Source organism: Rattus norvegicus, chromosome 5 (assembly GCF_021556685.1).
Source record: "Rattus norvegicus strain SHRSP/BbbUtx chromosome 5, alternate assembly SHRSP_T2T, whole genome shotgun sequence".
NCBI lineage: Eukaryota > Metazoa > Chordata > Mammalia > Rodentia > Muridae > Rattus > Rattus norvegicus.
In genome coordinates, this window is record NC_141538.1 from 140,733,441 (window position 1) to 140,877,619 (window position 144,179).

At 41.8% G+C, this 144,179-nt stretch overlaps 1 protein-coding gene and 1 pseudogene across 1 annotated transcript; one reads left to right on the forward strand and one right to left on the reverse strand.

The window, feature by feature from the left end:
• Positions 1-4,696: 4,696 nt before the first annotated feature.
• Rlf (RLF zinc finger) lies at positions 4,697-60,421 on the reverse strand. Its single transcript, NM_001427447.1, is given in 8 exon segments — positions 4,697-9,826; positions 13,711-13,852; positions 17,682-17,818; positions 26,427-26,629; positions 33,277-33,409; positions 38,155-38,236; positions 40,031-40,185; positions 60,172-60,421. Coding segments are annotated over 8 exon segments (5,766 nt in total). The 5' UTR covers positions 60,409-60,421; the 3' UTR covers positions 4,697-5,149.
• Positions 60,422-80,044: 19,623 nt separating this feature from the next.
• On the forward strand, positions 80,045-80,549 carry LOC120102971 (prothymosin alpha-like; annotated as a pseudogene).
• Positions 80,550-144,179: the final 63,630 nt, after the last annotated feature.

The following is a 144,179-nucleotide window of genomic DNA, read 5'->3' on the forward strand; positions in this document are numbered from 1 at the left end:
TAGGAAGTCAACATATGTAATTGTATCAAGTTAAATTGTTTTTTATCAAAGTGAAGCAATAACTTATGGAACTGGGGCAGGGCCTATGAGCTTCATCCAACGAGGAGATTAATAACCAGCATATGTAAAGAACTCAAAAAACTAAACACCAAAAGGTAATCCAACCAATAAAATGGCAGTTGAATGTAACAGTTCTCCAAAGTACAAAAGAACAATAATTACATGAAAAAAAGTTCAACATTTTTAGTCACTTGCAAAATGCAAATCTACATGGAGATTCCACCCCATCTCAGTTAGAAAGGCTATTATCAATAATAATAATAATAATAATAATAATAATAATAATAATAATAAAACAAAACAACAACAAATGCTGAAGAGGCTGGGTAAGAGGAACCCTTATACACTGCTGGTGGGAATCTAAGTTAGCTCAGCCACTATGGAAACCAATGTTCTGATGTTTCAAAATCAAACCAAACTAATAAGAGAAGCTGCAGTGACATACTTTTGTGATAGCATTCACTTTTAATCCCAGCAAGCAAGAGGCAGAGGCATGGGATCTCTCCGATTTCCAGGACAGCCTGGTTTAGGAGTTTCAGACCAGCTAAAGCTACATAGTCTCAAACAAAAGAAACAAATAGCCAGGCATGGCAGTACAGTATGTAATCCCAGCACTTGGTGTTTCCAGTTTTGAGGACAGCTTGGGCTACATAAGTAGACTCCTTTTCAAAACCCTAAAACCACAAAGAGTGAGGTGCTACTGACAGTTGATACCTACAAGGGAAAAGAGGAATATTAGAGAAGGGATGGCTATAAGGGGGGGCAGGGAGGGCTACAAGAGGAAGAAGGATCGTTTTTCTTTAGGGATGTGGTTACTAGTAGGGTGCCTATGTTCTACTGAATGACCCCATACCCATCTGCATAAGGTTAGTACTAATTGGAGGGGAAAAAAAAAAAAAAGAGGACATGAAAACAGGAAGAGGATGCGTAGGGGAATTTGGGGGAAGTTATAGAAGGGAATAGAGGGCGGCTATGATCAAAGTATACTATATTACATTCTCAAAGAATTAAAAATATCATATACATGAACAAGCAGAAAGCATATCCAATGTGTGAATGTGTGTATGTGTGTTCATCCACGGACTCTCTCTCTCTCTCTCTCTCTCTCTCTCTCTCTCTCTCTCTCTCTCTCTCTCTCTGTGTGTGTGTGTGTGTGTGTGTGTGTGTGTGTGTGTGTGTGTGATTCTTTACCCCCCCCCCTTTTCTTTTTTCCCTCTCCCTGGCCTCCAAAAAGTTCAGAGTTCAAATAGTGCCTCTTCCTGGTCACAGGGACTACTGGCTCCAGTGAATCTAGGGTTAGTCTTACAGAAAAAACTCGAGTGATCAGTCACTGGTTCTAAGGCCCCCAAGAAAGGGAGCACCTTGATGGCCCCAATCAATTGTCAATTGTCTCAGTTTACCCTGAATGTCAAAGCTGGACTTTGATATTAAACTATGGAATCAAGCTAAAGATCCACCGATGGATGAATGGATAAAAAAATATGTGGCATAGATACAAAATGGTATATAGTTTGAAAACATCCATTTGTAGCAAGGTGGACTGAATTGGAGATTATTAAGTGAAATATGCCAGATTCAAATTAATAAAACACATTTTCCCTCATATGTAGAATCTGAATTTTAAAGGGCATTAGCTTGGCTAAGGGTGGTAGCACATGCCATTAATCTTAGCACTTGAGAAGCAGAGGCCAGCTTGGTCTACACAGCAAGTTCTAGGCCAGCCAAGGTTCCTCAGTGAAACCTTGTCAAAAGGAGAAAGGAAAAAAGGGACAAAACCAAAAACCAGCTGTAAACTAGGCGTGTGCAATCCTAGTACATTTAGGATGTGGAAGAATATTAGGAGTTCAAAGTCATTCTCAACTACTTAAGGATTTAGGGACTTTAGAGGCCAGTCTGGGACACATGAAACCACTCTCCTGATCTTTTCCCCAAAACAGAAAGTCATGATGGCATATGACTGTAATCCTTGCAGTTGGGAGGCTAAGGATGGAAGATGTCAAACGCCAACCTAGGCTTCACTCTGAGGTCTTGTTTTAAAACAAAACAAATATAGGTTCATTATTTTGTGAATATACATATGCTATCCAAAAAGATGAGCTGAAGCGAACTCTGACACCTGCAACCTGTGATCTTAGCTGGACCAAGCGCTTGGGTTTGTACTTGAGCTGTCAAATAGGCTCTGAAACAGTTTGATTCTACTTTTTTGAGGTATCTGTAATAGAAATATTTTTAAGCAAAATAGCAACTTTCTCTCCTAGACTAAACACCCTTAATATGAAGATTTTTTTTTTTTCATTTTATGAGGCAGAGTCATGTCACAAAGCCCTGGAGTTTTTAAATGACGCATTCATCTTTACTTTACGTGCATTTGTTTTGCCTGCATGTGTATTTGTGTGAAGGTGTCAGATCCTCTAAGACTGACACTTATAGACAAGTGTAAGCTGTCACGTGGGTACTGCAAATTGAACCCAGGTCTTTTGGGAGAGCAGCCAGTGCTCTTAACTGTTGAACCACCTCTCCAGTCATGAACCCTGATATTTTCAAAACACACACACACACACACACACACACACACACACACACACACACACACACCCCAAGATGGCCTCAAATTTGTGGCAGTTTTCTAAGTGCTGGAATTATAGGTGTGACAGGGTTGAGAACATCAATTCTTCCACTCAGATCATAGGCCTCCCAAGATGATCACTCATGCTTCCTTACTGAGGAAGCTGAAGGCTACAGCTGGACTCCCAAGGTAGCAGTAGGGGTATCAGTCTAATTCTTCTTTCAGCCTAAGCTTCAGAGTGACAGTACTGTACTTGTAAAGAACTTAGTTCAAAGCTGGGCATAATGTATACCTATAACTACAGCTTTAGGAAGACTGAGGTAGGATTTAAGTTTGAGGAATCCTAGGCTACCCAGTGTGTGCCTTAAAACTAAAAGCCCTCATCAACAGCCTTGAGAATTTGTTATCTATTGGAACCTGTACCAAGAAAGGACCTGAGCTTGTGGAGAGTGCTTTAGACTATCAGGCTGAGATGTTGCAGAAAGATATCCAAAAACAGTTGACTTCATAATGGGGGGGGGGGGTGAGAAATAAGCCTAGGAAAGAAAAGGGGATATAGGTATTATTTCATTACTAGATAAAGTGGCTGGAAATGTCCCAAGGACAGTGACACTAGTGTATTTTAAGAACATAATACTGATCTTGGCATAATGGGATGTACCTGTAATCAGTTTTAAGAAGGCTGAGGCATGAACACTTGTTTGAAGATAGCTTGGGTTACACAGTGCTTGTCTCAAAACTAAAATCCCAAATGGCTGGGAATGTGGCTTAGATGGTATAGCACTTGCCAAGCATGCAGGAAGCAGCGCTGCATAAACTGGGTGAGGGATAACTCTCTATCAGCATTCAGCAGGGGTCAGTTCCAGGCTCATCAACTTAGTGAGCTGACCTGAAGATGGTGTGGTATGTTATCCTAGCATTCAGGAGCACAGGGCAGAGAGAGTTTGAACCTGCAGAATAGAGACTAAAGCAAGAGTCCCCACAAACAAAACCCCATGCTGCCTTGCCAGATGTCCCTCACTCAACACAAACCCAGACTCACCATAAAACGGTCTTCTCCCCAAACACCTATTCCTTTTGTATTTCAACCTTAGTTGGCTACGTTTTTCTTTTCTTCTTTTCTTTTTTTTTAAGAGCCTGGGGGAAGATTTCACCCAGGTTTTTTTTTTTTCCCCTTCCGGAGCTGGGGATCGAACCCAGGGCCTTGCGCCTGCTAGGCAAACACTCTACCGCTGAGCTAAATCCCCAACCCCGCTACGTTTTTCTTGAATGCTTTTCTTGCTCTGAGTTACAACAGTTCTGTCTCCTTTCCTACCTTCACAAGGACTAAAAAATATGTTTATATAGCATGAGAAATGTTACAGTCAGTTTGTCTGGTCTGGCAAGCCCCTTTACCCACTGACCATCTCAGTCCCTCCATGTATCTTGGCTTCATCTATCCTGTGCAACTGCCAGCACAGACCATTGCCAAGTTTGCCTCAACTATTTAAACTTATTTTTGTTTTGCCAGCACACATGTACGGGCGCCATGTGTCTGTCTGGTGACAGCAGAAGCCAGAAAAGGCTGTCAGAGCCCAGGACATTACCAACAGTTATCAATAGCCTGTTGGATGCTTACAGGCCCTCTGTAAGATCAACAAGAGCTTTAACTGCCGAGCTCCCGATTACCTGTCTCCTAGCCACTCAGATACTCAGGTCCTTCAGAGGCTCTCAGCTATGTATCAAGTGCAAACTCCACCTCTGCAGAAACTGCCAGCACATCACATGTAACTCCCTGGGAACCTCCTTCTGAATCCGCTATTGTCCTTTATGTTCAGCCTGGAACACCCTCTCCTGTCTTCACGGTCAACTCCTGGAACCTATCCTGAATCTTAAGGCAAGTAACTCAAATCTCAGGATTTTCTAACCACAAAAAATTGTAAGACAGGGTCATCAAAAAAAAAAAAAAATCATATGAATGGTTCAGTTAGCAGAAAATCACTGGAGTAAAATATGAGACACACTCCAGAAAATACGAGTGTAGCTGCAGTGTGCACATGGCACGAAAACTCATTATGAGTAAACAAGAACTGGGTGAAAAATTGTAATTTATTGAAACTCAACTCAAAAAATATAAGATGCTGTAGTGTACAATATATTACACAAAGCACCCTTGGGTGCACATTCAAGTCAAGTAAGAACTTCCTACCCTTTCCCTAGCCCTCCCACCCTGGGACTTTAATATATGTTCCATATACAATCATGCACACTTAATTGGAAAAGGAAGCCCCAGTATATTTTGATGTATTAATTAGCACCAAACAAGAGTACAGTTCCATTTTTTAATAAACAAACAAACAAACAAACAAAAAAAAATCCCAACCAATAAACCAACTGGAGAGCTACTGGACGCCGCCAATACTGCTGACACAGATACTGTACATTCATGTAAATACACAGCCTATTCTACCCTAAGCAAGTGTGGCTGCTTCCCAGCCTTTGTTCACGTTAGCAAGTGTCCCCATACTGCAGTGCTGGAGCGATTCAGGAACTTCCAACACAAAGCTCATCTGTCTTCTTAGTTGGAAACAAGTCTAAAATGGGTGTAGAGAACTTAGATCTTTCAAGGACAACCACGGGCCGAAGATAATGAAGCTGTTTTAAGGCAAGCTCCCCACAGTCTGTTAATGCTTTGTCCAGCACAACCCTCAGATTCTCCAAGGAAGGAACTGCTGTTGCTTCAGCTACTACTAATGGTGGGATTGCAGTCAGGTTCTCAGGAACTGCAGGGTCACTGGAGGAATGAGGTATGTCAACTTGAGGGTCGCTGTCATTCACTATGGTATCTGCCACAACATTCCCTGTCAAGTCATTACCGGGCTGAGAAGAGTTATTCAATGTTAAATGCTCTGAAGGCTCCCAGTCATCAAAATCATCATCCTTCTCCTCACTTTCCTGAATAAATTTCAGAAAGGAAGACTCAAATCCCATAGGCTTGTAAGTCTTCAGATCAAATGATCTGGGCTGAGAATGCTTTCTAATGTTCTCTTTTGGGACCTGGGTTGCATTCTTTACAGTGTTTTCTTGCCCTGAACTATGCTGCCCAGGTTCTTCTTTGATCCTTGGTAATGGCAGCTGGAAGTCTGTGAAATAAGTTCCACTTTCTGTCCCACTGGGATTAGCTACGGGGCTTTCTATTTTACAGGGAGGCGACTGAACTATATTACACTGTTCCAAAGAAGTGGTTTCTGAAGAATGGTTGCATTTCAGAGTTCCCCTGTAGAGCAGACTGTGTGTGTCAAAAACTGGGTTTCTTTCTGAACACCCTTTCTGACCACCATCTTGTTCAGCTGGGCAAGTGGAATCAGTGTTTGGGAGGGGCACACTACTGTCTCCTGGGGATTGGCTCTCTGTGCGCACTGACTCACAGCTAGCATTTTCCTCTTTCTTTACACAGGGCTCTACTTCTGAAGGGGGCTCGTCTTTAATTTTGGTACCATACTTAACACAAACCACAAGGTTCTCCAACTGCTGCTCTAAATAGGCACTATTCATCTGATGGGTACGTTTGTAATGCCTCACAATGCTGCTTTCCAGCTTCACCACAGACAAGCACCCCTGAACCATGCATGGGTACTGCGTGTGCTCAGAATGTTCAACGCACATATGGATAGCTTCTGCTCTTGTTTTAAAGCTAATTGGAGCTTTTTTATCTTTGAGTAAGCCACACTTTTTAGCTTTAGTGTTAAATGGCCTTTTGGCAGCCTGCTGTTCCTGCCCCTGTGTCTGTGTCTGCCCCTGCCCCTGCCCCTGCGTCAGTCCCTGCGCCTGAGTTGTCTGACACACTTTTTCACTCCTTAGAAGCCGCTCATTTGCTACTTTCTGGCTGCTGAACAGGTTGTCATAATAGTCCTTATGTCGGTAGTAGACATGCTGGAAGTAATTACTTCGATGGCTGAAAATCTGGCCACAGCCATTAAGAGTACAATGGATTTCATAATCCGAATGGATTTCTCCTTCAATATTATGCTGTTCCAACAGGTGGTGTTTCAACTTACTGAATGAATAAAAAACAGCAGGGCACTGTGGTTGGTTACAAGAGAACCTTGCTGCAGACTCTGTCTCAGAAAGCACTTTAGACTCTTCAATGTGGTCTAGGTTATGAGAGTCACTGCAGTGCTTAGCCAAGGCCTTGGAGCACAGGAAGCGCTTGTTACAGTCCTTATACTTGCAAGCAAATAGCTTTTTACATTTTACAAGTTCCCTTTTGGTTCTTGCTTTGTCCTTCTCTAAGCATAACTGCTCTTTGTTGTACTGATGCACAGTTCTGTAATGGCGAATCAGGCCTTTTAGATTGGTAAATGAAGAGTTGCAAGTTTTGTGGATACAATGGAATGGTTTGTGGTACTTATTCAAAATGTAGCACAGATTTCCTTTAGCAACAGTCCGCCTGCTTCCTCTCCCCTCTTTCCCTTCCCCCTCTTCTCTATGGCTACCTGTTGGTGATGAGATCCCACACATCTTACTTTCTGTCTCCTCACAAGAGGACTCCAGGTCTGTTTCCGAGCTGCACTCATCTTTTTTAGAGTGACACTGAGTGGTCTCTGAACTGCTGTTGGGACCAAGTTCTGCAGAGCAGTCACCTGTCAGCCTGTCTACTGAACACGGCCCTTCATGGTCACATTTTTCACTGTCTAACAGTCTGTGAGTTGCCCTGTCACTGCCAATTTGATGTTTGTTTTTATAATGAATCCTAAGGTGTGTTTTTCTTGTAAATGACCTTTGGCAGATGTGACACCGGAATGGGGAATACCGGTGCTGAAACATGGTTAACTGAAGGACCTTCTCTTTTGAATAGTTATGCTTTTTAAGATAATGCATCAGCAAAGCCTCTCTGGTCACAAATTCATATTTGCATCCTTGAAGCTCACAGAAGAAAGGCTTTGCTGCCAATTGTGCAAGGTACTGACTTGGCATATTTTCATCCTGATTCTGAAGATTAAGGTCTGAAATGGAAGATGGGACTGACTGAAGAGACTTAGCACCACTAGATGGGCACCCCTGCAATGACCCTGAGAAAGAGCCATGTGCTATTGAGTTCTTCAAGCTTAAATGTTTCAAACGTAACAGAAGTTCCAACATTGTATCCTCTGTACATGGCCTTTTAGAAGCACAAATGGAAGGTTCTGGGGAATAGCCTTGATGTTCTCGTTTGCATTTAGCGTGGATACTGTGATCTGGACCTTCATCCAGGGAGTCACTGTTTGTATCAGAGCTGGGTTTGGGTTCTGCATCAAACTTGTCAGCTTCATTATGTTTGTCATCCAAGCAGGTAAAGAGGTCTTTTGTCTTTATCTTTCTGGGCTTGCAGTGGTACGGATGCACCTTCCGCAGATGTTTCTGCATCCCTCTTGCATTTTTGTAGGTGGAGCCACAGCCGTCAAAACCACATGTGAATTTAGTCCCATCAAAACAAACAGCCACATTGGAGCACTTCTCTTTTAAACTGGAGGGAACAAAGACTTTCTCATCAGACAGTAATAGGTCCTGCATGGTTTCAGAGTGGTCTAGTGAGTCAATTAACTCCTCAGTTATTGAAGTGGAAGAGCTGGGACTTAACTGATCACTAGAATTGCTGTCACTGTTGTCCTTCAGAGTTTCTGTGGTGTCTATGTGAGCACTAGCTGACCCTGGACAGAAAAGAAGATCTTCAGGAGAATGGGACTTATCAGTTTGCTCAAGTAGATGGGACTGGTCCACACAATCTTGCTTCTCACCTGCTACAGGTTCCTCAAGTTTCACTGATTTCTTTAATTCTCCATCTGGATTTTCAACATTATGCATGGAAAGGTGATTCTGGTATTCAATTTTAGAATAATAGAACTTTTTACAGCCAAGGACATTGCATGTGTACGACGCATCCCTGAAGTGTTGTGCTTCATGGTGGTAAAGCTGACCCAAGTCACTGAACACAATATTGCAGCCATTCAACTCACATTTGTAACGGAGGTCATCATGCTTCTGCTTGTGGTTAAGCAGTTCATTCACTGACCCAAACCTTGCATAGCAATCTATAGAGACACACATATAAGGTTGAGGACCACAATGTACCTGCTCATGCTCTCGCAGGTGAAAAGCTGACATGAAATGCCTTCGGCAATAAGTACACTTCTCTCTTCTATTTTTCATATCCAAGTAGTGCTTGGCATTTTCATCATTATTTTGGTGCTCAGCTTTAAGATGTACGCTTAAGTATTTAAACTGTTTGAACACACGGGAACAGTCTGTACCGGGACACGGGTACAGGTCTCTGTCTTGCAGGCGGCGGTCTTCTAACTTGCTAAATGTGACATATTCATGAGACTCTCCTCTGGCTTGTTCACTCAATGATGGATTTTGTTCCAGACTTCCAGTAGGACTCTTGGGATAAATACCACTTTGAGAGCTTTTCAACAGTAATTTCTTTCTAGAACGGTGACTTCTGCTTGGTGGCATTTTAACATGTTCCATTACGTGAGGAACAAATAGCTCTTTTCTCTTGAATTTTTTAATACAAACTGGACAGGTATAGACTCCATCTTCCATGTGCATCTTGGAATGATGCAGAATCCTGGCCTCTATGCATTCCCGCTTACACAGCAAACAGAAAAACTTATACTGAAGCCACCTCTGGTATCTTTCAGAGGAACCAATGGGCTTTTTGTCTCTTTTCTCCTTATTCTGATCTGCTAGACTTCTTCTATATTGTTTATCTTCTTTACCTTCGTCATAGTCACTGAGAAATGACTCTAAGACATCTGTATCATTAATAGACATTTCGTAGCCACTTAGGTCATCATCAGAATCTGAGGCTTCTTGTCCCAGTAGTTGGTGGCAGTGTCGCTTCAAAGTTTTCCAGTCCCAAAATTCAGGATCAAATGGCCAGTGGGCCTTTAAAGCCAGTAAGAGCTCACATCGCAGGGAATTTGGAACTGGTGCATTTTCTTCATCGAATTTTTGATCTGGCTGCAAATACAGTTCTTCCAGCATATTGAACCCATCCAAACTGGGTTCAATTAAGAATTCTGTAAGCTGACAGGCTCGTCTGACTTCCAAATCTTCTGGTAAAAGACAGGAAATTGTTTTACAAACTGAAGCTTTCATTTCCTCATCTTCACTTGATCTGAGTTGAAGAGCTCTGACACATAATAAAATTGACACCCCAATGCCAGCATCTTGTGCCTGTAAGCAGAGGAAGGAAAAGTCAGTCTTCCTACACATAAGGCAGAGAGAGGTTGTATGATCTCTGAGTCTGAGGTCAGCCTGGTCTCTAGATCAAGTTCTAGGACAGCCAGGGCTGCACAGAGAAACCCCGACTCTACTAGCACTGCCCCCTAACTTATCAAACTTTCAGAGTTCTTAGCACATGTGTATAATTCTAGCAGTTGGGAAGTCGAGACAAGAGGATTACTAGTGACCAGTCAGGGCTAGAGAGAGTTGGGGGCTAGCCTGAACTATATTAGTAAAACCATGTTTCCAAAAAAAACAAAAAACCAGGGCCAGTGAGATAGCTCAGTAGATAAAGGCTATTTATTATAGATAAAGGCTAATTATGTTACATTTTTGTAACTGTAATATTCTCCAGTATGCTTTTCTGTTTATTGTGTAAGCAGGAATACACAGAGGCCTAGATTCTTCACCAAAGATGCACAAGAAAGATGAAATACATACCTGTCCAGTTTGCACCGATAAATTCAAGGAAACAGAACTATCTGTTCCACGAGTAATGGCGCACGTTAAAATGCCACCAAGCAGAAGAGTTAACTCTCAAACAACTTTTAATAACTTAACAAACAAAATACCACCAAATAAATAATCCTTTGGGTTCTTTAAATGTCATCTTAAATCATTTTTTCCTCTTCAGGCAAACGGATATAGACCTTGAACAAAGCCCCCGCCCCCAAATACTGGGCTCACAGGCATGTATCACCACATTCAGCATCACATTTAGATCCTTCTTGTCTCAACATGCAAAGGGCTGAATTAGACTGTAATTAGGAACAACAACTATATTTACAGTTTCTACAATTACACAGCACTATATATTGTTCTAGTTGTTTTGGGACAGGGTCTTGGTATGTGGTGTGCCACTAGGCACTGTTGATGGTATTATATACTGAAGTAGTTCTTACCCTTCAATGAAATAACCCATAAGCCAAATGTAATATAGAAACATAAATAAATGCACATGAATCTAAAGGATTATGGGACAAGAACTCAAATCATTAAAAGATGAGAATGGTGTTATGCTGGGTAAAATAGATAAGAGTTTAAACTCAGGTATTAAGAGACACCTGTAGGGCTGGAGAGATGACTCCGTGGTTAGGAGCACTGACTGCTCTTCCAGAGGTCCTGAGTTCAAATCCCAGAAACCACATGGCGGCTCACAACCATCTGTAATGAAATCTGATGCCCTCTTCTGGTGCGTCTGAAGACAGCTACAGTGTACTTATAATAAACAAACAAACAAATCTTAAAAGAAAGAAATATTTGTGACCCCAGCACTGAAAGGCCCAGGCAGGAAGATCTAAGCAATCACACCAAGCAAGCAGAGAAAGACGCAACACAGTACAGAAGTGCTCTACAAGTGGATTTAAGAAACTCCTTGTATAAAAAGCATCTGGTTTTCAAAGTCTCAATACTAGTAACTGACTCTTCTCCAATTTCTCCTGAAATAACTGTTTTGTACATTAGTCAAAGGTGTGAGATAAACTCTCTAAAATAATTTCCTGGAAAGTAGTTAAAACTCACAAAAAGGTATAATCACAAAACCCAAAGATTATACATGTCTTTTATGGAGAGGCTGCAGTGAGATGCGACTTTAATACAAGTTCTCAACCCCTCCAGGCCTCATAGTCTTTCCTTCTTTCTAGTTTTTCTTTTCTTCTCTCTCTCTCTCTCTTTCTCTCTCTCTCTCTCTTTCTCTCTCTCTCTTCCTTCCTTCCTTCCTTCCTTCCTTCCTTTTTTTGATACAAGATTTCTTTGTACCATTGGCTGTCCTGGTAATGTAGATCAGGCTGGCCTCAAACTCATAGAGATCTGCCTGCCTCCTGAGTGATAGAATTTAAGGCTTCGCTGTTGTTTGGGGCTGGGGAATGAACATGCTTGCCATGATTACTATTCATGCAGGACTCAGGTGACAGACAGCCTTGGGCCATATGGAAGCACAAGCATCCTGATCCTTGTAAGCCCTGGCCCAGCTCACTGTAACCCCGCCCTTGGCTAGTTGAGCACAATGTGCTATAGCAACTAACTTTGGACTTGAAATTTTTGATTCCTGCATTTGCCTCACAAGTGCTGGAGTTATAGACAGGCATGTGTTGTTAATTTTTAAATAGTTATAAAGCTATCCATAACAATGAGACATATCCTAGCCTCTCTTGCAGCTGATGACCCACAAGATGTGCTAATACCTAGATTAGGAAAGTGTACCACGGTGTAGTCTATCCTACCTCTTCTTTCCTGCTCTTGAAGCTACGTGTGCTTTCTACATGTGGATTCTAATCAACCTGGTATGTGTCCATCTTAATTTATACTACATTTCTATATGGAATAAAAAAAGAAAAAGAAATTTCTGTGTACACCTCCATGGATCCAAGGTAAGAAATTGCAATGTGAACGAAAATGTACACCTTCCTAACACTTGACTTTTCTTCTGTCCTTCAGGTGGACATCATGTGAGGACTAGGCAAGGATATTCTCCATACCCACATCTGAGAAAGTTCTGGTGGTGTTGAATTCCTCAGCCTGTCCAAAAACAACTCCACCCTCACCAACATCCACCAGAAAAACAAACCAACCAAACCAAACCAAACCAACAACCCCCTACCCCCCTTCTGTAATATCCAGCAGCTTTCCCATTATTCTGTGTTCTTAAAAATCTGTAGAATTCTAAAATAACCCCGAGTATATAGATATCACTGGTGGCTCGTGTATATAATTTCTGTTTTAGGAAAACCAAACAGCAAAATTGCTTTAAGTTTAAAGTACTATGGACTACATAGCAAGATCTTGTCTTAAAACAAAATAAAACAAAACCAAAACAAACACAAAAAGCCAAAGCCAATCACACCCACCTAAACAGGGATGAAGAGATGGCAATGGTTAAGAGCACTGGCTGCTCTTTGAGGACTCGCTTTGATTCCCAGCATCCACATGGTGGCTCAGAACCACTTGAACATGCCAGTTCCAGGGGATCTAACACCCAGTTCTGGCATTTGTGGGCACAAGGTATGCACATGATGCAAATATGGTATAAAACACCTATAATCATAAACTAGTAATATTTTTCTAAACCCTGTTTTAAAAAAAAAAAAGAGACCTCTTCTTGATTGGCATTCAGCTTTACAGAATTTCTTCCCCTCAAGTGTAGACTGAGTGAATAATTATGTTAGTATGCATGTGATATCAAAAGGGACTTTGCAAATGAAGATCTCCAATCAGTTGACCCCACACTAACTATACTACCCAGATTGGCTCTTTAAACCTAGGTCTAGGTAGGACTAGTAAGACAGCTCAGTAGGTAAGAATACACGCTGTCACGACTGACCACCTAAGGTGATTCTAATCTCTACATAAGATGTGGTGTGTACTCACACAGACAGACAAGGAAATGGTTTTTTTTTAAGAGACATGAATCTAGCTTTAGAAGTCTAGGTCTGAAGCAGGAGAGATGGGTGACTCAGTGGTTAAGAGTATACACTGCTCAGTTTTTCAGAGGACATGGCAAGTCCCATGATCCCCATTTTTCATCCCAGAATGACAGTGAGAGACGGGGAGAGGAAGTCAGCTCAAAGTTAGTTTCAACCCAAGAAGCGAGGCATGGTAGTAGACACATGGAAACCAGCACTGAGGCAGGCAGGAGGACCTGGCATCTGACTGCATCCTGGACCACGTAAGACAGTATCTCCAAGCAAAACAAAACAAAAGCAATCAATCAGGCCACCCGAGCCTGTGGCCCTGAGAGGTCGGTGTGCACATCAGTGAGGCAGGCCTACTCCACAGTTTTGGATCCAGCAAGCATTCGCTGGAAAGTTGACATAATATGGAAAGCATAAAGTACTCACTTCAGTCTGTATGACTCTAATCAGGCAGAATAGATGCTGCTGTGTTTTAGCTATGACACCAAACTGCCGACAGCGCTCCAAAAATGTCTCCAAAGATGGGTCGGTTCTTCTTTGCAGTTTACTCCAAAAGAGAGTCAGCTCCCTGTGAGACACAATGGTTGTATTAAATCTTACCTGTGTTTGCTGTCCCATTGACCACTCTCTTTTTCGAGTCAATGAAAGTAAGCTGACAATACATACATACAACACAAACCAGATGAAAAGCTGCCTATGTCCTCCACTGCCTCCCCTAAACAGGCAACACCAGCAAGATCCATCCGGAAAGTTCTCATTTCCCTCCTTCTCTGTGTAAAGCTAAAAGCCAACTACTTCCTTCCTGATGACACTGAACTTGAGCTACAGGTCTCTCTATCTTAAACACACAAAAGTACCCAGCATAACAAACTAATCTTACTTGTACTTTGATTAAGCCTTTCTTAAATTTATTGTTACGTGTGATGATTATTTCTTTTTTTTTTTTTTTTTTTTTTTGGTTCTTTTTTTCGGAGCTGGGGACCGAACCCAGGGCCTTGCGCTTCCTAGGTAAGCGCTCTACCACTGAGCTAAATCCCCAGCCCCTGATGATTATTTCTGATTCCAATATTTAGACCCACCTGACAAAAAGGAGGAAAGAGTTTTTGTTGGTCTCTTTTTAAAATTAGATTCTATTTCACTTTGAAAGAAGCTTTTTAACAAAGTGTTAAGTGACTAAGATTTTTCTTTCTTTGATTTTTGCAAGGGTAAAATAGAAATCCCAATTAATCCCTTCCTTTTCCAGGACACAGCATTGAACCTAGAGACAGCTACAGGTTCCTGTGACTAGTGGCTGAGTGAAAAGGGGGAGAAAAGACCACTGTAAAAGAAAAGTTGTGTCAGGAACACTAAAGAATTGTGGGAGGAGGCTGGGGAGATGGTTTACTGTGTAGAATGCCGCTGTTCAAGAATGAGGATGTGGACTTTGATCCCCAGCACACATGGAAAAGGCTGGTTACGGCGGACACTGGAATCCCACCCAGTCCTGGGATGCTTGAAACAGGAGGATCCCTGATGCTTGTTGGCCAGCCCAGCCAGCCTAATTGGAAAGTTCTGGGTTTACTGAGAGGAAGCAAGGGAAAAAGGTGGAAGACAACTGTTCTCTGCCCTCCAAACACATGTATTCATGAACACACACGAATGGGAAAAGGTCTGAAGCTAGGTGTGAGTATGGCGCCTCATATCTGTACTTGGAAGGCAGAGGGAAGAGAAGTGCCTTACACTTGGGACCAGCTTGGGCTACAGAATACGATCCTATCCCAAATAACCAATGGGAGAAACAAACAGGAAATAAAGTACAATAAACATGTGGGTGTGGTTTTGAAAATACTTAGAATCTTGGGTCATGAGGACCTGACTTGATTTCCCTGAACTCCTGTGAAGACAGATAGAGAAGTATGAGTCTGTAGTCCTGGTGCTTCTGTTCCAAGATGCCAAGAGACAGAATTTCTAGAGTTCCCAGGCCAGCTAGTCTGGCATATGTAATAGCAAAAAACAAGGAGACCCTGTCTTGATTGAGTGGAAGATGAGAACCCGTGCCCAAGACTGCCCTTTAATCTCTGCAGATCTGACACAGCCAGTACTGTGTCTGCAGAAGCATCCCCCCCATCTCTTCCCACAGAATCTATATTGTTCCACACGGTTTCACTAACTTTTGGAGTGAAAGTTTACCCAGGCATAATGGTGAGCAACAGAGGCAGCAGGATCTCTGTGAATTTGAGGCCAGTCTGGACTACCTGATGAGTTGGAAAATAGCCAGGGCTATGTTGAGAGATTCTGTCTCCATTTAAAAACAAACAAACAAACAAACAAAAAACCCAAAAAAACCAAAAACAAAAAACAAAACAAACAAACAAACAAAACCCCAAAGCCCAAAGTCTAGGTACAACTAGCAGATGTTTTAGTTCCTGAAAACAAAATACATTTAACCAAGAAAAACTTAGGTTTGTTCTTTATCTACTTGCTGAACTTAGAACTTCTAATCTCCAGATTCCTGGGGTGGTGGTGGGGTTGATTTACTTGATTTAATAATAAAACATTTGGGCGGGGGTAGAAAAAAAACAAAACAACAAAAAAATCTCACTGCTATTAACAATTTGTTATATTCATATTATCTCACTCTGGCAAATGTCTACAATGATTAAGACCTGGGGCCCGTATTCCACCGTCTCCTAGCTCAGAGGACACACACGTGTGCTGTTATGGACTCAGCGACAGATTACACCTGCTTCTTAGTCTGTGTTACATGGCTGTGGCCCACAGCAACTTTTCTTCCATGTGTGAAGCCCTAGGCTCAAAGTTTGGGAGTAGAACCAGGAGAACCGAGTGTTGAACGTCAGCTTGGGCTGTGGGAGACCCTGACTTAAAACGAAAAACTTGGGGGTTGGGGATTTGGCTCAGTGGTAGAGCGCTTGCCTAGCAAGCACAAGGCCCTGGGTTCGGTCCCCAGCTCCGAAAAAAAGAAAAGGGAAAAAAAAAAAAAAAAAAAACAAAACAAACCCCAACAACAAAAAAACAAAAACGAAAAACTTGTTTGTTTTCTGGAGGAAAAGCACTCAAGTTAAGAAGCAAAGCTTTGGGGGATGGGGATTTAGCTCAGTGGTAGAGCGCTTGCCTAGGAAGCGCAAGGCCCTGGGTTCGGTCCCCAGCTCCGAAAAAAAGAACAAAAAAAAAAAAAAAAAAAAAAAAAAAAAAAAAAAAAGAAGCAAAGCTTTGGGGGGCTGGAGAAATGGCTCAGAGGTTAAGAGCACTGACTGCTCTTCCAGAGGTCCTGAGTTCAATTCCCAGCAACCACATGGTGGCTCACAGCCATCTGTAATGGGCCCCTCTTCTGGTGTGTCAAACACACTAGCTACAGTGTATTCATCTAAATAAAAACATCTTTAAAAAAAAAAAGAAGCAAAACTTTGGGCTTGTGCTTTATAACTTCAACTTGAGACAAACGTTTCTCAATCACTGATTATTCTACTGCTTCATATTGTAATGAATGACAGGGTGAGGAAATTTACAGCATACAAACACTTCTATATAAATGGTAGACAAAAAGGTGGAAAGTGACCACCTGTACTCAGGACTGTCTTCTAATCTCCACAAGTACGACATGGCTATGCCTCTGCACCCATGAGTCACACTATATAGTCAAACGATTCAAACAGATAAAGCAGGCCAGAGGGAGACCACTCAAGGCCCAAGTACATGAAAGGCTTTTACTAAATTTTCTAGAAAAACAAAAACAAAAACAACTAAGCAATCCTCAAGGCTGGCACCTCTCTCAGCTGCTCCAATGCAGTGTTTTCATCACTAATGATATGTTCACTGACGAGTGTTTCCTGCCTATCAAGTTAATCTAATAGATCCAATACATTTACAATTAAGAGTCATTGGATATATTTGTTTCTATTTTTTAGTAACTAAGCATTCTACAGGCATACACAAACAAAATTAAATAAAAAAAATAACACAATGTCTTTTACATGGTACCAAAGTTGCAAATCAAATAGGCACTCAAAGGATTTCCTTTTGCAATGCAAATTTTAGCTGGACTCCTAGGTAATCTGATTTTTTTTCATTAATGGGTTCCTAAATAAGAGCAAGTTACTGCCATAAGATATTAATAAATGTTCAGGGGAAATAATCTTCCTATTTGTTCCATACTGACATAATGCTAATGCTGCCTCAAGGAAGAAGACATCCTGGGAGTCATGAGATAACCACCTACAGGCCAAGCAAGAGAAACATCTTACCTTTCTTTTTTTACATTATACCAATGGCATTTTTATTTAAATGACTTTATTAGTAATCAAGATTTTATTTATATGTTAAGACTTACATCTGATACAGACCCTAAGTCCCATGCTATATACCGACAAACGAAGTATATACAAAGTAAGTGTACTTACCAAGAACAATACACACTGGCCGTCTGCAGCTGCTGGGTAAGGTAAGTCGTGCAAAGAACAAACGCCGTGTTGTCCTGACCCTCAGACTCCAGATTACATATGATGTCTAGTACTTCCTTGCAGTCCACCTTTGCAATCTGTCAAAAAACGAGATAACTAAGGTAAAAATTTAACATTTTCTGTAAAGCCTATTATGTAAAAGGGAAACTTCTGGAATACCTTCTATCTTTTGTAATTTCTTTGACAAGAATTAGAGGGATGGTGACTACTTCACTGACTAATGTCTGAGTGTACAGCATGAAGGCTTCATTTAGCAAACTATTAAGATGAGAAAGGTATGGGCATTTTGTAAAGAAGCTCCATTTTGTTCTTTATTACAGTATTCACAAACACTACTACCATGAGCTCAATATTTCCATCACTGGTTATTTCCATCAAAAATTATATCCCTTTTTTCTCTTCCTTAAACTCCTCAGTGCTTAAGTAGTGAACACAGAGGCTTAATATGTTCATCCACCACTCTACAACTGAGCTTCATCCACCCATCCCTCATTCTTCTTTTTTTTTTTTTTTTTTTTTTCGGAGCTGGGGATCGAACCCAGGGCCTTGCGCTTCCTAGGCAAGCGCTTTACCACTGAGCTAAATCCCCAACCCCCATCCCTCATTCTTAAGTAGAAATAAAAATGTTTACTAAGCGCACTGAAAAGGGAAGAAGAATGGACAGTAACAGTACCGCCTACCACCTGAGGAATGCCCTACCACATCCTGTCTCCTCTCCTCCTCTTATGAAACTGCTTACCCTAACTTTAAAGACACTCAAGGGGTGACCTACTCATTTCCTTCCTTCTTCCTGTATCTGAATGAGTCCCCTCAAACATTGCAAACTTTTATTTCCTAGGATTCTGAAACTAGCTAATCTCCCCCTCTCCTGCTGTAAAACGTGCGTGTCATCACTCAAGTGAAAGTTACGGGACAATTCCTGAGATCCCTCCTGCCACCGTGTTGGATCCAGGATCAGAATCAGAATCAGATTGTTATGTGCGTCTCTACCTGCTGAGCCATCTTGCTGGTCCTCTGAAAAAGCTAGTCGTTTTCATTCCTGGCTTCAATTTTTCTCTTTCTTTCAGGTTTCTTTTTTTTTTTTTTTAGATCAGGTTTCACTATGTGTAGCTTTGACTGTCTTGGAACTCATTTTGTAGATCAGGCTGGTCATGAATTTACAGAGAACCACTGCTTCTATATCCAGCTTGGCTCCAAGAACTCTTCCAGCTCAGACTTTGTCCTAAATCTCACATGGCCAACAAGCCTCTCTTCCTTTTCAAGGCTGGGATTATAGGAGTGTGCCACTATTTTTGTGATGGTGGCTTATTTTATTTTTAAATGTTTTCTGGGTATTGAACTCTGGTTTTCACTCTTGTATAGCAAGCACTTTATTGACTCAGTTATATTACAATGCTCTTTTTAAATATTTATTTATTTATCTCTGATACAGGGTCTACTGTGTGGTGCAGGCTGTCCTGGGATTCACTATATACTCAGGCTAACTTGAACTCACAGCAATTCTAACCCTCAGTTCCCCAATGCTGGGATTAAACATGGGCCACCTGCTGGATTCTTGAAAATTATGTTTGACTCTGCAGTGACCCCTCCAGCCCAATGAGATAGCAACCAAAGTATCAACACTAATCCATGAAAGTAAGACTAGAAGTAAAGTCCAAGCCTGGAGGTGGTGGGGAGTGGAGCTGGGATGGCAGAGGCAGGTGGATCTCTGTGAGTTCAAGACCAGCCTGGGCTACACAGAGAAACCTTGTTTCAAAAAGACCAACCCAAAAAACAAAACAAAAGGCCCAAACTCATTTCAAAGCCTAGGAAATGCCTCTTCACAACTGTTTAGGGCTGTAGTTACAACCCTGTGGTAGTGTGATCCTTTAGCAGACATGAAGCCCTGGGTTAAAAACTGTTTTAGAAGAATTCTACTTTAGGAGTAAAATACTTAAATATTTAAGTCAAATTCTTCACAACTTTCCTACCTTAGTGGAAAAAAATACAAGTATTAAGATGATAATTTTAGAGCCAGGAGTGGTGGCTCATGCCTTTAAGCTGATCAGGTGGCTCTCTATTGTTTAACAAAATCTCAATCTAAAGATACACCCTAGAATTTCTATGCTCCTGTTTACTCTTCTACTTCCAAACTGAATCCCCACTGGGTCCTGTTTAAATGCATTTGCTCTGTTTATCATTTATACTTAGTGCTGCCTCAATTCCCAGCAGAGTTAGACTGGTGAGTAAATTAGATCCTGTTTATATTTTCTTGTCTCTATCTAGAGAAGAAATAAGTATTTGCTATTGTGCTTACCAACTACAAGAGTCAGGAAATATGTAGTTCATTCACATTCAGACCAAACAGTTCCTGCTCTTAAGTACCCCACTACTGTAGCACAAAAGCAGCCAGAGACAGGAAAGAGCCAAGAATGATTGCGTACCCAAAGACTCAAAAACCTATTCATATACAAAAAGTGGAATGAGACAGTGGACTTCTACACACATTGTCCTCCTCACATTTATGTACCATGCAACAACATGCTTGGGTACATGTGTGCAAGTGCATGTACACACTCATAAATAAATAAATGTAATCTAGTAAATCTTAGTTAGGGACCAGAAAGATAGCTCAGTGGTTAAGAGCACTAGCTGCTCTTCCAGAAGACCCAAGTTAGATTCCCAGAGCCCAGATGGTGGCTCACAAGCATCAGGAACTTACACTCTCATCTGACCTCCACAGGAATTGGCATGCATGTGGGGCACATACATGCAGTTAGACACAGCTCTCATACACATTTTAAAAAACTCAACCCCCAAGTCTAAAACACATTTTAATTAGTTCCAATGACTTATCATTCAATTCTATACAAACTGTTCCAACACAGAACGCCAAATTCCAAGGTATTCTGTTTTTTAGATTCCCCAGTTCCTAATTTGTCTAACTATGCACTGGCAATGAATTCTGGCTTTCACATGACCCAGTCAATTAATCTTAATTGTATGTGTTTGGCAAAATGGTCCCCAGCAGAGGTTTCCCATGACATGCACCCATTACTAGGACACCCACAGGTGCTGACACAAAGAACTCTTATTCCCAGCTGTCCCTCAGGTTAATTCAACTCTTCTCCTAAAAGCTGAAATAGAGTGAAAACTGTGCTATGTTAAAATACACGCCGAATAAAAACACCAATTAATGAACATGTAGCAAGCCACCAGTAGTCTTCCAAAATAAGAGTTCTTTATAATTCTATTGCTGACTAGATGAAACCAGTGCTTCTTTTAACATAATTCTGTGTGCTAAATGTTTTTGTCCTGATAAATCTAACAAATTAATTCAAATTAAAAGAAATATTTAAAATTACACTAACATTTATGAAGTTCAATTCTCAACACTGAAGAGGGGAAGTGATGAGACACTGCTCATCACTTTCTACCCAATGGAAATCAATGGCACAGAGGAAAGACAGCCAAGGAGCCAGCTGAACTGCCTTTAGCCTGACTTCAGACTATCATTAGCATGAAGGCTTTGGGAACATTTCCATGTTGGCATCACTGGTAGAGTATAGAAGGCTGTTTTCATGAAGACTGCAATTTAGTGGTGGTAACACTGATAATTTTTAGTATCATAAGAGTTGGTAAACTTCTGGCAAAGGGGACAGAAGAAAATACTCTCAGCCTTTACCAAAGAGTTCTGCTTTCTTAAGTACCCCACTACTGTAGCACAAAAGTAGCCAGAGACAGTTACGAGCCAAGAGTGGTAGAAACAGGCACAGGTGGGCATGCTGGCGTATGCTTATAGAAGCCTCACTACTTGGGAGGCTGAGGAGTGAACCAAGAGTTTGAGGCTAATCTAGACTGTATGAATGTTCACTATTACCTGAGATAAACCAACAGAAAACAGGTACAGCCGCATGTCATAGAGGGTAGTAAGTTAATGTTATCCAGATTATGTAACTGGATACATTACAGTGCTGGCCCAAAGATGAGACTGACAATGCAGACAGGTTGTAGAGCGGCAGCGGACTCATTTCCCATAGTGGTTCCCTGCAAACTCAGCAACCTCCTCACAAATGAAGCAAGTAAGAAACTTAATGAGCAACTCTGTTTACTTACTTAGTTGTTTGACTGACTTAGCATAGCAGCACAAGGCAAGTACTATTATCAGAGTTATAACTTAACCCCTTAATTTGTTATTAATAAACCAAGAAAGATCATGACTAAAACAAAGCTGACTGCTACATGTATCATCTTGAACACATGTACAGTCCAAGGTTCAACTGCAGCACCATTAGACAACAAGCACCCATAAGCTGACTTGTCTCCTCATGATTCCTGGCTCCTCCACTCACTCCTCTGGGGGTTTCTCTATGAAGGCTACATTATAGGCGTGCACTACCATGTATTATTATCCTAAGTATCTGAAGTCATATACTATTCTTATTGTCCCTATTTCTGCCCTGTCAGTGAAGGCTGTTGTTTCTCACAATCTCTTGCCCTAAACCTAATACACTACTTTTTTTAAAAAATTTATTTTTATTGGATATTGTATGTATTTACATTTCAAATGTTATCCCCTTTCTCCCTTCTTCCATTCCCCTTGCTTCTATGAGGATGCTCCCACTCCCACCTTAACACCCTTGCATTCCCGTACATTGGGGAAATGAGCCTTCATAGGACCAAGGGCTTCTCCTCGCATTGATGCTGGACAAGGCCATCCTCTGCTACATATGTGGTTGTTGCCATGGGTCCCTTGGTTAGTGGTTTAGTCCCTGGGAGCTCTGAGGGTCTGGTTGGTTGATACTGTTGTTCTTTCTATGGGGTTACACTATTCTTTAAATCAGATTTAATTCAGATTTCTAATGGAATGCAGAAGGACTCTCAGTTATCCTCTAGGACAGCAGAGTGAAAAAGACAGATCTGTTACACAAGTGAAGAGGAGGAACTAATTTTCTGCCTCCAACAGCAGAAGAGACGTACATACACAGAGTCAAAGAGGTAAGCAGACATTCAGGAACTAAAAGAACATCTGTTCCAAGTACCTCAGTCTCTGCAGAATGACAAGGAGAAGTCATCAACAACAGGTTTCAGAGAGAGAGAGATTTCCTACGGTGGTGGGTGGTAAGTGGGCTAAAGAAATGCATATATACATCTGATTTAAAGATGAATTAGTTGGTAAGCTTTTCTCAACCTGTCAGCCCAGTGGATGCAAGTAAATACCACAGAGTAGATAAAGAGTTGAGGCAGTCAGTAAGAGATTCAATTAAGGACAAGAATAACAGAGGACCTGAGGAGAATATGCCTTACAATGGTAACTGAGTAGAGAGAGTTGTGAGATTGTGGTGAGGATGAGGCAGGGTGGTAAAGGCACAGGAACAATGGATCCTTACTGGTGCTAGTAAAGTCCATACAGTAAAGAGAAAGAAACAAAAACAGAGCAGGATACAGGGGAAAATTTCAACTTAGAAACTACTATGTAGTAGAGATCTTAGAGGTGCCTACATTTAGTTATAAATTTCAGCTGGCAGTGGGCTCGCAGAGAAGACACCTGCAAACAATCCTAGTGACCAGAGCTTCCCAGAAACCAGGTAAAAGAGAATTAACATCAAAACTTATCCTCTGGCATCTACGTGAATGTCATGACATGCATGCTTACAAAAACACATCACACACGTATACACCTGTGTGCACACACGCACAATTATAAAAAGATGCTTCAGTGTAGAAGTAAGGATTCATGGTTGGTTGAATGTGGAATGGCAGCTGAGATGAGAAGTAACTAACGGAGTGAAGCCTGAGCGTTCCTGGTCTTCTGTGTGATTTATTACACATCTGGGGAGAATTAACTCCATCCACACTTTCTAAGGACAATGAGACAATTGATAAAACAGATTTTAAAGACTCAATCATTTTATTAACATTATATGCACTCCTTGACCACAAGGTGGGAGAGAGGAAGGGACAGGAGAGGGAAAGAGGATGGGGGTGGGGGAGAGGGGAATGTGATCTGGTATTGGGTGGGGGGAAAAGGACTGAAGCCCTGAGGGCCAGCAGAAAGAATGGAAATAGTGGGCCTCAGGCGGTAGGAAGTTGGGAGGACCCTCCAGATTGTACCAGAGACCTGGGAAGTGAGAGACTCTCAGACTCAAAGGGGGGAGGGAGGGAGGCTAAATGGAAAGCCTAAGAGTGGGGAGAGGGAACTTATTGAACCCACTTCCAGCAGAAAGACAGGGCATCAAATGAGGGATGGGGTTGCTATCCCACAGCCAAAGCTCTGTCCTACAATTCTTCCTGTCTGAAATGCAGGGATGGAAATGGAGAAGAGCCTGAGGAAGATGGTCCAGCAACAGGCCCAAAGTGGGATCCAGCTCAAGTGGAGGCCCCAAAAACTGACACCATTACTGAGGCTATGGGGTGTTCACTAAAAGGGCCCTACCAAAAGACCCAACAAGCAGCTAATGCAAATATGTGCACCCAACCAATGAACAGAAGCTGCTGACCCCTCTGGTTGAATTAGGGAAAAAAGCTAGAGGAAGCTAAGCAGGAGGGCAACCCAGTAGGAGGACCAGCTGTCTCAATAAATCTGGACTCCTGAGATCTCTCAGACACTGGATCCAGGCAGCATACACCAGCTGAGATGAGGCCTCCAACACACATACAGCAGAGGACTCCCAGGTCTGGGTTCAGTCAGAGAAGATGCACCCAACTCTCAAGAGACTAGAGGGCCCAGGAAGTTTAGAGGTCTGGTGGGGTGGGTGGGGACATCCTTGTGGAGACTGGGATGGGGAGTGGGGTGGGAGGAAGAGTGCAGGGAGGAGGTACGGGATGTGGAACTCTCAGGGGGTAGACTGGGAGGGGAATAAAGTCTGGAGTGTAAAAATAAATAAATAAAAAGTTAAAAAAAAAATACCCCCCAGTTTTCCAAAAGATCAAGTGAAGTAACATTATTCTGCATTACTCTTCATAAAATTTTAATCCTCTAAAATAAAATGACCAGACATATATGATGTTAATTTATCACTTAAATATAGATAATATTCACTTTTGTGTTAACTATAGATATCTATATAATATATAATGTACAATAATGACTGATATATGAGGTACTGCATGTAATGTGTAAAATATATGTGGTATATGGTAAGTGGGTGTGATATATGATATATAATGTATAATACACACACATATATATTCTTATATATGATTGTGTTATGCCATATGTGGTACGTGGTTTGTGATATGTAGTATATTATTAGCAGATAGAATACAGAATTTAGTGTTCAGTGGATAGTATACAGTATTTAGCAGATAGTAGACGATATGACATGTTATTTGTGATATGTGACATAATAACTACATTGTAGGATGATGTCGTCATACAGGTGAGGCAGGTACAGGATAGAACAAGGCCTGTCATTGAACAAGGAAGGAAGGATGGGCGGGAGAAAAGCTTGAAGGAAGAGGAGGAGACTGGAACGGAAGAGAGGAGGAGAGGAGGAGAGGAGGAGAGGAGGAGAGGAGGAGAGGAGAGGAGGAAACTGCAGAGAAGCTGTGGAGACAACATGGACGCTGAGGTTAAGGTTCCACGCTGTACCTTTACAGGTTGTTATGAACGTTCTAAGGGATGGATGTGTACTGGGCTTTGTATATTTAAGTGGGCAATTATATCTTATCAATTGGATCCAAGGTTATTGTGTTGTGTGTTCTTTCATGTGCAGATTTAAATGTAAGAGTGTGTTTCTGGTATGGAAACCTGCCTGGGGAACTGGATGGGTAGAGATTATTGCCAGGCTCAGAGAGAGGTCTTTGGCAGTGTGCTATGGGATGGAGCAGAGCAGGTGAGACGCTTTGCTGACTGAGATGAAGATGTCTACCAGCTATCTTGGGGCACTTCGGTGCCGGACCAAGGGGGGGGGGGTAAGAAGAAAACAACCTTATTATAATTTTACAACACTACACAATTGTAGATATCAATTAACTACATATAAATATTACTTTTCTATTGGGTTAATGCCCTATTTCAGGACTTTAAGAACAAATATAAAATAACTTGAGGGTAGAAAATGTTAGGTAGTTTTTTTTCTAGCCACATTCTATGCATGCATGCATGTATATTTTTAAAATCTATGTTACAAAACATTCTGAAGTAATAAATTTGTCTACTTTGAAAAATGTACTCCATGGTGTCCAGTTTAACCAGTTAATTTTTAGTAAAGTATATTCATGGATCTTAGAGTCCTGCACTTCTGTGTTGCAGAAGGCCAAACCACAAAGTGTTAACTAAGTTAAAAATCAAGTCCCACATTCCTTGTATTATTCCTTAACCTAATAATTTCCTAAATCCAATAAAGTTCGAACTGTAAGAAGAAAAGCTACTTTCCTATCAGACGATTACACGGTAGAGCAGTACTTGTAAACACTTATAAACTTCACTTGAACATTCTTAATTACCCACTAGAAACCCAACTATACCAATCCCAACTGCATGAGCTGAAGGTAGACAAGATGGCTAAAGCACTGGTTTTTGTGGCATAAAAGATGAACTGTTGGGTTTGGTCCCCAGCTCCGAAAAAAAGAACCAAAAAAAAAAAAAAAAAGATGAACTGTGGCTTTCACTCTGGATGAAGGGAAATAAACAATGCCATGCCTGTGCTGACACATCGTAGTTACAACCAGACTGAACAGTTACCTAAGGCACTCACTCACCTCCTGAATAGCCTCTTCGCTGGGAAGCATGGAGCACAAGCACGTGACATAGGCTTGCTGAAAACATGATACCTGCGCAAGTTCTTTAGACTCTGCGCACAGTTTTGATAGAGCAGTGGCTTGGGGGATGCAGTTAGACTTCAACAAATGTTTGATTCTCATTTGTAGAAAGGAAGGTCCTTCTTGTGCAATCAATTTGTTAACTACAAAAAAGGAAAAAAAATGCAATAGTATGACAATATACCACATGGCAGAGTAGTGATGACACTTTCATCTTTCTGCTTTTGCCTTTTTTCCTTCTGAGACTGGTGAATTTCAGGCTGCCGCAAGGTCACCACTATACAGCTGAGGATGACCTTTAGTTGATGATTCTCCTGCCTCTAATTGTTGTTACTGAATCCTGAGTTGCTATAAATGTGTGTTTATTCTAGTCTCAAGACTCCTCTAACAAAGGCAAGAGGAAAATAGAGCTAAAAAATTTCATGTTAGTTTTATTATAAACACCAAACGTTTTACTGAAACTGTCAATATTTCAGAATTATTCAATCATCTCCCCTCTCACTTTCTGCAAAGTCCAGTAAAGAACAGTTAAGAATAGTGAAATCAACTATAAGTGCAAATAAATTCAAGAAAATGAAACAAGTGGCCTACACAATATTAACTACTACCAAGTAGATGCATATGAGGCACCAACTTTTATGCTAAATGTTCTTATATCTCATTTATTCTTCACACCACCACCAAGGCAAGTAATAACCGCAGATTAAAGTTAGAAAAATTAACATTCAGAGAAGTTAGGTCACTTGCCAAGGATTCCAAAGCCAGTGGTGCTGTTTCCTCTAAACCAGGCATTTCTCAAAGTGTGTTCCAGCGACCAAAAGACCTGAGAGATAGTCCTAGAAAAAAAAAGGATTCCTTGGTCAAATCTCTGAACAGTCCTGCAATGAATAAAACTGTTCATGTATATTTAGCCCAGTGTTTCCCAAGCTGATTTGACCAGAGAACCCTTTTATGAATAATTAGTCCCTTATAAAATATATACGCCTGGTTTAGTACACACTTTGGAAAGCCACTCAGCAATCTGTGACATTATACAGCCTTCCCTACTAATGTTGCATTCAAGCAAGTTAAGCCGAAACCGCTTTAGGTGGCTAGTCTAAGGCACTGCTTCTCAGACTTGAAAATGGCCCCTAAGAACACAGGAGACTTACTTAAATGCAGATTCGGACTCTAGGTCTAAAGATGGAGCTTTAATTTTTTTTTTTTTTGATACAGGGCCTTCCTGTATCTATCTCTGGATAGCCTGGAATGCTCTATATAGACCAATCTTGGCCTTGAACTTGCCTTTGTTGAGATTAAATAAAGTGAGTGCCACAATTTCCTAGAACTTTAAGCTAAAAGTACGGCCTAAGCCTGGCATGATGGTATATGCTTGTAATCCTAGCATGAGAGACCAAAAAAGATTCTTTTATGTGTGTATGTAAGTATGTATGTATGTATGTATGTATTCATATTCAGGTTTGTGTGCTTAAATGTGTACCATATCCGTAGCTCTAAGTTACAGAGTAGTGCCACCACATGTGTGCTGGGAATCAAACCTAGGACCTCTTGAAAGCAACCACAGATCCATCTCTCCAGACTGCAAGATTCATTTAAAAGAGAAAGAAAGAAAGATCAAAAGCAAGAAAACTCCCTTTTATTTTTACATCAGTACTTTAGTTTCCCTCCTAGAGAAACAATTCTTTTCATTTTTTTCTGTACCCCTCCATAAACAGTCCCTTTCTTGACCAACCAAGTAAATGACATAGTAGTTCATTCTACCACCAATCTCTTAGAGTTGCTGTCAACCAACCTCGCTGTTTGGATGTACTATAATTCATCTCAATGATTCCCTACTGACCCATTTCCAAGCTGTTTTCAATCTTAGCAGTTATCAATAATGATGTGATTCACGAGAGCATATACCAAACAGAACAAACAAAGCCCAAGAAGTAGGACTACTAGGTTAAAGGCTTTGTTCAATAATTCTGGCCTAAAGTGCCAAACTTCTCCAGAAGTTGTGCCTACTTTTTAACTACTTCTGCGTTCCAACTCTGAAGACTCAGATTTAGCAGGCAGAGCGTGAGTCTCAGTATCATATGCTTTTGGTTTTAAATTGTATAAAATGGAGCCAAAGTCAAAAGTCATGTAGGGAAAATGTCACATTTACCTTAGCCTTTCCATTTTAGACTAATAATCATTTAAATTCACAAAATAATACAGCTCCCCCATCAATAGTTCTTTATTCTTTTGTCAGTAATGTTTTGTCAAGTATTCAAACAAAACACAACAAAACAAAAAACAAAACTTCATACGTAGCATTCTTCTATGCTACTCCAGTTACTTGCCCCTGGCCATGCAGCTCTTTAAACCTCTTCTCCTCATTGCCTAGACTCCCTCTCACTGTGTTCTGCCCCTTATCAGACCCTGCTCTATCTGTGTTATAAGGCTATGAGTAGCTTAGGAATCTCATAGGAGACAACAGACTCGAAAACAGGAATGTTACCATTAAGCCCCCAGTCCTGCTAAATTTGCACAATACTCTTCATCTCTTGCCACACTAAGATTTCTCTGTACGTGCAGAACAATGGGTGAGAAGACTGCCATCTGAGGATTCAGCTTTGCTCTGATACAAATTCATTGACCACTCTGGAGTTGAAAGTTTTCATCTATAAAATCTTAGTAAAACTCATTTACCTTAAGGAGAAATCACAGAATCATACAGGAAATGGGAGTGATATAAATAAGAGAACAAAAGCCAGCATGTAACAAGTGTTCACTATTACTGACCATTATTTATCTCTGATATCTTCTCTGCTCTTCTGCTACTAATTTGTGATCAACTACAATGTTTGGATTTCTGTATTCTCTACGGAACCATGGACTTAGTGATGTAAGGATTATTAACTTTCAGTCAAATACTTCTAAAGTCATGTTTGTTTGAACACAATTCTACAATTTCAACTACATGGTCTCTGGGCATGTGTGATCTCTCATCTGCTTGTAGATGTGCTGAGCTGTGAATACACTAATACAATACTCAACACAGAACAGTGACTCTAAGTATCACTGCTGTTGTTTTTAGGAGAAAAAAACCCATTCCACTCAATATGTTACAATGGTTAAACAATTTCTACACGTTTTAAATGTGAGGATGGTAGAGGCTGGGCACACGACCACAGCACATGGACAAGGACTAAACCCAGAGCTTCAAGTTTGCTGGTCGAGAAGTTCTGTCACTGCTATTCCAGCAGTCCTTGTTCTTACTACTTTCAACACAGCTCAGTCTTGCATTAAAAAAAGTCAGTTCAGGGATGGAGAGATGGCTGTTCAGTTAAGAACAGTTCATGGTTTTGTAGAGGACCCAGGTTCAATTCCTAGCAACCATGTGGCAGCTCACAATGTATCCCCATTTCTAGGGAGATACTCACATTCAGGCAAAATACCAATGAACAGGAAAAAATTCAATAAAAACAAACAAACCATTAAATAATAATGTTTTAGCTTATTTTATTTTATTAAATAATAATAAAAAAGGTCATTTCAAGAGCTGGGAGATGCTCACTAGATAAAAAGCATTTGCTTTGCAGAACTGCGTTTAATACCAGGATTCACACAAAAGGAGGTAGTAACGCCACTACTGAAGCTTAGAGTCCGGCAGCTCTCTAGAGTTCTGCTGGCCAGCCAGCACTGATGAACTTCAAGCTCAAATAGGGCAGTAAGGTCAATCCACCTGCCTCTGCCTTTGAGACCTGAGACTAAAGTGTGTACCATCATTCCTGGCTTCTTTCCCTTTCTTAAGAAGTATCTATATTTCGGGGCTGGGGATTTAGCTCAGTGGTAGAGCGCTTACCTAGGAAGCGCAAGGCCCTGGGTTCGGTCCCCAGCTCCGAAAAAAAGAACCAAAAAAAAAAAAAAAAAAAGTATCTATATTTCTTAGATACTTATTTCTTAGTTACTTATCAATACATTTATCTGTTGAAAGGAATCTAGGGGCTGGGAAGGCAGCTCAACAAGCATTTATCCTGCATGTCTAGGGTACTGGTTCATGCCTAGTGTTGCAAAGTAAAATGACTGTGAATCCCTGTGTTGCTGTGGTGTACATCTAGACAAAGAGCAAGGCTCTGGTTTAATCCCCAGCCACAGATGCTGGGAAGAAAACAGTTACTGACAGTAAGACACTCTATCTTATCTGTACCTTAACATCTGAAAACAATCACATTTAAGGTTTAGTTTAAAAGGAGTTCTTAGGGATGGAGATGACTCAGAAGTTAAGAGCACGTATTGCTCTTTCAGAGGACCAAAGTCTAATTCCCAGAACTCGCAACAGTTCACAGATGTAACTCTAGCTCCAGATGAGCTCCAGTCTCTAACCCACACAGACACAGACACAGACACAGACACACACACACACACAATTTAAAAAATTAATTAAATCTTTAAAAAACAAAATAAAAGGAGCTCTTAGCTAGGCAATGTGCTCCACCACTGTTGTATTTTCAACATTTGAGAGGCTGATTTTAAGAAACAAACAAAAAAAAAAACCCCAACAAACAAACAGCAAAAACAAAGTCTCAAGTCGTTGTGCTGGAGAGATGACTCAATGGCTAAGAACACTGACTGCTCTTGCACTGCTTCCAGCACCTACGTGGCAGCACTGCAGTTCCCAGCCATCTTTAACTCTCCAGTTCAAGGGATCTGATCCTCTCTTCTGGCCTCAGCAGGCACCAGGCACACATGTGAAACACACACACACACACACACACACACTCTCTGCATGCTCTGACTATAGAGAGTTCAAGGCCAAAGTGAACCACAAATGGCCTCCACACCTATGACCTTTTGCATGTTTTTAGCCATCAGCTCAGAGTCAACTGGCACTTATCACAGGGTGCAGTTTTAAACAATTTGTATGCATACTTTCCAAATTTACTAGTATTTGTGTGCTGTGCATAAAATCTATGTGGAAGTCAGAGAACTTAGTTTCCTCCTTCTACTTTTACATGGGTTCCAGGATTTGAAATATGGTCATTAGGCTTTGGGTCATAGGTCATTGGGTGGCAAGCAAAAATGTTTAAATGTCTTTTGAATTCAAAACAATGCTTAATTGCAGAGACAAGTGGATCTCTGTGAATTCAAGTCCAAGATAGTTTATACTGGAAGTTCTATGCAGCCAGGACTACATAGTGAGAGACCCTGTAAATTCTGTAAGATTATAATGAAAGGGGCTGAAGAGATAGATAGCTTAGCATTTTAAAGCACTAGTTGCTCTTGCAGAGAACCTGGGTTAGATTGATTCCTAGCACCTACATGGTGGTTCACAATCTTTTAGAAGTCTAGCTCCCGGGGATCCAAAATCTTCTCTCACTTTTGCAGACACACACACACACACACACACACACACACACACACACACACACACACACACACACACACACAACTCGCGCACACAGGGAAAACATTCATACACATGAAAAAAATCCAAGAGAGACTATAGCAGAGAATTTCTACTGCTAGGCTGAAGAAATGGCTTAGTTAAGAACATAGCTGCTCTTCCAGATGACCCAGGTTCAATCCCAGCACCCACCATGGTGGATCACAACTATCAGTAACTCAGTTCCAGGGAATTCCCAATACCCTCCTCTCTTTAAGCCTCTGTGTGCACCAGGCATGGATCGGGGGTACATACATATATATATGCAGGCAAAATGTTCATACATAAAACAAGACAACTTAAAAGGCAATTTCTTGCTACTCAGTAGCCATAGGAACACTATGATACATCACAGACCTTCCACATCAACAGAAGTACACTAGTCAATTAGGACGTCCATGGTAAACATACCATAAGCTGGCTGGTGGTGGCTAATGCCTTTAATCCCAGCACTCAGAGGCAGAGGCAGAAAGATCTCTGTGAGTTCGAGGCCAGCCTGGCCTATAGAGTGAGCTCCAGAACAGCCAAGGCTACACAGAGAAACAAAACAAAACCAAAGCATACCCTACCATTAAGCTCTTTTGATAACAAACATGATTTGTTAGTCTCCACTTGCCTACATGTAAAAAGGAAAATTATCTTTTCCAAACAAATCATCAACGGTCACAACTAATAGCAAATCTAAACATCTTAGTGCGGCAAACAAGAGCACCTAGCAACTTGCGGTACGATTCTCCACATGAAAAAGTGGAAAGACCCTAGCCCATAAAACTGTCCTCTGAATGAACACACAACAGGTTATGGCATGTGAACCCACCAAAAATCAATTTAAAAATTATTTGAGAAACAAAAAACCCAAAACCCTTATGCTAAACTTTTTACTATACAAAAAAGGCCTGAATGCAATAGTCACATTTAATAAAATGTTAGCTAACTGGGATATTGTTCTGAAATCTGTTGTTTATCCTAGAACTATAACAATTTAATCTTCATTTCAGGAACTCCATATGAGTATCATTATTCAATGTGACAACTTAAAAAAAGAAACAAATACAACAAGACATACAACACTAAAAGTGTAACAATTCTTACAGAAAAAAGTAAAATATCAAACAAATTTGTTTGAAGCAGGTTTTCACTGTAACAAGTGCTAGTAGTCTCCATTATGTTAACAGGCTGACCTGAAACCAATCCTCTGTCTCCAGCTCCTGCTTGCTTGCTGGGATTCTAGTGTGCTACGCACACACAGACACACACACAGACACAACTATTTTCTACTACTCAGAAAAACAAAACAAAAAACTCAGAAAATTTTAATCAATAACCAATTCCAAATCTCTTAGAACTCAATATGGTCAATGATGTGTTAAGACTTACCTTCCTCTGTCTCTACTGGCTGTTGTGACAGAATTTTAAGAAGAACAGGATTTTTCCATACTCCTTCTTTTGTAACATGAACCAGTATTTGTAAATTATTATTTCCAAACTCCAACAATGCATCATGGGACTCCTAAAACGAAAGTAGCACATTTAGAAGAGAAGCTAATTAACAAAGCTTTGCCTTCTCAACTTAAATACCAATAAATTGAAAAGGACTTGTTCCTAGATGGAATGTTATGGCCTAGGTTAAATCTAAAAGCTTAGTTAACTGTTAGCCTGCCATTTTGTACTGTAACTCATATTATAAGGAAACTTTCTCACGTCCAGGTTGATTACATATTCTGTTGTCTTCTGTGCCCTTGATAAAAGTCAGTAGTTACACACAATGAGCTTGGACCTGAACCAACCACCCAGCAACACTTCCTGCACTTGTGTATAAGCTTTTATGGTATTTGCTTTTATAAGTTGCCCCTGAGATGGACCCCAACATAAGAGAGACATCTGTACCAATATCAGAAACTATCTGGAATAAGACTTCCATTTTGGGTAGGGGTTGAGTAAAGTTTAAGTTCCTGAGACCTCCCTGAGAACTGCAATGCTACCTGGCATAAAGAGACATGTACATGGGTAACTGACATCCTGGTTGACAAAATGTTAGACAAGTCCCATCCTGACTGACAAGTTAAGACAATAAGGTTAGGGGGTTGGGGATTTAGCTCAGTGGTAGAGCGCTTGCCTAGCAAGCCCAAGGCCCTGGGTTCGGTCCCCAGCTCCAAAAAAAAAAAAGGGAAAAAAAAAGACAATAAGGTTAGGCATGGCAAATCCCCTGCCAGTTGAATACCACAACTAATGGGGACAGCAGAAGTGTACAACAAAGACATGAGCCTAGCAAAGCCCCGTCTCTAAATCCTGATTGGTGGAATAACTTGACACAAATGTTTGTGGATTTTAGGCTTAAAAACCCTATATAACCTTATTGTGTGAATCTGTGACCCTGATCGATCAGTCCTGGGGCATATACAGCTCAATACGCTATCCGTGTCTGAGTGAGGTCAGTGTTCAACGCTTACAATGAGAGGGAGAGAAAGTAATGTTTGTGCTTTGCTATTGGGATATTCCCAACCAAGTTTAAAAAATGTATTTAAAATGTTTTCATGAATTTCCTTCATGTAAAATTATTATCACAATCAATTTATACCTGAGTTGAATATCTGAAATATCCCAATAACTATGATGGCTGGACCTAATAACCTTGGCAGTAGCTGACTTCATTTAAAGGCCTGTAGAGTATTCAGGCAGCACAGTAAAATAATTACCATATGGGAATAATTGATGTATGACACTGAGGTGAGGGGCAGTGCTGAGCTTCAGCTCCAGCTCTGATTTCCAACTACTTAAATCCTTGTTAATCTATTGTTTAAATAAGAGGTGGCTTTATACTAGATGTTTTAAGGTCTCGGTTATTCGCAGTTTTTAAAAATGTAATTGCTACTAGGTATGACAGCGCAAACCTTTAATCTCAGCATTTGAGAGGCAGAGGCAGGCACATCTGGAGTTCTAAGCTAGCCAGGCCTACACAGTGAGACAGAGTGGCACGTACCCAGCAATTAGTAAGTAGAAGTGAAGAAGCAGAAAGATCAAGAGCTCAAGGCCAGCCTGGGCTACATAAAACCTAATGAGAGAAAAAAGGGGAAGACTTCCAGTAATAGTTTATCAATATTTAATTTATAATTATTTGATATCATTTTAGATTGTTAACACAGCAATTTTCCTTTTAAAGACTGACTAGTCTTTAGACTTCTTTACCCTGAACACAGTGAAAACGAGAAGTCTACATGAAACTCTAGGATTTACTATCAGGTCACTGCTCACAGAGCCTGCCAGAAGAGTGATGGCACAAGTCTTTAGTCCCAGCACTTGAGGCAGAAGCAGGTTGAGCTCTGAGTTCAAGGTCAGTCTGGCCTACAGGGTAAGTTCCAGGACAGTCAGGGTTATTCAGAAAAACGTTTGCCTTGAAAAACAAAACAGGATGAAGAAAATATCATCACTCTGTGATAAACAGCAACTGACATGTAAATGGTTGTTCTCCTCCCATCCATCTCTCTAAATCTGGTGTTATTGGCACTCCCCAGGACTAAGGTGAAATAAGGTCAGGGGTACCACACCACATATTTTACTTTTTCATTGTTAAACTCAGAATGTATTTCATTTAGAGCAACTTTTGTTGCAAGTATTGACTGATTAATTAGTTAAATCATTATAATAAAGATACTTAAAAAACTTTGTATTTAAAAGGTTTTACTTATTGGGGGGATGTGTGTGCAAAACAGTACTTGTGAAGATCAGCAGAGGACACGTGGCAGTTTAAGTCTCTCCTTCTAACAAGTGTGTTCTGAAGCTTAAGCTCATGCTCTCAGGCCTAGCAGGAAAAGAGCAGCCTCGCCCACTGAGCCATCCTGCCAGCACAGGTTCTTTAAAGTACAACTGTTATACCCTGAGATGTGGAACACTGAGACGGCAGCAAGTCCTTCAGTTTCATACCATTAAAACCAACAGGAGATATTTAGTTAAATAATTCATGGTCACATGCAGAAAAGAGTATCATGTGTTGTCAAGGAGCAAAGTCATTGTCATGTAGAATAAGCTGCATGTTCATAATAAAAACTAAAGAACAAGCTGTATGGCCACCATAGGAGTACTGTGTCCAAGGCCAGCCTGGGCTACAAAGTGAATTCTAATTCAGCCTAGGTGGCATATACAGATGTTAATCTCAACAAACAAATGAACACACAACCCTCCCCCCCCAAACAACAATACCATGAACAATAACAAAAGTCCTGACCAGGCTGGAAATGTAGCTCAGTGTAAGAGTGCTCAGACAGCATGAGCAAGGCCACATAGCTTAATCTCCTGCCCTGGAAACAAGAACTAACTTGCTCAGAATAGGTTTTCTAATACACATGAGGCTGCACATCGGTCAAGGGACTTGGTGCCATCGGAGGCCTTCACTGATATAGATTCATATTCTGGGTGGAGATGGAGCATGAAACAGAATGAAACCCAAAAAGCCAGACATGCTGGCATGCCTATCAATCAGAACACTTAGGAGGTGAGAAAAGAAGATCAAAGGCTGGCCCAGGATACATACATAACAAGTCCCTACCTCCAAAAAAAGGAAAAAGTTTAATTTTGGTTTTTAACAGGGGCCAAGCCTCTTATTTATCTGCAGTGCTATTTTATTAAATTTACTGAAAAGATTCAAAACTATATCCCACAGATTTAACAACTACTAAAAACCTACATTGGGGGACGAAGAGGCACTTATTTTACTCAGGCAAACACTAAGAAAACAAAGAAGCGTAAGAGAGTATTTTGTCTAGGGAGGATATAATAAAATATAATATAATAAATATATAATAAAATATAATAAAATAAAGAGTTAAGTATATGTGCATTCTGGAAGGCCAGAACACAACACGCCTGGAACAAACTAAGGCCTCCAGACAAAAATACTTGTGTTCATCTGGGCATATCTGCAATTCCGGCACTCATGAGGCGAGGACAGGACTGTCACAAGGTTGAGGCCTGTCTGGGCTACAGATTGAGTCAAGGACAGTTTGGATTTCAGCAACCTACTTGTGTGATCAGCTTTAATAAAAAAAACAAAAACAAAAAACAAACAAACAAAAAAAACCACCAAAAAAAAAAAAACCAAAAAACAAAAAACAAACACCAAAAAACCCAAACAAACAAACAAAAAACAAAAACAAAAAAACTAAACCCAAATAAATCCCAAACAAAAGCAGAAATCAGCGTGCCATACACAAAAGATGAATTTAATGGCTGTTTGGATATGTGAGAAATCAGGATTGCATTACATAGTTTCAAATAGGCCAGGAATGACAAAGAATTTTCTTCATTTTTCTCTTCAATCATTCCATTTTGTAGTATGTAGCTCAGAGGAAATAAATCCCTAAAATGTTTTTAACATACCAATCTTTATCTGTGTCCATATGAAAGGAAACCGGTCCAAGTTACTGTGAAATGTGTGTCCTGCATAAAGCCATTAATAAAGGGGTCTGATTCGGAAGGTGGGCGTTACTCTGGGCAAGCTAACTTTCCTCAGTGTGCCTCCTTGTTGTGAATGGAGATTCAAATAATCTCCACAATGTAAGGTTTACTTGATTAAAGAACATATTTAAAATAAAAGTACAGAGCAGTGATCAGTAATTAAATGATTGATATTATTTAATGTATATTTGTGTATGTGTGTATACGTAGGTGTGTGCATATTTAGGTCAACACCTTGGTATTGTTCTCCAGCGTTTTACCAACTTCCTTTGTTCAAGAGGCCTGGAGCTTTGCCACATAGGCTAGGCTAGGTAGACATGAGCTCTAGGGATCCTCTTTTCTGTTTCCCACCTTGCCATCCCTGGGATTATAGACCTATGGTAACACACCTGGCTTTTTATATGGGTTCTGGGGATCCAAACTCAGGTCCTCGTGCTTGCAAGGCAGAGACTTTAATGGTTGAACCATCTCCCTAGTTCTGAAGTGTATTTTTAAAATATCTTTTCAGTTTCTACCTCAACAGATCATTTGACACTTGTTGATGGTCAGGACACTTGCCATTTTCTAGTTTGTTCTACCCACTTAGAAAGGTGAGAGCCCAATGGTCTCCTATGGGTACAACTAGTTTAGTTGATCCAGAGATTTATATCGAGCGACAAGGTGCTATATCATGAATAATCTGGACATTTTAATTTAATCATAAATATACAAATATGTAATTAGCTTGTTTTTGTTCTAAGTTTCAAAGTTTCTTTGCTGAGAATAATTAAATATATTTGGACAACTAAACAGAGAATTTCTTACCTGTAAAGACTGAAGGAATGGTACCCAGACTTCACAGGGCAGTTCACTTTCAGACACTGAAAGCAGTAATTCAAAACAACTCCTACAATACAAATAACTATGTAAGTATGTAATGAGGTTAGAGTAATAATTAAGTACTGCATAAAAAATATGCAAGAATTTTATACTTGTTTTAAGTACTTATACTCTTTAAAATTGTTCTATTAGTTTTTCAAGTATTAAAAAACACAAGAGAAACTATAATGCTTTTGTTTAATTGTTGTTTTAATACATTTTGGAAACATATGAGCCTTCCAAAAAAAACAAAAACAAACAACAACAACAACAACAACAAAACAAAACAAAACGTCATATTCTAAGCAGTGCTCCCTTGTATAGGAAGGCTGCTCGGTACCTACAGACCAAGAGCGAGATCTCAGGACACTGGGGCATTAGTTGACACAGTGACAGAGATGCAGCCTGCCATCCACTTCAGTTCTATCACTTGCAGAGGAAACAGAATGACCAGCAAAGTGATTTCTTCACTTCTAAAACCCAACAAAAATGACTCTTCCTTCTATGATAACTAATAGCCCAGCACAGGGAAGAAGTAACAGAAAAGGATTTTTAGAGGATTCCCAAATATGTCAGTAATGCAAGTGAAAATGTCAACCCTAACAGCTCACCTAAACCTTAGAGCACATTACTTTGCCTGTAGAGACTGATATCATGTGGCAGGAAGTGAGTGGGACTTGTTAGGGAGAACAATGGGATAAATAGGGAATACTAATCTTCCACAAAAATGTCAGATTCAGCTGTGGTGAAGAGAATACAAACAGGTAGGGCTAGACGAAATGAACAGACTGCATTCTAACTAGCATGTATCTTACTCAACAATGCAGGATCTAAATGAGACAGCACCAGTCCACGGCGGAATAGCTGTTGAGATGAATATCAGGCAACCTAATGTTAAACAGCTAAATGACTGTGGACACTTAGGCCGGCTTTACTATACCGATATTTTGTGCTGGTAAAATTATTTTTAGTTCAAAAAATGTAATCAAGTTGCAAAGTTTCACAGTATTTCTCCAAAGAATATGGTATTTCTCAAGCATAACCTGCTTCCAGATCCTGAATCTATGATAATTAATTCTGGTTGCCAACTTGATTAGCCTGAGACCCCTAAGAAGGACATCTAGATGAAAGCATCTTCACCAATGACTGACTACAGGGGAGACTTCAGCTGAGGTAAGCAGTGCCGCCTACAGCCTGAGCTCCAGAAGGATAATAAGGGAGCAGACCCTTCTGGGGCAGGCATCTCCCTCTGCTTCTTGCTTCAGGGTGAAGACTGCTCTACTTGGTCAGGCCTCCTTCTCATGATAGACTAAAACCCCTGAAACTACCAACACAATCCTTTTCTCTTAAGCTGGTTTTCTTTGGCACTTGGTCCCAGTCATAATAGACTGTTTAACACACATTCTTAGGTATATACCTAAGGGAGAGAGAAGGAGAATGGACTGTGTACATAAGTGCAGCCTGAGTGAGAAAAGAGACTTTAGTGTGTAGTGGTGGTGCAGGCTTTAATCCCAGCACTCTGGAGGCAGAGGCAGGGGAACGTCTGAGTTCAAGGCCAGCCTGGTCTATAGCGAGAATTCCAGGACAGCCAGGTCAGTCCCGGGTGCAGGGGTGTAGGGGAAACTGAGACTGACTGAGGCAGCTGCAGATGTTGTTTAGATGGAGCCTCACTTGGACTTTATCTCTTGGGAACTTAGGGGTGAAGGCTCAGAGAAAAGGGAAGGGATGCTGTGCAGAATAAACAGTGCTACCGTAAAGAAATCAGGCAAACATCACAACCAACAGTGCTCAATTCTTAAGTAATTTAAGAGCTTAAACTTACAGGACTAATCTGCCAAGCACTAAGAGGACATCTTCACATTCAGTAGTTAAAAATGGACGTGCGCTGGCAAAGCTCTGGATAGCAAGGCGGTATACCTCCAGAAGATACACAATGTGTTCTGATGCATTCTTGTTGCTTGCATACTGCAATAAGGTCTAAAAAACAAACACATTTCATCATTTTACAAATAACAAGGTTATTCATTCTCAAATGTACTGTTCGCTTCTCTTGTCCTAACACATGTGTACCTGCTGTTTTTTTAGGCCCTGGTTGGTTTAATGGATTCTAGATTCACTGATTTAATGAATCATCCCTTCGAAGCAAGCAGAATGCAGAATTTCTGACAGTGAGAAATCAGAGGAGTAAAGCCACAATATGCTTAAGTAGGGTCTCACTATACATGCAGAATTAAAGTAGCAAGTTTGTAAATACAGCATTAAATTGAAAAAGGAAAAGGAAAGGCAAGGCAGTTGCTGCATGTACACCCTACCACTAACAGAGTAAGTTTCTCCTCCTGTTTTCACTCACATATATTCGTAGATATATACAAGATTGAGAGGCAGGTTAGTTTGGGGTGTATGAACAACCAGGCAAATTGTCATGAGTTGAACTTTTAGAAATAATTTCTTATTTACCATCTTATGCCTATACATAAATAGACTATATAATTAAAATCAGATATATCATCAGAAGGGATAACTCAGGTCTGTCAACTAAAGTAGAGAACCCAAGTTATGACCTCAACAATTAGTCCCTCTTTCCTGTCTTATAAACAAAGCCCCAGGAAGTAACTACTCTCTCTCATGCAGCTACTGTCGCTCTTGAAGACAAGCAAGACGATATACTCTTACAATATACATGAGCCTTTATTTTAATTCCTTGAAAAGACACCAAGATCCTGACGTAAAGCTGCGTATTGTGGTGCACACCTTTACTCTTAGCGTTGGAGGTAGAGAGGCAGAGGCAGGAAGATCTTGCTGAGTTTGAGTAAGTTCTAGGAAAGCCAAGACCACACTAAGAGACCTTGCCTCAAAAACAGAAAAGTAAACAGCAGCAAAACCCTGGTGTAACTGTTGTCTTAGAATTTTCTGTCTAAAGGACTACAAATAGGGCTAGTAACAGTTACTGATACTAATGATACTAGCTACCAAACCACATGACCTGAGACCTACAAGGTGAAGATGTCCTCTATCTCCACATGAGTGTCAGACACACATGTACTCCCCCACTACACACACACACACACACACACACACACACACACACACACACACTAAAAAACTACAAAGAAATATAACGACAGTGAAGCATTCCCAACTTTTTACAGGTTTAGTTTCACTTTAAGGTCCCTTTCTGAGCTGGGTGTGCTGCACACCTGTAATACAGGGGCTCGGAAGTGATCTTTGCACAGTCTGAGGTCAAACCTCAAAACAAAAGAACAATAATGATCTTTATTACTAGGTAAGAAACAAAACAACCCCCCTCCTTTAATGACATGTGATATACCATCATGCTGCATATAGTAAAAATGCTCAACACACTGAATGATGTACACACCTGAATGCTCGACTGAGTGTCCTGTATTCTCAGAAATGCAATATATCATTTAACCAAATCATCCTTCCCTCTGATCCCTAAAGACAGGGTCTCAAATAGCCCAAGATGACCTTGAACTTGAGTGCTGGGATTACATGTGTACCTACCATGCTCAGTTGCTGCTGTGCTGGAGATCAAGTAAGTCAGACAGGCACTCTCCAGGCCACAGTCCACAAGACCTGGGATGTTTGAATTGTCTTGATTTATTTGTTTTAGATGTGGTTTCACTTTACTATTTACTATACCTTTCCATGTTTGGCTGTATTTAGATACACGGATGACTAATGATGTGTTACAAGTTGTGGACATATCTAGTATAGTAACTTGATGTACAAATTCAGAGCCTAGAAGCAATAAGGTAGATGTGACATATTGCTGGGATGTACGGGAGGCTCTCATGGCACCTAAGTTTAAGTATATCCAAGCATGCTAGGCCCTGGTTAGCAGTTGCCTCTCATAGCGAGTGAGTGAGTGAGTGCGTGCGTGCGTGCGTGCGTGGAGCGAGAGGGAGAGGGAGAGGGAGGGAGGTGGTAGAACTGAACCTAGAACTTCAAGCCTGCTAGGTCTTGGCTAGCAGCTGCCTGCTTACAATGAGGAAGTGACTAAGTAAACCACAACTCTTGCACCTTGTGTTGCTTCTTGTACCCAACTCACACTTTCCACATTAGCTATGCAAAAAAAAAAAAAAAAGTGTTTCTAACCAGCTTCAAACTTCTCATTTAGGCAAGGATGACTTTGAATTTCTGGTCCACTTGCTTCCACCTTCTAAAGGCTAGGATTACAGAATGCCTTTATGTGCTACTGGGTAAAGGCCCAAATTCAGTACTTCATATACAGTAGGCAAGCACTTTACAAACTGAGCTACATCCAGAGAGAGAGAGAGAGAGAGAGAGAGACAGAGAGAGACAGAGAGAGAGACAGAGAGACAGAGACTTCCTTGTCATTTCCATCCTCCACTGATCTACAACCCTGACCTTTACAGCAGAAGCTGGGTGTGGTGCTGCACGCCTTTGATCCCAGCACGCAGTAGGCAGAGGCAGGTGGAGCTCTGTGGTTCAAGGCTAGCCTGGTCTACAAAACAAGTCCATCACAGTCATCAATGGTTACACCGAGAGGGAAAAAAAGCAGGTTTTACACTTTCATCTGAACTAGTCATCTGGCTCCAATGCACATGTTTTATGTCTTCTCGGGATATACAACTCTACTACTATTTTAATAAATATGCTTATTTCCAAATTCTGCCTTTTCTTCTGACTCTACTCCCTTTAGTATCTGCACCCATGCAGTGTGGTAGTCATTTGGCCTTCTTCCACCTCCCATTCTAAAGTTACTGCTCCTGGGAAGTTTCCTGGCAATGGTACCAAGTGACATTCACTACTATGCAAGACTGTGGTTATGCTGGGGAAGTGGCTCTGCTTGAGTAGAACATGTGCCTAGACTCTTCTCTCCCACCACTTTCAGGACTTCTTTTCCCATACACCTATCTTCTTGCCTTGTTTAGCGACCACAGGTTTAGTATCCTATCCACTGAAGCTTGGTGGCCCCAGGACTTTCTTAGAATGGACTATAAATAGAATTTCTGGCTCCATAACTTCTAGGGCTTTACATGATGCTGGAGTCTGCTCCAGAAAAAAAAAAAAAATCAATCCCAATTTACATTCCAATTATCAGTATAAGACAGTGACACACTCAAGAGTTATCACACTAGACAGCATATGAAGCTGGGGGAGAGGGGATAGTCAAACTGTGTTAAACATCCTTGTGACTATCAAAGCCTTTAAAATGCATTCTTGGCAAACCACTAGTTTCTACCACAAGAACTAAGCATGTCAAATAGCACAATGCCTGTAACAATCCACCCCCACCTTACTTTACTGGAACTTGTTGGTCCTCAGCAACGAATGTGGCAAATGTCTTTCTTTATTCTGGAATTAATAAAATCTCATGTAACCACATCTACAATGGAACATGTATTGGAGGTAGCCTGAATCCATGTTCCTAAACCACTGTCACTCATATTTGGCTCCTGAACAAATTATCTATTTCCTTTGAGGTAAGAGGTATGGTTTTTGCATGGATAAAGTATCAGCTTAATGGAGAAATCTTGCTCATTCAGTTTACAATCTTTTCATTTTATTTTTGTTATCTTTTTTGAGGCAGGGTGTGATACAGCCTGGGTTGGCCTCGGTTCCTATGTTGTAGAGGCTGACCTTGAACTCCTGATCCTACTACCTCTGCCTCTGAAGTGATGAGATTATAGGCTTGTGCCATCACACCAGCTAACAATCTTTTCACCACCATGTGGCCGAATTGCTTTTAATATAACTTAAATTTTTAAATTGAGAATTATCAGTAAAAGACATAAAATTCTTATATACATGATGTAAGAACAGTAAGAAAAAGACAAATTTTTCATCAACTAATCAAGATATCTACATGCAAAAGGATGAAACTGAGAGCAGCTGAGAATGCTCAGAGGCAACCAGTTGGGTGATAAACCTAGGACACCTGAGTTCGAGCCCGGGGATCCACACGGTAGGAGAGAACAGGCTCCCACAAGTTGTCCTGGCCTTCACATACACATGCAATGCTGTGGCACTCATATACCCATGTACACATACACACTCATACATACATTTAAGACAAATGGGTGAGAAAAAAAAGGGCAAGCTTGATAGCATATGCCTTTAATCCCAGCACTTGATAGCACATGCCTTTAATCCCAGCACTTGATAGCACATGCCTTTAATCCCAGCACTTGGGAGGCAAGAACAGAAGATCTCTGTGATTTCAGGCCAGCCTGGTTCACACAGTGAATTCTAGAATAGGAAAAAAAAAAAACAAACAAACAAAAACCAAAACAAACAAACAAAAAAGGCAAAACAATACATATTTAAGTAGTCAAATTCATAGAAAGAGGAAAGGAAAGAATAAAATATGGACTTGAGTGTTTAATGAGCAGTTTCGTTTACGGACGAATGTACTGTTTTAATTAACTGGATGCAGGTGCGGAGAGGCAACATCTAGAGGAAGTTAAAACAGAAAAATAACTTGAACTCAAGAACTGGAGACCAGGTGTGGCAACACAGCAAGTCCCACCCTAGGTTAAGTAACTTATGTCATATACATTTTACACAATTAACTAAAAGGAGTCAACTGGGGCTGGAAGGCCTAATGAATGGTTAAGGGCATTTGCTATTACTGAGGACTGGATTTGGTTGCCATCACCCACATGATTGAGTCTACTCCAGTTCCAGGGGATCTGACCAACAACAACCTTCAGGGACACCAGACATACATACATGGTGCACATACACACACGCAGGCAAATCTTCATACACATAAAATAAATACATCGTTTTAAAAGTTTAAATAAGGGGCTGGAGATGGATCAGTGGTTAAGAGCACTTGTGGCTCTTGTATAAGACCCGGGTTCAGTGCCCCAAACCACTGGGTTCAGTGGTGGTTCATTAAGTATCTGTAACTCCAGTTCTAATGCTTTTTTCTGACCCCTGCAGCCACCAAGCACACACATGGCACACATACATACATTCAGCACGCAAAACACTCATACACATAAAAACAGTAAAATAAAATAGCCTAAAAGAAAAGGTTGTAAACAGCTGAAAATCAACTATGAGCCTCAAGATTTTAGAGGAACTTGAATGTGCAACTGGAAAGCTCTAGAGAAGGAGACAGATACAAGTAACCGTCCAGTTCTCCGTTAGTGAACTAGTATTACTAAAGATACTCATCTATAATATTTGTTAATTGCTGAAATGAGTTTTTCTTTTTCTCTTCTTTTTTAGACTGGGTCTCTCATATCTCACACTGGCCTTGGCAATGATCTTCCACCTTCCAAGTGTTGGGATTACAGACTCCTGCCACCCAGTCAAGTTAATGGCTTCTGGTAATAGGACCCAAGGTTTCCTGCATGTTCAGCAAGTACTCAACCAATAAAGTTACAACCATAGCACCAAAAGTGGATATTTTTAAACGTGAGATTTACTACATATGATAACAGCATAATAATCCTAATTGTGTAAGAGAGAAAGACATGCTTTTTGGCTGTCTGACCCATCTTAACCACTGAGCCATCTCTCCAGCCCAAGTCCCATCAATTTTAAGCCAACCCCTCTAGGATCCTTTTGGTTTGTCAGCAGTGCTGAGGACTAAACCCTGGGCTCTAACAAGCAATTAAAAGTTGACTCAATACTTATTTCGTACTAGATACGGTACGACCTTTTCAAAAGTGGGAGAAATATGCAGCATCACCATCATCTGCACAAGCTCATGCCTGCAGCTCTATAGTAGTCACTAACACTCAAAGAACTGGGAATACTGAAAATTTATTAAAAACAAACAAACAAAACCCCTCCAGGCTGGGCATAGTGATGCACATCTTTAATCCCATCTCTCAAGAGGCAGAGGTAGGCAAATCTCTGTGCAAGAGGCCAGTCTGGTCTACGCAGAGACCCTGTTTAGAAAACAAAACTGGGGCTTAGTGGTTAAGAGCACTGACTGTTCTTCCAGAGGTCCTGAGTTCAAATCCCAGCAACCACATGGTGGCTCACAACCATCTGTAATGGGATCCGATGCCCTCTTCTGGTGTTGTCTGAAGACAGCTACAGAGATAATAAATAAATCTTTAAAAAAAACAAAACAAACCCCTCCATATTCCTTGGCAAGTGCCAGTCTTCCTGTTTCTATGTGCAGTATCATTTTATAATATATTGTTTGAGAAGAGCAAAATGAAAGTATGTTATTGGCAGCAAAGCAGACAAACAGACGAGAGAGAACTCAAGAAATACAGCCCTATACATATGACTACTGACTCTCACAAAACCAAGTTAATGGAGAAAGGGTAATGTCTCAACAAATAGTGTTTAATCAGAAACTCGATTTTTACAAAAGTAATGTCCACTTATGCCTCACACCAAATATAAAAATTCAAATGGACCATATACCTGAATTTAACTATAAAATCTCTGGAAGGGATCATACAAGGTTATCTTAATGTTCTTAAGGTGAGAGGACTTTTTTAGACAAATGATTAAAAGTGCAACCCAAAGGAAAAGTGGAAAAATTGAATTTAAACAAAATTATGAATTTATGTTCTTTGACTTAACTGTTAAAAAAGCAAAAGGAGAAGAAAATCTTTTAGAGTAGCAATACCTTAAAAAGTAGCCATGCCAGTGTCTGTCAGGAAGCATTGCTGATGGGAGTGTAAAATGATACAACCTGTCAAGGGACCAAGCTATTACATTTTATCCACACACAGAATGTTCACAGCAGCTCAATTAATACATAGTACCCACAAACTAGAAACACCCAAACATTTATCAACAGCTGAATAAATAGAAAAATTATAGTATATCCATACCAAGAAGCCAACTATTTATTTGTATGACACAAATTTCAAAATAATTATGCTGAGTGAAAGAGGTCACACAGATTCATGATTGTGCTTACATGAAATCCTAAAAAATGCAAGCTACGAGCTGGAAAGATGGCTCAGTGGTTAAGAGCACTGGCTGTTCCCCTACATGGTGACTCACAAACTCCAGTTCCAGGGTATCAGCCCTCTTCTGGCCTCTTTGGGCACTACATACACTTGTGAATAAGACACGCAGTCAAAACCTATACACATATAAAATAAATAAAATTTAACTTGGAGAGAGAGAGAGAAATTAGGTAGCCGAGAGTAGTATGCTCTGTAAGGATACTTTGAAGGCACAGGCACTGCAACTTTCTAGCCAGCCTGGTCTACATAACAACCCAGCCAAGAAAGAAGAGCAGCAGTAAAAAAGTCATGGTACAGAGCACAAAACCAGAACGCTTGGTGGTTTGTGACAGAATTCACTAAGTCTAGCATGCTTTGGCAAGTGTTTTATGGCTGAGCTACATTCACAGCCCCAAAGAGAACTACTTTACGGATGCTCTTGCCCCCTAAGGATGAGCTGGCTGGAAACCTATAGTGAATTCAAGGTTAGTCTGAAGCACACGATACCATCCTGGGCTCAAATCAAAATGAAATAAAACAAAGCACGGGTCTTATTGCTAGCAAGATGGCTCAGTGGGTAAAACTGCTTGTCACTAAGTTGGAAAACCTAAGTTTGATCGCTGAGACCTACACTGTACAAGAACACTGACTCATGAAAGTTGTCCTCTGACTTGAGCACGGTGGTGTACTACATATTCAAACACACAACACACACTCTTTTTTTTTTTTTTTTTGGTTCTTTTTTTCGGAGCTGGGGACTGAACCCAGGGCCTTGCGCTTCCAAGGCAAGCGCTCTACCACTGAGCTAAATCCCCAACCACACAACACACACTCTTAATAAAAAGGTAATTAAGGGCTGGAGAGATGGCTCAGAGGTTAAGAGCACTGGCTGTTCTTCCAGAGGTCCTGAGTTCAAATCCCAGCAACCACATGGTGGCTCACAGCCATCTGTAATGAGATCTTCTATCCTGCAGGTGTACATGCAGGCAGGATGATATATATATATTTTAAACCTTTAAAAAAAAGGTAATTAAATTTTTAAAATAAGTTTTAGCAGACAAGTAGATGTGCTAAATGACTTCCAAAATTTCTTTCTTACTTCAAACGCAAACTTCTACAATTATGGAAATACAGCTTTATTTTTCCCAGGAGCATGAATTCAAATAACTTTATATATATATATATATTCAATATAATAAAAACATAGTTGGGCATTGTAATGCATGCCTGTAATTCTAGCACTTGGGAAGGCAGGAGGATCGAGAATCAGCTTGAACTAAGTAAGAATTTGCCTTAAAATAAAAGAGGAAAAATAAACACAATTTAAGTACAAAATAAGCAGATAGTTAAGCTTAAAAAAAACTTTATCTAGACTAATCTATGGGGCTGGTGAGGTGGCTCAGCGGCTAACGTGCGCACTGCTCTTGTAGAGGACCTGAACTACTTTATCCTAACATCCACTCTTCTGGCTCTCGGGAGTATACAAAATAAAACCTGTTTTTGTATTTGTTTGGAGACAGGGTTTCTCTGTGTTTCCCTGGCTGTCCTAGAACTCACAGTGATCCATCTGCCTTGGGGTTCTGATTAAAGGCAGGTACCACCATCACTTGGCCTAAAAGCCTTTTGAAGAGAGAAAGACCAATCTATTGATTGCAAAAGGCAGAATTTATTATATCCACGACAAGCATACACACACATTTATTGGAAGCTAGGGACATACTTCAGTTTGTAGAGTGCTTGCCTAACATCTAAGAAGCCCTAGATTATCCCCAGCTCTGAAAAAAAAGAAAATAAAAAAAAAAATTAAAAAAAAAGAAGCCCTAGATTTGCTCCCCAGTACTCCGTAAACCAGGTATGCTGATACAGTCTCTGTAATCCCAGCAGTGGGAAAATTGGAGAATATTAGGAGTTCAAAGTTTAAGACCAACTTGGGCTACATAAGACACTGCCTCAAAAACAAAACAAAAGGAAACAAAAACCTCTTTTAGCCAGGCATAATGGTATATATGTTTATCATAACCTCAAAATGTAGAGACAGAATGTAGAGTAGCAAGTTCTAGGATAGCCTATGCTACGCAGCAGAATACTGCCTAAAAATCTTTTTTTCTTTAAAAGAAATTTAACATACTGGGTACTTATCTTTTATCCAACACAATGGAATGGGCAACAACACCTGGTCCCAACTGCTCTACCCCACCAACTATACCAGCAGCTATCTCTAGAAAACAATACAGATCTGTAGAATGATTGAAGGTGAACAGGAATTGAAATGGAAGATTTTAGTGCAAACTCCTAATCAGAGGTACAAGTGCATGTTCTCTAGTTCACAATGACTAGGCCTTCCCAAGCATGACATTTTCTCCCCACTGCTAGATGGTTATGAGGAAATGTGCTCTAAATTAACATTTGCATTTGTAAGTCCTTTAATGTAGAAATCAAGATTTCACTACAAAGAAAAGCCAAATTAAAAGAGTAAGCACAACTCACGTAAACAAGCAATCTTAGTTAAATTAGTAGTGAGGCTTCCATTGGGATAGGCATTTACTCTAGAGGGGTAAATGATAACTCACCAGGGGCACAAATACAATATTAACACTTACTGTTAAATAACATCTTAAAAATCTTGGGACTGGGGATTTAGCTCAGTGGTAGAGCGCTTACCTAGGAAGCGCAAGGCCCTGGGTTCGGTCCCCAGCTCCGAAAAAAAAGAACCAAAAAAAAAAAAAAAAAAAAAATCTTATCCCTGAGGGCTGGGGATGCAGGTGAATTGACAGAGAGGATTTGTCAAGCCTGCACAAGGCTCTGGGTTTGATCTCTAGGACCACAAAAACAGGCGTGGTAGCTGACTGCTATAATCCTAGCTATCTAGATTCAAGTGGGAGTCTGAGGCAACCTAGTCTACAAAGTGAGTTCCAGGTTAGCCTGGACCAGAGTGAGAGGAACTCAAAGTGGCTGTGACCTAGATAAGCACAAACCAGACAAAATCCTGGCATGGAGGAGGGAAGTAGGCACCAAGTACTGTCCTTATTTGATGGGCTAGTGGCAACTGAGGGCAATTGGAAGAACCAGTTTTTCGTAAGATTGACCCCTGGAAGTAGGATGTAACCCTTGGTAGACAGATCATGTCCACCCAAGAGTATCTAGGCAGCACAAATTGGACTGTATGGGGGAAAAAAGACACAAAGCTGGGTGGGTGTGAAGGTGGGAGAAGAAATTTGGGAATTTTGGGGTGATGAATGACCAAAATATATTACATGGATAAAATATTTTAAAAGAATATTTTAAATATCTAATTTACATAGAAATACTCAAGTTACTTCAGTGCAAAGTTACAAGATGAGAACATGTTTTTAACATGGAAACTATTAAGTTTAAAAGCACCAAACTGGCAAGGATACATAAGGAATAAGGATTCACAAGCATGACTGGGGGACATAGAGATTCAAGTTATTGGTAGACTAATATCTACCTACATTTAAAAAAGGATTTTTTATTGTTTTATGTATATAGATGTTTTGCCTGCGAATATATCCATGCACTGTGTGCATGTGTGTGTGAGTGTTGAGTGTGTGAGTGTGTGTGCATCCGTGAAGATCAGAAGAGGGCATCAGATCCCTTGAAGCTGCAGATGGTGTGACCTACCATGTGCTGGGAAATGAACTCAGATTCTCTGGAAGAGCAGCAGTCAGGGCTCTTTAATTACTGAGCCATCTCTCCAGCTCCCATTAACATTTTTTTTAATCTAGGAATTCATGTTGCAGATATAAATAACCTTATTTAAAAGGGTTTCTCTGAAATATCTGTAGTAACCACTGAAAAGCAACACAGACTGTTAAATCACGGTGCTGTCTATCACATGTGACAACTCATCCACGCCTGTAAGCCCAGCACACAGGAGGTAGAAACAGGAGGATCATAACTCTAAGGAAGAGCCCCAGGCCAATGTGGCCTACAATGAAACCCTTCTCAAACAAAACAAACAAGATGGTGGCTTGTGAAATGATTCTGTGGGTAGGGACACCTACCGCCGAGTCTGATAATATGAATTCAATTGGACTGACCCAGACAGTATTAGAGAGAGCTACTCCACAAAGTTGTCCCTTGGCCTCCACACGTCCACATTCATTTTATGCACACATATACATAATACCTAAGTAAATCTTTTTTTTTTTAAGATTTTATTTTATTGTATATGAGTACACTGTAGCTGTCCTCAGACACACCAGAAGAGGGCATCAGATCTTATTACAGATGGTTGTAAGCCACCATGTGGTTGCTGGGATTTGAACTTAGGACCTCAGGAAGAGCAGTCGGTGCTCTTAACCACTGAGCCATCTCTCCAGCCCCCTAAGTAAATCTTAAGAAAAAAAATTAAACCAATAATTATTACATTTACTGCATTCCCATAAAATGCTAGGGACTACTCTGAAGTCAACCCCTTCCCGACACTTCCTTTCTAGCTGAGGAGTCAGGTCAGACAGTGACCTGAAAATAACTAGGAAGCACTATTTTAGAGAAGATAGCCAAGGCTGAAGGTATTGGTACTGGCTCAAACCTGAACATCTAGCTACACAGTGAGACCTGCCCCTCAAAACTAAAGATAGTTAACAAAGATCTCTGGAAGAGGTGACAGACGTTTGGTCTGAATGAACAAAGCACCTATGTTTTGGCAGTCTTCAGTCTTACACAGTCTTAGTGGTGCTTCCTATTTGTAATTAAAAATGACCAGACAGTGGGGTGCACAGAACGAAACAGCACCAGCAGTGCTTTCGGAGAACAGAAGAAACAATGGTCCCACAGCAGACATTGCAACCAAAGTTTCCTTTGCTTAAGGGTCACTCCATACAATGTTTGGATTACACAGGCCACACAGCTTGCTTCTGCTTAGAGAACAACTTGACATGTAATTTCTATCAGATATCTCTCAAGAGAAAGCAGCAGCAGAAGAAAAGCTGATGTGTTTGAAATTACTTGTTTGCAGGTCAAGCAGATGCTTCAGTGAGCAAAAGCACCTGCCACACAAGCCTGACAACTTGAGTTCAATTCCCAGAGTTCCTGGTGAGAGGAGAGCAGACTCTGAAAGCTGTCCTGACATCCACACACCAAGGTAATGACATGAGCACACTTATGCTCAGAAATGTACACATCACACAAGATGAAAACTGCACAATAATGAAGTTTTCAAGTATGTCTGTGTGCTGAGGCTAGAACCCAGAACCCTGTGGCACACTACACAAACTTTGTTCTAGTTACCAGCAGCCTGATTTTTTAATTGTTTTAATATACTGAAAACATTAAGCTCAGGGCTGGAGAGATGACTCAATGGTTAAGAGGACTCAGGTTCAATTCCCATCACCCACATGGCAGCTGACTAGTATCTGTAACTCCAGCTGCACGGCATCCAACACACTGACACAGCACACATGAAGATGAGACACTAATACACATAAAATAAAAATAAATCTTAAAAAACGTACAGTAAATCTTTAAAATAGGAAGAAAACATGAATCTCAAGAATCTCCATGGTTACCACACTCTCTCCCATCTCAGCATCACTGCTGTCCTATTCATTTGCTAACTCAACTCTTCTGCTTTTTTTAGTTTTCTATCTTACCAATGAAGACTAGAGAGTCAGATGCTGGAGTGAAAGCCTGCTAGCTCAGAGAGGCACAGAAAGCACCCAGCTGACCTTCCTCTTCAGTCAACATGCCACCTCAATCTGTCTCACAGTGTCAAAAAACCTTCAAACTCATGCCCCTCCCTCCTGCTTCCTGTACGTCTATCTGTCCTCCTGACTCCCTCTAACTGGTTTTTTTCTTAGTAATCCTATGTTTACTTCCTGTCAACTGGTTGCTAGCTCTGCCTCTTGACCTTATCTTCACTTCACTTATTAATACTGTTTACAGAATTCAAGCAAAACCTCTTGGATTAAAGGTGTGTGCTAAGGTCGAGCCACACAACTAAAAGGGTTTTTTCCCCCAGTAAATAACAATCTTGGTGTTTACAATGTGATGGAATATCTGCAACATTCCACAATACTAAAATGCTTCTTTTATTATCTGCCTATCCTTACTAACACCACAATGTGTACAGTGAAATGTGTGCATTATATAAATTCAGGCTAAAACTGATAATGTCCCTCAGAAAGTGGTAAAGGACTTAAGGTTCTTGCCCCTTCCAAATACCACACAGTTCCTACCCTATAGCTCATTCAATACATTACTTGAGATAGGTGGTGGGGTCAGAAGACAGCTCAGCAGTTAAGAGAGCTTGCTGCTTTTTCAAAGTACCAGGACGTAGTCACCTCCAGCCCCAGGACAGGATCTAACACTATCTTCTGGCCTCCTTGAACACTCACATGCATTCGAGAGCATGAGCACGCCCACACACACTAGGACAATTTTTTTTAATATCATTTATATATCAGCACTGCACTGCACAGCACTAAACACAAAGCACAAAAAGAGCCTTGTGCAGTGGCTCACACCAGTAATCCTAAAACACACCCAGAGGCAAAGGTAAGTGTGGCTAGCCTGGCCTACACAGCCAGTGAGGGTGTGGGTGGGGGTGGGGCAGATAACAGAAAAATATGCTCTACAGGTAATTTTTTTTTTTTCGGAGCTGGGGACCGAACCCAGGGCCTTAGCGCTCTACCACTGAGCTAAATCCCCAACCCCTACAGGGAATTTTAAAATCTCAACCATAGATAAAGGCAATCAAAGAGCAAGAAACTTGTGAAAATAAGGCTACAGATAGGAGGAAGCTAACTAAAATATAGACAGCAAGAAAAGTAACAGCTGATACTACATGCAAAGTGTCAAAAAACAAACGGAAGAGGTCAGTGGTAAACACTTGCTAAGCACTGGTTAAGTTAAGTAACTTCCTGCATTAGCCCACACTTGTAATCCTACCATTTGTAAAGTAGGGGCACAAAGATCCTAAGTTAAAGACCAGGCTGGTATACAGAGTCCTACCTGGTGTATACAGGTGTATATAACAGTGACCCTGCCTTTAAAAGCCAGTCCTGCAGGGTCATGTGTGACACATTCCTATAATCCCAATAGTGTTAATATCACTAGATAATGAGTTTAGATGTAAGTTTTGTTGTTTGAGACAGGTTCTCCTGCACCCCAGGCTAGCCTCAAACTGACTTTGTATCTGAGGCTGATCTTGAACTTCTGATCCTGAGTACACCATACCCAGTTTAGTGGATTCTGGGTATTGAACCCAGGGCTTCAGGCATTCTACCAACAGACCACATCCTACCCTCAAACTTAAAGATGTTAGCTTCTGGCCTCCACATTCAGAGTACTAATTAGTACAGGTGGGCATCCCCATACCCAGGGCTTCTTGCACAGCAGGCAAACATTCTACTAACTGAGTTGCACCCCCAGACCCTTTTCAGTTTTGTTTGTTTTTTGAGAGGTCTAATATAGCCCAGGTTGACTCCAAACTCTTGATTCCCCTGCCTCCACCTCCCACGTGCTGGAATTCAAGTGTGAGCCAGCAGAACCAGCATGAGACTCTCAACAGCCCATGTGAGGTAGGCGGTAGTGGCGCTTGCCTTTAATTCCAGCCCTCAGAAAGCAGAGGCAGGTGGATTTCCCAGGGCTACAAACCCTGTCTTGAAAACAAACAAACCCACCCGAATAGTGGGGACTAGGATAATGTGTTTTGCTAGATGAGAGCTAAAACCAAGCTGGAGCTGAGGTTGTAAGCTGTTTCCTTCAAAGCTGAATCTGGACGACTCAGACAATTCAAGTGTTTGTTTTTTAAGACTGTCTTAGTCCTCACAGTGTATTTACTTAGAATATAATAAATACACCAGTACATTCAAATGGCAAATAAGCAAACTGAGTAACAGAAAAAAAAAGGGGGGGGGGTTGGGGATTTAGCTCAGTGGTAGTAGAATGTTTGCCTGCTGTGTAAGAAGCCCTGGGTATGGGGATGCCCACCTGTACTAATTAGTACTCTGAATGTGGAGGCCAGAAGCTAACATCTTTAAGTTTGAGGGTAGGATGTGGTCTAGGCAAGCGCAAGGCCCTGGGTTCAGTCCCCAGCTCCGAAAAAAAAAAAAAAAAAAAAAAGTCCAAGTCCATAGAGCTAATTTAAATGAAGTCAGAAAGGCACCCTTCTCCACTTTTTTGGTTAGTCAAAAATATCAAGGGGAAAAGTCCCCAAATAATACTTTATTACCTTTTAAATGACACACTGATTTAGGTAATGTGATGAAATCTTGGGCTACCCATCTCTGCCCCACTAAGGACATATCCACATAGTTAGGATCTGCTAATGTGTTAGCTATTGAGAGGCCAGCTCAATTATTACAGAGCTTGTGTTCAAATAATCCTTATACAGCAGCTTAAAGCTAGTAAGCAAGCCATAAGAAGCCATCTTTCAGTTTATTTCACCTTAGGCACTTAGTCGTTTCACATCACCACAGGAAGGATACACAGGAAGACATCTTGAGAAAGAAACATTCACACAGCCTCCAGCACCGAATACTGTTGTGACTGTTATTCTGTGATGTCACTGTGATTTCAAAAAATGGCAGCCCATCCATCCATCCATCCATCCATCCATCCATCCATCCATCCATCCATCCGTATTTGTGGGAGCCGAGGTGGGAGGCACATGTGAAGGTAAATTTGCTGGAGGTCAAGGATTGCTTTGGGGAGCTGTTTTCTCTTACTATGTTCTAGGGACCAGCAATTGATTTTCCTCTCTGAGGCATCTTGCCTGCCCCATGGGTAAATGTGGGGATGAGGTGGGAAGTGGAGGACATGGAAAACAGTTTGTAAGGAGATTCATTTTAGACATCTGTCTGGGACAGTCTTGGATACATACCCTGCCCATAGAGAGCTAATTATTATATGGCCTATTTGACTTAGAACCCTTTTACTCAATAATCAATCCAAAAAGATATATACAGTGTTTAGTTTAACTATTAAAAAAATCTAGGGGGGTTGGGGATTTAGCTCAGTGGTAGGGCGCTTGCCTAGGAAGCACAAGGCCATGGGTTCGGTCCCCAGCTCGGGGGGGGGGGGGGGGGACTAAAAAATCTAGGTGGCTGGAGAGATGGCTCAGTGGTTAAGAGCACTGACTGCTCTTCCAGAGGACCTGAGTTCAAATCCCAGCAACCACATGGTGGCTCACAACCATCTGTAATGGGATCTGATGCCCTCTTCTGCTGTGTCTGAAGACAGCAACAGTGTACTTATATATAATAAATAAATCTTAAAAAAAAAAATAAATCTAGGAAGTTGAGCTGGACATGGTGATGCAAGCCTTTTTTTCTAGCACTTGTGAGAGGAGCAGGTATATGAGTTTCAAGATGGCCTGGTCTAGTAGCCAATTTGAGGCCAGCCAAAGCTACACAGCCAGACACTATCTCAAAAACAAAACAAAACAAAAACTATCTGCAACATTACTATAAGTCTAGAATTTAAAAGTGTGTAACATATTTACTCATAAAATTACTTTGTCTGGTAAGTCTTTAATTACCTCCCTACTAATTTCTTATATGGTAAATGAAATTCAATTAAAAAGCCTTCAAAAATAGAGCCACCATTTCTAAGATTTTCAGAATGTCTTAAAAATTCCTTCATTCCTTCATCCATTAAGGGGCATGCAAGAGTGTGCATGTGGAAGTCAGAGGACAGCAGGGGTCAATCTCAGGTCATCAGGCTCAGCAGCAAGCATTTGTATCCACTGAATCACCTTGCCAACACAGTATGAGCATTTTGGTTTCCCTAGATATAGCAAAAAAATTAAGACATCGATTTTTCAACATTAACAAAAAGTATAGCATTAAACTTTTATTTTTAAAAGTTACTTAAAAAAACCATTTATGTGCATATGTGTGGTATCATGGAGGTCAAAGGACAACTTTTAGAAATTGGATCTCTTTCTCCAAATGGAAGGTGGAGGCCAGCATATCTTCCATGTTTGTTCTTCACCTTATACCAAGGCAGGGTCTCTGATGAGCATCCCTGAACCCAGAATTCCTGAGCCAGAAAGGCAGCTCAGCAGTTAAGAGCACTGGCTGCTCTTTCAGAAGACCTGAACTGGGTTCGATTCCCAGCCTGCATGACAGCTAACAAATGTCTATGACTCCAGTTCCATGCATGCAGGAAAAACACCAAAGACACATAAAAATAAATGAATCTTAAACAAAACAAAGAGTTCCTATTTTCTTTTTTTTTAAAGATTTATTTTATTTATATGAATACACTGTAGCTGTCTTCAGACACACCGAAGAGGGATGGTTGTGAGCCACCATGTGGTTGCTGGGACTTGAACTCCGGACCTCTGGAAGAGCAGGTCGGTGCTCTTAACCACTGAGCCATCTCTCCAGCCCAGAGTTCCTATTTTCACATAGTCTAGCCAGCCAGTTTCCTCGGGGGAACTCTTGTCTCTGCTTCCCTGGAGTTGGAATTACAGATGAGACACCACATTCACCAGGCTTTTAAGCCGCTTTAGATAGATGCATTATTTTCTTCCTTTCTCTTTTCCTTCTTTCTTTTTTTAAGAGAGGGTCTGTCTCACTATGTATTTCTAGGTGCCCTGAACTCACACTAGGTAGATGTTCTGGAACTCACAGAGATTTGCCTATCTAACTCCTGGGATTAAAGGCTGGTTTGAGGTAGACATATTTCTTATAAGGTAACAGCATGTTACAATTGTAGGCACAATTTAAGTTTTTAGAACAACATTTCTTCTCTTTTCTTAGAGATGGAGTCTCACTGAATAGACCTAGATGCCTTGGAACTCACCACATAGACCAAGCTGGCCTTAAACTCACAGAGGCCCACTTGCCCCTACTTCTGCCTCAAGAATGCTGGGATTAAAGTATGTACCACCACACCCAGGCTAGGATGACATTTCTAAATAAATACCTGATGAGAACAATCTGTAATAGTAAACACTGCAGGAGCAGTCAGCCCTTTTCTTTGGTGTACTAACCACCAATCTTTATGTAGTATGTGCCCCCAGCTCCTCATCTTCAGCATTCAATCAAACAATAAAGCATGTCTTATTCTGCCTTTCAAATGTGGAACCAACGTCAGGCACTGGTGGCACATGTCTAATCTCAGCTCTCTAGAAGCAGAGGCGGGTGGAGGTTTAAGGTGAGCCTGGTCTATAGAGCTAGTTCCAGGGCAAAGAGCTAGTTCCAGGGCAACCAAGGATAAGCAAAGGGGGAACCAAGAAAACTATTCAACTAACCTAATTAAAGGTCTAATTTTTCCAGAATACATATGTACAGCATATTCTGACAAAATCCAATCTGACTGGCTACATTCACCCTTTAATTTTTGCTGGCAGATAACGTAAGCTTCAAAGCTCTGCTCAAAATCCACAGTTGTTTTCCTACCTCCACCCTCTCTGCAATTACTTCCCTCTTCTCCCACAGCATTCTGTGTTCCTTCTCAGCTCCACCTCTGTCACCCTTGCTCCAGGCCCTCCCAGGATTCACTTATAGCCTGAGGTTCTACTCTATCCAAAGTGGCATCTCCCAGTTCTCAATACCCACTACATTCATTTTTTTTTCTGTCATTCTCACTAGGTTGTCCCATGAAGTCTCCTTACACTCTCTGCATGACATTTTTTTTTCTCATCACTATCAAAATTGCACTAATTGTCATTTCTCTTTTTTTGGGGGGGGGCAGTGTGTGTGTGGTGTGAAATGTCTACTTGAGAAGAATATCACTGTAGCCTAGCCTAAGAGATCATTATAATGTCCAGGATGTCCTTGAACTTCCATAAATCTTTCTGGCACCACTCTAAGGGTTGGCAAAAATTGGTTGAATAAATTCCTGTCCTAAATAAGAATGATGATCATTACTAGTAAAGTAGACAACAATGGGAATGCTGAAGATTGTCCACACAAGAACTGACATGATCTAATGAATGGAAAAGATTAGCAGAGACAAAATTCCAAATAGACAAAGTTCTGGGTCAAAGAGTGGTACACAAACGACTCAAAAGGAATAACTAATTCTGTCCAGGACCAATAAAGTAAATTGTTCAGTACCCCAGCTACCACTTTCTAACTCCACAATTTTTTCAGCACTCAATTGCTCATTAAGAATCCACGTACCAACATACCTCGATTATTTTGTATTCTCTAAGGGGCTCCAAATGAGGAGCAAAGGGATGACAGAAACCTGATAGTGCAAGTACTAGAAGCAGAAACAATAACGGCAAGCATTTACACTTGGAAGACACTTGAAAACATGGAAAAAAAAACAAAACAAAACTGCAGTGTGATCACGGAGACCAAACTTAAAAACACATCTGTCAGCATGTAGCCCCACAGATTGGGACCCGCACCGAAATGATCAATCACCCGACTGCCAAAAGAGGCTATTCTATATGTCTCTCTCCCGACCTCTTCCACTCAAGACTAATCTTCACTAGAGAGCTCACCAGCCCCATTCCTAGTAGTACGATCAGCAAATGAATACAAAACAGATCAAAGAATGGCATAAACATATCTTTCCACACCCGCCCACAGTGGCAAAAACAAAAAAACAACCAGCCAACCAAACGGCTCAGTAATCCCTAATCAGAAAGCTCTAGACGCCATCCAAGACCAACCGTCGTATCTTAGGGAAGCCAAAAGATGTGACTTCAAAGATAAGTCTCTGGCCACAACCCACCTCTGACTATTCAGAAAAACAAGGTTTTTCAGTTTGGAGATCAGCACACCACTCAAAAAAGCATCTCCCTGCAGGAACTGGCAATCGATCCCTCAGGGGGGCAGTGGCGCTCCAACCTCCGGGCCAAGACCCAGGCAAGAGCGACAGGGCACAGCCCTTCCAGGGAGCTCTCTGGGCTCTCAGTACCGCCCAGCGCAATCCGCCCCGGCAGTGACTGAAGTCGGGGTTATGGCAGAGCTGGGCCTGCCCGGCCTGGGGGCGCGGCGAGACACTGGGGTGGCGTTTTCCCCCCGTAGTCCCCGACCGTGGAGGCGGATCCTGGGTCTCTCCTCCAGGCCTCTTCGCCCCTCCACCCTCAGCCAGCTAGTCCACCCCTCACCTGGCAGAAGCTCCGGCAGTAGTTCAAAGATGAGACCTCGGACACCTCCTGCTCCCTCAGCTCGGTCTCCAGCTGCCAGAGACACGGTCGTAGGCCCGGGGCTCCCGACGCCGGAGATGCAGGGCGATGACCCCGAGCCATGGACTCAGTCTCGGTTCCGGCTCCCGCGGCCGCCGCAGCCTCAGCCCCGGCCCCAGCCCCGGCGGCGGCGGTGGCGTCTCCCTTTCCGTCCGCCATCTTCCCACGGCCCAGCAGCGCGTAGGCAACCAAACCACGTGATTCCGCATGGCCCCGCCCCCAATCGCCCGTGTTAGTGACGCACTCCCTGGCGACACTGGCGCCAATTTTATTACGTCACTAGGACGCCGAATGTTGGTCCTCTCAGAAGTCTCCACCGCAACCGCCCTAGCAACAGCTTAGCAACGGCGAGATTCTGGCGGCCCTGGGTTCTACAGGCCCTTCAGAGTCGAGGAGTGCAAAGGACCTGGAGACAATGGAGATAGGAGATTTCAGCCGAGCTGCCAACTGACGAGCAAAGGAAAGATAGCTTAGAAAGAAGCTTGGAGAAAAGCATCCCCGGTTGGAGGAAAATATTGCTAGGCTGAACTGAAAAACAAGCTCAAGGGAACTTGGTTTATAATGGGAATGACATTATTTACTAATCACTGGAAAAAGGATCAACCAAAATATATGACGTTGAGACAATTCTACTAAAAGAGGGGAAGAAAACCTTAAAAAAAGTTTTTGCAAGACAGGGATTCTCTGTGTGGGATCATTGTAGACCAGACTGGCCTTAAACTCAAAGATTCACCTGCGTCTGCCTCTCAAGTGCTAGAACTGGAGGTGTGCAGAGGCAGGCTGGATCTCTCTGAGTTTGAAGCTAGCCTGGTATACAGAACGAGTTCCAGGACAGCCAAGGCAAAGCCACTGTAATCCAGCACTTGAGAGACTGAACCAGGAGGAGATCATGAGTTCCAGGTCTTGGTGGGAGGGGACAAGAAAGAAATGCAAAGAAGAAAAGGGAGAAGGGCAAAGCGGTGTGGCTGGAGCCTAGTGGTGAAAACAGTGATATAGATAGATAGATAGATAGATAGATAGATAGATAGATAGATAGATAGATAGATAGAAATGATACAAGCAAGGAGAATTATAATGCGGAAGGAACTAGGGGACGTACAGGAGAAAAGTCCTTGAGAAGGACAGAGAAGAGAGCATCCAGAACACTGAGGGATACTCTCATTTCAACTGGAGGAAGTTTATAAATGATGGGTCTAGATGAAGATAAATGTATAATTTGATCATGGGAAATTTGAGAGCCATAACCTAAATGTTGCTTTCCACTCCATGAAATGTGAGTCATTATGCTGATTGGTTAGTTGTTTGTGACCTTAAAACAAGAACAGAGTCACCTGGGAGGAGGGAACCTCAATTGAGAAGTGCCTCAGTCACACTGACCCGTGTAGGCATGTCTGTGACATTTTTGTTTGTTGACCGAAGTGGGATGGCCCAGCCCATTGTGGGTGGTATTACCCCTGACCATGCGGCACTGGGATGTATAAGCAACACATAACTGAATATGAGCAATGAAACAAATCAGTGAGAAGCTTTTCTCCACCGTTCCTGCCTCTGCTCCTGCTTGAGTTACTGCCGTGATATCCCTCAATGATCAACTGGGACATGTAAGCCACACAAACCCTTCTCCAAGTTGTTTTGGGGCATTGTGTTGATCACAGTAATTAAAGGACAGTCATCAAGCTTCTGAGGAAAAACCAAACAAACTGTATTCAAGTTGTTTCAGAATGAGAAAGAGAGAGAGTTATATACTAGATAAATACAGGGAGACTCTAGGGTAGTGTTGAATGGCATTCATTTGTTCGACAAATATGCATTGACAATGTAATATGATTCTGGCTCTGCCCTATAAAACTAGTCCTAAATTTTGTATTCTTTTTGTTTCCTTGAAGTTATAATGCAACTAATTCATTTACACCTTTCTTTTGTCATACCCTGCCACATCCTGAGGGGTTTGGATTCTGGAACCCTGGCTAGGGGTGGCCAGGGAATGAACAAAAAGACACACAGACACACAGACACACACAGAGATCAGGTGGAGTTCTCTAGGACTACAGCTTTCACTGCAACCTGCAATCTGAACATGTTTATAAGATACAAGCTCAGAGTGAGAGGTTAGCTAGTCTCTATAGGAGGTGTCTCTATAGGCCAGCAGTCTCAGGCTATAAACATCCGGGAGGAGGAAACTGCAGTTGCTAGTCTTTACATACACTGATCAATTGTTCTTAAACACGTAGACTCCTGATTTCTCTTGAGCTTGGTTCATATGGGTAATAGCTTTGCTAATTTTCCGTAGACCAATTAGTCTTGGAGTCTTTGGCAGGCTTTGCCTATGTCAAAAGATACATCTTCTTGGGACTTCACTCACTTAGAGCATCTACTCCCTACAATAGCATATGGTATAAAAGGCAGTCCAGCTGGGCTGTGGGGGCAACACACCTTTAATCTTAGCACTCAAGAGGCAGAGACAGGCAGCTCTCTGTGAGTTCAAGGTTAACCTGGTCTACAAAGTTGAGTTCCAGGACAGCTAGGGATACATAGAGAAAACCTGTCTCAAAAAGACAAACAAAAACCCAAAAACAATAACAACATCATCAACAACGACAACAACAAAAAGGCAGTCATTTGAGCAAAACAGCCATTGGATAAGCTGTACCTACTTCCAAGAGTCCATCAGAATACAGTTTATGGACTGCTGACACCCACAGAAAAAGAAGGTGGGAGGGATCATTAGACCTACACTTGCGATTCCAGCTGCAATTCTGCCCTAGTTGTACTTGGCCTCCGAGGTGTTAGAGTATATAGGCTGTGGACAGGCTAGTTGAAGATCTATGTAGCTCTGGGGAAACCATCATCTGTGCTGGGTGAAGACTATCCAGTGTGGAAGCTTTGAAGTCACCCACATTCATACAAGTAGCCCCTCATTCATGCTTTGTAAGTGAGCCCCATAAGATCATTAGTTCTCCAGGATAAACTTCGGTGGAGTTGTACTTTAGTTTGTCATTTGGACCTTATAAGGAAGGGTAGATGTTTAATGTCTCCCTAGAGAAGGAACTCTTCCAACATGCTAGTTCTGCTAGAAGAGGTGGCTAGGTAGACATGAGCAGAAGTGGTAAAGGTGTCCACCCTTTTTTCTAGTTCGAGACCAGCTGATTTAGTAGGCAGAGACTTAGACCTACAACCTAGGAATCTACAACTGTATTTTGGTTCTTTTTTTTTTTTTCGGAGCTGGGGACCGAACCCAGGGCCTTGTGCTTCCTAGGCAAGCGCTCTACCACTGAGCTAAATCCCCAACCTACAACTGTATTTTGGTAGCTAGCTGGATCTTCTGTGGGCTGAAGTAACCCTTTGAAGCTTGACATCTCTAAAGCTGCAAAAAGTTCTTCCCCTCATATCAGAATTAAAGGTGCCATGAATACTTTCCTAATGACCATATATGACAACTAAAAGAAAAGTCCTGATAAGGAAAAAATGTAAAAGAAACACAAGGACATCCTGACTTTTGGAGCACACTCAGTAGAGTAGGATGGCATGAAGATGGTCCTTCAAAAGAGGAACTTAATGATATTGTGAGAGGAGGGGACTATAAGAAACTCCCCAAGACAGCCGAGATTACAGGTCTGTGCCACCAGGTCTAGCTTCTTATTTATGTTGACATAGGGGTCTCATATTGCTTGTCTGGCTTCCAGTTTGCTACATAGCTTAGGAATTGCTTTGAACTCCCAATTCTCCTCCTTTTACCTCCTGAGTTATACCCTACTACCTCCTACTATACCCAGTTTATGTGATGTTGGAGATGCACATGAGGGCTTTGTGCATGCTAGGTAAGCACTTTGCCAATTGAGCTACATCCCTGACTGTCTCTGAACATGAAAATGGGGAAAAGTACTATACATGTATGAAAATGTCACAATGAAGCCTATTAAATATGCTAACCATGATAAGCCATAAAAATATGCTAACAAAAATATTAATTTTTTAAAATCTAAAAAGTATGCATTGTGATTCATATCTGTAACCTCATCACTTGGGAAGTTAAAGCAGGAGGACCAGGAAGGAGTTTAAGGCCATTCCTCACCTGTATTAATTCCGGGCTCCCCTTCCTTCCTTCCTCCCTTCCTTCCTTCCTTCCTTCCTTCCTTCCTTCCTTCCTTCCTTCTTTCCTCCCTCACTTTTCTTTTTTTCCGCATGAGTGTGTGCATGTCTATGCGTGCGTGTGGGTACATGGACAGCATACACACCATGGCAGATGTGTGGAGGGTCAGAAGAAATTGGGGGAACTGCTTCTCCCTTTCTGCCACATAGGTTCTGGGAATCTTTGGATCATCAGACTTGGTAGCAAGTTCTTACCAGCTGAGCTATCTCACTGGCTTCTTTTCTATTTTTAATACATGACACTTTCATACCATGGGAGAGAAGGGGTGGGGAGCCCAGTCAGTTTAGGTAGGGTTACTTACAAGAGCATAGGTAAGGGATTGTTCACATGACTATGGGCAGCTTACAAGTCGTTACATTACTGAAAAAATTGTACTTTCCTCCCCCCAGCAACCATTAACTACATATATATTCCCAGAGACCAGTGAGGCCTCATAAGCACCCCTGTGCTCCATGACAGACTACTGATGGGCTCATCTAGTACAGCTCATCACATTTTTTTTTTCAAGACAGGGCTTCTCTATGTAACCCTGACCATTCTGCAACTCACTTTGTACACCTGACTGGCCTTGGACTCAGAGATCCGCCTGCCTCTTTTGCCTCCTAAAAGATTAAAGGTGTGTACCGCCCTCCACACCTGAGTCATAGTTTTTTAATAAAATTTTATTAGATTTATTCACTTTATTTTATGTGTCAGTGTTTCGCCTGCATATAAATGTGCACCCCTTTGTGTTTAGTGCCTGTGGAGGTCAGTGGAAGGCGTCAGACCCCCTGGAACTGGAGTTATGGATGATTGTGAACCACCACCATGTGGATGCTGGGAATGGAAGCCAGGTTCTCTGTAAGAGCAATAAATACTCCTGGCAAGCACAACTCAGTCGTGATATTCAAGTGTTAAATATAAACGAAAATTATAAAACACAAATGTCAGGTAAATCTGCTCTGTGATGATGATAAGAACACTTCATAATCACATACAAAGACAAAACAACAATATGACCTAAAGAGTTGGAGTGGCTCACATAAGTGGACAAGGCAAAAGGGTCACCAAAAGTTCAAGGCCAGCCAGGACTACATAGTGAGTTCCAGGCCAATCTAAGCTGCACAAGATGCTGTCTCAAAAGATAAAATAAAATTAGGCAGTAGAAACATTGTGTGATGAACTTGCTGTCTTGGAATGAGGGTATCTTTTTCCTTGTTGAACTTCAAATCCTAGTGACCTTGACTGTAAGCTGACTCTGGTGATATCCAACAGCAGGGAGGTTTTGTCCTACATTTGATGTGCCCATATCTAAATGAAAACATTAACATTTTGAAATGCAGAAGTGAAAACAAGATACTAGCAGTTACATCAGATTTACCATTTAAAAAGACATCTTTGTACTCCTTTTTCCTTTTTGAGGCAATCTCACCGCGGAGCTCAGACAAACCTTGAGCTGGCCTCGAATGTGAACCTCTTTCTTAGTCACCGTTCTATTGCTGGGAAGAGAAACCATGACCACAGCTCTAATAAAGGGAATCATTTAATTGGGGCTGGCTTACAGTTTCAGGGGCTAAGTTCATTATCATCGTGGTGGGAGCATGGCAGCAGCTATTGCGCACATGGTGCTGGAGGTGCTGGAGAAGGAGTAGAGAGACTATGCCTGGCTTGGGATTTTGAGGTCTCAAAGCCCACCCTCCCAGTGATATACCTCTTTCAACAAGGCCACACAACTCATAACCTTCCCCAACTGATCCATTCCCAGGTGACTATGCATTCAAACACACGTGCCTATAGAGGCTAGTCTTATAAATCCACCCCATTCCACTCCCTGGATCTCACAGGCATGTAGCCATGTCATAGATACATCCGGTTCAACTTCAAAACTCCTCACAGCCTATCACAGTGTCAGTACTACTTAAAAGTGCAAGGTTTAAAGTCGCTTCTGAGACTCAGCAATCTATTAAGTGCAACCCCTGTGAAATCAAAATAAGAGAGCAGATAGATTACTTCCAGGACACATTGCCACTCTAAAAGGGAGGAAACTGAGCAGAGTGAGGAAACACTGTACCAAAGCAAGACTAAAACCAGATGGTCCACCTCCAAGCTTCGCGTCTCCATGTCTGGTTTCAAAAGAGGCAATACATGCTCCTAACCACAGATCTCTGTGGGTTGGAGTCCAGTCTGGTCTACAAAGTGAGTTCCGGGCCCTCAAGGGCTATGTAATAGAACCCGCTCGGCTCCCTGCATCCACATGGTAGCTTGCACCTGTCTGTAACTCCAGTTCCAGGGTTCTGATGCTCTTTTCTGGCATCTGTGGACATGCGTGCAGTGCACATACATACATGCAGGTAAAATACTCATGCACATGAAATAAAAAAATCCCTTTTTTCCTTTTCATTCTTTTTAGATTATTCATTTATTTTACTTTATGTGTGTGAGGATTTTGCTTGCACATGCATGCCCAGTACCCACAGGGGTTAGAAGACGACATTGGATCCCCTTGAAGTAGAGTTATGGTTGGTTATGAACTACCTGTGAGTTCTGAGAACTGAACCCACGTCCTGAGTCCTCTGTAGGAGTGACTAATGCTCCTAACCACAGACGCATTTCTATAGCCCTGTAAAAAATGAAGACAAGGGGTTGGGGATTTAGCTCAGTGGTAGAGCGCTTGCCTAGCAAGCACAAGGCCCTGGGTTCGGTCCCCAGCTCCAAAAAAAAAAAAGAAAAAAAAAAGAAGCTGTTTAAAAAATGAAGACAAAAACAAAAACTTAAAATATGACTTACTTTTATCTTATGTGCATTGGTGTTTTGCTTACATGTATGTCCGTGTGAGGATATCAGAAACCTTGGAACTGGAGTTACAGACAGTTGTGAGCTGCCATGTGGGTGCTGAGAATTGAACCTGGGTCCTCTGGAAGAGAAGCCAGTGCTCTTAACCACTGAGCTATCTCTCCAGTCCCTGTAATTTTTTTTTTTTTTTTGGTTCTTTTTTTCGGAGCTGGGGACCGAACCCAGAGCCTTGCGCTTCCTAGGTAAGCGCTCTACCACTGAGCTAAATCCCTAGCCCCTAATCCCTGTAATTTTTTTTGAAGTTTTGGTCTCTAGGCAGAAAGCCAGGGATGGGGAGAGGAGTGTTGTAGGAGAGTGGGTTGTGAAGAAGAAGAAGAAGAAGAAGAGGAGGAGGAGGAAGAGGAGGAGGAGGAAGAGGAGGAGGAGGAAGAGGAGGAGGAGGAGGAGGAAGAGGAGGAGGAGGAGGAGGTGGAGGAGGAGGTAGAGGAGGAAGAGGAGGAGGTGGAGGAAGAGGAAGAAGAAGAAGAGGAGGAGGAGGAGGTGACTCAGTGGCAGGGGAGAGGCTATGGAGTAGCAAGAGGAATGTGATTGTTAGACGTGTACACAGTTATGAAAGAATGAGTTGGGGCTGGAGAGGTGGCTCAGTGGTTAAGAGCAATGACTGCTCTTCCAGAGGTCCTGAGTTCAAATCCCAGCAACCACATGGTGGCTCGCAACCATTTGCAGCACAATCTGATTCCCTCTCCCGGTGTGTCTGAGGAGAGTGACAGGGTACTCACTTATATAAAATAAATAAAATCTTTAAAAAAAAAGAAAGAATGAGTTGTTCTTTAAAAGTTTCAGGGCTGGGGATTTAGCTCAGTGGTAGAGCGCTTACCTAGGAAGCACAAGGCCCTGGGTTCGGTCCCCAGCTCCGAAAAAAAGAACCAGAAAAAAAAAAAGTTTCAGACCTAGCTGCATGTAGTGACTTGTGCCTACATGCTAGTATTCAGAGTCTGTGGTGGAGAATTGCCAACCTGGACCACATAGTAAGTTCCAGGCCAGCAGCTTTGGTTACAGATGGAGAGTGTATCTCAAAAGGGCCATTGAGATAGCTCACCAGGGAAAAACACTTGCTACGGAAGCCCAGTGACCTGGGTTTGATCCCCAGAACCCACAAGGTGTAAGTATTGTAGGGTATCCACTAGAGAAGATTGCTTGGACATAGGTTTAAGGCAATAGAAAGTCACTTCTATTAGCCAGCAACTACACTGGGTGTCTAGGATCCTAGTATAGCACCAAGCCTTTCACAGAGTGAGCTTTTAAACACACACACACACACACACACACACACACACACACACACACACACACACAAAAACCATGTTCTGTGTTGACACACTTCAGTTAACAAGAACAGTTAGCCAGAAGCAGAACTACAGAAGCTAAATAGGAAAGTTAGTACATTTAGAGATTTTCCTGGAACTATGGGCTTTGATGGATTAGGCCTTTGCTTTCATTTTGGCTGGTGGTGCTATGTGCTGAGTTAAATGGCCTGAATGGTTTGCTCATCATGGAGTCAGTCAGTTGTGTTACAGTCTGGGGATCTGTTATAGAAAGGAGAGATCTAACTTCCAAAAACAGTTCTCTGACTTTCACATGTGCATCATCACAAACAAACAGTAAATAAGTCAAATAAATAATTTTTAAAAGAAGACTTGGAGACCTCCAAGTCTACCTTGGCTATATATCAAGACTCAGTCTTTATGGCAGTGGTGGGAGGGTGAGTGTTTGTTATTGTTTTGTTTTGCTTTGAATTTTGGAAACAGAGTCTCAGGTAACCCAGGCTGCTGTGCAGCTTGCTGTGTAGCCAAGGATGACCTTGAACTTCTGACCCTTCTGTGGCTACTTCCCCAGTGACAGGATAGCCAGTGTGTGCCACGGTAACCAGTTTACTAGGTGCTGGAGACTGAGCTGGGAGCCATGTGCCTGCTAGGCAACAACTGTTCCAACTGATGTTTATCCTCAGACCTGTCTTTTTTTTCCTTTGAGACAAGATCTTGTGTAGACTGGGCTGGCCTCAAACTCACTCACTTTGTAGATAAGGCTATCATTGAACTCCCAATCCTTCTACCTCTAAGTGCCGAGATTACAGACTTCATCTTTTTTTTTAAAGATTTATTTTTTTTACTTTGTGTATTGAATACACTGTAGCTGCCACTCCAGCCCTTACAGACTTGGCCTTAAAAAAGGAAAACAAATAAGCCAGGGTTCACTTTTGTTTGTTTGTTTGTTTGTTAGTTTCTCTGTGTAGCCCTGGCTGTCCTGGAATCAGCTCTGTAGACCAGGCTGGCTTTGAACTTGGAGATCATCCATCTTGAATTAAGCTTCGTTTAAAGGTAGAGATGCACTCTGAGAAAAACACATGTAAGTATTAGTGAGGTACAGTTTTACACAGGCAAAGTGACAGAGGATCATTTCACAGACAGTATACATCTAGTTCACTAGTGATACTGTGTGGAATATGAAAAACATTGCATTAACACCTCTGTCACAGACAGGGTGTGGTTGCACACACCTTTAATCTTAGTCCTCAGGAGACAGAGGCAGGCAAGTCTCTGAATTTGAGGTCAGTCTAGTCTGTATACCAAGTTCTAAGCCGACCAAAGTTACTGGAGAGATGGTTCCGAGGTTAAGAGCACCACTGACTGCTCTTCTAGAGGTTCTGAATTCAATTTCCAGCAACCACATGGTGGCTCACGACCATCTGTAATGAAATCTGGTGCCCTCTTCTGGTGTGTCTGAAGAGAGAGACATACATAAAATAAATAAATAAATCTTAAAAAAACCAAAACAAAAAACCAAAACCTAAAAACTAGAACTAAAAAATCTCTATTAAATGGCTGAGTGTGAACTAGGACACTAGTTTTGTTTGATGCACACGTGTGTGTGTGTGCGCGTGCGCGTGCATGTGTGTGTGTGTGTGTGTGTGTGTGTGTGTGTGTGTATAGGGATGAGTACCCATGGAAGACAGAAAAGGTCGTTAGACACCTTGAAATTGGAGTTACAGGTTATTAGGAGCCCTCTGTCATGGGTGTTGTGGTGGTTTGAATAAAGATGGCTCCCATAAGCCTGTGACATGACACTATTAGGAGGTGCGGCCTTGTTGGAGAAAATGTTTCATGTGGGCTTGGAGGTCTCAGATGCCCAATCTAGAGTCAGTGTTGCATTTTCTTCCTCTTGTGAGATGATGCTGAGATAGAACTCTCAGCTCCTCTCCAGCACCGTATCTGCCTGTACATGGCCGTGCTTCTTGCCATGATGAGAATGAATTAAAAGCTTTCCTTTTTTTTTTATTTCTATATATTTTTTTTATTAACTTGAGTATTTCTTATATACATTTCAAGTGTTAGTCCCTTTCCCGGTATCCGGGCAAACATCCCCCTCCCCACTCCCCTTCCTTATGGGTGTTCCCCTCCCAACCCTCCCCCCATTGCCGCCCTCCCCCCACCAGTCTAGTTCACTGGGGGTTCAGTCTTAGCAGGACCCAGGGCTTCCCCTTCCACTGGTGCTCTTACTAGGATATGCATTGCTACCTATGAGGTCAGAGTCCAGGGTCAGTCCATGTATAGTCTTTGGGTAGGGGCTTAGTCCCTGGAAGCTCTGGTTGCTTGGCATTGTTGTACATATGGAGTCTCGAGCCCCTTCAAGCTCTTCCAGTTCTTTCTCTGATTCCTTCAACGGGGGTCCTATTCTCAGTTCAGTGGTTTGCTGCTGGCATTCGCCTCTGTATTTGCTGTATTCTGGCTGTGTCTCTTAGGAGCGATCTACATCCGGCTCCTGTCGGTCTGCACTTCTTTGCTTCATTCATCTTGTCTAATTGGGTGGCTATATATGTATGGGCCACATGTGGGGCAGACTCTGAATGGGTGTTCCTTCAGTCTCTGTTTTAATCTTTGCCTCTCTCTTCCCTGCCAAGGGTATTCTTGTTCCCCTTTTAAAGAAGGAGTGAACCATTCACATTTTGATCATCCGTCTTGAGTTTCATTTGCTCTAGGCATCTAGGGTAATTCAAGCATTTGGGCTAATAGCCACTTATCAATGAGTGCATACCATGTATGTCTTTCTGTGATTAGGTTAGCTCACTCAGGATGATGTTTTCCAGTTCCAACCATTTGCCTACGAATTTCATAAAGTCGTTGTTTTTGATAGCTGAGTAATATTCCATTGTGTAGATGTACCACATTTTCTGTATCCATTCCTCTGTTGAAGGGCATCTGGGTTCTTTCCAGCTTCTGGCTATTATAAATAAGGCTGCAATGAACATAGTGGAGCACGTGTCTTTTTTATATTTTGGGGCATCTTTTGGGTATATGCCCAAGAGAGGTATAGCTGGATCCTCAGGCAGTTCAATGTCCAATTTTCTGAGGATTCTCCAGACTGATTTCCAGAATGGTTGTACCAGTTTGCAATCCCACCAACAATGGAGGAGTGTTCCTCTTCCTCCACATCCTCGCCAGCATCTGTTGTCCCCTGAGTTTTTGATCTTAGCCATTCTCACTGGTGTGAGGTGAAATCTCAGGGTTGTTTTGATTTGCATTTCCCTTATGACTAAAGATGTTGAACATTTCTTTAGGTGTTTCTCAGCCATTCGGCATTCCTCAGCTGTGAATTCTTTGTTTAGCTCTGAACCCCATTTTTTTTTTTTGGTTCTTTTTTTTGGAGCTGGGGACCGAACCCAGGGCCTTGTGCTTCCTAGGCAAGCGCTCTACCACTGAGCTAAATCCCCAACCCCTGAACCCCATTTTTTAATAGGGTTATTTGTTTCCCTGCGGTCTAACTTCTTGAGTTCTTTGTATATTTTGGATATAAGGCCTCTATCTGTTGTAGGATTGGTAAAGATCTTTTCCCAATCTGTTGGTTGCCGTTTTGTCCTAACCACCGTGTCCTTTGCCTTACAGAAGCTTTGTAGTTTTATGAGATCCCATTTGTCGATTCTTGATCTTAGAGCGTAAGCCATTGGTGTTTTGTTTAGGAAATTTTTTCCAGTGCCCATGTGTTCCAGATGCTTCCCTAGTTTTTCTTCTATTAGTTTGAGTGTGTCTGGTTTGATGTGGAGGTCCTTGATCCACTTGGACTTAAGCTTTGTACAGGGTGATAAGCATGGATCGATCTGCATTCTTCTACATGTTGACCTCCAGTTGAACCAGCACCATTTGCTGAAAATGCTATCTTTTTTCCATTTGATGGTTTTGGCTCCTTTGTCAAAAATCAAGTGACCATAGGCGTGTGGGTTCATTTCTGGGTCTTCAATTCTATTCCATTGGTCTATCTGTCTGTCTCTGTACCAATACCATGCAGTTTTTATCACTATTGCTCTGTAATACTGCTTGAGTTCAGGGATAGTGATTCCCCCTGAAGTCCTTTTATTGTTGAGGATAGCTTTAGCTATCCTGGGTTTTTTGTTATTCCAGATGAATTTGCAAATTGTTCTGTCTAACTCTTTGAAGAATTGGATTGGTATTTTGATGGGGATTGCATTGAATCTGTAGATTGCTTTTGGTAAAATGGCCATTTTTACTATATTAATCCTGCCAATCCATGAGCATGGGAGATCTTTCCATCTTCTGAGGTCTTCTTCAATTTCCTTCTTCAGTGTCTTGAAGTTCTTATTGTACAGATCTTTTACTTGCTTGGTTAAAGTCACACCGAGGTACTTTATATTATTTGGGTCTATTATGAAGGGTGTCGTTTCCCTAATTTCTTTCTCGGCTTGTTTCTCTTTTGTGTAGAGGAAGGCTACTGATTTATTTGAGTTAATTTTATACCCAGCCACTTTGCTGAAGTTGTTTATCAGCTTTAGTAGTTCTCTGGTGGAACTTTTGGGATCACTTAAATATACTATCATATCATCTGCAAACAGTGATATTTTGACTTCTTCTTTTCTGATCTGTATCCCCTTGACCTCCTTTTGTTGTCTGATTGCTCTGGCTAGAACTTCAAGAACTATATTGAATAAGTAGGGAGAGAGTGGGCAGCCTTGTCTAGTCCCTGATTTTAGTGGGATTAAAAGCTTTCCTTTATAAGAGTTGCCTTGGTCACGGTGTCTCTTCACAGCAATGGAAACTGTAATAAGACAGGTGCTTTGAACTGAACCCAGACCTTCTGCAAGAGCAGCCAGCATGCCTAACTGCTGAGCCAGCTCTATAGTTTCTCACTAGTAGATTTTGAAGAAAAGTCTCACAAGTTTAGAGCTGGGTCAGTAGTTCAGTGGAAGAAGACTTCTCTCCACATGGATGAGGCTCTCTGTGAGGTGCACAGTGCTCTCCGGAGGAAGGGGAAGAAGAGGAGGAGGAGAGGGAGGGAGCAAAAGAAAAAGAGGAAAAGAAAGATTGAACAGGAAACTAGACTTGGTGGAGCATGCTTTTAATCGTGGTACTCAGGAGGCAGAGGCAGGTGGATTTCTATGAGTTTGAGGTCAGCCTGATCTATATATGAAGTTCCAGGACAGCCAGGGGCTACAGAGAGACTTTGTCTCAAAATCAAAACAAGCGAACAAAATTGAACGAGTTTGTTGATTGTTGTCATCAAGGTGGACAGTCGAGATGCTTTCATGTAAACTTTTAGATTTACATTAATGCTTTAGCTCCCTGGATTAATATTAAAAAAAAATCACACAATATGAAAATGGAAAAAAGCTGCCAATACCTGATTTGTGTTTTTCTACTCCCAGTTATAAAATTTGGTCCATTAGTCAGGGAGAAACCAACATTCAAAACTACCAATAACAGGAAAAAGAAAAATTTGGGTTTTTTTTTTTGAGAATGAATAAAGGACTCATGTTCTCTATGGTGGTGTGCTATCTGGCTGTCTTTTGGCACAATTGTTACATATTCAGCATGGATTGCACAGACTGGTATCAAAAAAAAAAAAAAAAAAAAAGCCAACCAGATGGGCCTCCCTTGCCTCCAGCAAAGTGCTAACAGCTGCACTCTGGGCGCACAGATCTATTTTGAAGTCCTGAGCAATTTCTCTCACCAGGTGCCAGAAGGGAGTTTGCCAAACACAAGTGACCTGACCGTGTCCAATTTCTGAGTGCCGGGGGGCACCAGGCGTGTAAGAGAAGGTTTCCTTACCCCTCCAGGAGAGGGTGCACTCTTTTTTTCTTTTCTTCCCCCCCCCCCCCCCCCCGGAGCTGGGGACGGAACCCAGGGCCTTGCGCTTCCTAGGCAAGCGCTCTACCACTGAGCTAAATCCCCAACCCGAGGGTGCACTCTTAAGAAGAGCTTTTAGCCGACAACCACTCCCTGGCCCAGATGCTTCCGGTGTGTTTTCAGGCCCCATTCTTTGTTCCAGTCGTGGTATAGTGTTGCAGTCCAAGTACAGAGGTGTCCTCACTGACTCCTCTTTCATCTAGTCGTTGACAAACTAGAAGCAGCCACACAAACAACCTGAAAACATTTTAACCGCTCATTACCCAGCTCATTAAGTACCCTCTCCCCAGCCCTCAAAACACAAAGTAATAAACCTAGTGTTTATCAGATATCTCAAATTCATAGAGTTTTTATACCTGTGTTCCTTTTTTTCTTCCTTCTATCAGGGTCTCACTATATAGTCCAGGCTGGCCCCCCAAATCATCACACCCTGACCCGCCAGCAGGGACCCAGTTATTCAGGGTCCCAAAGAGGCTTTCTACCTGTGGGCCAAATGGGGGTGAAAAGAAGGAGACCAAGCAAGATTCTATTGTCAAGGTCTCGTTTATTGGGATGAACGTTACAGCTTTTATGGCTTTCAGGTAGGGGGAGTGACCTTTGTGAAATATGAAGGAGGAGGAGATGAGGGTATAGGCAGTGATAGCTGGAGGCAAAGAGGTCAGGCGATGAGGTCAGGTGGTGGAGACACCGGGTGTTGACTGAGGCGATAATTGATTTTTGCTTAGGTTGAAGCATCCGGTGAATGTTATCTTCCTGTGCCGTAAATTCATGGGAGTGGGTCTTAGAGGAGTATGTGTGGCCAAGAGTCACGTAGCCACTTTGAGCTACACAGTCACAAAATGGCCAGGCCCAAATCCAATATGGCTCACTACAACACCCTGCCCTCTTGCCAATTTTTTCCTCTTTCCTTTTGGCTGTTCCCCATAAGGGGAAATGGGTTCCTTTCCTTTTTTTCCTTCCTTCCTTCCTTCCTTCCTTCCTTCCTTCCTTCCTTTCTTTCTTTCTTCTCTAAACAGCTTTGCCAATAACTAATTTTTTTAAGACTTATTTTATTCATATACTCATATTTAGCTGTCTTCAGACACACCAGGAGAGGGCATTGGATCCCATTACAGATGGTTGTGAGCCACCATGTGGTTGCTGGGAATTGAACTCAGGACCTCAGGAAGAGCAGTCAGTGCTCCTAACCACTGAGCCATCTCTCCAGCCCAATAACTAATTTTTAAAACATCCAAAGAAACGCTAGACATATAGCTCAATGGGTAAAGGAACATGCTACCAAAAACTAGCAATGTGAGTTCAATCCCAGGATTTACATGGTAGAAAGAGAGAGACAGCTCTGGTGCATGTACACACACACACACACACACACACACACACACACACACACAATAACAATATAAATAAATCTAAAAAATGTTAACAACAATAATAAAAAACATTGGAAGAGAATAGATGTGGCATCCTGTAGTCCCCTAGTAACACTGAAACAAAAAGATTGTCTTGAATCGGTGGCAAATCTAGGTTACATAGGGCCCTCCAGGCTAGCCTGAACCGTGCAGTGGGATTCTGTTTCAAAAAACCCAGACTAAATAAACGCTTTCAGTGGAAAGTGAATTGGTTTAAAGCTCAGCCGTAGAGGGTCTGGCATTTTTGGTCTCCGAGGGAATCACCATCAGTAGAAACAAGACAAACACCCTTACCAAGAAACATGTATATTTCATTTACATAGGTTATAAATTTATAACTTAGAATTACCTCAAATAACTACATACGGTGATAGGACAGTTCTTGTTAATTTCAGCTTTGGGAATTAACTTCTAGACAATGCGCAGAATAGTGGCTATAAATGTTTTCATCTTGATCATGGAAAAAAATATAATGGTTTTGGGGGGAGAGTCAGAAAAAAGCTGGAGGAAAAGGTAAAAGTAAGTGGTGTAAGCTGAGGAACAGGGTTTCTCTATGTGTCCCTGGCTGTCCTTGAACTCTCTCAGAGATTCCCCTGCCTCTCCCTCTACTGCCTCTAGAGTGCTGGGATTAAAGGTGTGGTCGTTTTGTTTGTTTGTTCATTTCTAAATAGTCTTTCCAGCTCTAGCAGGTCTGGAATTTGCAATATAGCTGAGACTGACCTTGAACTCCTGATCCTCCCGGCTTTTTTCTTTCTTTCTAACTGAATGCTAGGATTACAGATTTGCTGAGACTTTGGTCAACTTCCCCCCACCCCACCCCCACCCCCAAGAGATACCAAAGTAACTGATTCCAAAAGAATAGTCTTTTTGAATCTGGAATTACAAGTGTGCCCCATCTGTGATCCCAGCACCCGAAAGGTGGAGGCAGGAAGATTGTAAGTCTGAGGCCAGCTGTGCTTATATCAGACCCTGTCAAAAATAAAACAAAAGAAAGAGAGCACGTGGGGGAGGGAGGGAAGGAGAGGAAGGGGGAAGGAAGGAGGGAGGAAGAGAGGGAGGGAGGGAGGGAGGGGGAGAGAGAGAGAGAGAGACAGAGAGACAGAGAGAGAGAGAGAGAGACAGAGACAGAGAGAGAGACAGAGAGACAGAGAGAGAGAGAGAGAGAGAGAGAGAGAGAGAGAGAGAGAGATTAGACCAGGCACCCAGAATCTGGGGTGGATGGATTCTGAAGAGTCTGTAAACGGTCACAAATTAAATGACACCGACGCTGTCGTCTTCATCTGTTGAAGAGCAGAGTTCTAAAACCTTGTCTGAAAAGCTAAGGAGACACCTTTTGTCCCTGCAGTTGGTGCTTGTGGACTACACAAAATGAAGAACAAGGAAATGCAAAATGTCTGCTCCCTCACCCACGTGCCCTCAGCTCTGTTGTAGGAGCAAAGATACTTAACGTGTAGTTCTACGTGCCAGGGATTCTGGGAGAAACATAAACCTCAGAAGAGATTTTGTTACGTGACATCTCATGTCACAATTACATAATGTCAATAAGTAATATGAGTGGGTTTAGACAACAGGTTTTTTTTTTTTAAATATGGCTTCTCATCAGTTTGATTTGCTTGGCAAACTAGTTATTAGCAACTAGCTCACTAACTAGTTCACTCAGAAGTTAACACAACAGAACTATGGCAGAGATTGTAGGTCCTTGGCTTCTATTTTATTTTATTATTATTGTAAATTAATTAAAGTAATGCATTAACTTATGGTTTTTCAAGACAGGGTCTTTCTGTGTAGTCCTGGTTGTCCTGGAACTTAATGTGTAGCCCAGGCTGGCCTTGAATTCAGAGACCCGCCTGCCTCTGCCTTCTGAGTGCTGGGATTAAATGCATACACAAGCACAACTGGATTTTGGCTTCTTCTTCTTTTCCTCCTCCTCCTCTTCCTCCTCTTCCTCCTCCTCCTCCTCTTCCTCCTCCTCTGCCACCTCCTCCTCCTCTGCCACCTCCTCCTCCTCCTCCTCCTCCTCCTCCTCCTCCTCCTCCTCCTCCTCCTCCTCTCCCTCCTTCTAAAATTTATATAAGTACACTGTAGACACTAAAGACACACCAGAAGAGAGCATTGGATCCTATTATAGATGGTTGTGAGCCACCATGTGGTTGCTGGGGTTTGAACTCAGGACCTCTGGAAAAGCAGTCAATGCTCTTAACCGCTGAGCCATCTCTCCAGCCCATTGGCCTTTTTTAAATTAAAAAAAAAAAATTTTTTTTTTTTTTTTTTAGTTGGGTATAGTGGCACTTGTTTTTAATCCCAGCACCGGGTGAGGAGGGCAGCAGGAAGGATCTCTGTGAGTTTGAGGTATTCTGGTCTACAAAGCAAAACCCCTGTCTAAAACAAACAAAGCTAATTAAAATGATGATGATGATGATGATGATGATGATGATGATGATGATGATTTATGAGATCGTATTGGGGGGGGCAACCTTTGGGAGGCAGCTCTTTCCTTCTACCTTGTTTTTGAGGCAGGGTTTCTCTCGGTTCTGCCAGGGTGCGTATTCGAAGTTAGTTGACCGACACTCCATGGTTTCTCCCCTCTCACCACGGGAATGCTGGAACTATAGATATGTGCTAGTGTGTCAGGCTTTTAGGTGGCTTCCAGGGATCTGGTTAGATTGTTAGGCTTGCCCAATCTTCTTGCCAGCCCTAGGTTCTTATTTTTTGAGGGAATGTATTCAGTTTGGCAGAAATTTACGTAGTAAAGGCACAGAAGCAAAACTGCGCAAAGCTAAGCAAAGTAAGAACTTCAAAGACAGCCTGGAGTGGACTACCTCAAAATGGGGACGCTGTGTTGTGGAGTTTAAGGAAGTCTGAATGAATATTTATGAGGTAAGTGGCATATTCACGAGTAAGGTGACTCCTCTTCTGTCTAAAAATACAGTGGGCCAGATCTTTTCTTCTAGGTACTTCCTCCTATGATCGCCACACAAGATGAGGGGTGTAAATGGTATTACAAGGGAATGAGGTCTTTTGAGGCTGCAGACCCTTTGTTATGACCCTTTGTGTGGGATGCCCTGGTGAGTTCGTTTTTGCTCCGGTGGGAACAGCCTCACTACAGCTTCAAGGACCTTCAACCACAAAAGAACTGTGGCACACACAGCTAACAAGATGCAACGGTGGTTTTCCTTGGTTACCTAACATCTAGTACCTTGCCAGGGTGGGGGCTGGGGACGGTCCACTCCAGGTAGGAGGTGAGGCTGCAGGTGCCAAGACGACTTTGTTTTTTCCTAATCTGTCTTTCCTCTTTCCCTTGGTTCTTTTTTTTTTTTTCCCCCCGGAGCTGGGGACCGAACCCAGGGCCTTGCGCTTCCTAGGTAAGCGCTCTACCACTGAGCTAAATCCCCAGCCCCCTGTCTTTCCTCTTATCTAGTGGGCTTTGCTATCTCGTCATCAGCTACAAGCCCTTTTATTTCTCATCCCCCAGAGTTCCTATCACTGTTTTAAACCCAACATCCATTTTAGCTCGCGTATTTTACTCTATAAAAGCAGAAAAATGTCTCTTGGTAGTTTTAAAATATTCTTTTAAAATTATCTTATTTATTTACATTCCAAATGCTGCCCCCTTCCTTGTACCCCCTCCTCGAGTTCTTCACCCCCTCCCCACTCCCCTTTGCTTTTGAGAGGGGGCTCTCATTCACCTACCTACCCTACCTCACCCCAATAACATCCTCCTTCCCCCTGGGGTATCAAGTTTCTACAGGATTAAGGCATCCTCTCCCACTGAGGCCAGACAAGGCAAAATCCTCCGCTATATTTGTGCCTGGAGCCACGGACCAACCCGTGTATGCTCTTTGGTTGGTGGCTTAGTCTCTGGGAACTCTGAGGGATCCAGGTTCTTCCTATGGGGTTGCCATCCTCTTCAGCTCCTTCAGTCCTTCCCCTAACTCTTCCATAGGGGTCCCCGAACTCAGCCGGATGGATGGTGGGCTGTTAGCATCTGCATCTGTCTCAGCAGCTGGTAGATCCTCTCATTAAAATATTCCGACGGTGAAATCCATTTTAAAGAAGACAGCAGGCCAGTCCTGCAGCGCACCCTGCTGGCTGCAGTTCTTACATGCTTTGGAAGTTCTGCACCCTCTGCTTGCACCATTTATTTAACTATTTTTGTCAGTGGACTGGTTTGAGAGTTTTGGTTTTGAGTGGCTGCTCGGAAAAGCCATCTTTGTATTGTTCCCGGATCGTGCTCCACGCTCACTGCAGCCACCTTCGCCGCCCACCACCTCCTCCAACGCGGACTCTGGCAGCTTTCTCGCCAGAGTCCTCGAAATTCGACTAATTCCTTACTCACAGCATCGGACCACCGGCGTGCTCCACCATGTCAGACGCGGCAGTGGACACCAGCTCGGAGATCACCACCAAGGATTCGAAGGAGAAGAAGGAAGCTGTGGAGGAGGCAGAGAATGGAAGAAATGCACCTGCCAATGGGAACGCTCGAAATGAGGAAAATGGGGAGCAGGAGGCTGACAATGAGGTAGATGAAGAAGAGGAAGAAGGTGGGGAGGAAGAGGAGGAGGAGGAAGGTGATGGTGAGGAAGAGGATGGAGATGAAGATGAGGCTGAAGCTCCTACGGGCAAGCGGGTAACTGATGATGATGATGGTGGTGGTGATGATGATGATGATGACACCAAGAAGCAGAAGACTGATGAGAATGACCAGACAGCAAAAGGAAAGGCTAACCTTACGCACCGTCACCTATTCACCCTCCACTTCCCGTCTCAGAATTTAAACGTTGGTCACCTTCGAGTAGAGAGTAGAGTAGTGCCACCCACAGATGACATGCGCTCTCCACCACACCGCCAGAACCACAACATGAATTGGCAACATGGGAGGAGAAAAGAACCAGAACGTCCTAAGCCCTGCTTTTTTTTTCTTAAAAGTACTTTAAAAGAAAAATTTGTTTGTATTTTGTATTTGCATTTTATGTTTTTGTACATATTATTAGGGGTCAGCCATTTTTCATGATAACGGGTGACCGAACCAGCCTTCAGAGTGTTTTCTGTCCTACTTCAGATTGGACTTGTGGTGTGACCATGCTCATTATAACCTCAAAGGAGGGCTGGAGAGATGGCTCAGCGGTTAAGAGCACTGACTGCTCTTTCAGAGGTCCTGAGTTCAAATCCCAGCAACCACATGGTGGCTCACAACCATCTGTAATGGGATCTGATGCCCTCTTCTGGTGTTGTCTGAAGACAGCTACAGTCTACTTACATATAAGAAATAAATAAATTAAAAAAAAAAGAAAAAAATAACCTCAAAGGAGAAAAAAACCTTGTAAAATAAACAGCAACAACCACCACCTTTTTTTTTTACCCCCGAGCTGGGGACCGAACCCAGGGCCTTGCGCTTCCTAGGCAAGCGCTCTACCACTGAGCTAAATCCCCAACCCGAACAACAACAACAATCTTATTCCGAGCATTTCAGTAACGTTTTTTGTGTATGTACCTAGCTGTACTATAAGTAGTTGGTTTGTATAAGATGGTTGAAAAGGCCAAAGATAAAAAGATTTTTTTCCCTCTTTTTTGTCTATGAAGTTGCTGTTTATTTTATTTATTTATTTATTTATTTATTTATTTATTTATTTATTTATTTATTTATTTATTTTTTTGGCCTGTTTGAGGTGTGTGTGAAACAATGTCCAACAATAAACGGGAATTTTATTTTGCTGAGTTGTTCTAACAACAAAAAAAGAGTTTAGTTTTTAAGATTTATTGGCTATCAAAAAACCTTTTTAAAAAAAATGCATGAAATACGATTAAATTGTAGAGCTCCCCATAACTGAAAATGTGTGTGTGTGTGTGTGTGTGTGTGTGTGTGTGTTTAAACTTGGAAATTTGTTTCAGAACTGCACAGAATTGAGAATCTATTTTAAAATCAAACCAACGACCAGTGAGCTGCTCAAGTAGATAATGGTGCTCGCCACAAACTGATGAGCTGAGGTCCATCCCTGGGATCCCCGTGATGGAAAGAAAGAGTAGAGTCCTACAAATTGTCCTCTGGTTTCCACACTGGTGCTGTGGTACACACATGCACTCACACGCTCACACACACAAGCACATGTGTGGGCACACACACACACACACAAACACGAATGAATGGATAAATATAATTTAAAAAATTTAGGTAAAAATGTAAAACATGAGACTAGGGTCTAGAGAAGATGGCTTGGTGGTTAAGAGCACGTGTATAACCATGAGGACTGGAGTTTGTATCACAGCATCCACACACCAAACCAGACATTCCTTGCATACTTACATTGCAGACCCAATTCTGAAAACTTGGAGATGGGAGAGTTCATGAGACTTGTTGGCTTCCAGCCTAGCCAAAGAAACAAAGCACAGGCTCAGGGAGAGACTCTGCCTTAAAGGGATGGACAGAAAGTAGCACAGGGTTCCTGATGCCCTTCTGAAGCTGGCAGTTGTGAGCCGTCCATCAAGAGTGCTGGGAACTGAACTCTGGTCCTCTGCAAAATCAGCAAGTGCTCTTAACTGCAGAGTCATCTCTTCAGCCCCATGAAAAAAATGTTAAAACGTGGTCGGGACATTTATTTTCTTTGTAAGAATCACACAATTTAAAATATCAAAAATGAAAGTGATTGACCAGGCATAGTGGTGAATGCCTTAAATCCTAGCACCCAGGAGACAGAGGCAGGTAAACTCTGGGAGTTTGAAGGCAGCCTGGTCTATATAGAGAATTTCATGTCAGCCGGGGTTACACAGTGAGACTGTCTCGACAGAACAAAGCAAAGCAAAAACAGAGTATTTTATGATTCGCCGTTTATTTAGTTATTTTGGGGATAGGGTCTTATGTAGCCTAGGCTAGCCTCCAACTGGCTCTATAGATAAGAATGGGCTTGAGCTCTGGGTCCTCCTGTCTTGTCCCCTCTCTCCCAAGTGCTAGGATTACAGGCTTGTGCCACTGTGCCCAGTTCAACTAATTGTTTATGAGCAAGCTCGGTTTATGAGATGCTCTGTACAAACTTTGATGTATGACTTAATAATGCTTCAGTGCTCCGGTAAAGTTCTCTTGTCTAACCTGCACTTACATACCACGATGATTACATGGTACATACATATATTGCTATTAAAATAATAAACAGGCATTTCCCCAGAGGGAGAAGGGTGGCAGCTTCATCCTTGACTCACCAAGAAACTACTAGAGTTCCTATGGGATCAAAGTAGAACTTTATAGGAATATAATAGATAAAGAGGAAAAAAAATACCTATGGTGGCCAAGAGGGCACTGGCACCATACATGTCAAACTAATATCTTCTGGTTGGGTTTGGTGGTACACCCTTTTAATCTCAGCATTATGGGACAGAGATAGATGGATCTCTATGAGTTTCAGGCCAGCCTGATTTACATTGTAAGTTCTGGGATAGACAGGGCTACATAGTGTCAAGTCCAAAGTGGCCCTTCAAAAATGTCAGTGCTGGTGACAATGTCCTAAACAGAAGGATTTAGGCCAGGTAAACAGAAGGATTTTTATTGATTGGTATTATGTAAACAGAGGCCTAAACGCACTTTCTGTTTTCCAGGAACCTCTCTCTTTTTTTTTTAAAGACTTATTCATTTATTATATATAAGTACACTGTAGTTGTCTTCAGATACACCAGAAGAGGGTATGAGATCTCTTTACAGATGGTTGTGAGCCACCATGTGGTTGCTGGGAATTGAACTCATGACCTCTGGAAGAACAGTCAGGTGCTCTTAACCGCTGAGCCATCTCTCCAGCCCTCCAGGAACCTCTCTTAATTCCATCATCTACCTCAGGCTAGGGTTCCAAACAGCCTGTGTCAGCTTGAAGGCCCCTACTCTGTTGACTGACAAAGAAAATCGGTTTGCTTTTCCTGCTTTTCTCCCTACCCCACATAACCTGGGGAGAGAGAGAGAGAGAGAGAGAGAGAGAGAGAGAGAGAGAGAGAGAGAGATTGACAAACAAACAGACCAAACCAAACCAAACCCAAAACCCCATGAATGTCTTTTGAGGGTCCTGAATATAAAAAGAGAATTCATACTAATATTGGGAGCAGTAAAAGCCATACTGAAGGAGCCAGGCCAGTTTGATGAGATTGAAAATAATGAAGTCAGTTTGGGAGAGATCCCTTGGCATGTGATAGAGATTTATTTTTAACCTACAAGGTCCACTACCCGAACAGCTTCACAGACAGACAGTCCCCAAATCGCACAGGCACTGCCGATGGCTGTGAACTTCCTACATCATTAAGTAAAAATAGATGGCAACAAGCTGTTGATTTTCTTTCAGTATTTAACACCAGTAGTTCAGTTAGTCATTTCCTCATACATGTTGTGTTACCTGCATGCAACTTAGCTATAATGTAGCAAACAGCATTACACACACACACACACACACACACACACACACACACACATACACACACACACACACAGACACACACACCCCTTTTCAAGGAAAGGTGTCGGGAGAAACCAAATGTGGCAGTGCACACTTGTATCCCAATGTCCTAGTTAGTGTTTGTGTTGTCAACTTGACACAAGCTAAGTCACCTGGGAAGAAGACCCTCAGTTTCGGAATTGCCACCACCCAACTGACCTATAGGCAGGCATGTGGGATATTTTCTTGATTAGTGATTGATGTCAAAGGACCCAGTGCACTGTGGGTAGTGCCAACCCTACTAGTAATCCTGGATTGTACAAAAAAAAAATCACTGGAATTAATGGTTGTAAGTGGCCATGTGGGTGCTGGGAACTGAAATCAAGTCCTCCGGAAAAGCATAAAGTGTTCTTAACTGCAGAGTCCAGTTAAAATGTTCTTAACTCCAGTCCCTATATTTGTATGTTTTGATAACTGTTCTTTGTAGTGAAATAGTCTTATTGGATCGCTTCCCCTTTCTGCCTCTCTTAATTTCTGGTGATTGTTTATGCAACAGAAAATAATGTGCTCTATCTTCACCTTCTCTTTTCAGATAGTAAGATCCCACTTTCCAACATAAATATCATTTTTAATTATTTAATTTTGGGGAATATTTTATAGAAATATACAATATATCTTGGTCATATCCATCTTCTTCTGTCTCCCCTCCAGCTTTCCTGGCTCCCCAGCATATTTTTAATTTATCACCTAATTTTATGTCTTCATTAGTGTTCTATTGCTGTGAAGAGACACCATGACCAAGGCAACACATGGAAGAAAGCATTTAATTGGGGGCCTGCTTACAGTTTCAGAGGGTTAGTTTGTTATCATCAAGGCAGAGAGCCCAGAGCAGTGAGTGTGGTGATAGCCTTGGTGCTGTGGAAGGAGCTGAGAGCTTTTTATCTTGATCCACAGGCAGTAGACAAAGACTGGGGGAGAGGGAGAGACTAGAATAACGTGGGCTTTTGAAACTTCAAACGCAACCCCTGGTGCTGCACTCTCTCCAACAAGGCCACCCTTTCTAGCCCTTCTCAGTTTTACTAACTGGATGCCAAACATTCAAACACATGATCCTATAGGGGCCATCCTCATTCCAGCCATCATATCATCTTACATGTTTTCTTCCTTCTCTTCCTCAAAATTTGTTGAGCCTCAGGTTGATAAAGGTCCTCACAGTTGCTCATTCTCAGTTGTAAGAACTACTACCCTTTGCAATAAAAAGCTTTCCTGGGCAAGGTTGAGAGCAGCACAGATCTCTGGGTAAAAACACAAGTATTTAGAAGGGAGTATTTGTCTCTTCGTTACCTTTTATTCACAGTCATAAGCTTAACCCTGTAGTGCAGCTAGACTTGGAGAGGAGTAGGAAAATGTGAACTCCAAAGAACTGCAGTCAGAGCTCAGAGATTACGGAATATTTTGAGCAGATAGATAGAAGGTGTGGGGTGAGGCTCCTCTCCTGAGCTGCAGAAACAATGTTCTGATGCTTAAGGTGTACAAGAAGCAGGTAAGTTAGATGTGTCAGGGTTCTACATAGCTAGTGTTGGCGATCTTGCTGTATCAATTCTCTCCTTACCTTTACATGGGTTCTGAGGTTCAAATCCAGGTGGTCAGGCTTGTGTAGCAAGTACTTTTAGGTTCTGAGCCATCTTGCCGGGCCAAATTTTCTGTTTCACTTAGACACAAGAAGTTTTGCTAGCAAGATGTGGTGTGGCACAAGCCTTTAATCCCAGCATTTGGGAAGCACAGGTGGAGGCCAGCCTGGTCTCCATATGGAGTTCTAGGATAGTCAGGGGTCCATGGAGAGACCCTTCCCCCAAACCAACCAACCAACCAACCAACCAACCAACCAACCAACCAACCAATCAACCAATCAACCGTGAATGAATTTGGAGACCAGAGAAATGGCTTAGTGGGTAAAAGGCACTTGTCAAACCAACTGACCTGAGTTTGTGCCCTAGGACCTGCAAGGTGGAAGGAGCCATCTTACTCCCTTAAGATGTCAATTGATGCATGTCATAACATGCAAGCAAACCCCAAGGCATACACAATCAATCAATCAATCAATCAATCAATCAATCAATCACTTTGTTCACTCTAAGTAAATAATGATCTAACTCCAGTTACTGTAGAGGGAAAATTAGTAGAGCCATTGCATCTAGGGTAAACATCAGAACGAAGTAGTTTTTTTCCTAGAAGTACTTAGATCCTGAAGAAATCAGTGTAGAAAACAGTGATTGTTTTCTGTGATTTATAGAGTTGTTTTCCTGGAGGAGCTTTATAGCCTTTGCATGACTTCGGCCATGCAATCCTGGCGCACCTGGACTGTCTTGCATGATTGGGTCTACCAAACAGTGCACACTCAGGGCTGAAGTGGCAGCGGTGGGATGTTTTCCTTCGTGAAGCCGATAGAATAGACCAGGGGCTCTGGTATGAGGAACTTACTTTACACAAAAAACAACTTTTGTATAATGATCAATAAATATGCGTTGGCATGGTAGTTCGAAGTCAGTCCATCAGAGGCAGAACCTCCCTGCTCCCTGCCAGGTCATAGTTCATCCTGGAGTGACCCTCTTTCTTTGATCACTCCGAGTGACTATATTATGAACAACTTACATGGACTTGCTTTACTCTACTAGCTTAGTATTTCTGGTCAAGCTCCATTGTTCTATTGCTTTTCAGGATTACACGGCTAGTACATTTTTACTTTGCTTCTCAGCAGGTAAAGGCATTCTCTTCAATGCCTTCTTCTTTTGTTCTGAATGTTTCCCAAAGTGAGACAGGAAGATTAGATAGAACGGTTTCCAGTTCTTCCTGATACAGTCACAGGAGACGGTTGATAAGAGAGGGAGGGATGCTTGCATATTAGGTACCAGTAGACACAAGAGTAAGCAATAGCATTGCGCTCTCTCTCTCTCTCTCTCTCTCTCTCAAGATTTATTTATTATATATAAGTTCACTGTAGCTGTCTTCAGACACACCAGAAGAGGGCATCAGATCTCATTACAGATGGTTGTGAGCCACCATGTAGTTGCTGGGATTTGAACTCAGGTCCTCTGGAAGAGCAGTCAGCGCTCTTAACCACTGAGCCATCTCTCCAGCCCGTCTCTCTTTTCCTCATTGCTCATCCCATCCCTAATGCAGTTCCTCCTCAGCACAAATGTGAGCAGAAGCTCTGCCCAGGCCTCCTCCTGACCCATAGGACTGATACTGGCATTTTCAGTTGTGTGTTTAGAAAAAAAACAAAAAAACAAAAACAAAAAACCAAGGAGTTACCTATAGTCTCAGGTATTGTCATCAATCTTGGGAGGTTTCCCACCTTTCCCCAGGCAAAAAGACTAACATCTAGACTCCTTTCTTCATCTCTCAGGGGGTGGACACAAATAGAAGAACTTTTAGAAATCCTTTATGAGGATTCATACTCCAAACCTGGTATTTGGTTTTCATAAGGCCACTGTGAGCTTGATGGCCTTTGGGCTCTCTGACAGCTCAGGCAACCTGAATGGCATTCCTTGGGTTATCTATGGCACTTCAAGGGTCATGGCAAGAATTTGCTATATTTTAATGAACATTTTCATCTTTGGCAAAGGTAGTAAGGTTTCTTCCAGTCACCAATGCTTTGTTTTTTGTTTTTTTGTTTTTTTTTTCCCTCCCCTTCCAGGCTGGTCCCAAACTCATTTATTTTGGATGCTTTTGTCTCTGCAGGTGTGTGACGTCATCCTGATTTATGCCTTACACAGCTGAACAGAGAGTTCTCAACTGAGGAATATTGAATGGCCCAGAAGTACCTAAAGAAATGTTCACATCCTTAGTCATCAGGGAAATGCAAATCAAAACAACCCTGAGATTCCACCTCACACCAAGCAGAATGGCTAAGATCAAAAACTCATGTGACTGGAGAGATGGCTCAGCGGTTAGGAGCACTGACTGCTCTTCCAGAGGTCCTGAGTTCAAACCCCAGCAACCACATGGTGGCTCACAACCATCTGTAATGAGATCTGATGCCCTCTTCTGGTGTGGCTGAAGACAGCTGCAGTGCACTCACATAAATAAAAACTCATGTGACAGTAGATGCTGGCAAGGATGTGGAGAAAGAGGAACACTCCTCCATTGTTGGTGGGATTGCAAGTTGGTACAACCACTCTGGAAATCAGTCTGGAGTTTTCTCAGAAAATTAGACATAGTACTACCTGAGAACCCAGCTATACTACTCCTGGGCTTATACCCAAAAGATGCTCCAACATACAACAAAGACACATGCTCCACTCTGTTCATAGCAGCCTTATTTATAATAGTCAGAAGCTGGAAAGAACCTAGATGTCCTTCAACAGAGGAATTGGTACATAAAATGTGGTACAGTTTCACAATAGAGTATTACTCAGCTATTAAAAACAATGATTTCATGAAATTCTTAGGCAAATGGATAGAATTAGAAAATACCATCCTCAGTGAGGTAACCCAGTCACAAAAGAACACACATGTTATGCACTCACTGATAAGTAAATATTAGCCCAAAAGCTCAGAATGCCCAAGATACAATTCACAGACCACACGAAGCTCAAGAAGGAAGACAAAAGTGTGGATTTTCTCAGTCCTTCTTGGAAGGGGAAACAAAATACTTGAGAGGAAATACAGGGATGAAGTGTGGAAAAGAGACTGAAGAAAAGGCCATCCAGAGACTACCTGGGGATCCAGCCCACATACATACAGCCACCAAACCCAGACAATATTGCTGATGCCAAGAAGTGCGTTCTGACAGGAGCCTTATATAGCTGTCTCCTGAGAGGCTCTACCAGAGCCTGACCAAATACAGAGGCAGATGCTCGCAGCCAACCATTGTACTGAGAATGGGGTCCCCAGTGGAAGAGTTAGAGAAAGGACTGAGGTAGCTGAGGGGGTTTGCAACCCCATAGGAAGAACAACAATATCCACCAACCCTCCCCCATCCCCAGAGCTCCCAGGGACTAAATCACCAACCAAAAGGTACACATGGAGGGACCCATGGCTCCAGCTGCATATGTAGCAGAGGATGGCCTTGTTGGACATCAGTGGGAGGAGAGGCCCTTGGTCCTGTGAAGGCTCGATGCCCCAGTGTAGGGGAATGCCAGGGTGGAGAGGCGGGAGTGGGTGGATGGGTGGGGGAGCTCCCTCAAAGAAGCAGGGGGAGGGAGTATGGGATAAGGCATTTCCAGAGGGGAAACGGAAACATTTAAATTGTGAATAAAGAAAATATTCAATTAAAAAAAAGAATTAAACCTAAGGCTTTATGCATGTCTGGCAAGCACTATACTAGTTGGGCTGTACCTGTCTAAGATCCCGAGTTTGTCCTTAGCCTACACTGGAACAGGAGAACTATGCTGAAGGAAGCAGCTTGATTACTGTGAAGGCTCTGAACTAGTGAAGCAAAGGGTGAGACCAGGACACGGAAGACCCCTCTACAGAGTGCACAGTTGGCCTTACTAGGACCGGGTCAACACAGCAACTGAATTAGGCGTTAAGGAATCATTCAACAAGTTTCAACTCTTGCAGTTGAGCAGACAAAGGTTTGAAACAGAAATCAACAGTAGGGCTGGAGAGATGGCTCAGAGGTTAAGACTGCTCTTCCAGAGGTCCTGAGTTCAAATCCCAGCAACCACATGGTGGCTCACAACCATCTGTAATGAAATCAGATGTCCTCTTCTGGTGTGTCAGCGATAGTGTGTTCATATACATAAAATAAATAAATCTTAAAAAAAAAAAAGGAAATCAACAGTAAAGAGTACATGTTCCACTGAACTTCCTTGCTAGTCGTAAGCGGGAAATGCTACAGAAAGCATGTTCGTCAACTGCACAGGTGTATTTACTGTCCATGTTTGCCAGACCTGCCAACCTGTACGATCTATGTGTAACTCTTGAAATTGGTGCAGTATCTGCAGAGTGTATAATTTAAACACAAAGCCTCCAGACTTCATTTCCACCGTTCTGTAGCGGTACTAAGCACTTGAAAGACTTCCTTCTATGCAGTCCTGCCATCTGATTTTTATCAGTTTTATGTGGACTTTGTGTTTTATATTTTAATCTCAAATCTAGAATTGTGAAGTTTGGACAATTTATCCTGAAGCTTTGTATCTGGCTGCACGGGTAAAAGCTGCTACAGATAAAAATAAAGAATACATTACTCGTTGTTGTGGTTTGCCCTGGAGCTATCTGTATTTTGATGCTAATTCCGCTGCCCCAAGGACAGCGGTCTAGTCACTTAGGACTCAGGTGACTTCACCAGAACCTTCTCCCCATTTTAACTTGTAAAATAAAGGTGAGAGCAGGTGATTGGACAGGGGAAGGGAAGGTGGAACAGAAGAGGGAAGAGAGGGGGTTGATGAGAGAGGAGGTGGAAGGAAGATGGAGCTGAAGCACATGGCCCGGAGAAACCACAAGTTACAGGGATCTCATAGGTAGGGGAACAGAGTAATGCAGTGGTAGATCTGCCCAATTTAGGTAGGAGCTGTGTTTTCTTTGCACAGTCTTATTGGGGTTGGAGAGGTTACTGTAACAACCTGTATCGTTAGATGCATGGAAAAATGAGCTTTGCATGCACAATGGGTTTGGGGCTGTGGAAAACAATGGAAATAACTACATTAGCCCTGGGTGTAAAGGGTTTTTTTAATTGGATAATTTATGTATTTACATTTCAAATCTTATCCCCTTTCCCAGTTACTCCCTCTCCCATGGCCCCTCCCCCAGTTTCTATGAGGATGCTCCCCTCCCACCCAACCACTCCCACATCAACACTCTGGCATTCCCTACACTGGGAAAAAGAGCCTTCACAGGGCTAAGGCAGGATATAGTAGCCTGGGCTGGCATTTGTGTTTTCTTAGGGTCTGTATAACATCTGCCCAGCATCTTCTAGCTTTCATAGTCTCTGTTGAAAAGTCAGGTGTAATTCTGATAGGTCTGCCTATGTATGTTACTTGATCTTTTTCCCTTACTGCTTTTTCTTTTTCTTTTCTTTTATTGGATAATTTCCTTATTTACATGAAAAATGTTAGCCCCTTTATGGGTTTCTCCTCCAGAAACTCTCCATTGCATCCCCCACCACCCGCTTCTCTGAGGAAGCTCCCCCACCCATCCACCCACTCCCGCCTCCCCACCCAGGCATTTCTCTACACTGTGGCATCAAGACTTCACAGGACCAAGGGCCTCTCCTCCCATTGATGTCAGACAAGGACCATCCTCTGCTACATATGCAGTTGGAGCCATGGTTCCCTCCCTTTGGTTGATTATTTAATCCCTGGGAGATCTGAGGGATGGAGGGTCTGGTTGGTTGATATTGTTGTTCTTCCCATGTGGTTGCAAACCCCCTCAGCTACCTGAGTCCTTTCTCTAACTCCTCCACTGGGGACCCCATTCTCAGTCCAATGGTTGGTTGCTAGCATCTGTCTCTGTTTTTGTCAGGCTTTGGCAGAGCCTCTCAGGAGATGGTTATATCAGTCTCCTGTCAGCATGGACATCTTGGCATACCCAATAGTGACTGGATTTGGTGACTGCATGTAGGATGGATCCCCATGTGTGGCAGTCTCTGGACGGCCTTTCCTTCAGTCTTTGCTCCACATTTTGTCTCCAAATTTCCTCCCTTGAGTATTTTGTTCCCTTTCTAAGAAGGACTGAAGCATCCACACTTTTGTCTTTCTTCTTTTTGAGCTTCAGGTGGTCTGTGAATTATATTGTGGGTATTCCTAACTTTTGGGCTAATATTCACTTATCAGGGAGTACATATCATGTGTGTTCTTTTGTGATAGGGTTACCTCACTCAGGATGATATTTTCTAGTTCCATCCATTTGCTAAAGAACTTCATGAAGTCATTGTTTTAATAGCTGAGTAGGACTCTATTGTGCAACTATACCACATTTTCTGTATCCATTCTTCTCTTGAGGGACATCTGAGTTGTTTCCAGCTTCTGGCTATTATAAATAAGGCTGCTATGAACATAGCAGAGCATGTGTCCTTGTTATATGTTGAAGCATCTTTTGGGTATATGCCCAGGAGTGGTATAGCTGGGTCCTCAGGTAGTACTACATCCAATTTTCTGAGGAACCACCAGACTAATTTCTAGAGTGGTTGTATGTTGTGGTTTGGCCTGGAGTTATCTGTATTTTGATGCTAATTCCACTGCCCCAAGCACAGCTGCCTAGTCCCGTACTCAGGAATCAGATGACTTCACCAGAGCCTCCCCATTGATTTTGTAAAGTTCAGGTGAAGGGCAGGTACAGGATAGAAGGAGGCCTGTCATTGGAGGAGAAGGAAGGATGGGCAGGAGAGAAGTTTGAAGGAAGAGGAGGAGACGAGAGGAGAAAGGGAGAGAGAGGAGAGAGGAGAGGGTAAGAAGCCATGGCAGGTGATGTTAAGATTCTGCACTGTGTATTTACAGGTTGTTATCAATATTCCTAAGGGATGGATGGTACCGGGCTTTGTATGTTTAAGTGGGCAATTATATCTTACCAATTGGGTCAAGAATTATTGTGTTGTGTGCTCTTTTATGTGAGGGTTTGAGTGTAGGAAAGTGTGTGGCTGGGATGTGTTTCCGCCAAGATATCTAGCAGATATCTTGGGGCACCGCGGTGCAGACCTAGCGGAGTAAAAGACCAACAATATCTTTTTTATTTTTATATTTTTACAACAACAGTTGTACCATCTAGCAATCCTACAAACAATGGAGGAGTGTTCCTCTTTCTCCTCATCCTGGCCAGCATCTATTGTCACCTGAATTTTTTTATCTTAGCCATTCTGAATGGGATGAGGTGGAATCTCAGGGTTGTTTTGATTTGCATTTCCCCGATGACTAAGGATGTTGAACATTTCTTTAGGTACTTCTCAGACATTCTATATTCCTCAGCTGAGAATTTTTCATTTAGCTCTGTACCCCATTTTCAATAGGGTTATTTTATTTTCTGGAGTCTAACTTCTTGAGTTCTTTGTATATATTGGATATTAGCTGTCTATCAGTTGTAGGATTGGTAAAGACCTTTCCTAATCTGTTGGTTGCTGTTTTGTCCTAAGAACAGTGTCCTTTGTCTTACAGAAGCTTTGCAATTTTATGAGGTCCCATATGTCGATTTTTGATCTTAGAGCACAAGTCATAGGTGTTCTGTTCAGGGAAATTTCCCCTGTGCCCATGTGTTCCAGGCTCTTCCCTACTTTCTCTTCTATTAGTTTGAGTGTATCTGGTTTTATGTGGAGGTCCTTGATCCACTTAGACTGGAGCTTTGTACAAGCGATAAGAATGAATCAATTTGCATTCTTCTACATGCTGACCTCCAGTTGAACCAGCACCATTTGTTGAATAATACTGTCCTTTTTCCACTGGATGGTTTTAGCTCCTTTGTACAAGATCAAGAGACCAGAGGTGTGTGGGTTCATTTCTGGGTCTTCAATTCTATTCCATTGATCTACCTGCCTGTCTCTGTACCAATAACACACAGTTTTTTATCAATTTTGTTCTGTAATACAGCTTGAGGTCTGGGGTGGTAATTCCCCCAGAAGTTCTTTTATTGTTGAGAATAGTTTTCGATATTCTGGGTTTTTTGTTATTCCAAATGAATTTGCAAATTGCTCTTTCAAACTCTATGAAGAATTGAGTTGGAATTTTGGTGGGGATTGCATTGAATTTGTAGATTGCTTTTGGCAAGATGGCCATTTTTACTATATTATTCCTGCCAACCCGTGAGCACGGGAGATCTTTCCATCTTCTGAGATCTTCAATTTCTTTCTTCAGAGACTTGACGTTCTTGTTATACAGATCTTTCACTTGCTTGGTTAGAGTCACACCGAGATATTTTATATTATTTGTGACTATTATGAAGGGTGTTTTTTCCCTATTTTTTTTCCCTGCCTGTTTATCTTTTGAGTGGAGGAAAGCTACTGATTTTTTTGAATTAATTTTATATCTGGCCGCTTTGCTAAAGTTGTTTATCATGTTTAGGAGTTCTCTGGTGGAAATTTTGGGGTCACTTAAGTATATGATCATATCATCTGCAAATAGTGATATTTTGACTTCTTCCTTTTTCAATTTGTATCCCTTTGACCTCCTCTGGTGGTCTGATTGCTCTGGCTAGGACTTCAAATACTATATTGAATAAGTAGGGAGAGAGTGGGAAGCCTTGTCTAGTCCCTGATTTTAGTGGGATTGTTTTAAGTTTCTCTCCATTTAGTTTGATGTTAGCTCCTGGTTGCTCTATATGGCTTTTACTATGTTTAGGTATGGTTCTTGACTTCCTGATCTTTCCAATACTTTTATCATGAAGGGGTATTGAATTTTGTCAAATTATTTCTCAGCATCTAATGAAATGATCATATGGTTTTTATCTTTCAGTTTGCTTATATAGTGGATTACGTTGTTGGATTTCCGTATATTAAACCATCCCTGCATACCTGGGATGAAGCCTACTTGATCATGATGGATGATCATTTTGTTGTATTCTTGGATTTGGTTTGCAAGAATTTTACTGAGTATTTTTCGTCAATATTCATAAGGGAAATTGGTCTGAAGTTCTCTTTCTTTGTTGGGTCTTTGTGTGGTTTAGGTATATGAGTAATTGTGGCTTCATAGAAGGAATTTGGTAGCACTCTGTCTATTTCTATCTTGTGGAACAGTTTGGACAGTATTGGTAGGAGGTCTTCTATGAAGGTCTGGTAGAATTCTCCACTAAATCCATCTGGTCCTGGGCTCTTTTTGGTTGGAAGACTTTTAATGACTGCTTCTATTTCTTTAGGAGTTGGTTAGATGGTTTATCTGATCCTGATTTAACTTTGGTACCTGGTATCTGTCTAGAGAATTGTCCATTTCCTCCAGATTTTCAAGTTTTGTTGAATATAGGCTTTTGTAGTAGCATATGATGATTTTTTTAATGTCCTCAGATTTTGTTGTTATGTCTCCCTTTTCATTTATGATTTTGTTAATTTGGATACACTTTCTGTGACCTCTGGTTGGACTGGCTAAGGGTTTAGCTGTCTTGTTGATTTTCTCAAAGAACCAGATTTTGGTTCTGTTGATTCTTTGCATGGTCCTTTTTATTTCTACTCGGTTGATTTCAGCCCTGAGTTTGATTATTTCCTGCCTTCTACTCCTCTTGGGTGTATTTATTTCTTTTTTTCTAGAGCTTTTAGGTGTGCTGTCAAGCTGCTGACATATGCTCTCTCTTTTTGCAGGTACTCAGAGCTATGAGTTTTCCTCTTAGCACTGCTTTCATTGGGTCCCATAAGTTTGGCTTTTTGTGCCTTCATTTTTATTAAATTCTAAAATATCTTTAATTTCTTTCTGTATTCCTTCCTTGACCAAGATATTATTGAGTAGAGTGTTGTTCAGCTTTCATGTATATGTGGGGTTTCTGTGGTTATTGTTGTTATTGAAGACTAGCTTTAGTCCATGGTGATCTGATAGGATGTGTTGGATTATTTCAATCTTCTTGTATCTGTTATGGCCTGTTTTGTGACCAGTTATTAGTTAATTTTGGAGAAGGTATCATGAGGTGCTGAGAAGAAGGTATATTCTTTTGTTTTAGGATGAAATGTTTTATAGATATCTGTTAATTCCATTTAGTTCATACTTTCTGTTAGTTTTACTCTGTCTCTGTTTCATTTCTGTTTCCATGATCTGTCCATTGATGAAAGTGGGGTGTTGAAGTCTCCCCACTTCAGTGCTATGTGTGCTGTGAGCTTTAGTGAAGTTTCTTTTATGAATGTGGTGTCCTTGCATTTGGAGCATAGATGGTCAAAATTGAAAATTCATCAAGGTATATTTTTCCTTTGAGGAATATAGTGTCCTTCATTGTCTTTTTTGATAACTTATGGTTGAAAGTTGATTTTATTCAATACTAGAATGGCTACTCCAGCTTTTTTTTTTTTGTGACCGTTTGCTTGGAAAATATTTTTCAGCCTTTTACTTGGTGATAGTGTCTGTCTTTGTCACTGAGATCTGTTTCCTGTATGCAGCAAAATGCTGGGTCCTCTTTATGTATTCTGTTAGTCTATGTCTTTTTATTGGGGAATTGACGTTAAGAGATATTAAGGAATAGTGACTGTTTTTTCCTGTTATTTTTGTTGTTAGAGGTGGAATTATGTTTGTATGGTTCTCTTCTATTGATTTTGTTGCAAGAAGATTAGTTTCTTGCCTCTTGTAGGGTGTAATTTCCCTCCCTGTGTTGGAGTTTTCAATCTATTATTCTTTGCAGGGCTGGATTTGTGTGAAGATATTGTATAAATTTCGTTTTGTTGTGGAATATCTTGGTTTCTGCATCTATGTTAATTGAGAGTTTTGCTTGGTCTAGTAGCCTCGGCTGGCATTTGTATTCTATTAGGGTTTGTATTCTCTTAGGGTCTGCCCAGGATCTTCAGCTTTCATAGTCTCTGGTGAGAGATCTGGTGTAATTCTGATAGGTCTTCGTTTACATGTTACTTGACCTTTCCCCTTACTGCTTTTAATATTCTTGTTTTTTGCATTTCATGTTTTGGTTTTTATGTGATGGAAGGAGTTTCTTTTCTGGTCCAGTCTATTTGGAGTTCTGTAGGCTTCTTGTCTGTTCATGGACTTGTCTTTGTTTAGGTTAGGCAAGTTTTCTTCTGTAACTTTGTTGAAGATATTTACCGGCCCTTTAAGTTGGGATTCTTCCTCTTAGGTTTGGTCTTCTCATTGTGTCCTGGATTTCTTGGATGTTTTTGGTTAGGAGCTTTTTTAATTTGCATTTTCTTTGACTATTGTGTAAATGTTTTCTATGGTATCTTCTGCCTCTGAGATTCTCTCTTCAATCTCTTGTATTTTGTTGGTGGTGCTTGCATATGACTCCTGATCATTTTCCTATTTTTTTTTTTCTTTTTTTCGGAGCTGGGGACCGAACCCAGGGCCTTGTGCTTGCTAGGCAAGCGCTCTACCACTGAGCTAAATCCCCAGCCCCCTATATATTTTTTAATCTCCAGGGCTGTCTCTCTTTGTGATTTTTTATTGTTTCTATTTCTGCTTTTAGATCCTGGATGGTTTTTTTTTTTTTCAATTCCTTCACTTGTTTGGTTTTGTTTTCCTGTAATTCGTTAAGGAATTTTTGTGTTTCCTCTTTAAGAGCTTCTACCTGTTTACCTGTGTTCTCCTGTATTTCTTTAAGGGAGTTATTTATGTCCTTCTTAAAGTCCTCTATCATCACCTTGAGATGTAATTTTAAATCCAAATCTTGCTTTTCTGATGTGTTGGGTTATTTAGAACTTGCTGTGGTAGGAGAACTTAGTCCTGATGATGCCAATTAGTGTTCGTTTCTGTTGCTTAGGTTCTTTTGCTTGCCTCTTGCCATCTGGTTATCTCTGATGTTAGTTGGTCTTGCTGTCTCTGATTGGAGCTTGTCCCTCCTGTGGGCCTGTGAGCCCGTGATCTTAGAAGGGAGAACACTGCTGGGAGAACAGATCACTCAGCGCAGGCTTGCTTTGCCTATGGATGACTGTGGGACAGCCTTAGCTCTCAGGTTTTTTTTTTTTTCTTTTTTTTTCTTTAACCAACCATTTTGTGAATGTTTTCAGAAACTTCAACCAGAAAAAGCCAATGACCAGATGGATTTAGTGCAGAATTCTATCAGATCTTCATAGAGGACCTAATAATACCAATACTATCCAAACTATTTCCCAAAATAGAAACAGAAGGAATTGTTTCACAGGAGGAAATTCAAAGACAAACTTTAGAGCAGAGACTGAAGGAAAGGGTATCCAGAGACTTCCACACCTGGGGATCCAGCCCTTATACATATAGCCACCAAACCCAGACAATATTGCTGATGCCAAGAAGTGCATGCTGGCAGGAGCCTGATATAGCTGTCTTCTGAGAGGCTGTGCCAGAGCATGACAAATACAGAGGCAAATGCTCACAGCCCACCATTGAACTGAGAATGGGGTCCCCAATGGAGGAGTTAGAGAAAGGATTGAAGGAGCTGAGGGGGTTTGCAGCCTGCTATTAATGACAATGCCAACCAACCAGAGCTCCCAGGGACTAAACCACCATCCAAAGAGTAAACATGGACAAACCCATGGCTCCAGCTGCATATGTAGCAGAGGATTGCCTTGTTGGGCACCAATGGGAGGAGAAGCCCTTGGTCTTGCCAATGCTGGGTGCCTCAGTATAGAGGAATGTCAGGGTGGAGAGGCAGGAAGGGGTGGGTGGATGAGTGGGGAAAACCCTCATAGAAGAAGGGGAAGGGGGATGGGGAGATGGGATGGAGTGCTTATTCACAGAAAACCAGGAAAGGGGAGAACATTTGAAATATAAGTAAAAAAATCTGATAAAAAAAGGAGAAGAAAGAAAGAATTAAAAGCAGTGTTGGGAGCGATGCCCTTGAAGCCCTCCATTATTGATGTTATTATTATGGTTAGCGATAAGTATGACTGGGTTCATGGAAAATCCCCAGCCAGCTGCAGAAGACTAATACAAATGTGGTGGTCAAGTGTCATGCCCACCTAGGCCGGCAAGGAAGACGCAACACGGTTGGATTCTTCTCAACAGCCTTTACTGCAGGACACCTTCATTGTTGATACGGCGGCAGCCAGCCCTAAGTGTTACAGCTCCAAGTGTTACAGCTTCAAATGTTACCGCGCCGAGCGGCAAAGCCGCTCGACTTATATACACAACAGTATGCTAATATTCTTTCAGGGATTGGTGGGGCACGAGTCACCCCACTGTCATCCCAGCTACCTGTCCTCTAGAAATTGGTGCGGCATGAACTTCCATTAGCATAGTACCGCCCCAGCCAGACTGACGTCAGGTGCAAAACCCCACGCATGCGCCGTATTGTTGTTCACCACAGGAGGGCACCAGATTCACCTCATTATCTATCATATAGCTGTCCTGACAGGGGACAAGCCTGCGCATGAGCGGTAAGTTATTCACATTCGGATGGGGCTGGCTGTCGGCGCCATCTTTACTTCACCGCGCCGCTCCCTACAGTCAAGATAAATAATCATATGATAACATCTGACATTAAGATGCCCAATGGATGACCTGTAACCTTTCTGAAAAACAACATCCTGCTGACTAATAGATATGACAAACCTGAGACTTTTCTGACAACCTTTCAACATCAGCCAATTCCCTGACCACACGAATATTGTGTCCTTGTCCTTCGTAAATGTTTCACACTTCCCCCCTCTCTCTGTTACCCCTGTTATGGTATAAATTCAGCCTTGGGAAAAAAATAAAATTGTCGCCTTGATCAGACTCTTGTCTTGGCGTCTTTCTTCGAGTCTCTTGTCCCCCATTCTCTTCCAGGTACACTCTGTACCACGTCGTTGACAAAGCAGGAAAGAGCGAAACCAATCAATCATTCAAGCAAGCCAGAGCTGGTCAGTGGTGGTGGTGCACATTTTAAATCCCAGCATTCTGAAGGCAGAGTTAGGGGGATCTCTGAATTCAAAGTCTTTCACCCTAGTTTACAAAGTGAATTCAAGGACAGCTAGGGCTCTTACACAGAAAAACCCTGTCTTGAAAAACTAAAACAAGCAACCAAACCAAACCAAACCAGTCACTACCACCACCACCAACCAAAACACCCTACCCCCCAAACAAAGTAAAAATTTAAGGATACATTTAAAAATTATTTTTTAGGGTGTGTGTGTGTGTGTCTGTCTGTCTGTCTGTCTGTGTTTATGCCACATGTGTGTAGGTGTGATGGTGTCAGCCCCCCTGGAGCTGAAATTATAGGTAATTGTGAGCTACTTAATTTGAGAACTTGGAAGCAAACTCAGGGTCTAGAAGAGCAGCATGTGCTCTTAAGTTTAAATATATTCAAAGAAGGACCAGTAAGAGATTAGTGGGTTAAGATGTTTGCCACCAAGCTGGGTAATCTGAGTCAATCCCTGTGGTCCACGAGGTAGGAGAGTACTCACTTCTATATGTGGTTCTCTGACCTTGGAGTGTGTAGCACATTTCCATAGCGTATGTGCTACACAATACATTTAAAAAATAGAAACGACATATGTATAAGGCAGAGATGTTAATTAGCCTTCTCCCTTTGTTCCTACATACTAAAGTGAATAATCAAGTGCTTTCAGCAAAAGTTTCTTTCAAGTCCCTAAGAAGTTTCCTAGGCAACCATTATCATCATAATCCACATGATAAAGGCTCTCCCTATCTACATCGCTAACAGGAGAATAACAATGTGTAACCCAGCTGTGTGGCCTCCAAAATTTAAGTTAACCAAGTGTAGGTGGAACCATAGGAATTAGTTTTCCACTTGATAATAATACTGTAAGAAAAAATTATGTTGAAAATAAAAATTTCCATATGGTAAGAGCTCATTGCTAGATTCTATAAGATTTAATAATGTCAGGGCAGTGGTAGCGTATGCCTTTAACCCCAGCACTTGAGAGGCAGAGGTGGAAGGATCTCTGAGTTCAAGACTAGCCTGTCTGCAGAGGGAGTGCCAGGATAGCCAAGGCTACACAGAGAAACACTGTCTCACTGCTTCCCACCCCCACCCCGCCCGCACCAAGAATATAATAATGGTCAGATCTTATTAAAATTTCTTCCCTGGAGGAGACATAAACAATACCTAACTCCTCTTTTTGTAGTCCCAATGACAAACTGAGGTAAATGAACGGAAAAATAAATAAAAAGGAAAGGACAGGAGTGCTCCTAGGTATGGTGGTGGAGAAGCTTTGTTCTGGACAGAAGGGAGAGCATAGTCAGAGTCTGGGACATCTAGGAGAGTCCATAGTGGACTTGACCCTAAGCCACATGAGAAGAGGGGAAAGGAGAGAAGGCAGAGGGGAGAGGGCAAACAGGTGTAACAGCCTGGAGGCCCAAAACACTGAGATAAACAAAATGAATGGATTATTGGGGAAGAGATTCCCAGCCTGCTGGGATGAAGAGTTCAGAAGGGCCCTGAAAGAGGTGTGGACTGAGAGGTGAAGGAAACTGAGGCAGCCAGAGTCTGCTTTTATATGTTTTTTTCCATCTTTATTAAATTGGGTATTTCTTATTTACATTTCAAATGTTATTCTCTTTCCCGGTTTCCAGGCCAACATTCCCCTAACCCCTCCCCCTCCACTTCTATATGGGTGTTCCCCTACCTATCCTCCCCCCATTACCGCCCTCCCCCCAAGAATTTCATTCACTGGGGGTTCAGTCTTGGCAGGACCCAGGGCTTCCCCTTCCACTGGTGCCCCTACTAGGCTATTCATTGCTACCTATGAGGTTGGAGTCCAGGGTCAGTCCATGTATAGTCTTTAGGTAGTGGCTTAGTCCCTGGAAGCTCTGGTTGCTTGGCATTGTTGTTCATATGGGGTCTCGAGCCCCTTCAAGGTCTTCCAGTCCTTTCTCTGATTCCTTCAACGGGGGTCCTGTTCTCAGTTCAGTGGTTTGCTGCTAGCATTCGCCTATGTATTTGCTGTATTCTGGCTGTGTCTCTCAGGAGAGATCTACATCCGGTTCCTGTCGGCCTGCACTTCTTTGCTTCATCCATCTTATCTAGTTTAGTGACTGTATATGTATGGGCCACATGTGGGGCAGGCTCTGAATGGGTGTTCCTTCAGTCTCTGTTCTAAACTTTGCCTCCCTATCCCCTCCTAAGGGTATTCTTGTTCCCCTTTTAAAGAAGGAGTGAAGCTTTCGCATTTTGATCATCTGTCTTGAGTTTCATCTGTTCCGTGCATCTAGGGTAATTCGAGCATTTGGGCTAATATCCACTTATCAATGAGTGCATACCATGTGTGTTTTTCTGAGATTGGGTTACCTCACTCAGGATGAAATTTTCCAGTTCCCTCCATTTGCCTATGAATTTCATAAAGTCATTGTTTTTGATAGTGGAGTAGTATTCCATTGTGTAGATGTACCTCATTTTCTGTATCCATTCCTCTGTTGAAGAGCATCTGGGTTCTTTCCAGCTTCTGGCTATTATAAATAAGGCTGCTATGAACATAGTGGAGCACGTGTCTTTTTTATATGTTGGGGCATCTTTTGGGTATATGCCCAAGAGAGGTATAGCTGGGTCCTCAGGTAGTTCAATGTCCAATTTTGTGAGGAACCTCCAGACTGATTTCCAGAGTGGTTGTACCAGTCTGCAATCGCACCAACAATGGAGGAGTGTTCCTCTTTCTCCACATGCTCACCAACAACTGCTATTGCAGGAGTTTTTTTATCTTAGCCATTCTGACTGGTGTGAGGTGGAATCTCAGGGTTGTTTTGATTTGCATTTCCCTTATGACTAAAGATGTTGAATATTTCTTTAGGTGTTTCTCAGCCATTCTGCATTCCTCAGCTGTGAATTCTTTGTTTAGCTCTGAACTCCATTTTTTAAATAGGGTTATTTGTCTCCTTGCAGTCTAACTCCACGAGTCCTTTGTATATTTTGGATATAAGCCCTCTATCAGTTGTAGGATTGGTAAAGATCTTTTCCCAATCTGTTTGTTGCCGTTTTGTCCTAACAACAGTGTCCTTTGCCTTACAGAAGCTTTGCAGTTTTATGAGATCCCATTTGTCGATTCCTGATCTTAGAGCATAAGCCATTGGTGTTCAGGAAAATTTCTCCAGTGCCCATGTGTTCCAGATGCTTCCCCACTTCTTCTTCTGTTAGTTTGAGTGTATCTGGTTTGATGTGGAGGTCCTTGATCCACTTGGACTTAAGCTTTGTACAGGGTGATAAGCATGGATTGATCTGCATTCTTCTACATGTTGCCCTCCAGTTGAACCAGCACCATTTGCTGAAAATGCTATCTTTTTTCCATTGGATGGTTTTGGCTCCTTTGTCAAAAATCAAGTGACCATAGGTGTGTGGGTTCATTTCTGGGTCTTCAATTCTATTCCATTGGTCTATCTGCCTGTCTCTGTACCAATACCATGCAGTTTTTATCACTATTGCTCTGTAATACTGCTTGAGTTTGGGATAGTGTTTCCCCTGGAAGTCCTTTTATTGTTGAGGATAGTTTTAGCTATCCTGGTTTTATTGTTATTCCAGATGAATTTGCAAATTGTTCTGTCTAACTCTATGAAGAGTTGGATTGGAATTTTGTAGGCTTCTTGTATGTTTATGGGCATCTCTTTCTTTAGGTTAGGGAAGTTTTCTTCTATGATTTTGTTGAAGATAGTTACTGATCTTTTCAGGTGGGAGTCTTCACTCTCTTCTGAACCTATTATCCTTTGGTTTGATCTTCTCATTTTGTCCTGGATTTCTGTATGTTTTGGGCTAGTACCCTTTTCCATTTTCCATTATCTTTGACAGTTGTCTTGATAATTTCTATGGAATCTTCTGCTCCTGAGATTCTCTCTTCTATCTCTTGTATTCTGTTCGTGATGCTCGCATCTGTGATTCCTGATCTCTTCCCTAGGTTTTCTATCTCCAGGGTTGTCTCCCTTCATGCTTTCTTTATTGTTTCTATTTCCATTTTTAACTTCTGGATGGTTTTGTTCAATTCCTTCTCCTGTTTTGTTCTTTTTTCCAGTAGTTCTTTAAGGGGATTTTTGTGTTTCCTCTTTAAGGGATTCTAGTTGTTTCCTTGTGTTTTCCTGTATTTCCTTAAGGGACTTATTTATGACTTTCTTTCTTTTTGTCTTCTTTTTCTTTTTTCTTTTTTTCGGAGCTGGGGACCGAACTCAGGGCCTTGTGCTTGCTAGGCAAGCACTCTACCAGTGAGCTAAATCCCCAACCCCTATTTATGACTTTCTTAAAGTCCTCCATCATCATGATAAAATGTGATTTTTGAATCTAGATCTTGATTTTCTGGTGTGTTTGGATATTCAGTGTTTGCTTTGGTGGGACAATTGGGCTCTGATGATGCCATGTAGTCTTGGTTTCTGTTGCTTGGATTCCTGCGCTTGCCTCTCGCCACCAGTTTGTCTCTGGTGTTACCTTATTTTGCTATTTCTGACAGTGGTTCGACTGTTTTATAGGCCCGTGTGTCAGGAGTGCAGTAGACCTGTTTTCCTGTTTTCTTTCAGCCAGTTATGGGAACAGAGTATTCTGCTCTCAGGAGTGTAGTGGTTCCTGTCCACTGGCTTTAGCTGTCCCTGTGGGCAGGAACCAGAAGGGCCTGCTCCTCCTTTTCCTGGGTCCTGATACACAGGAGCCCCAGCTGGCACTAGGTGTTTTCCTCTAGAGTCAGAAATATGGACACAGATTAGTATCCTATGGTTTCCCAGGCGTGTCTGCCCTTCTGAAGGTCTAGCTCTCCCTCCCACAGGATTTGGGTGCAGGGAGCTGTTTGACTGTACCACAGGGCTCCTGCAGTTTGACTGCTATCTTCCTGTGCCCAGAGGCACCATACAGTTTCCTCTTGGGCTAGGGATGTGGGCAAAGGTGGGCAGAAGTGGCGGTCTCTCCTGCCCTGCAGTCTCAGGATTGCCCACACTTCTGGGTGATCAGCTCTCTCTCCCACGGGATTTGGGAGCAGGGAGATGTGGGCCTGTTTTGATATGTTAAGTAGGTACCTCAGTCATTTGTCAGGGATTTGAAACCTAACTGTAAGCCTCCATCAACCTCCAGCCTGGGGAAACAGTCGGCTTGTTAAAAAGGCGAGTTTATCGAGTCTGGGAGACATTTAAAACAGCTACACTGGAATGCCTGCACTCAGCATGGATGATAACTCTCCCTGGCTGTGTAGCTGGAGGCCCTTCCCCTAGTTCTTCCCTGCCCAAATGCTACAGCCCTTTCCTAATACCCCACGACCACGAGTGCAAATTCAGAATAGCATTCAACTGATTCAACTGATGAGGACGACTGGATACTCACGTGAGGGTTGCGTGACTGACTCTCCACACCCCTTCCTTCTATGAGGAAATGTCAGTTGTCAAGTCCGGCTGTGATCTTTTGAGAGCAGTTCCTCTCTAAGTCCTGAAGATGGCAGCAGTGCACTGAAGTAAAAGACTTAAGCGCTCATTAATCTGATGTATTTGGATTTAATAATTATGCTGTGCCTGCTAGCTAGCCGTAAGTTCAGGCTCTGCATGCCTGGACTCTTCAGAGGGCTATGGGTAGTGACACTTCACCGGAGAAACCACAGACAAATGACTTTAAGAATCAGGCTCCATCTGGACCTTAGGGATGTTCCCTAAAGGAAAGTTTTGATTGTGTTTTTGTATTTGCAAAATGCCAGAAAGCCATTTCTGTGTGGAAACATTCTGGAAGGTAGTGTATAACACGTAGTTGCGTTGCTTACCAGAAGGGAATTTAAAGACTTTCTGTTCCCGAGATGTTTCTTCTGAACGTGGGAATGGACTCCAGGGCTTTGCCTATTTGTTAAGCAAGGACTCTGTCACTTGGGTATACCGATAGCTCCTCCCCCCACTTTAAATTTCAGACAAGGTCTTCATTGTGAAGCCCTGGCTGGCCCCAAACTCACTGTGTTGACCAGGCTGGCTTCAAACTTAGAGATCTATCTTCATCTCCCTTCAAGTGATAGGATTAAAAGCAGGTGTCACCACACCCAGCTTCCTAGCTTCCTTTTTGAATACTTCAAATTTGGGGATAAGATTGAAGTCGCCCAGGCTTGCCTTGAGCTGTGACCCTTCTACTTCAGGGTCCTGAGTAAGGGATTACAGGTGTTTACCACCATGACTTATTGTCAGATTTCTGAAATGTTTTCAAGGAAAGAGGCCTCAAGTCAAGATGGTGGCTTATGTCAGTAAACCCAACATCCAGTGACTGAAGCTGGAAGATTATCATGAGTTCAAGGTCTGCAAGGGCTACATACTAAGATCGTCTTTCAAAAATCAAGTTATAAAAAGAACCTACTGATACTTTTTTTTTTTTTTTTGAGACAGAATTTCTCTATGTAGCCCTGGCTGTCCTGGAACTCACTTTGTAGACTGGGCTTGCCTTGAACTCCTGAAGATTCTCTTGCCTCTGCCTCTGTGCTGGGATTAAAGGCGTGAGCCAACCATCGCCACCACTGGCTAACCTCTTCTTAAAGTCATTAAGATAAAAATGAAAGTCAGTCAGTAGATGGCTTACTACTGGTCTCATCGAACACGCACTTAGGTCTTCCCAATAATTCATCCTTCAGAAAGTCGTTTGGATATTTAATTGTTTTAGATTCTAAGAGCATAGTCCAAAGTAATAAAAATAGGCAAGCACTACTCTACCACTGACGTACACTCCAGTCCCTGTCCATACCATTTTGCAATGATGGAAATGTGTTTTCCTCATTGCTATTTTATTATCATTATTTTCCTTATTTACTTTACATCCCGCTCACTGCCCCCACCCTTTCACCCCTTCCCACATTCTTTTCCCCCATACCCTTTCTCCTTCTGCTCTGAGCAGGTAGGGGACCCTGGGTACTGGGTATCCCTTGATCATGCCACATCAAGTCTCTACGAGGCTAGGCACATCCTCTCCTACTGAGGCTAGACAAGGCAGCTAGAAGAACATATACCACAGACAGACAACAGCTTTTGGGATAGTCCCTCCTGCCAACCCCTCACCACCCCCTCCATGCCTTCCACTTCAGTTGTTCAGGACCCACGTGAAGACCAAGCTGCACATATGTGTGGGGTGGTCTGCGTTCAGCTTGTGTTCTTTGGTTTGTGGTTCAGTCTCTGAGAGCTCCAAGGGTCTAGTTTAGCTGACTCTGTTGGTCTTCCTGTGGAGTTCCTATCCCCTTAGGGGCTGCAATCCTTTCTCCCGTTCTTCTATCAGAGTCCCCAGGTTCCATCCACTGTTTGGCTATGGGTGTGTACATCTGAGCCATGCTGGCTAGACTCCTGTCTGCAAGCATAACAGAGCATCATTAACAGTGTCAGGGATTCGTGTTTGTGCATGGGATGGGTCTGAAGTTGGGCCGGTTATTGGTGAGCCATTCCCTTAGTCGCTGCTTTGTGTCTGCATTTCTTGTAGACAGGATAAATTTTGGATTGAAAATGTTGTGGTTGGGTTGGTGTCCCTATCACTCCATTTGGAATTCTGCCTGGCTACAGGAGGTAGCCTCTTCAGCATCCATATCCCTAATGCTGTGAGTTGCAGCTAAGGACACCTCGATTGATTCTTGGGCACTTCTCTTATCCAAGGTCTCTTTCTGGGGATGCCCCTTACCTCCTCACCCCTGACAGTTGCAGATTTTTATTCATTCTCATCGCCATCTGGCCATCCCTACTGTCCCCCCGAAACCCCTCCCCCATTCCACTCTCCATCTCCTCTCCTGCCCACTTCCCTCTCTCCATCTGCCCCTCATGACTATTTTATGCCCTTACCCCACCTCCAACTCTCCCCTCCCCCAGTCTAAGAGAGATTCAAACATCCTTCCTTGAACCTTCCTTCTTGTTTAGCTTCTTAGGGTCTGTGTAATGTAGTATGGGTATCCTGTATTTTATGGCCAATACCCACTTATAAATAAGTACATGCCATGCATGTCTTTTTGGGGATTAGGTTACTTCACTTAGGATATTCTCAAGATTTGTTGAGTTGCCTGCAAAATTCATAATGTTTTTCTTTCTAATAGCAGAAGAGTTTTCCATTGTATAGATGTGATGTGTCCAGATTGTAAAAACCCCAAAACGACCACCAGAAACCACAACTCCAATGCAACTACGTAAAAGTCCTTTTCAAGCTCAAAAGCTTGGAACACAAAACTACCTTCCTTCAGGATAGGAGAGCCACCCTGAGGTATACAGGATGGGTTTATATTTTTATTTTTTTCCTCCATCTTTATTAACTTGGGTATTTCTTATTTACATTTCGATTGTTATTCTCTTTCCCGGTTTCCGGGCCAACGTCCCCCTAACCCCTCCCCCTCCCCTTCTCTATGGGTGTTCCCCTCCCCATCCTCCCCCTATTACCGCTCTCCCCACAACAATCACGTTCCCTGGGGGTTCAGTCTTGGCAGGACCAAGGACTTCCCCTTCCGCTGGTGCCCCTACTAGGCTATTCATTGCTACCTATGAGGTTGGAGCCCAGGGTCAGTCCATGCATAGCCTTTGGGTAGTGGCTTAGTCCCTGGAAGCTCTGGTTGGTTGGCATTGTTGTTCATATGGGGTCTCAAGGCCCTTCAAGCTCTTCCAGTCCTTTCTCTGATTCTTTCAATGGGAGTCCCGTTCTCAGTTCAGTAGTTTGCTGCTGGCATTCACCTATGTATTTGCCATATTCTGGCTGTGTCTCTCAGGAGAGATCTACATCCGGTTCCTGTCGGCCTGCACTTCTTTGCTTCATCCATCTTGTCTAATTGGGTTGCTGTATATGTATGGGCCACATGTGGGGCAGGCTCTGAATGGGCTTTCCTTCAGTCTTCGTTTTTCTTTTTTTTCGGAGCTGGGGACCGAACCCAGGGGCTTGCGATTGCTAGGCAAGTGCTCTTCCGCTGAGCTAAATCCCCAACCCCCTCTTCAGCCTCTGTTTTAAACTTTGCCACCCTATTCCCTCCTAAGGGTATTCTTGTTCCCCTTTTAAAGGAGTGAAGCATTCATATTTATGTCATCCTTCTTGAGTTTCATGTGTTCTGTGCATCTAGGGTAATTCGAGCATTTGGGCTAATAACCACTTATCAATGAGTGCATACCATGTATGTCTTTCTGTGATTGGGTTAGCTCACTCAGGATGATATTTTCCAGTTCCATACATTTGCCTACGAATTTCATAAAGTCATTGTTTTTGATAGCTGAGTAGTATTCCATTGTGTAGATGTACCACATTTTCTGTATCCATTCCTCTGTTGAAGGGCATCTGGATTCTTTCCAGCTTCTGGCTATTATAAATAAGGCTGCTATGAACATAGTGGAGCACGTGCCTTTGTTATATGTTGGGGCATCTTTCGGGTATATGCCCAGGAGAGGTATAGCTGGGTCCTCAGGTAGTCCAATGTCCAATTTTCTCAGGAACCTCCAGACTGATTTCCAGAATGGTTGTACTAGTCTGCAATCCCACCAACAATGGAGGAGTGTTCCTCTTTCTCCACATCCTCACCAGCATCTGCTGTCACCGGAGTTTTTGATCTTAGCCATTCTGACTGGTGTGAGGTGGAATCTCAGGGTTGTTTTGATTTGCATTTCCCTTATGACTAAAGATGTTGAATATTTCTTCAGGTGTTTCTCAGCCATTTGGCATTCCTCAGCTGTGAATTCCTTGTTTAGCTCTGAACCCCATTTTTTAATAGGGTTATTTGTCTCCTTGAGGTCTAACTTCTTGAGTTCTTTGTATATTTTGGATATAGGCCCTCTATCAGTTGTAGGATTGGTAAAGATCTTTTCCCAATCCGTTGGTTGCCGTTTTGTCCTATCAACAGTGTCCTTTGGCTTACAGAAGCTTTGCAGTTTTATGAGATTCCATTTGTCGATTCTTGATCTTAGAGCATTGGTGTTTTGTTCAGGAAATTTTCTCCAGTGCCCATGTGTTTGAGATTCTTCCCCACTTTTTCTTCTGTTAGTTTGAGTGTATGTGGTTTGATGTGGAGGTCCTTGATCCACTTGGACTTAAGCTTTGTACAGGGTGATAAGCATGGATTGATCTGCATTCTTCTACATGCTGACCTCCAGTTGAACCAGCACCATTTGCTGAAAATTCTTTTTTCCATTGGATGGTTTTGGCTCCTTTGTCAAAATTAAGTGACTATAGGTGTGTGGGTTCATTTCTGGGTCTTCAATTCTATTGCACTGGTCTATCTGTCTGTCTCTGTACCAATACCATGCAGTTTTTATCACTACTGCTCTGTAATACTGCTTGAGTTCAGGGATAGTGATTACCCTGAAAGTCCTTTTACTGTTGAGGATAGTTTCAGCTATCCTGGGTTTTTTGTTATTCCAGATGAATTTGCAAATTGTTCTAACTCTATGAAGAATTGGGTTGCAATTTTGATGGGGATTGCATTGAATCTGTAGATCACTTTCGGTAAAATGGTCATTTTTACTATATTAATCCTACCAATCCATGAACATGGGAGATCTTTCCATCTTCTGAGATCTTCAATTTCTTTCTTCAGAGGCTTGAAGTTCTTATCACACAGATCTTTCACTTGCTTGGTTAAAGTCACACGGATGTATTTTATATCATTTGGGACTATTATGAAGGGTGTCGTTTCCTTAATTTCTTTCTCAGCTTGTTTCTTTTGTGTAGTGGAAAGCTACTGATTTATTTGAGCTAATTTTATACCCACTCACTTTGCTGAAGGTGTTTACCAGGTTTAGTAGTTCTCTGGTGGAACTTTTGGGATCACTTACGTATCATATTATCTGCAAATAGTGATATTTTGATGTCTTCTTTTCCAATCTGTATCCCCTTGATCTCCTTTTGTTATCTGATTGCTCTGGCTAGGACTTCAAGAACTATATTGAATAAGTAGGGAGAGAGTGGGCAGCCTTGTCTAGCCCGTGATTTTAGTGGGATTTCTTCAAGTTTCTCTCATTTACTTTAATATTAGCTACTGGTTTGCTGTATATGGCTTTTACTATGCTTAGCTATAGGCCTTGAATTCCTGTTCTTTCCAGGACTTTTATCATGAAGTGGTGTTGAATTTTGTCAAATGCTTTCTCAGCATCTAATGAAATGATCACGTGGTTTTGTTCTTTCAGTTTGTTGATAATGGATCACGTTGATGGTTTCCCGTATATTAAACCATCCCTGCATGCCTGGGATGAAGCTTACTTGATCATGATGGATGATTGTTTTGATGTGCTTTTGGATTCAGTTTGCCAGCATTTTATTGAGTATTTTTGCGTCGATATTCATAAAGGAAATTGGTCTGAAGTTCTCTTTCTTTGTTGGGTCTTTGTGTGGTTTAGGTATAAGAGTAATTGTGGCTTCATAAAAGGAATTCGGTAGGGCTCCATCTGTTTCAATTTTGTGGAATAGTTTGGACAGTATTGGTATGAAGTCTTCCATGAAGGTCTGTTAGAATTCTGCACTGAACCCATCTGGACCTGGGCTCTTTTTGGTTGGGAGGCCTTTAATGAATGCTTCTATTTCTTTAGGAGTTATGGGGTTCTTTAAATGGTTTATTTGTTCCTGATTTAACTTGGGTACCTGGTATCTGTCTAGGAAATTGTCCATTTCCTCCAGATTTTCAAGTTTTGTTGAATATAGGCTTTTGTAGTAGGATCTGATGATTTTTTGAATTTCCTCTGGCTCTGTTGTTTTGTCTCCCTTTTCATTTCTCATTTTGTTAATATGGACACAGGTTCTGTGTCCTCTGGTTAGTCTGGTTAAGGGTTTATCTACTTTGTTGATTTTCTCAAAGAACCAACTTTTGGTTCTGTTGTTTCTTTGTATGGTCCTTTTTGCTCCTACTTGGTTGATTTCTGCCTTTTACTCCTCCTGGGTGTATTTGCCTCTTTCTGTTCTAGAGCTTTTAGGTATGCTGTCAAGCTGCTGATATATGCTCTCTCTTGTTTCTTTCTGCAGGCACTCAGAGCTATGAGTTTTCCTCTTAGCACAGCTTTCATTGTGTCCCATAAGTATGGGTATGTTGTACCTTCATTTTCATTAAATTCTAAGAAGTTTTTAATTTCTTTTTTTATTTCTTCCTTGACCAGGTTATCATTGAGTAGAGCATTATTCAACTTCCATGTATATGTGGACATTCTTTCCTTATTGTTATTTAAGACCAGCTTTAGCCTGTGGTGTTCTGATAGGACACATGGGATTATTTCTATCTTTGTATATCTATTTAGGTCTGTTTTGTGACCAATTATGTGGTCAATTTTGGAGAAAGTACCATGAGGTGGTGGTGAGAAGAAGGTATATTCTTTTTTTTTTTTCCTTTTCTTTTTTTTGGAGCTGGGGACTGAACCCAGGGCCTCGTGCTTGCTAGGCAAACACTCTACCACTGAGCTAAATCTCCAACCCCAGAAGGTATATTCTTTTGTTTTTGGAAAGAATGTTCTATAAATATCTGTTAAATCCTTTTGGTTCATGACTTCTCTTAGTCCATCTATGTCTCTGTTTAATTTCTGTTTCCATGATCTGTCCATTGATGAGAGTGGGGTGTTGAAACCTCCTACTGTCATTGTGTGAGGTGCAGCGTGTGCTTTGAGCTTTAGTAAGGTTTCTTCTATGTATGTAGGTGCCCTTGTATTTGGAGCATAGATATTTAGGATTGAGAGTTCATCTTGGTGTATTTTTCCTTTGATGAATATGAAGTGTCCTTTGTTATCTTTTTTGATGACTTCTGGTTGAAAATTTATTTTATTCGATATTAGAATGGCTACTCCAGCTTGCTTCTTCCAACCATTTGCTTGGAAAGTTGTTTTCCAGCGTTTTCCTCTGAGTTAGTGTCTGTTTTTGTCTCTGAGGTGTGTTTCCTGTAGGCAGTAGAATGCATGGTCCTCATTGCATATCCAATCCAGTTTGTTAATGTATGTCTTTTTATTGGGGAATTGAGTCCATTGATGTTGAGAAATATTAAGGAGTAGTGATTGTTGCTTCCTGTTATATTCATGTTTGGATGTGAGATTATGTTTGTGCTTGTCTTCTCTTTGTTTTTTTGCAAAACGATTAGTCTTGCTTTTTCTAGGGTGTAGCTTGCCTCCTTGTGTTGGGCTTTACCGTTTATTATCCTTTGTAGGGCTGGATTTGTAGAAAGATATTGTGTAAATTTGGTTTTGTCATGGAATATCTTGGTTTCTCCATCTATGTTAATTGAGAGTTTTGCTGGATACAGTAACCTGGGCTGGCATTTGTGTTCTTTTAGGTTCTTTATGACATCTGTCCAGGATCTTCTGGCTTTCATAGTCTCTGGTGAGAAACCCGATGTGATTCTGATAGTTCTGCCTTTATATGTTACTCGATCTTTTTCCCTTACTGCTTTTAATATTCTTTCTTTGTTTTGTGCATTTGGTGTTTTGACTATTATGTGACGGGAGGAGTTTCTTTTCTGGTTGAATCTATTTGGAGTTCTGATGGCTTCTAGTATGTTTATGGGCATCTCTTCCTTTAGGTTAGGGAAGTTTTCTATGATTTTGTTGAAGATATTTACTGGTCCTTTGAGTTGGGAGTCTTCACTCTTCTATACCTATTATCCTCAGGTTTGATCTTCTCATTGAGTCCTGGATTTCCTGTATGTTTTTGCCTAGTATCTTTTTCCGTTTTACAATATCTTTGACAGTTGTGTCGATGATTCCTATGGAATCTTCTGCTCCTGAGATTCTCTCTTCTATCTCTTGCATTGTGTTGGTGATGGTTGTATTTGCAGCTCCTTTTCTCTTCCTTTGGTTTTCTATATCCACTGTTGTCTCCCTTTGTGCTTTCTTTATTGCTTCTATCTCCATTTTTAATTCCTTCACCTGTTTGATTGTGTTTTCCTGTAATTCTTTCAGGGATTTTTGCATTTCCTCTCTATAGCCTTCTTCTTGTTTATTTGTGTTTTCCTGCATTTCTCTAAGGGAGTTCTTTATGTATTTCTTGAAGTCCTTCATCATCATGATCAAATGTGATTTTAAATCTAGATCTTGCTTTTTTGGTGTGTTTGGATATTCAGTGTTTGCTTTGGTGGAAGAATTCTGCTCTGATGATGCCATTTAGTCTTGGTTTCTGTTGTTTGGGTTTCTGCGCTTGCCTCTTGCCATCAGGTTGTCTCTGGTGTTACCTTGTTCTGCTATTCTGACAGTGATTAGACCGTCCTATAGGCCTGTGTGTCAGGAGTGCTGTAGACCTCAGGTATCGGAACAGAGTGTTCTGCTTTGAGGTGTGTAGTCGTTCCTGTCTACTGTCTACTGGTGTTCCTGTGGGCATGTGTACTGAGTCTACAAGGAAGGTCACTTGGAGCAGAAAAGTTGGTCTTGCCTCTGGTCTCAGGCCTTGAGTCGCTTCTCAGATCTGGGTTTCAGCTCTCCGTGAGGGAGCAACTAGAATGGCCTGCCCTGCCTTTGCTTGGGTCCCTGTGCACAGGGGGCCCAGATGGCGCTAGGCGTTGTCCTCTAGGGTCAGAAATGTGGGCAGAGAGTAGTCTCCTCTCGCTTCCCGGGCGTGTCTGCCTCTCTGAAGGTCTAGCTCTCCCTCCCACAGGATTTGGGTGCAGGGAGCTGTTTGACTGGGTCCCTTCAGATCCGGGCAGTGTCTGGACCACAGTGATGAGTGCCCCTATCTTCCTGTTCCCAGAGGCCCTATAAGGTTTCCTATTGAGCCAGGGATGTGAGCAGGGGTGGGCAGTGCTAGTGGTCTCTCCTGCCCTGTAGTCTCAGGAGTGGCCACCTGTCTGGACTTTAAGCTCTCTCTACCACAGGGTTTGGGAGCAGGGAGCTGTGGGCCAGGATCCGAGAGGTCCAGGCCCCAGTTAGCGCATTCATTTTTTAAATTGGGTATTTTATTTATTTACATTTCAAATGTTATTCCCTTTCCTTGTTTTCCCTCAGGAAACCAATATCCAATCCTTCCTCCCCCTGCTTCTATGAGGGTGCTCCCTCACCAACCCACTCCCTCCTCCCCACATGGCGTTTCCCTACACTGGGGCATCGAGCCTTCCCAGGACCAAGGGCCTCTACTCCCATTGATGCCCAACAATGCCACCCTCTGCTACATATGTGGCTGGAGCTATGGGTACCTCCACGTGTATTCTTTGGTTGGTGGTTTAGTCCTTGGGAGCTCAGGGATGGGGAAGGGTTGGTTGGTTGGTTGATATTGTTGTTCTTCCTAAGGCTTGCAAACCCCTTCAGTTCCTTCAGACCTTTCTGTAATTGTTCCATTGGGGACCCCATTCTCAGTCTAATGGTTGGCTGCAAGCATCCGCCTCTGTACTTGTTGTACTCTGACAAAGCCTCTCAGGAGACAGCTATATCAGGCTCCTGTCAACATGCACTTCTTGGCATCAGCAATATTGTCTGGGTTTGGTGGTTGTATGTATATGGGCTGGATCCCCAAGTGTGGCAGGCTCTGAATGGCCATTCCTTCAGTCTCTGCTCCAAACTTTGTCTCCATATCTCCTCCTAAAAATATTTTTGTTCCCTCTTCTAAGAAGGACTGAAGCATGGGCACTTTGGTCTCCTTCTTCTTGAGCTTCATGTGGTCTGTGGATTGGATCTTGGGTAATCTGAGCCATACATAGGCCTGAAGGAGCCCAGAGTTCCACTGCTTTGCTCTGAGGGCAACTAGCAGAAGACTGACTTCCCGGCAGCTAGGATGAAGGTATTGAAGCCCTGATCCACAGTGACATACCTATTCCAACAAGGCTGTACCTCCTAATAGTGCCACTCCTTGGGTCAATTATATACCAGCTATCACAAGCAGAAAGAAATAGAGTTGGGTATCTCTGTTCTTACTGTCATCCCTTGTTATACTTTGCTAATTTCTACCTGGTAAGATGTCATAGTGGAGTAAAAGTAGTTGCCAGGCGAGCCTAACCAGCTGAATTAGAATGTCAGGACTGTGTTGTAAGGAGAAACCAACTCCAAAAAGTTGTCTCTAACCTCCACACATATGAGCTGGTACCCATGTTCACACTTAACCTTATCCCATCTCTCCCACCTACTCTTTCCAGAATTTGATTGAGAATTATACATATTTGTCATTTAAAGATATACTGTGGCCATAAATACTTCTCAATTAGAGAAAAGAAGAATGATAACTTAGTGTCCAGTAACTGTCTTTAATCCTTTAATCAGGAAATGGAGGTAGTATGATCTGAAGTTCAAATAAACTTTGGCTACAATGGGAATTTGAGGCTAGCTTGGGATACATAAAACAGTGGCTCAAAAAACAAAATAAAGAACCTATCTTTTGTTTAGATGTCTGCTATTACTGGAGACCTTAATGTAAGAGTTCGATCAAAATGGATTCAAAAGTGGCTGGAGGAGCTGGGTGTAGTGGCATCTGCATTTAATCCCAGGATTTGGGAGGTAGACCAGACAGGTCTCTATGTTTGAGAACCGCCCAATCTACAAAATGACATCCAGGATAGCCAAAGACATATGATGAGACCTTGTGTCCCTCACTTCAAGAGAAATCTAAAACAAAAAACAAAACAGTGGGTTATATTGGAGGTCTTGGAGGCAGCGAGATAGAGAGATGGATCAGTGGATAATAGCCCTTAACTGCTCTGGCAAAGACACGAAGTGACTTGCCAAGCTATTGCAGACTCCAGTGAATGGTCCCAAGACAAATCCAGAATAAGTGTAAATATCTCGAACACAGCAGTGCTCTGCACTCATTTTGGACTTTAGAGTCACAACTTAACTGCAAAGGGCCAACATTGCCTTCAACAAACATCTTAGTCTCTGTTGGAAACAAGTAAAAGGAACTTAGTTTAAATAATATCATTTCATTTTCAGATTCCATTTAATCATAGGGAAAAACTAAATTCAAGACCTGAGGCCCTAGGGCATCTAAGGAACTCTCTATAGTTAAACATCTTCTGTTGTGAACAGTTACCTTGAGTCCAGACATCTCAGGGACAACTTGTAAGCTGACAGTTTTCTGAATCCAGTCATCTCAAGGACAACTTCAACAACTTGCTGGCCAGTTCCCAAAAGTTCATGTTCACAGGCCTACCTAGGAATGAACACTTATCCCTCTTTCCAAATGTTCTCTTAATTGTCTGTTAGCCAGAAAGAACATAGAAATTGCTTTTATCTAGACCAGATGCATACATTATAAAAAAATATAACTAATTGCCTGTTATGCCATAATTGACCACATATAACATGCCCACTCTTTTGGATCAGAGTCTAGGAGGAGACATAGTTTTAAAGCCTGAAATAAGGACCTTGAAGACAGGTGCCCTAAATATGTCCCAGTTTCAACATATACGCCCTTGCTTAACTCAAAATGTCAATGCACAATTGATAACACTGCAACTCCCCTCAGCTTCCTCCCAAAACTCTGTGTTCCCATCTTTTAAAAAATGTTGGTCAATCTCCTTTCAGAATGCAGTTCAGATTTTGAAATGGCTGTCTCCATGAGCCCTCAGAAAAATAAAGCTTTCAATTTTAAGTTGTTTCTGAAGTAGGTTTTCTTGGCTTCCACCCTGAATCCATCATTCTCCTGCTTATGTATCTAGACCCTGACTTCCTCTTCCCTCCTTTTAGCTTGATAAATATTCATATTCAGTATGAGAGGCTTGCTTTCCTAGTGTGAGCTCTTCTCAGCTTCTCTGAAATAAACCTGCTTGCATTTTGATTCCAGTCTCCAGCTTCTTTTTTTTAAATCTTTATTAACTTGAGTATTTCTTATTTACATTTCGAATGTTATTCCCTTTCCCGGTTTCCGGGCAAACATCCACCTAAACTCTCCCCCTCCTCTTCTTTATGGGTGTTTCCCTCCCCATCCTCACCCCATTACTGCCCTCCTCCCAAAAATCACGTTCACTGGGGGTTCAGTCTTAGCAGGACCCAGGGCTTCCCCTTCCACTGGTGCCCTTACTAGGCTATTCATTGCTACCTATGAGGTCAGAGTCCAGGGTCAGTCCATGTGTAGTCTTTAGGTAGTGGCTTAGTCCCTGGAAGCTCTGGTTGGTTGGCATTGTTGTTCATATGGGGTCTCAAGTGCCTTCAAGTTCTTTCAGTCCTTTCTAAGATTCATTCAACGGGGGCCCCATTCTCAGTTCAGTGGTTTGATGCTGGCATTCGCCTACGTATTTGCTGTATTCTGGCTGTGTCTCTCAGGAGAGATCTACAACTGGTTCCTGTCAGCCTGCACTTCTTTGCTTCATCCATCTTATGTAGTTTGGTGGCTGTATATGTATGGGCCACATGTGGGGCAGGCTCTGAATGGGCGTTCCTTCTGCCTCTGTTCTAAACTTTGCCTCCCTATTCCCTCCCAAGGGTATTCTTGTTCCCCTTTTAAAGAAGGAGTGAAGCATTCACATTTTGGTCATCCTTCTTGAGTTTCTTGTATTCTGTGCATCTAGGGTAATTCAAGCACTTGGGCTAATATCCACTTATCAATGAGTGCATACCATGTATGTTTTCTTGTGTTTGGGTTACCTCACTCAGGATGATATTTTCCAGTTCCATCCATTTGCCTATGAATTTCATAAAGTCATTGTTTTTGATAGCTGAGTAATATTCCATTGTGTAGATGTACCACATTTTCTGTATCCATTCCTCTGTTGAAGGGCATCTGGATTCTTTCCAGCTTCTGGCTATTATAAATAAGGCTGTTATGAACATAGTGGAGCACGTGTCTTTGTTATATGTTGGGGCATCTTTTGGGTATATGCCCAAGAGAGGTATAGCTGGGTCCTCAGGTAGTGCAATGTCCAATTTTCTGAGGATCCTCCAGACTGATTTCCAGAATGGTTGTACCAGTCTGCAATCCCACCAACAATGGAGGAGTCTTCCTCTTCCTCCACATCCTCACCAGGATCTGCTGTCACCTGAGTTTTTGATCTTAGCCACTCTCACTGGTGTGAGGTGGAATCTCAGGGTTGTCTTCATTTGCATTTTCCTTATGACTAAAGATGTTGAACATTTCTTTAGGTGTTTCTCAGTCATTTGGCATTTCTCAGCTGTGAATTCCTTGTTTAGCTCTGAACCCCATTTTTTTTCTTTATTAACTTGAGTATTTCTTACTTACATTTTGATTGTTATTCCTTTTCCCAGTTTCTGGGCCAACATCCCCCTAACCCCTCCCACTCCTCTTCTTTGTGGGTGTTCCCCTCCCCATCCTCTCCCCATTGCCACCCTCCCCCCAACAATCACGTTCACTGGGGGTTCAGTCTTAGCAGGACCAAGGGCTTCCCTTTCCACTGGTGCTCTTACTAGGCTATTCATTGCTACCTATGAGGTTGGAGCCCAGGGTCAGTCCATGTATAGTCTTTGGGTAGTGGCTTAGTCCCTGGAAGCTCTGGTTGCTTGGCATTGTTGTTCATAAGGGGTCTTGAACCCCTTCAAGCTCTTTCAGTTCTTTCTCTGATTCCTTCAACGGGGATCCTGTTCTCAGTTCAATGGTTTGCTGCTGGCATTCGCCTCTATATTTGCTGTATTCTGGCTGTGTCTCTCAGGAGAGATCTACATCCGGTTCCTGTCGGCCTGCACTTCTTTGCTTCATCCATCTTGTCTAATTCGGTGGCTGTATATGTATGGGCCACATGTGGGGCAGGCTCTGAATGGTGAACCCCATTTTTTAATAGGGTTATTTGTCTTCCTGCAGTCTAACTTCTTGAGTTCTTTGTATATTTTGGATATAGGCCCTCTATAAGTTATAGGATTGGTAAAGATCTTTTCCCAATTTGTTGATTGTTGTTTTGTCCTAACAACAGTGTCCTTTGCCTTACAGAAACTTTGCAGTTTTATGAGATCCCATTTGTCAATTCTTGATCTTAAGAGCATAAGCCATTGGTGTTTTGTTCAGGAAATTTTCTCCAGTGCCCATGTGTTCAAGTTGCTTCCCCAGTTTTTCTTTTATTAGTTTGAGTGTATGTGCTTTGATGTGGAGGTCCTTGATCCACTTGGACTTAAGCTTTGTACAGGGTGATAAGAATGGATTAATCTTCATTCTTCTACATGTTGACCTCCGTTGAACCAGCACCATTTGCTAAAAATGCTATCTTTTTTCCATTGGATGGTTTCGGCTCCTTTGTCAAAAATCAAGTGCCCATATGTGTGTGGGTTAATTTCTGGGTCTTCAATTCTATTGTACTGGTCTATCTTTCTATCTCTGTACCAATACCATACAGTTTTTATCACTATTGCTCTGTAATACTGCTTGAGTTCAGGGATAGTGATTCCCTCGGAAGTTCTTTTATTGTTGAGAACAGTTTTAGCTATCCTGGGTTTTTTCTTATTCCAGATGAATTTGTAAATTGTTTTGTCTAACTTTCTGAAGAATTGGATTGGTATTTTGATGGGGATTGCATTGAATCTGTACATCACTTTTAGTAAAATGGCCATTTTTACTATATTAATCCTGACTATCCATGAGCATGGGAGTTCTTTCCATCTTCTGAGGTCTTCTTCAATTTCTTTCTTCAGAGGCTTGAAGTTCTTATCATACAGATCTTTCACTTGCTTGGTTAAAGTCACACAGAGGTATTTTATATCATTTAGGACTATTATGAAAAGTGTCGTTTCCCTAATTTCTTTCTCGGCTTGTTTCTCTTTTGTGTAGAAGAAGGCTACTGATTTATTTGAGTTAATTTAGACCCAGCCACTTTGCTGAAAGTGTTTATCAGCTTTAGTAGTTCTCTGGTGGAACTTTTGGGATCACTTAAATATACTATCATATCATCTGCAAATACTGATATTTTGACTTCTTCTTTTCCAATCTGAATCCCTTTGATCTCCTTTTGTTGTCTGATTTATCTGGCTAGGACCTTGAGAACTCTATTGATTAAGTAGGGAGAGAGTGGGCAGCCTTGTCCCTGATTTTAGTGGGATTGCTTCAAGTTTCTCTCCATTTAGTTTAATGTTAGCTACTGTTTATTGTATACGGCTTTTTAATATGTTTAGGTATGGGCCTTGAATTCCTGTTTTTTCCAGAACTTTTATCATGAAGCAGTGTTGAATTTTGTCAAATGCTTTCTCAGCATCTAATAAAATGGTCATGTGGTTTTGTTCTTTCAGTTTGTTTATATAATGGATTATGTTGATGGTTTTTCGTATATTAAATCATCCTGTATGCCTGGGATGAAGCCTACTTGATCATAGTTGATGATAGTTTTGATGTGCTCTTGGATTCGGTTTGCCAGCATTTTATTGAGTATTTTTGCGTCGATATTCATAAGGGAAATTGGTCTGAAGTTCTCTTTCTTTGTTGGGTCTTTGTGTGGTTTAGGTATAAGAGTAATTGTGGCTTCATAGAAGGAATTCGGTAGTGATCCATCTGTTTCAATTTTGTGGAATAGTTTGGATAGTATTGGTATGAGGTCTTCTATGAAGGTCTGATAGAATTCTGTACTGAACCCATCTGGACCTGGGCTCTTTTTGGTTGGGAGACCTTTAATGACTGCTTCTATTTCTTTAGGAGTTATGGGGTTGTTTAAATGGTGTATCTGTTCCTGATTTAACTTGGGTACCTGGTATCTGTCTAGGAAATTGTCCATTTCCTGCAGATTTTCAAGTTTTGTTGAACATAGGCTTTTGTAGTAGGATCTGATGATTGTTTGAATTTCCTCTGATTCTGTAGTTATGTCTCCCTTTTCATTTCTGATCTTGTTAATTTGGACACATTCTCTGTGTCCTCTCATTAGTCTGGCTAAGGGTTTATTTATCTTGTTGATTTTCTCAAAGCACCAATTTTTGGTTCCGTTCATTCTTTGTATGGTCCTTTTTGTTTCTGCTTGGTTGATTTCAGCTCTGAGTTTGATTATTTCCTGTCTTCTACTCCTCCTGGGTGTATTTGCTTCTTTTTGTTCTAGAGCTTTTAGGTGTGCTGTCAAACTGCTGACATATGTTCTCTCCTGTTTCTTTCTTGCAGGCACTCCGAGCTATGAGTTTTTCTCTTAGCACGGCTTTCATTTTGTCCCATGAGTTTGGATATGTTTTACCTTCATTTTCATTAAATTCTAAGAAGTCCTTAATATCTTTCTTTATTTTTTCCTTGCCCAGGTTATCACTCAGTAGAGCATTGTTCAACTTCCATGTATATGTGGGCCTTCTCCCCTTATTGTTGTTGAAGATCAGCTTTAGCCCGTGGTGGTCTGATAGGATGCATGGGATTATTTCTATCATTCTGTATCTATTGAGGCCTGTTTTAAGACCTATTATATGGTTAATATTGGAGAAAGTACCATTAGGTGGTGAGAAGAAGGTATATCCTTTTGTTTCAGGATAGAATGTTGTATAAATATCTGTTAAGTCTATTTGGTTCATGACTTCTCTTAGTCTGTCTATGTCTCTGTTTTATTTCTGTTTCCATGATCTGTCCATTGATGAGAGTGGGGTGTTTAAATCTCCTACTATTTTTGTGTGAGGTGCAGCGTGTGCTTTGAGCTTTAGTAAGGTTTCTTCTATGTATGTAGGTGCCCTTGTATTTGGAGCATAGATATTTAGGATTGAGAGTTCATCTTGGTGGATTTTTCCTTCCATGAATATGAAGTGTCCTTCCTCATCTTTTTTGATGACTTTTGGTTGAAAATTGATTCTATTCGATATTACAATGGCTACTCCAGCTTGCTTCTTCAGACGTTTTGCTTGGAAAGTTGTTTTCCAGCCTTTCACTCTGAGGTAGTGTCTGTCTTTGTCTCTGAGGTGTGTTTCCTGCAGGCAGCAGAATGCAGGGTCCTCATTGCATATTCAGTTTGTTAATGTATGTCCTTTTATTTGGGAGTTGAGTCCATTGATTTTGAGAGATATTAAGGAATAGTGATTATTGCTTCCTGTTATACTCATATTTGGATGTGAGATTATGTTTGTGTGCTTTTCTTCTCTTTGTTTTGTTGTCAAGATGATTAGTTTCTTGCTTTTTCTAGGGTGTTGCTTGCCTACTTATGTTGTGTTTTGCCATTTATTATCCTTTGTAGGCCTGGATTTGTAGAAAGATATTGTGTAAATTTGGTTTTGTCGTGGAATATCTTGGTTTCTCCATCTATGTTAATTGAGTTTTGCTGGATACAGTAACCTGGGCTGGCATTTGTGTTCTCTTAGGGTCTGTATGACATCTGTCCAGGATCTTCTGGCTTTCATAGTCTCTGGTGAGAAACCCGATGTGATTCTGATAGGTCTGCCTTTATATGTTACTTTACCTTTTTCCCTTACTGCTTTTTTTTTTTTTTTGGTTCTTTTTTTCGGAGCTGGGGACCGAACCCAGGGCCTTGCGCTTCCTAGGTAAGCGCTCTACCACTGAGCTAAATCCCCAGCCCCTCCCTTACTGCTTTTAATATTCTTTCTTTGTTTTGCGCATTTGGTGTTTTGACTATTATGTGATGGGAGTAGTTTCTTTTCTGATCCAATCTATTTGGAGTTCTTTAGCCTTCTTGTATGTTTTTGGACATCTCTTTCTTTCGGTTAGGGAAGTTTTCTTCTATGATTTTTTTTGAAGATATTTACTCGTCCTTTGGGCTGGGAGTCTTCACTCTCTACTCTACCTATTATCCTTAGGTTTGATCTTCTCATTGAGTCCTGGATTTCCTGTATGTTTTGGACCAGTAGCTTTTTCCATTTTACAACATCTTTGAAAGTTGTGTCGATGATTTCTATGGAATCTTCTGCTCCTGAGATTCTCTCTTCGATGTCTTGTATTCTGTTGTTGATGCTTGTATCTACAGCTCCTTGTCTCTTCCTTTGGTTTTCTATATTCAAGGGCTGTCTCCCTTGGTGCTTTCTTTATTGCTTCTATTTCCATTTTTAATTCCTTCACTTTTTTGATTGTGTTTTATTGCATTTTTTTTCAGGGATTTTTATGAGTCCTCTATATAGGCTTCTACTTGTTTATTTATGTTTTCCTCTGTTTCTCTTAGGGAGTTCTTCATGTCTTTCTTGAAGTCCTCCATCATCATGATGAAATGTGATTTTAAATCTCGATCTTGCTTTTCTGGTGTGTTTGGAGATTCAGTGTTTGCTTTGGTGGGAGAATTGGGCTCTGATGATGCCATGTAGTCTTGTTTTCTGTTGCTTGGGTTCCTTTACTTTCCTCTTGCCATTATGTTGTCTCTGGTGTTACCTTGCTCTGCTATTTCTGACAGTGGCTAGACCGTCCTACAGACCTGTGTGTCAGGAGTCCTGTAGACCTGTTTTCTTTCAGCCAGTCATAGGAACAGAGTGTTCTGCTTTTGGGCATATAGTCTTTCCTGTCTACTGGTCTTCAGCTGTTCCTGTGGGCCTGTGTCCTGAGTCTATCAGGCAGGTCGCTTGGAGCAGAAAAATTGGTCTTACCTGTGGTCCTGCAGCTGCAGTTGCTCGTGGGGTTCTGCTTTTGAGTTCTCTGTGAGGGCAGTAACCAGGAGTGCCTGTGCAGTTTTTTCCTGGGGCCCCCCGTGCTCCAGGGTCCCAGATGGCGTTAAATGTTTTCCTCTGGAGTCAGAAATGTGGGCAGAGTGTAGTGTCTTCTGGCTTCCCAGACATGTCTGCCCCTCTGAAGGTTTAGCTCTCCCTTCCATGGGATTTGGGTACAGGGAGCTTTTGATCCGGTCCCTTCAGATCAGGGTAGTATCTCCAGTTTCCAACTTCTCATTCCACCTTATTTCCTGACGTTGTACTCCTCTGCAGAATTGGCTCTAGGTTCAGGGAACCTTTTGCAATCCAGGGAGCATGTGCAGCAGCAAAGCACCCAGGGCTAAAACTTTGTTTCCTACCCGAGGTAACCTTGAGATAGTTCCACCTGTTTCTGAACCTTCCATACTTATTCCTACTCGGCTGTTCTTGTCATCCTTCTGTATTGAGGATTGCAAATTGCCTGTTCCTCCAGAGTGATGGTTTCTGTCATGGGCAGCTCTCAAAACCTTTATTGGACTTGTTCCTCCAACTGCCCCCTAGTTGATTCACTGGGGTTACCCTTTTCTCTTTTTCACTTCCCCAATTAGATGCTTCCTCTCTCCCACTATCCTTCCATTCTTCTTTCCTTCCTCCCTCCTTCTCTCAATTTCTCCCTGTAGTTGGCCCCAGAAAAAAGGGAAAGGTCATTCTACCTTCCAGTCAGACATCCCAAAGGAGGTCAACTTCTGACCTGTGAGGTGATGAGTGTCTTCTGACTGGAAGATTGCTATTGGTCTCTCTCATCTTTGAGCTCAATTCTTCTTACCAAGTGAGAATGGCCAGTGTTTGTTAAAGGTTAGGAGTTGTGAACAACAGAAGCATTCTAATTTCTCACTCCTTCTGGCTTCGAAAAATTCAGTTCTGGGTTTTGATCTTCAGTCTTGGCAGCAGATGCCTTACCCACTGAGCAATTTTATATCAGTGTGCGCCCACATGAGACATGAGGTAAAGTCCGTAGAGACAACAACCTCATTAGCTCTGTGCTGTACATAGAAGAATAGACACCACCTTTTGTTGGGCCTGGCAAAGGAAGACTTCACTTCCATCCAGGGTTAGTCATGACAGGGTGGTATTTGTTTGGATCAAGATAGATCTTGGAAGATAGCATTCCAATGGGTAGAGATGAAATTAAACAGAAGAAAGCTTTAGCTAGTGAGAAGAAAAGGAAGGTGTCTTATGATAAATCCAGCCAGGAATTACAGACTGTGTCTTAAATTAAATTGATCCATAATTTTCTCAGAAAGCACAATTCTGGCATAGAAAGAAGGTGTGTGATTTTGCATACCCACCAGCAATGGAGGAACATTCCCCTTTCTCCACATCTTTGCCAGCATGAACTGTCATGTGTATTTTTTATCTTAGTCATTCTATCAGGTGGAAGACTGAATATCAAAATAATTTGATATGCATTTCCATCCTGGCTGAGGATGTTGAACATTTTAAAAGTGTTTCTTAACTATTTGAGCTTTATTAAGAATTTTCTGCTTAGATCTGTACTCAAATTTTAATTGATTTTTTTTTTTTTTAGTTTGTTGATGTCTAGCTTCTTGAGTTCTTTATATATTCTGGATATTAGCTGTCTGTCTAATATGGAGTTCATGAAGATTATTACCTGTTCTATAGGCTGCAGTTTTTTCTTTTGACGGCATTTTTGCCTGGCAGAAGCTTCAGTTCATGTTGTCCCAATTTTTAATTGTTGGTCTGAATGCCCATGTTATTGGTGTTCTTTTCAGGAAGTTGTACTCTATGTTAAGCATTCATGATGATTCTCTCCTTTCTCTTCTATCAGATTCAGTATATCAGTTTGAGGTTTTTGATGTACTTAAACTTGAGTTTTGTGCAGGGTGACAGACATAGATCTATTTGCTTTCTTCTACAGAGAGATAGCCAGTTAGAACAACATCATTTGTTGAAGATGCTTCTTTTCCCATTTATATTTCTGTCTTTTTAAAAATCAAACATCAAGTCCTGTAGGTCTGTGGATTTACATGTGAAGCTTTCCTTGGATTCCATTGACATTTTTATACCAATACCATGTGGTATTTATTACTACAATTCTGTAGTACAGTTAGAAATCAGAGATGATAACTCTGGAAGTTCGTTTAGCTATCAGGGTTTTTTTTATTGGATATTTTATATTTGCAATTAAATGTTATACCCTTTCACAGTTTCCTGGCCATAAACGCCCTAACCCATCTCCCTCCCCATTCTTCTATGAGGGTGTTCTCCCCGCCAACCACCCACCCATTCCTGGCTCCCCACCCTGATATTCCCCTACACTGGGGAATCCAGCTTTGGCAGGACAAAGGGCTTCTCCCACTGTCGCCCAACAAGGCCATCCTCAGCTACTACATATGAAGTTGGAGCCATGGGTCTGAGCATGTTTACTCTTTGGGTAGTGGTTTAGTCCCTGGGAGCCTTGATTGGTTGGCATTGTTGTTCTTATGGGGTTGCAAGTCCCTTCAATTTCTTTAACCCTTTCTCTAACTCCTCCAATGGGTACCCTGTTCTCAATTCAATGGTTTGCTGCTAGCATTTGACTTTGTATTTGTGATGCTCTGGCACAGCCTCTCAGGAGACAGCTATATCAGGCCCCTATCAGCATGCACTTCTCAGCATCAGCAATATTGCCTAGATTTGGTGACTGCATGTATATGAGCTGGATCCCCAGGTGGGGCAGGCTCTGAATGTCCATTTCTTCAGTTTCTTTTCTTTTTTTTTTTTTGGTTCTTTTTTTCGGAGCTGGGGACCAAACCCAGGGCCTTGCGCTTCCTAGGCAAGCGCTCTACCACTGAGCTAAATCCCCAACCCCCATTTCTTCAGTTTCTGCTCCAAACACTGTCTCCATATTTACTCCTATGAATATTTTTCCTCCTTTTAAGAAAGACCGAAGCATCTGCACTTTGGTTATCCTTCTTGAGCTTCATGTGATCTGTGGAACATATCATGGGTAATTCCAGTTTTTGGGCTAATATCCACTTACCAGTGGTGCATATCATGTGTGTTTTTCTGTGATTGGGTTACCTCACTCAGGATGATATTTTCCAGTTCCAACCATTTGCCCACGAATTTCATAAAGTCGTTGTTTTTGATAGCTGAGTAATATTCCATTGTGTAGATGTACCACATTTTCTGTATCCATTCCTCTGTTGAAGGGCATCTGGGTTCTTTCCAGCTTCTGGCTATTATAAATAAGGCTGCTATGAACATAAAGGAGCATGTGTCCTTGTTTATAAGTTGGAGCATCATTTAGGTATGTGCCTAAAAGTGGTATAACTGGGTCCTCCAGTAGTACTATGTCCACTTCTCTGAGGAACCTCCAGAATGATTTCCAGAGTGGTTGTACCCCACCAACAATGGAGAAGTGTTCTTCTTTCTCCACATCCTTGCCAGCACCTAGATCTTAGCATTCTGACTGCTGTGAGGTAGAATCCCAGGGTTGTTTTGATTTGCATTTCCCTGATGACTAAGGATGTTAAACATTTCTTTAGATAATTCTCAGCCATTTGATATTCTTCAGCTGAGAATTCTTTGTTTAGCTCTGTATCCTATTTTTAATAGGGTTATTTGATTCTCTGAAGTCTAACTTTTTGAGTTCTTTGTAATTATTGGATATTAGGCCACTATTAGAGGTAGGATAGGTAAAGTATTTTTCCCAATCTGGTGATTGCTGTTTTGTCCTAATGGCAGTGACCTTTGTCTTACAGAAACTTTGCAATTTTATGAAGTCCCATTTGTTGATTCTTGATCTTAGAGCATAAGCTATTAGTGTTCTGTTCAGGAAAATTTCCCCAGTGCCCATGTGTTCAAGGCTCTTCCCCAGATTTTCTTCTACTTGTTTGAGTGCATCCGGTTTGATGTGGAGTTCCTTGATCCACTTGGACTTAAGCTTTGTACAGGGTGATAAGGATGGATCGATCTGCATTCTTCTACATGCTGACCTCCAGTTGAACCAGCACCATTTGTTGAAAATGCTATCTTTTTTTTCCATTGGATGGTTTTAGCTCCTTTGTCAAGGACCAAGTGACCATAGGTGTGTGGGTTCATATCTGGGTATTCAATTCTATTCCACTGATCTACCTGCCTGCCTCTGTACCAATACCATGCAGTTTTTATCACTATTGCTCTGTAATACTGCTTGAGGTCAGGGATGGTGATTTCCCTAGAAATTCTTTTATTGTTGAGGATAGTTTTTGCTATGCTGGGGTTTTTGTTGTTCCAAATGATTTTGCAAATTGATCTTTCTAAATCTATGAAGAATCGAGTTGGAATTTAGATCAGAGTTGCATTGAATCTATAGGTTGCTTTTGGCAAATGGCCATTTTTACTATATTAATCCTGCCAATCCATGAGAATGTGAGATATTTCCATCTTCTGAGATCGTCTTCAATTTATTCCTTCAGAGTCTTGAAGTTCTTGTCATACAGATATTTCACTTGTTTGATTAGAGTCACACCATGGTATTTTATGTAATTTGTGACCATTGTGAAAAGTGTCATTTCCCTAATTTCTTTCTCAGCCTGTTTACCCTTTGAGTAGAGGAAGGCTACTGATTTGTTTCAGTTAATTTTATATCCAGCCATTGCTGAAGTTGTTTATCAGCTGTAGGAGATATCTGGTGCTATTTTTGGGTTCAGTATAAGCGTACTTGTAGCTTCATAGATGGAATTTGATAGTGCTCCTTCTGTTTCTATCTTGTGGAATCATTTGGACAGTATTGTTGTTAGGTTTTCTATGAAGGTCTGCTAGAGTTCTCCACTAAACCCATCTGATCCTGGGCTTTTTTTTTTTTTTTTTGGTTCAGAGTCTTTTAGTAACTTCTTCTATTTCTTTAGGATTTATGCAACTATTTAGATGGTTTATGTGATCCTGATTTAACTTTGGTACCTGGGATCTGTCTAGAAAATTATCCATTACATCCAGATTTTCCAGTTTTGTTGAGTATAGGTTTTGTAGTAGGAGCTGATGATTTTTTGAATTTCCTCAGATTCTGTTTTATGTCTCCCTTTACATTTTCAATTTTGTTAATTTGGATACTATCTTTGTGCCCTCTGGTTAGTCTAGTTAAAGGTTTATCCATCTTGTGGATCTTCTCAAAGAACCAACTCCTAGTTTTGTTGATTCTTAGTACATTTCTTTTTGTTTTTACTTATTTTTTTGCAGCCTGAGTTTGATTATTAAACATATTTGCTTAAAATTAAAGTGAAATGAAAGAATAATTTGATTTCTGACAGTAGATGGACATGTAGACACTTAAAATTTTTACTGAAACAAAAGCTGTGGCTTTGAACTCTGGGAGAAGTTGTCATTAGAAAGAAAAGGATTGAAGAACAGTCACCTTGAATCACAGGGAATTCAGGTACTTGTCAACAATGAGATTAATAGGCATTTTCTCCTAAGAGGAACCTGGATTTTTTTGTATCATTAGAATCCTCTTAAAGAGATTCCACCATGTAAAACTAAGCTTAGTGGCTTTTTTTTTCTTTCTGGAGATTCCTTGCCTTTATCCTAGCGCTAATCCACTGCTTCTTTTCCTCTCTAGAAAAGGTGAAAAGGGATCAGGGCCAAGCACATTCCAGCAATATAGAAATGAAGGAAGGAAATGGACACAGAAAATGTGGTACATCTTCACAATGGAGTAACTACTCAGCTATCAAAAACAATGACTTCATGAAATTCTTAGACAAATAGATGGAACTAGAAAATATCATCCTGAGTGAGTTACCCAATCACAAAAAAACCCAACACATGGTATGCACTCACTGATAAGTGGATATTAGCCTCAAAACTCAGAATACCCAAGATACAATCCACCGACCACAAGTAGCTGAAGAAGAATGACCAAAGTGTGAAGTTCCTTCTTTTTTTAAAGATTTATTTATTTATTATATATAAGTACACTGTAGCTGTCTTCAGACACACCAGAAGAGGGCATCAGATCTCTTTACAGATGGTTGTGAGCCACCATGTGGTTGCTGGGAATTGAACTCATGACCTCTGGAAGAGCAGTCGGGTGCTCTTAACCGCTGAGCCATCTCTCCAGCCCGTGAAGTTCCTTCTTAAAAGAAGGAACAATAATACTCCTAGGAGAAGATATGGAGACAAAGTTTGGAGCAGAGACTGAAGGAATGGCTTTGCAGAGCCTGCCCCACATGGGGATCTGGACCATATTCATACAGCCACCAAATCCAGACAATATTGCTGATGGTGAGAAGTGCATGCTGATAGGAGCCTAATATAGATATTTCCTGAGAGGCACAGCCAGACCATGAAAAATACAGAGATGAATGCTAGCAGCCAACCATTTAACTGAGAATTGGGTCCCCGTTGGAGGAGTTAGAGAAAGGGTTGAAGGACCTGAAGGGGCTTACAACCCCATAAGAACAACAATGTCAACCCACTAGAGCTCCCAGGGACTAAACCATTACACAAAGAGTAAACATGGACAGACCCATGGTTCCAGTTGCATATGTAGCATAGGATGGCCTTGTTGCACACCAATGGGAGGAGAAGCCCTTGGTCCTGCCAAACCTGGTCCCCCCACCTTAGGGGAATATCAGGGTGGGGAGCCAGGAATGGGTGGGTGGTTGTGGGGAGAATAGCTTCATAAAAGAAGGGGGATGGGGATAGAATAGGGGGCTTATGAACAGGAATATGGGAAAGGGGATAACATTTGAAATGTAAGTAAAAATATCCAATAAAAAAAGAAATGGAGGAAGGATACTCTATAAAATCTGGATTTATTTATTAAAGGCATGAGAGAACTCATGGGTCTTGTCCAAGTGTCCTCATTTCTGTTGTAGTTGTTGTGTGTATAATAGTAGATTGTAGGCATCACAGAAGCCGAAAGCAGACCTTAAGCCCCATTGATGCCTGTGGCTCAGAGGTGCATAGTAACAGCTGGGTGGAAACATAAAGTATGAAGAAGTGTTGATATTTTGACATACCTGATGGTCGTGTCAAGGAATTAGATATGGCCTGAGAGATGAAGGTGGCAGAAATGACGTCAAAGTTTTTGGCTTGGACAATTAGAAAATGAAGTTGTTTTACCAAGAAGTAGGAGTTTTGAGGGTGAGTACATCTGAGGTATACTAAGTGTGTGTGTAAGTGTGTGTGTGTGTGTGTGTGTGTGTGTGTGAGAGAGAGAGAGAGAGAGAGAGAGAGAGAGAGAGAGAGAGAGAGAGAGAGAGAGAGAGAGAAGGAGACAGAGGGAGAGAAGGAGATGGAGAAGAGTGTGTTCTTTTAAACCAACCTAATTGTCACAAGTTAGTCATCCCAGCATTGGGCAGGCAAAAGAAGAAGGATCATGAGTTCCTGGACAGGCCAAACTGACAAGCATAGCCACACTCTACCACAAACAAACTAAATTTGTATTCAGCTTTTGGCACTATGTCAACATTTTCTTTTGCTTTCTTTAATTTCATATAGCACATGGCAACCTAGAATTTTCTTTTTAAAATGTATTTATTTTTATTTTACATATACTTGAGTTTGGCCTGAATGTGTATGTCTGTGTAAGGATGACAGATCTCATGGAACTGGAATTACACACAGTTGTAATACCATGTGGGTACTAGGAATTGTATCCAGATTTTCTGTAAGAGCAGCCAATGTTCTTAAACAGTGAGCCATCTCCCCACAACCACCCCTGCTCTAGAATTTTTTATGTAATAAAGAGTACCCTTTAACCTCTGTTTTTCTTGCCTCTATCTTCCAAGAACTTGTTTTAAATTCATGAACTACTATGCCTGATTTTGGTAGACAGTGTGCTATGTAGCATATATAGCTCTTAATCTTGATATGTAGCCTAGAAGACTTTTTTCCTTTTCTTTATTTGGTTTGTTATTTTATTTTAAGACAGGGTGTCATTATAGCCAAGGCTATCATGGAACTCACTATGTAGTCCAGGCTAACCTCAAATCCCCAGTGATTCCCCTTGCCCCTGCCTTTTGAGAGCTGGACTTATAGGAGCTACACATCCAGGGTTCTAAAAGTAACATTCAACCTCGATTGCTGTTTCTAATTTCCATGTTGTGGGGTTACAAAAAAATGTACCAGACTGAGTGTGGAGTCCATGCCACATTTTCAATGCAGAATCCTTATGTCCCACATCTGGAGGGCTGAGATTTCTTTTATTTTTATTTTTATTTTTTTATTAACTTGAGTATTTCTTATATACATTTCGAGTGTTATTCCCTTTCCCAGTTTCCGGGCAAACATCCCCCTAATCCCTCCCCCTCCTCTTCTTTATGGGTGTTCCCCTCCCCATCCTCCCCCCATTGCCGCTCTCCCCCCAACAATCTAGTTCACTGGGGATTCAGTCTTAGCAGGACCCAGGGCTTCCCCTTCCACTGGTGATCTTACTAGGATATTCATTGCTACCTATGAGGTCAGAGTCCAGGGTCAGTCCATGTATAGTCTTTAGGTAGTAGCTTAGTCCCTGGAAGCTCTGGTTGCTTGGCATTGTTGTTGATATGGGGTCTCGAGCCCCTTCAAGCTCTTCCAGTTCTTTCTCTGATTCCTTCAACGGGGGTCCTATTCTCAGTTCAGTGGTTTGCTGCTGGCATTCGCCTCTGTATTTGCTGTATTCTGGCTGTGTCTCTCAGGAGAGATCTACATCCGGCTCCTGTCGGCCTGCCCTTCTTTGCTTCATCCATCTTGTCTAATTGGATGGCTGTATATGTATGGGCCACATGTGGGGCAGGCTCTGAATGGGTGTTCCTTCTGTCTCTGTTTTAATCTTTGCCTCTCTATTCCCTGCCAAGGGTATTCTTGTTCCCCTTTTAAAGAAGGAGTGAAGCATTCACATTTTGATCATCTATCTGTCTTGAGTTTCATTTGTTCTAGGCATCTAGGGTAATTCAAGCATTTGGGCTGATAGACACTTATCAATGAGTGCATACCATGTATGTTTTTCTGTGATTGGGTTACCTCACTCAGGATGATATTTTCCAGTTCCCTCCATTTGCCTATGAATTTCATAAAGTCATTGTTTTTGATAGCTGAGTAATATTCCATTGTGTAGATGTACCACATTTTCTGTATCCATTCCTCTGTTGAAGGGCATCTGGGTTCTTTCCAGCTTCTGGCTATTATAAATAAGGCTGCGATGAACATAGTGGAGAACGTGTCTTTTTTATATGTTGGGGCATCTTTTGGGTATATGCCCAAGAGAGGTATAGCTGGATCCTCAGGCAGTTCAATGTCCAATTTTCTGAGGAACCTCCAGACTGATTTCCAGAATGGTTGTACCAGTCTGCAATCCCACAAACAATGAAGGAGTGTTCCTCTTTCTCCACATCCTCGCCAGCATCTGCTGTCACTTGAGTTTTTGATCTTAGCCATTCTCACTGGTGTGAGGTGAAATCTCAGGGTTGTTTTGATTTGCATTTCCCTTATGACTAAAGATGTTGAACATTTCTTTAGGTGTTTCTCAGCCATTCGGCATTCCTCAGCTGTGAATTCTTTGTTTAGCTCTGAACCCCATTTTTAATAGGGTTATTTGTCTCCCTGCGGTCTAACTTCTTGAGTTCTTTGTATATTTTGGATATAAGGCCTCTATCTGTTGTAGGATTGTTAAAGATCTTTTCCCAATCTGTTGGTTGCCGTTTTGTCCTAACCACAGTGTCCTTTGCCTTACAGAAGCTTTGCAGTTTTATGAGATCCCATTTGTCGATTCTTGATCTTAGAGCATAGGCCATTGGTGTTTTGTTCAGGAAATTTTTTCCAGTGGAGGGCTGAGATTTCTAACCTTGTAAGAGCAAACCCAGTTTTGGATTCTGTAAATCTGATCCTGTTTTCACACAATTGGGAGGTGATACAGAGGTGTTTGCACTGGTGAAAATTTTAGTTCTAAGCCACTGGCCTCCGACTAATATCTTCTCTTGGGATGAGGTCACCACAGGAGTGAATATGACAGAGTGGGGACACCTCAGCTTCTGGAGGTGGAGTGAGTGGACAACTAGGAAATAGCCAAGGAGAGATACAGTGAGGATACATGTTGAGGAGGTTAGGAGAGTTCAGTGTTCTGGAAACCACTACAGAAAATGTTTCCTGAAGAAGGAAACAAGCCAAGAATAATGGAGGACACCTGCAGCCTTAGGCTTGAAGGTTGATGAAGGTAGCTGGCTTCAAGATCAAGGCCAGGTGAGATTCTAGTGAGTTTCTGCAGTCTTGAGTGATAGTCCATCTCAAAAACTGACAACAAAAAGCAATAACAACATCTCCTAATACCACAAACAACAGAAAGGAAGTTATCAAGTCTTCCAACTTCAGAAATTTGGTCTATTATGGGCAGTCTGGGACTTGGTAACTGGATTTAGCCATGTGTACAATTATTGGCACCAGCCTCTGGCACATATGCAGCAGAGGACTGCCTGGTCTGGCATAAGTGAGAGAAGAGCCTCCTAACCCTTGAGAGACTTGAGGCCCCAGGAAGTGGGGAGGCCTGGCAGGAGGTTTGGGGAGTGAGGGGTTGGGGGACATCTTCTTGGAGAAATGGAGAGGAAGAATGGTATGAAGAACTGTGGGTGTGGGAACCATGAGTGGGTAATGACTGGGCTGTAAAAAATAAAAGTAATTTAAAAAGCTAGGCTGAGACAGATCTTTGGATTAAAAACAACAGAAAGGAATTGGAGTCAGTGAATGTGCCCAGCTCTTATGAGGTTCCTTCAGACCCCAGTGCTACTAGGGCCAGGCCCACAGAGGATATGAGTTGGATGTTGCCCTCTTCAGGATTCAGGCTGCTGTTCACCAAGTTTTGTAGTGCTGGGAATGCCCAGCTCCTGGTGCAGGAGTCAAAGAGTTCACCAGACTAGAACTGACATAAAGGTTTTAATGAGAATAGACACTGTACACAAAAGCACAGCAGGCTGAATCTTAGAGAGAGGACTGTACCCCCGCAAGGAGTAGGGCACTTGTACCACAGTTAAGAAAAGCTACCTGGCCTTGCTTCATTTTGCCCTTTTAAAACATGTATGAGCAGCTGGGGGTGGGGGGAGTGGGGAGCAGATTATTATTTGTTAAGCAGTAATTCCTATAGCAGCTATTTGCCCTCCATGAGGCTGGCCATTTGGGGTACACAGTTTTTAACCACCACAGGTCACTCTGCCATAATGTGAAAAGCAGGGGATTTTATTTTTTTATTCTGAGCTTTTGTTTGTGTGTGCCTTGGGCCTCTGAATGTTGTCAACTCTAGATCATTTATTATACATAAGATGTTTGTGCTCTTTTTGAAACCGGGGTTTAATTATAAGAGTCAAAGACTTTTAAATATTTCTTCACTGTATAAATATCAATTTAATGTCTCTTTCTTTTATACTGTCTTGCAATGTTGAATTAAAAAAAAAAACCCCTAATGTTGACAAAGCTGGATATATAGCTCAGTGGTCAAGAGAGTACCTGGGTTTAGTTCTCTATAATTACATGGCAGCATACAACTGTTTGTAAATCCAGTTCCAGAAGACCTAAGGTCCTCTTCTGTGATGACTACACACAGTGTTTGCACAGACACACATATTAAAAGAACACCAACATGTAGTGAAATTTTGGTTTATTTGAGAAACACAGAAATATAGTTTCACTTTAATCTCAGGTGTTGGATATGGGGCTGCCCCAGATTATCCACAGCAGCCTCTTGCTCTATCAGGGATGTGAGAATGCCAGCAGCAGATAATCTCAACAATTGTGTGGTGTTTGGTATTCTGAGGATTTTTCATAGGATATATAAATGCTAAGGCACTGAGAGGCAGGGAGGTTGTTGTTTGCTGTTGGTCACTGTTGATCACTGTTGGTTGCTGTTGGTCTTGGCAATTCACAAAGAAGAAACAACAGCAAGAAGAAATTAGATATCATGACAGTGAAGATCAAACTGGCACCAAGGAACTCAGCCACCCTCTAAATCAGCAGGAAGTAGTCTATCAATAAAGTTGCCCTCTTTCCCGTCTATCCTTTTTTTCTCTCATATCTAGTGTTAGGGGGTTCAAATGGTAGAGAACTGTAGAAGAAAAAAGAACTCACACAGTAGCTAAAGACCAGCTACACCCACATACACAAAGTAAATATGAAATAAATGTTTTTAAATTAATGTTTTGATTCATGAACTTCTATTGTTGGTTGTGTTGTCTGGGAGAAATTTTCAGTGTGGGTGACACTGAAATACTGTTTCAAGTGGAAAAAGATGGAGTTAGTGTACTTGCTCTGGACTTTGAGAAGGACTTCATGAGGTAAGATGCCGGCTCATTCCCTGAGGGATTTGCTAAGGGTTTTGATAGTCATTGCTATGTGGATGCCTCCTGTTACCAACCATCTCTCCATCGACATGTATATATTGTTTTTGGATATAGGATTTTACTATATAGCCCAGACTTGCTTGGAACATGATCTTACTGATCCAGACTCCTAAGTGTTGGGAATGCATGCATGTGATATCATGCCTATGTACTCTAATGGACATATGATGGGGTCTCAGTGTACATGGCTGAATTTTCTATTGTTGTGATAAAAACACCATGATGAGAAGCAACTTATGTAGAGTTTAGAGGGGCTTGTGGTTCCAAAGGGATAAGAGTTCATCATAGGATCCCAGCCCACAGCTCCCTGCTCCCAAACCCCAGGGGAGAGGGAGTTCACTGCCCAGACAGGTGGGCACTCCTGAGACTGCAGAGCGGGAGAGACCATCAATACTGCATACCCCTGTCCACATCCCTGGCCCAAGAGGAAACGTATAGGGCCTCTGGGAACAGGAAGAGAGGGGCACTCAAGCGACAGGTCCCCTGCAGTTCAGACACAGCCTGGAACTGAAGGGACCCGGTCAATAGCTCCCTGCACCCAAATCCTGAGGGAGGGAGAGCTAAACCATCTGAGGGGCTGACAAGCCTGGGAAGCCAGAAGAGACTACACTCAGCCCACATTTCTGACTCCAGAGGAAAACACCTAATGCCATCTGGGACCCCTGTGCACAGGGGCCCGGGAAAGGCGGGATGCCACCCTCACAAAGAGCTCAAAGGCAGCCCCCCAAGAGCAACTTCAGCCCCAGGACCACAGGTAAGACCAACTTTTCTGCTCCAACTGACCTGCCTGGTGGACTCAGGACACATGCCCACAGGAACAGCTGAAGACCAGTAGACAGGAAAGACTACATGCCTGAAAGCAGAACACTCTGTTCCCATAACTGACTGAAAGAAAACAGGAAAACAGGTCTACAGCACTCCTGACACACAGGCCTATAGGATGATCTAGCCACTGTCAGAAATAGCAGAAAAAGGTAACACCAGAGACAACCTGATGGTGAGAGGCAAGCGCAGGAAATCCAGGACACAATAAGAAGATCAAACCTAAAGATGATAGGTATAGAAGAGAGTGAAGACTCCCAGCTCAAAGGACCAGTAAATATCTTCAACAAAATCATGGAAGAAAACTTCCCTAACCTAAAGAAAGAGATGCTCATAAGCATACAAGAAGCCTACAGAACTCCAAATAGATTGGACCAGAAAAGAAACTCCTCCCGTCACATAATAGTCAAAACACCAAATGCACAAAATAAAGAAAGAATATTAAAAGCAGTAAGGGAAAAAGGTCAAGTAACATATAAAGGCAGACCTATCAGAATCACACCAGACTTCTCACCAGAGACTATGAAAGCCAGGAGATCCTGGACAGATGTCATACAGACCCTAAGAGATCACAAATGCCAGCCCAGGTTACTGTATCCTGCAAAACTCTCAATTAACATAGATGGAGAAACCAAGATATTCCATGACAAAACCAAATTTACACAATATCTTTCTACAAATCCAGCCCTACAAAGGATAATAAATGGTAAAGCCCAACATAAAAAGACAAGCTACATCCTAGAAAAAGCAAGAAACTAATCATTTTGCAACAAAACAAAGAGAAGAAAAGCACACAAACATAATCTCACATCCAAATACGAATATAACAAGAAGTAACAATCACTATTCTTTAATATCTCTCAACGTCAATGGACTCAATTCCCCAATAAAAAGACATAGATTAACAAACTGGATATGCAATGGGGACCCTGCATTCTGCTGCCTACAGGAAACACACTTCAGAGACAAAGACAGACACTACCTCAGAGTAAAAGGATGAAAAACAACTTTCCAAGCAAAAGGTCTGAAGAAGGAAGCTGGAGTAGCCATTGTAATATCGAATAAAATCGATTTTCAACCAAAAGTCATCAAAAAAGATAAGGAAGAACACTCCATATTCATCGAAGGAAAAATCCACCAAGATGAACTCTCAATCTTAAATATCTATGCTCCAAATACAAGGGCACCTACATATGTAAAAGAAACCTTACTAATGCTCAAAGCACACATTGCACTTCACACAATAATAGTGGGAGATTTCAACACCGCACTCTCATCAATGGACAGATCATGGAAACAGAAATTAAACAGAGACATAGACAGACTTAAGAGAAATCATGAACCAAATGGACTTAACAGATATTTATAAAACTTTCTATCCTAAAACAAAAGGATATACTTTCTTCTCACCACCTTATTGTACTTTCTCCAATATTGACCATATAATTGGTCATAAAACAGGCTTCAATAGATACAGAAAGATAGAAATAATTCTATGCATCCTATCGGACTACCACAAAATAAAGCTGGTCTTCAATAACAATAAGGGAAGACTGCCTGAATATACATGGAAGCTGAACAATGCTCTACTCAATGATAACCTGGTTAAGGAAGAAATAAAGAAAAAAATTAATGACTTCTTAGAATTTCATGAAAATGAAGGTAGAACATACCCAAACTTATGGGACACAATGAAAGCTGTGCTAAGAGGAAAACTCATGGCTCTGAGTGCCTGCAGAAAGAAACAGGAGAGAGCATGTATCACCAGCTTGACAGCACACCCAAAAGCTCTAGAACAAAAAGAAGCAAATACACCCTGGAGGAGTAGAAGGCAGGAAATAATCAAACTCAGGGCTGAAATCAACCAAGTAGAAACAAAAAGGACCATAGAAAGAATCAACTGAACCAAAAGTTGGTTCTTTGAGAAAATCAACAAGATACATAAACCCTTAGCCAGACTAACGAGAGGACACAGAGAGTGTGTCCAAATTAACAAAATCAGAAATGAAAAGGGAGACATAACTACAGAATCAGAGGAAATTCAAAAAACATCAGATCTTACTATAAAAACCTATATTTAACAAAACTTGAAAATCTGCAGGAAATGGACAATTTCCTAGACAGATACCAGGTATCAAAGTTAAATCAGGAACAGGTAAACCAGTTAAACAACCCCATTACTCCTAAGGAAATAGAAGCAGTCAATAAAGGTCTCCCAAACAAAAAGAGCCCAGGTCCAGATGGGTTCAGTGCAGAATTCTATCAGACCTTCATAGAAGACCTCATACCAACACTATCCAAACTATTCCACAAAATTGAAACAGATGGAGTGCTACCGAATTCCTTCTATGAAGCCACAATTGTTCTTATACCTAAACCAAAGACCCGAAAAAGAAAGAGAACTTCAGACTGATTTCCCTTATGAATATCGACTCAAAAATACTCAATAAAATTCTTCCAAACCAAATTCCAAGAGCACATCAAAACAATCATCGATCATGATCAAGTAGGCTTCATCCCAGGCATGCAGGGATGGTTTAATATACAGAAAACCATCAACGTGATCCATTATATAAACCAACTAAAAGATAAACACCACATGATCATTTCATTAGATACTGAGAAAGCATTTGACAAAATTCAACACCCCTTCATGATAAAAGTCCTGGAAAGAACAGGAATTCAAGGTCCACACCTAAACATAATAAAAGACATACACAGCAAGCCAATAGCTAATATTAAGCTAAATGGAGAGAAACTTGAAGCAGTCCCATTAAAATTGGGACTAGACAAGGCTGCCCACTCTCTTCCTATCTATTCAATATAGTTCTTGAAGTTCTAGCCAGAGCAATGAGACAACAAAAGGATATCAAAGGGATACATATTAGAAAAGAAGAAGTCAAAATATCACTATTTGCAGATGATATGATAGTATATTTAAGTGATCCCAAAAGTTCCACCAGAGAACTACTAAACCTGATAAACAACTTCAGCAAAGTGGCTGGGTATAAATTTAACTCAAATAAATCAGTGGACTTCCTCTACACAAAAGAGAAACAAGCCCAGCAAGAAATTAGTGAAACGACACACTTTATAATAGTCCGAAATAATATAAAGTACCTTGGTGTGAATATAACCAAGCAAGTGAAAGATCTGTATGATAGAACTTCAAGCCTCTGAAGAAAGAAATTGAAGAAGACCTCAGAAGATGGAAAGATCTCCCATGCTCATGGATTGGTAGGATTAATATAGTAAAAATGGCCATTTTACCAAAAGTGATCTACAGATTCAATGCAATCCCCATCAAAATACCAATCCAATTCTTCAGAGAGTTAGACAGAACAATTTGCAAATTCATCTGGAATAACAACAAGAACAACAAAAACCCAGGATAGCTAAAACTATCCTCAACAATAAAAGGACTTTCGGGGGAATCACTATCCTTGAACTCAAGCAGTACTACAGAGCAATAGGGATAAAAACTGTATGGTATTGGTACGGAGACAGACAGATTGACCAGTGGAATAGAACTGAAGACCCAGAAATGAACCCACACACCTATAGTCACTTGATTTTTGACAATGGGGCCAAAACCATCCAATGGAAAAAAGATAGCATTTTCAGCAAATGGTGCTGGTTCAACTGGAGGTCAACATGTAGAAGAATGCAGATCGATCCATGCTTATCACCCTGTACAAAGCTTAAGTCAAAGTGGATCAAGGACCTCCACATCAAACCAGATACACTCAAACTAATAGAAAAAAAAGTGGGGAAGCATCTCGAACACATGGGCACTGGAGAAAACTTCCTGAACAAAACACCAATGGCCTATGCTCTAAGATCAAGTATCAACAAATGGGATCTCATAAAACAGCAAAGCTTCTGTAAGGCAAAGGACACTGTGGTTAGGACAAAACGGCAACCAACGGATTGGGAAAAGATCTTTACAAATCCTACCACAGAGAGAGGGCTTATATCCAAAATATACAATGAATTCAAGACGTTAGACAGCAGGAAGACAAATAACCCTCTTAAAAATGGGGTTCAGAGCTAAACAAAGAATTCACAGCTGAGGAATGCCGAATGGCTGAGAAACACCTGAAGAAATGTTCAACATCTTTAGTCATAGGGGAAATGCAAATCAAAACAACCCTGAGATTTCACCTCACACCAGTGAGAATGACTAAGATCAAAAACTCAGGTGACAGCAAATGCTGGCAAGGATGTGGAGAAAGAGGAACACTCCTTCATTGTTTGTGGGATTGCAGACTGGTACAACCATTCTGGAAATCAGTCTGGAGGTTCCTCAGAAAATTGGACATTGGACTACCTGAGGACCCAGCTATACCTCTCTTTGGCATATACCCAAAAGATGCCCCAACATATAAAAAAGACACGTGCTCCACTATGTTCATAGCAGCCTTATTTATAATAGCCAGAAACTGGAAAGAACCCAGATGCCCTTCAACAGAGGAATGGATACAGAAAATGTGGTACATCTACACAATGGAATATTACTCAGCTATCAAAAACAATGACTTTATGAAATTCATAGGCAAATGGAGGGAACTGGAAAATATCATCCTATGTGAGGTAACCCAATCACAGAAAAACACACATGGTATGCACTCATTGATAAGTGGCTATTAGCCCAAATGCTTGAATTTCCCTAGATGCACAGAATACATGAAACTCAAGACGGATGATCATAATGCAAATGCTTCACTCCTTTAGAAGGGGAACAAGAATACCCTTGGCAGGGAATAGAGAGGCAAAGATTAAAACAGATGCAGAAAGAACACCCATTCAGAGCCTGCCCCACATGTGGCCCATATATATACAGCCACCCAATTAGACAAGATGGATGAAGCAAAGAAGTGCAGGCCGACAGGAACCAGATGTAGATCTCTCCTGAGAGACACAGCCAGAATACAGCAAATACATAGGCAAATTCCATGAGCAAACCACTGATCTGAGAACGGGACCTCTGTTGAAGGAATCAGAGAAAGGACTGGAAGAGCTTGAAGGGGCTTGAGACCCCATATCAACAACAATGCCAAGCAACCAGAACTTCCAGGGACTAAGCCACTACCCAAAGACTACCCATGGACTGACCCTGGGCTCCAACCTCATAGGTAGCAATGAATAGCCTAGTAAGGGCACCAGTGGAAGGGGAAGCCCTTGGTCCTGCCAAGACTGAATGCCTAGTGAACGTGATTGTTGGGGGGAGGGTGGTAATGGGGGGAGGATGGGGAGGGGAACACCCATAGAGAAGGGAAGGGGGAGGGGTTGGTGGATGTTGGCCGGGAAACCGGGGAAGGGAAGAACAATCGAAATGTAAATAAGAAATACTCAAGTTAATAAAGATGGAAAACAAAAGAGCTTATCATAGCAGAAAGGTATGGCAGCAGGAGAAGGAAGGTGAGAGAGAATTGTTTCAACTACAAGAATGAAGCAAACTGGAAGTAAGGCAGGGCTGTGAACCCATAAAATCTACCCCAGTGATACACTTCTTCCAGCAAGTCTGCACTTCTCCATAATATCAGAAAACTGCACCACCAATTTAGAACCATACTTTGAAATATCTGAGCCTACGAGAGACATCCTATTCAAACCACCAGACAACTTCCATTGGTAATCATCTGAGATAAGCCCCTGTTATCAATAATCCCACCCTTTGATTTCTCACTCCTTGTATTTTAGAATGAGGATGACAAAGGCTTGTCTCTCTTTTCCTATGTGTGTGAGACTCTTGCTAAGATCCTAAGATGAGGCTTGGCTACATTCTTGTTTCATTCCCAGAAACATTTCTGTTCCTGTAAGTATCCTTCTGTTTCACAGTAAAAGTTTCATGGAATTATTTGTTTTTATATTCAAACAAATTGACTCCAATAACTTTGAGTTTCTTCCATAACAAGGAAACATAGTTATCCTTATGATGTTACAGCAAGAAGCTTTGTGAAACATTATTTGTTTGGGCCTATGAGTATATAAATGTGTGCATGTTTTTGAACATGTGTGAGCTTGAGTGTGGAGGTCAGAGGTCAATGTTAGGTACCTTTCTCAGTTGTTCCTTATTTTTATTTATTTACATTTCAAATGTTATGCCCTTTCTTGGTTTCCCCTCCATAAAAGCCTTAAAGGGTCCCCCTTGCCCCTTCTTCTTTGACGATGCTCCCACCCATCCACACATTGCTTCCTGTCTCTCCACCCAGCCATTCCATTACACTGGGGGCGGGGGTTCAGCCTTGGACGCACCAAGGGCTTCTCCTCCCATTGGTCCCCAATAAGGCCATCTTATGCTACATATGCAGCTGAAGTCATAGGTGTGCCCATGTGTACTCTTTGGGTGGTGATTTAGTCCCTGGGAGCTCTGATTGGTTGGCATTGTTGTTCTTATGTGTAGTGAGCCATAATGAATTGGCTGATTCTTATACTCGATCTTCATGTTGCTATGTGTTAATGAATGGTACTGCCTATGATAAAGCTTTACAAATTCACAGAAAATTTCATCTTAATGCTAGTTCTTTGAGGTTCCACAATGGAATAACTAAAGAACAAGCAGCTCAAATAGTCAGTCAATGTCCCCAGTGTGCCCCATTTATTTCCTCTCCCAATTTGGGAGTTAACCCAAAAGGGTTACAACATAATGATATTTGGCAAATGGATGTTACCCATATTTCTTCCTTTGGGAAGCTACGGTTTGTCCATGTGTCTATTGATACCTATTCTGGCCTGCTCTTTGCCTCTGCTCATAGTGGAGAGAAAATTAAAGATGTTAAAAGTTACTGCTTACAGGCCTTTGCCTTTATGGGAGTCCCACGACAATTAAAAACTGATAATGGTCCAGCATATACTAGTGGGCCTTTTAGGAAAATTTGTGAGGATTATGATATTGTACATAAGACTAGCATTCCTTATAATCTTCAAGGACAAGCTATAGTAGAAAGAGCTCACTTGACACTTAAGAATTATCTTGAAAAAACTAAAACAGGGGACCAGAATTCCCCACCTGCTAAGCTTGCCTTTATTACCTATATTTTAAATTTTTTGTTAGTAGATAAGAATAACTGTTCAGCAGCAGATAGACATTGGAAA